Raw genomic sequence first — 122528 nt, forward strand, 5'->3', positions numbered from 1 at the left:
TTTGTAAGGCCAAAACTACATGTGATTTTGTAAACTGAAAGATACCATTTCCAAAAAAAAAAAAAGCGGTTTGCATCAATCAACTAAAATAAATGATATGCATTTCAGTCATTTATTTATGTCTTCCCTTGGTGTAATTTATTATTTCTCACAATTCTATATTGATTGTGACTAGGCATATGTTACAACAGCTAATGGCTGCTCCAAGCCAAAGCTCCAAGGCGAGAGCCTGGACATTCCATCCACGTGCTGTCTGTTGACGTGGCCACTCAGCCTCCTCTTACCATGATGATCTCTTACTAGTAAGATTTTTAAATGTTTAAAGGCTATTTTCAAAAGAGAATTCCAAGACGATGAGCTCCAGGGTAGAAGATATTCTAATCAAATTTCTGTCATGCCTTGTGTCAAATCAAGTAACACAGCCAAGCTCTGGTAGGTGTTTATACAAGGTCAGGGAATCCACAAATTTTGGGTCTTTTAAACATGCAAAAGAAAATAGTGTAGTGAATAAGATGTAATTAGATGTTGTTTTTTCTTAACAGGTAGGAACTGTTCAGGAGTCTTCTAAAGATATCTGGTCACATATGTTTTTATTTTTAAATAAAGCACTCCTGTATATTGTACACATACGTATGTGTATGTGCATGAATGTACAGATAGATATAGAATCAGGGGAACCTAAAAGAATCATTCCAATACATTCTGAACAATCCTGGCTAATAGTTACAGGGGGTGAAGTTAAGAACAGAAAAAAAGCTGTTCTTTATTTTTTAATTTAGCTTGGATTGATATATATATGCGCTTCCATAATACATGTGTATATGTTTATATATAGTATATTATTTATGTACAAATAAACTTTGGGCCTTATAGTTTCACTTGACTTTGTCTGCTCAAGTCTGGCACTCTACTCCTTGAGCCACATTCCCACTTCTTATGTTTTGCTAGTTTATTTGAGATAAAAGTGTCTTGAATTTGTCTGCCTGGTCTGGCTTCTAACTGCTCTCCTCCGATTTAGTCTCCTGAATAGCTAGGATTAAAGATGTGAGTCTTCAGTGCCTGGCTAGATTATAATATTTGAATTCTCTTGTATTTAAATTTGTCAGAAGTATGTGCTATTTTTGTGGTGTTTTAAAAGGAAAAAATTGGAAGGGGGTAAGGGAAATTAGGAGAAAATAATGGGAAGGGGAAATAGTGTATAAGAAGTAATGTACTCACTACTTCATGAATGTAACTGTAACCACATTTAAAAAAATAAAAATTAAGATACAACAAAAATGAAAGGAAAAATATGCAGAGTGTCCTTTCTTTCATAGTATTATCCTACACACTATTGGCACTAGACAATGTGTTGATTGTGGACAGCAAAGCAATATGGCTTTAAGAACATGCAAGAAGAAAACAAAATAAGACAATGACTTGAATTACAGTAGGAAAATGTACAGTAATGACTTTTAAACAGCTTGAAGCCTGAAGAGTTATTTTCATGGTTCCCTCTTTTTCTCACATTGACTCATCCTAGGCAAAATACAAGTGTGATTTTGGTAGTAATTAAAACTTAATCTGTTTTGTCATGAAAAAAATCTTCCAGATAGAATTTGTAATCTTCTTTCCTATGTTACTGGATAATAGCCAGAATATAATAAAGGTCCAGAAACAGAACAAATGAGAGGAATTTGGACAAATGGGACTACACTAAACTTCAGAGTTTCTGTATGGCAAAGGACATAGCTAGCAAGTTAAATACAAAGCCCAAAGAGTAGAAGATCGTCACTAGCCGTACAACAAACTAGAGCCTCATATACCTAAAATATACCTACAGCTCAAAAAATTGAATCTCTCAAAAGAAATCTTCAAAGAAACACCCATCCCATTAAAATGTGGGCTAAAGACTTAAGGAGAGACTTCAAGTGCCTATAGACACGTGAAGAAATGCTCAACATCTCTGGCCATACAAGAAATGCAAATCAAAACAACTTTGAGATTCCACCTCATTCCAGTTAGAATGGCCATTACCAAGAAATCCAATAACAACAGATGCTGGCAGGGATGTGACCAGGGGGGATTGCTATTACACTGTTGGTGGGAGTACAAACTCATTCAATCACTATGGAAAGCAGTATGGTGTTTTCTCAAAAGACTAAACATAGAGCTCCCCTATGATCCAGCAATTCCACTCCTTGGCATTTACCCAATCATCCAGAAACAAGGACATACTAAACTTATTAGCACAATGATGTTCATTGCAGCATTATTTACCATAGATAAGATATGGAACCAACCCAGATGCCCCTCAGTAGATGAATGGATCAAGAAAATGTGGTACTTGTTCACAATGGACTTCTATGTTGCCATCAGAAAGAATGACATCTCCCCATTCATAAAGAATTGGAAAGACTTGGAAAAAATCATGGTAAGTGAAGTAAGCCAGACCCAAAGGAGCATAGGTTCCATGGAATCCCTCATTTGTAATAATTAGTATACATCTAGGATTCTCTACTAGAGGATCATAATAACTCAAAACCTATATATACATGGTCAAATAGGATGAGACAAAATGAAATGAACTCTAGGATATGGCAACAAGAAGTTTATCTTTGTGACTGTTGTTCTTAATCTACTATGTGATGTTATTTCTTTTCTCTTTTTTTCCCACTTATGGTTAACCACGTGTGGTTACTGCATCTGACTTTGTTACCTGTTGTACTGTATGTACACTAATTTGTTAATTTGAAATAGGGAAGGGACGGTGGAAAACAAGATGACTGGGATGGGGAGAAGGGCGGGAAAGGGGGGGCAAAAACATGAAAAGTAATGTACCCACTACCTGATGAATGTAATTATAACCCCTCTATACATTACAATAAAATTTACTAAAAAAAATCTTCCAAATAAAATTTGTAATCTCATTTCCTATGTTACTGGATAATAGCCAGAATACAATGATGATGATAATAATGATTGCCATTTTTTAAAGTGCTTAGTATTCAGTATCTCTCAATTCCTGTACTAAACATGTTACCTGTCGAGTAGTCCTACATTATCTAAGTTTTGTAGTTGACAAAACTGATACTCTACCTATGCTATGCAGCCAGAAATGTAGAAGCTAAGATTTGACATCATGACATCATAACATTCTAATCCTAAAGCTCTTATTGTACTGCTTATCTATATGAATGAGAAGTGCTTACTATGAATATTTTTTAATCTCTAAAGAATCAGAAACTCTACTGGTGATAAAAACTGAGAAAGGTTGATAATTAAAGATCTGTACTATGTAAAAACCCATTCCCCAGTGTCATTTGGGTACAGCTAACTGAGGCTGAGCATACATTTACCCCCAACCTCTTCTCTTAGTTTCAGTAACCTACTTGTTCAGTTACCCCAGATTGCTTCAGGAGCCATACATTAATCTCTCATTGCTATGAAACTGTGTGCCAGGGAGAACCTGCTCTACCAGTGTTCTAATGCTGAAATTAGTGAGCTCAAACAACAGCTGATTGCACACCATGAGATCCACTAAAATCTGACAGCAGGAGTATTCACCAATTTTGACCATAATGATGGCAATAAGGAGACTTTCTGTTAAAAGGACAAGAAAGCATATATCTGGCACCGAGCACTGTACAAAAGCAAGACAGGGCCACATGTGGTGACTCATTAGATGTTGAGAGTTAATAAGATTCTGAAGATTTTTAGCGCAGCACTGAGGCTGTGGATAGCAGGATATCCTAACATCAAGAAATTGAGAGTACATCAGACAGTGGTGATAAATCCTGTGCTGAAGCCTGCTGTGTGGAACTGTGATATTTTTAGTATAAAGGCAAAGATGTAAAAATCCAAAAGAGTGCCAGAGTAAAAGAAATATTCTGACAGATCTGTACATTTGTGTTCATTCATTCACTAGACAAGTATGAATATGGTAGGTAGCAGCCTAAGTTTCAGAATATAAAACTCCACTGAAAAGACACAAACCCATCTGCCCTAGCTGGTAGATTCACAGGAAGAATCAACCACATAAAGGTTGTAAAATGAAAAGGGCATCAGAACATCAGAGTTATTATATGGGCTATGGTCTAGAAAAATTAAGAAATCCTAGTTGAGGTGCTGGCCTAGGACAAGAAAGTGTAGAGGGAAGGAAGTCGGAGAAGCCAGGCGTCAGTGGTTCACTTCTGTAATCACAGCTACAAAGGAGGCTGAGATCTGAGGATCATGGTTTAAAGCCAACCCAGCAGAAAAGTCCCCATGAGACTCTTATCTCCAATTAACCACTCAAAAGCTAGAAGTGGAGGACTAGCCCGGAGCATAAGAGCTCAGGGACAGCACCCAAGCCCTGAGTTCAAGTCCCACATCCAACAAAAATAAATAAGGAAGTCAGAGATAGCAAAAACTGGTCATTCATTAGTAATGAGAAAGGAGGATGAAGAGGTAGACTGAGGCTAGTGCTAATTCTCCATGCAAAAGGATCTCCTCTTTTCATAGGCATGAACGTCCTTTCAGTAGCCACTGTTCTTTAAAAGTAGACAGGCAACCAACACACCTATTTTGAGAAAATCATGTGTGCTATACATAAGACAATTTCTACCCTCAAAGACTATATTTATCAGAAGATTCAAACAAAAACCTATAAGAATGCAAGTCAACTCCCACTAAAGAAGATGAAATAGAGTCCATCGAAGAAATTAAAAAAAAATAAGTCTAATCATCAAGAGAAAGGTAGAATATAAGGAGAGCATTCTAAGCACAAGTATCAGCAAAAACGGTCTGAGGTAGAAACAAGACCAGTGTGTGCTTAAGGTCTAGGAATTAGGCCAACGTGGCCAAAGAAAGTCAATGGAGGAACATGTAAAGGAGATTAAATCAAAGAAGTTAGTAGATGACAAAATGAACCTTAAAGAAAAAGTGATCAAAGCAGGCCTGTAATCCTAGCTACTAAGAAGGCTGAGATCTTAGGATAGCAGTTCAAAGCCAACCTGAGCACTAAAGTCTGTGAGACTCTTATCTCAAATTAACCAACAGAAAACTGAAAGTGGTGCTAAATCTCAAATGGTAGAGCACTAGCCTTAAGCTGAAGAGCTCAGGGACAGAGCCCAGGCCCCGAATTCAAGCCCTACTACCAACAAAAAAAAAAAAAAAAGAAAGAAAGAAAAGAAAAGAAAAAAAAAGAAAGAAAAAGAAATAGTAATCCAATATCCAAGTCAGCCCAAGATAATCCCAATTGCTGCTCTTTAGCTCAGTTTAATTATTAATAAAGTATTCCTTTAGATTTAGGCTCAATTTAACCTCCATTTCAAGCACTGGGTAATATAACTTGATTCATATCTCCAAAAAAATCACTTGAGCTACAATGTGAGAATGTAAGGAGCAGGAGGGAGAATAAGGCTGAAAGCCTGGTCACTAGGCCTCACATTTCTATTCATTCCCGCTTGAGATATTGAGGGACTGATTCATTCTCTTAGAAATGCATAATCCTGGAATTCAGAAAGTCTTACAGTTCATTTTGTTTCATCTCATATCATGTAACTATTCTTTCTAAAATGGTTGACGCCTAGACCTTTTGAAAAACTGAAATCAAGGTCAACTTTGTGTGTGTGTGTGTGTGTGTGTGTGTGTGTGTGTGTGCCCCAAGGTTTGAAATCAGGACCTAGGTACTGTTTCTGAACTGTTTTCTGCTCAAGGCTAGTGGAGCCATAGCTCCATTTCTCACCTTTTTGGTCATTAGTTAAGAATCTCACAGAATTTTCTGATCAGCCTGGCTTTGAGTCTCAATCCTCAGATCTCAGCTAGAAATACAAGTTCAAGTCAGCTTTTAAGGAAGCTAATATTAGGCCAGGCACTGATAGCTCATACTTGTAAGCCTAGCTTGTTGGAAGGCTGAGGTATGGAGGATTGTGGCTTGAAGCCAACCCAAAATGGCTTGGTAAAGAGGTACAGAGTTACATCCTGGCACCACAAAGAAGAAATAAGAGGAGAAGGAGGAGGAAGAGGAGAAGGATGAGGAGGAAGAGGAGGAAGAAGAGGAGGAAGAGGAGGAAGAAGAGGAGGACGAAGAGGAGGAGGAGGAGGGACATTGCTTAAACATGATACTTAAAACAAGCAAATCTCTGCAACAGGACATCTGCTCTGGTCAGATATCAGTACTGCCCCTTCATGAGCTTTGTGAGTTTAAGTAAATTATTAAATTTTCTCTGAGCCTTTCATTGGTTTTCTGCACAATAGAAATAATAACTACTTTTAGCATGTTGAAGATAAGATACTTCACAGGATGCAATTGGCTCACACTTATAATCCTAGCTATTCAGGAGACTGAGAGATGAGGATCAAGGTTTGAAGTCAATCTGGGCAGGAAAGTCCATGAGCTACTTACCTCTCATTAACCACTAAAAATCCAGAAGTAATGCTATAGCTCAAGCAGTAGTGTGTTAGCCTTGAGCACAAAACTTAGGAATAGTGCCTAGGTCAGGTCCAGAATTCAAACCACAGAACCAGCACACACACACACACACACACACACACACACACACACGCACGCACGCACGCACGCACGCATGCACACACACACACACACACACACACACACACGCACGCACTCACAAAATAGATCCCTCAAATAATACACAGTATTTCAGTCTTATAAAGAGAAACTAAAGCCGGGAGCAATGGCTTACGCCTGTAATCCTACCTACTTAGAAGGCTGAGATCTGAGATTCACAGTTCAAAGCCAGCCTGGGCACTAAAGAACGTGAGACTCTTATTTCCAATTAATCACTAAAAAATGGGAGGGGGGAAGGAAATGGGAATAGAAACATGAGAAGGGGTATCAATGTGTGAGAAGTAATGTACCTACTACCTGGAGAATGTAACTGTAACCTCTCTATATATTACCCAACAATTAAATAAAATTTTAAAAAATAATAAAAGCTTTAAAAAAAAAAGGGAAGTGGGGCTATGGCTCAAGGGGTAGGGCGGTACCCTTGAGCTGAAGAGCTCAGGGATAATGCCCAGGCCCAGAGTTCAAGCCCATGACCCACAAACTTAATTAATTAATTAATTAAAGAGAATTGAAAAAACATTGCCCAATGCTACCTAACACATGAGTTTCAAATTATCTTTATTATCACTTTATTTTAACTTTGAAACTGCTTAAAACAACATATTTCTGCCTTCAGAATGATGTCCATATTAATATACTCATTAACTTTTGCAAGAGAAATGGGCTCCTTTTACAGCAAAGAACTGAGCTGGAACCGGAGCTATAATCTATCTGTGCCCCACTCTCAATATTCCAATGTTTTGGCAAGGTGACTTTGAAATTCTCCCTCTGTAGTTCACATCTCTCTTCTACTTTTAATCTAATGGATTTCACTAAGCAAATAGATAAGTTATAGTGACTATTGAACACAGAAAAAGAAAAGCTTCATGCAATGTCATAAGAAAAAGCCATTGAGTATTTATACACAATGGAATTCTATGCTGCCATCAGAAAGAATGACATTGCCCCATTTTTACGGAAATGGAAAGACTTGGAAAAAATCATCTTGAGTGAAGTAAGCCAGACTCAAAGGAACATAAGCTCAATGGTTTCCCTCATTTGTAATAGTACAAACCTTGGACTCTACTAGCAGAGGATTACAATAGCTCAAATCCCAGACACATAAGGCCATCTAGGATGATGCTAAATGAAAGGACCTCCAGGATATGGAAACAAGAGCCATATAATGTGTGATTGTTGTTCTTAATGTACTATGTCATTTCTCATCTCTTTTGTTGTCCCTTGGTTATTCTCATATCGTTACAATATCTTACCTTGTTATCTGGTATATTGTATATACGTTTATTTGTTTATTTGGAATAGGAAAGGGAAGAGGGAAAACAAGATGAGGGAAGGGGCAGGGAAGGGTAATGGGGACAAAAACATTAGAAAGGGAATCAGTGTTTGTGAAGTAATGCAGCTTCTATCTGGTGACTATAACTGTAACCCTTCTGTTAATTACAATTTTTTAAAAAGTAAAAAAAAAAAGAAAAAGAAAAAAAAACCATTAAAGGTTTCCAGCAGTATTTTGCAATCAAGTTCTTTTGTCTTCAAAAATGTCACCAGGTCTGATTATTCCTGAAATATACGTTCACATAGTCCTATTTCTGCAACTAGAATAATTGACCCAAACCTACATGGCATATCACTGGTGCTAAGAGATCAGTACTACAAATAGCCACCAACATTAAACAGTGCCTCTTTCTCAGAAAATTTAATGAATAAGGCCTGATAGTCCAAAGTCCTACTACACAAGTGGTTTAAATGATATGAACTTCCTGTCTCAGAGTTCTGGAGCCGAGAATTCAGAACCTAAGTGCTGACAGAGTTGGCTCCGTTTTTAGGTATGGCAGAGAATGTGATGGCTTATTAATACATCACTCTGTGCTTCATCTTCATGTTCACAAAGCACCCCATGTATGCACATCTCTCTTCATGCCATTCTTTTCTTATAAGGACACCAGGGATCATGGAGAAGTCTACTCTACTTCCCAAGACCTCACCTGACTTTAACAAATTGCAACTGTAATCACCCTATTCCAATTTCCAAACTAGGTCACTTTATATTTGGTGGATCTAGAGATTAGGAATTTTATACATGAATGTGAAAGAACAAAATTTACTCAAAACACATAAATGAATCATCATTATATTATTTAGTTGTCAACAAGTCCCCCCTGAAAAGAAAGGCAAATTTTCTAGCTAATAAAAAAAACTAACTCCGTTAGAAAGATCTTCTGAGTTACTTGGAGTTGCTATCTTTTTGAAAATATTTTGCCGTATTGAAAAATACATAGCATTATAGAAAGAAATTAAAATGCAGAAAAACCTCATGAAAGCTTTCGTACAGAATCACCTTTGCAACACTTGATCATAAAGCTGACATTTGAGTCTCAAGGGCAATCACAAATGTGAAGTTCATTCCACAAATCTCTGCTGCATGGTTAGAACAACTGTTAGTGTTTATAAGGCACATGGTCTGATGAAGGTTACATTTATTTTAGATTAGGCTGGGGGCTGGCATTGTAGTTCTAAAAGTTTGAAGATGAAATCATAAATGTAAACAGCTCATGGTGGTGGCAGATGTCATCAGCATTCTGCCATGTCCTGTAGGCACTGCTCTGTATCACTACCTGTGACACTACCCCAGGGCTTTCTTGAGGCTTGCATGCAGTGCAGCTGGAAGTACTGTGGCTTAACACTACTGGGAGCAACCCTCAGCCTGTGGTTGATGGGATTTGGCAGATAAACCCTCCAGCCTTTTCACAATTTGGTTAGAAAATGTCTCCATTGACTCCTAGCCACTCTAAAAATGGATGTAGTATCTCCCAGCATTCCCCAGGTACATCATGCCTTCATTGCCCATTCTTCCAACTTGATTTATAATACACACTCTGTGTGATTCTTTCCCTTCCTTGTCATACCCTTACTTCTCTAGTATTTCCTTGTTTTATTTCCTAAATAGAACCAATGTTTCAGTCTATTTCTGGTTAGCCCAAAATAAAACCCACACTATTTCTTTTGTACTTACTTATGTAACCTCAATTTACCTGGAATTCCCACTCCCTTCTTCATGAATTCCAAGAGTGATTTCCTACCCCTGCTCTCTGAAGATTCCTCATTGCTCTAAATTAATCACAGTATTAATCCAACTTCTGAAAACTTATTCCTTACTAGCTTGGAAGTAGAGAGAGCCAGTTGACTTCCAGCCTGTAAATTTTGTCATGTGTAGATGAGATGTTAGAACTGATGGAGCCATATTGCAACAATGAAGGAAGAGAACTGGCTGTAAGAATTCCCAAGAAAAAGGCCAGAAGAGGTCACCTTTACATTTAGTTGGCTGGTGTTGTCCTCTTTTGCTCTCAGAATATTTTTGGTACTCCAAGTAAAAACATCATCCAATGAATATATCTTCATGTCTGTAGAAAACAACCTTGAATGATATAATGATATAATGTCTATACAGAGAGACATTATATCTGTATGACTATTAAAGCATAAATCAGGAGCCCAAAGAAGCCAAAGCAACATCAGGACAAATAAGTCAAAAGCAAAGTGGAGGAAGTATGAAATCATATTTACCAACTAATAGTGGTAAAGAACATTAACATGTAAAGATCTGAAAACACATGGCTTCAAAAATAGAAAACCATGCCAGGTTTGGTGGTGCATGCTTATAATCCCAGCCACTTAGAAAGTATAAAAGTTCAAGGCAAACCCTGGGTCAAGTTAGTGTGAGAACCTATCTAAAAAACAAACCCTAAAAGTAAAAAGCAGTAAAATGTTTGCCTTGTAAGCACAAGGGTCTGAATTTAATCACTAGTACCACAATAAGATAGCAATAATAAATAATAAACACAAAATATAGGAAATAAAATTTTAAAATAAATAGAATAATTAACAATAGCTGGATGTGGTAATATATGCTTTTAATTCCAATACTCATAAGGCTGAAATGGGTAGAAGATGATCTATCAGCATGTATTTCTTCTTTCTTTAAGTCCATTAATTATCATTTATTATCCTTTCTATCATTGACCTTTAGTAGAAATTGAATATTCAAGAGACATAGCTTTTATAAAACATGAATCCAAGAACATCACAAATAAAATTTAGACTAGGACTGCATGGTCAAAAAAAAATACAGGTAGGAGGTGACCTTGTTAAAACTCTAGAGCAGAAGATGTGTTGTTTTCTCCAGTGTTGTGGCTATGTTACATTGGTTTTCAGGAAGCCAAGTATGCTTCAGATAACAAAATAAAATATTTCTGACTGAGTTATGCCAAACATGGAAAATTCTTCAGAAGGCCACAGTAAAAGCCTTGTAATCTGTCCCATGCTTTGTAAAACAGTGCTTTAGAAGAGAAAAGTTGATGTTATCAAATGTGAAATGTGAGGTGGAGAGTGGTACTTGGCAAATGAATTTTCTACTCAGTATGCAATGGCCTAAATTAGACATGTTATATAAGACCAACCGAAAAACTATCTGGAAATTTTCATTAATAAATTCACTCTTAATAGGGAAAAATGTTGTAATGTTTGCCATATATATGTACAGAAAAAATGAAAGCCACTCAGAAACCCCATCTGCAAGAGCATATGTGTGTGTGTGTGTGTGTGTGTGTGTGTGTGTGTATGGAAACTTGAAGAAAGGAAAATCTCTTGATTTCTCACTCTCCCTATTGGAGAAATTACTTTGTTTTTTGTCTTTGGATGATAGTTGGGGCTTGAACTCAAGGCCTGGACTTTGTTGCTTACCATCTAGCATTAGTTCCATTTAGGGTGTTTTGGTGATTAATTGGAGATAAGAATTTCAGGGAGTTTCCTTGTTTAGAAATGTGCTTCTCAGATCTTAGCCTCCTGAGTAGCTAAGATTACAGCAAGAGCCACTGGCACCCAAATCAACTGAGAAATTACTTTTTTTTCATAGCAAAATAGAGACAAACATCTTCTTGGGATCAGACTTCTGATTGAAAACATTGAAAATGATAGGTGCTTATTCTTGGGAAATGTGCAATAAATCATGCTCATCAACCTGAGCATTTCTAAAATGCAAAATATTGTTTATATTATTAAATATAGATATTTTATTATTTTTAATCTCTGAAATGCTTAGTTTTGAGATTTACTTTAATGTTCCACTGAATGTTATCATTTGCACATTAAATTTGATAATGCTTTTTTTTTTCACTTACACTGACTTCTCACTGTGTTACCTTTTATTGTTCTGCTTTGGCTTATTGTCAAACAGATTTAAAATATACATTTACACTCTCTTTTTAAGGCAATATTGCTAAAAATTACATCAAAAAGCATAATTATTACTACAAACATAGTGCTTTATGTATACATTTTGAAAGCATAAAAACTAGTTTTTGTTCGTTTATTCAATGGATCAACAAGTATTTATGAACATACATTAATTGCTAAAAGCTAGAACAGTGAGCTATTAGCTAAGTTTAGCATTGAAAGTCAACTTATTTTCTTTTTACTACAGCTAACAATGAATTCTCTCTTTCTCTCTCTCTCTCTTTCTCTCTATCTATCTATCTATATTTTATATATATGGGTCTTTATCCCTATCTATCTATCTGTCCAAATAATAAGTCAATACAATATGGTGGCTAGGTCTGAAGCTTATGTCACATCATTTCAATTAATGCACTTCTATTAGAGCCATACACTATTAAAACAGTCATGGGTTCAGCCTGAACTCAATGGGTACAGTGTTGAATAATTTGTGATCATTTTTGATATTTTGTAAAATCAAGACATACCTTAAATGTCATGAGAGCTTTACGGACTCAGTGTAATCCTGCCTTCTTCCAAGCATGTTACTGCTACCACCAATAGCAGAGAGAATAATTTTTTCTCTTAATGTCTAATACATTACAGTAATTATCATTTTAAAATTTAATTTTAAATTATCATTCTTTTTTGGACTAGCATTTTCATCATTGTCTTTTTTGTTTATATGTAGTTAATATACAGAAAGATTGCAGTTACATGAATCAAGTATTAAAAAATCAGCACAATTCTTTTTGGATCACTTTTGCCCCTTCAATTGCTCTCACCCAACTTTTCCCTCCCATCCCCACCCATAAGATAGCCAGGTCATTTTCTATAGAGTGTCTGATGAGTACCACTCTTGTATTTGTTCACCCTTATTCCATTTTTTGTGTACCTTCCCCAATACAAAGCAACAAACTATACAAAAGAAAAAGAGGACAAAAAAGAACCATCAACAATGGCAACTAAAGAGTGTCACTTATTTTCTTTTTTTGGAGTTAATTTCATACAATACTATTTTATATGATCATCTGTTCATAGCTATTGAGCCTTTGCCCACTACTCCTATGCTTAGCCTCCCTTGACCTCTGCTCATTAATGACTAGGGTCCTATGTAATTAATCATATCCCAATTTTATGTATTTGTTTTGGTCATTCAGTGTGTTGACTTGTATTTTTCTAGGCACGTTGTAGTTACTACAAATGAGGAAAATCATGCAACCTAGATTTCTTTGGTTCTGGCTTACTTCACTTAATATAATATCTTCCAAGTCTTTCTATTTCCTTACACATGGTACAATATCATTCTTTGTGACAGATAAGTAGAATTGTGGCTGAGTAGAATTCCATTGCATGTATATATATCATATATAAGATATATCTAAATATGATATATAAGATGTGACACATAAAATATATAAAAGTAACCAGGTGCTGGTGGCTCATGCCTGTACCCTCGTTACTTAGGAGACTGAGATCTGAGGACCACAGTTCAAAGCAAACCTAGGCAGAAAAGTCCCTGAGACTCTTATATCCAATTAACCACCAGAAAACCAGAAGTGGCACTGGGGTTCAAGTGGTAGAGTAATAGCCTTGAGCTAAAGAGTTCAAGGACAGCACCTAGGCTGTAACTACATATCTATAGCTCTCTCTTTATGTATCACATTCTCTTGATCCATTCATCCACTGAGGGACATCTACGTTGATTCCATATCAGGGCTTTGATAAGCAATGCTGCAATAAACATGGTTGTGCTGGTGGCTTTAGTTTGTGATTCATTGGATAAATACCCAGGAGTGGAATTGCTGGGTCATAGGGAAGTTCTATGTATAGTCTTTTAAGGAATCTCCATACTATCTTCCAAAGTGATTGAACAAGTTTACATTCCCTTTTGGCCACATCCCCACCAGATTTGTTCTTAGTTTTCCTGATAATGACCATTCTAAGTGGAGTGAGATAGAATTTATTTATTTATTTATTTATTTTTTATTAATCCTGGGGGGCCTGTCATTGGTCTTTCTCAAGATTAGAGCTCTACCACTTGAGCCCCAGCACCACTTCCAGCTTTTTCTATATGTGATAATGAGGAATGGAACCCTGGTTTCCATGCATGCTAGGCAAGCACTCTACCAACTAGGCCAAACTCCAGCCCCTCAATGTTGTTTTGATCTGCATTTTTTTTCTATGGCCAGAGAAGTTGAACCCTTTCTTCATGTGTCTTTTAGCCATGCTCTTTTCTTCCTCTGAGAAGTCTCTAAGTCTTTAGCCTATTTATTGATTGGGTTGTGTTTTTGAGGTTTTATTTTGGGGGGGGTAATTTTTTGAGCTCTAGGTATATTTCAGATACGAGACCCTTGTCTGATATATAGTTAGTGGATATTTTCTTCCATTCTGTAGATTTTCTATCTTGATTGCTGTGTCCTTTGCTAGGCAGAAGCTCTTCAGTTTGATATAATTCCACGCACCTGCCTTTCTTTGATTTGTTGTGATTCTGAATCTTTGTTTAGGAAGTTTTTCCCTATGCCTAGAAGGCTTAGGGTTTACCCTGCCTCCTCATGTAATATTTTTATCTGGCCTTGCATTGAGGTCTTTGATCTATTTAGAGTTGCTTCTGGTACAAGATGATATATAGGTATCTAGCTTCAGCTTTCTGCATGTAGATAGCCAATTTTGTCAGCATCATTTTTTTAAAAAGTTGTTTTGCTTCCAACCTGTTTTTGGCTCCCTTATCAAGTATTAGGTAATATATTCCTATTTGGATCTCTTTTTATGTGTTTCTTCTGCCTTACTGCTCTTGCTAGAAATTCCAGCATTGTGCTGAAGAAGAGTGGAGAGAGTCTCTTGTTAAGTCTTTAGCCCAGTTTTTAATGTGGCAGTTGTTTCTTTGAAGATTTGTTTTGGGGGGACTTAATTTTTTGAGCTCTAAGTATGTTTTAGATATGAGGCCCTTTCCATTGTATGACTAGTGAAAATATTCTCCCAATTTGTGGGCTTTCTATTTATCTTGCTATCTGTCTTTTGTCATGCACAAGCTCTGTAGTTTAATGCAATCCCATTTGTCCTACTTTACTTTGATTTGTTGTGTTTCAGGGTTTGTTGTTGTGTTTCTAGGACTGGGTCTTTAATACCAAGGCTGCTTTCATGTTTGTTGGGTTTGTTCTGAAATAACCTCTTGTTCAATTTGATATGCTCTGTCTTCCAGATCTGAGACTGTCTTCTGTTTTGTCTATTTGGTCAGGCCGCTCAGGCTTTTCACTTTATTAGGCCATTTCTGAGAGCTTCTACCTTTTTTTTTTGCCAGTCCTGGGGCTTGAACTCAAGGCCTAGACACTGTCCTTGGGCTTTCTCAAAGCTAACACTCTATCCTGAGTCACAGAACCACTTCCGGCTTTTTCTGCTTATATGGTACCAAGAAATGGAACCCAAGGCTTCGTGCATGCTAGACAAACACTCTACCACAATGCCACACTCCTGGCTCCCCACCTCTTTTTTGAAATCTTGTTTCAGGATTTCTAAGGACCTATTTCATCACTAATTTGTTTGTATTCTCCTTAAGCTCCTTTAGCTGGGTGACTGCTTTATCATGGGATTCCTTTGTCAACTCATGGACTTCATGTTGTCTGCTTGTTTTTTGTATTGCTGTATTTCCTTGGGTTTGTGTATTTCTAGTATCTCTGTAATGTACTCTGCCCATTTGAAGACCCTTTCAGTTTTATCTTTTGGAAATCTGTGAAAGCTATTTCTTGTTTTTGTTTGTTTGTTTTTCTTTGGTTGACTAGGCAGCTGGTGTTCCTTCCCTTTGTTGAGATTTGCTTCTCTGGGTTCAGGTCTTGTATGGATTGTTGAGTGAAAATGTAAGGTTCCCCTGGTAGAGTGGTGCTTCAGGTGTCTCTCTCCTCCTCTGGGTTGCATGGCAGCAGCAACAGGCTCTCAGTAGGGGGTCTGCACACTGATCCTAACATTCCTGTGGATCTCACATGATGCTGTATGATTCTTCAGGATTAGAGTGGTCCTTTGTTTAAAGTTCCATTGGTGGCACTTCAGGTATCATCATTGTGTTATTGACACTATTCATGACAAGAGCTAATATTATTCTTTGCCTCTATCAAATGAAGCATAAGGGAGATGATGTATAAAGCTTTGTAAAATTTAACGTGATAATAGTATATGGTAATTTTCCAAACACATGTGAACCCTCACAATACATTAAAAATGTTGGTGGTGCTCAGGCCCTAAGCCCAAGCCCAGGACTGGCAAAATACTAGATAAATAAATAAATAAATAATCCTAGATACTCAAGAAGCTGAGATCTAGAGCATCCTAATTTGAAGCCAATCTAGATAAGAAGCATTGCCAGGTTCTATCTCCCATTAATCAGCACAAATGCCAGGCTTGATACATGACTCAAGTGGTAGAGATCCCACTGTGAGGAAAAAACTAAGAGAGGTTGAAGCCGTGAGTTTAAGTGCCAGTAAATATTTTATTATCAAAATTTAAATGAATCAATATCACAAGATACTATATGTGTTTTTAAAATATTCTTCTGTGCCATTTCAGTGTCATATAAAGCATGCCTTATTTTTATAATTAATAAAAAAAAACTAAGTACAAAGTTAATGCAGAGTTAGCCCCCATGGCTGCCGTGATGCATTCTGGAAGAATTCACATACAAACCACAGACTATTTCTAGGTTTCATTTTTGCTTAAAGCAAATATGAAAATTTTTATATTTTAAAATTTCATTTTTGCTTAAAGCAAATAACATAAGGCATTAAGTTGAAGGTTAATAGACACCAGTCCATACTGATGGATCTGTTTCATTAAGAAGTGAAGAAAATGGGAAAACATAATCCTTTTCCAAAGGAAGAGGAAAAATCACAGTAAGATTCATTACATTTCATTATCATCATTTTGGTGCCTAAATATATAGGCACAAAATGAAATAGCTAAATGATCTGAACCAAATCTCAGTCAAGAATTGGACCCAGACCAAACTACAAAGCCCATACAATGAGAAGATATACTAATTGCTCTAGTCACAAAGGGTTGAGTATGTAGACCAACAGTTATTGTCCCACCCTTTTTGTACCCCTCCTAAAATAATTCTCATGAAAAGTGACTGTTTTGATGGTATCAGTGGTGGTGGGAAAAGCCTCTTCCTTCAGTCACTTCCTGTTTGTCAGTTTTCTATCTAGGTGTCAGGTTTAAATTTGGAACATGCAATCTGCAGTGAATTTATCTCAGGCGAAAAAAAGAAAAGGGTAAAACAAAAAAGAAGAAAAACCCCTCAGACCACCCCCTTTAAAAATAAAATATAATTTAGAGTGCAAAGCAGTGTTACCTTTTTTAGTTATAAAAGCTCTAAATGAAGTTAATTTGCATAATGCCAATGTGTGCCATAAGTAAATGCTGCTCTCATTGTTTAAGAATTGTCAGACTGTGATTTGAAGCTTGATTTGGAAAATGTTGACACCAGAAGATTACAAAGTAAAAGTTATAATGAAAAATGATGAGTTCTACAATAAAAGTATAAAGTGAAATATCAAGAGCAAATACAATGGAAGAAGCTCCAAAGGAGTCATAAGAATGAAAGAGTAGTCTATACAAAACAAGTACTTGTCGAAAAATGTGATTTATCTTAGGATTCACCATTATGAAAATGCAATTCTTTCACAGATAAAATATAGGAAAAAAGGAAAAGACTGATTATACTTTTCCTAATAGCTGGTTCTAAAAATAGAGAAACCCTGGGAGCTAGGCCTCTATGCCTGTGCATACCAGCATAAATCACAGGTGATATCGCCACACTTAAATTTTCGGTCCAATGCCAACTTTGTTTTTAAACATTATAAAGTAATTGGGAGAGTAAAAGGCACAAACCTGTAGTGTAATTTTTAATTTTTGTACATGTATGTAACGTTCACCCAAATCAAGATATGAAACATCCCTAACAGCTTAGATTGTTTTTCTCTATAAGTACTCAGGCATAACTGCAACCCTGTTATAATAGTTTGTTTTGCATCATCTTGAATCTAACACCAACAGATTGATACAATATGGAATCTTTTGTATCTGGCTTCTTTTGTTGTTGATTGACATTTCCATTGTTCCTCTTTGGAGATTATTCTGAAGCTACTACTTTACTACTATTTCCACTTAACTGCTGTTTCTACTATGGCCTCTTCATGTTACCATTATTTTCTGCACTCATGATTAAAATTAAAGTAGTCAGTAAACAGATCAGTGGCTCATGCCTGAAATCTTAGCTACTCAAGAGGATGAGATCTAAGAATTATAATACAAAGCCAGCCTGGGCAAGAAAGTACATGAGACTCTTATCTCCAACAGAAAAGCCAGAAATGGATATTTGGCTCAAGTGTTAGAAGGCTAGCCTTGAGCAAAAGTAGCTCAAAGATAGAACCTGTGGTTCATTCACATGTGTAAACCTAGCTAGCTAGGTACTTAAGCGATTGAGATGTACAAGATCATGATTCAAAGCCAGGTCAGGCAGAAAAGCACATGAAACTTTGTTTCCAAGCTAGCAAGCAAAAACCAGGACTGGAGCCATGGCACAAATGGTATAGCACCAGCAAACAGCAAAAACAAAGCAAACATGGGGTCCTGAGTTCAAATCTCAGTACCAAAAATGTAAACACTATTAACAATAACTAAGTTATATAACCAACTTAGGTGCCCAACAACTGATGATAGACAAAGAAAATGTAGCATAAATTAAAAACAACAAAATTACGTCATTTTCAGGAAAATACCTTCACATGGAGAACAGATACGTGAAATATAGCAGGCTCAGAAAGACAAACATTGCAAGTTTTCTTTCATATGCAGAATCTAGATAGTTTTCCATACATGAAGGTGAAAGGGGGAATATTTGGGAACAGGAAATGTACTCGCAGGGAAGGGGAGAGTCAGAGGAGAAGGTTATTCAAGGTTAAATATTACAAATACATTACATATGTTTATGAAAATGTCATAACGAATCCCATTATTTTGAACAACTAAAATATGCTAAAAATAAAATTTGCATCCATAATATTAACAACAAAGAAAAGAATAGAGTAGTGCTGGATGTGTGGTTCAAGTTTTAGAATGCTTGTCTGGAAAGTTCAAGTCTCTGAGTTCACTGTTCAGTACTTCAAGAGGGTATAAAAACCATAGGGCTATGTCTACACAGCCCTGAGGAAAAAATTATTTTGAATCTCCAATTCTATGTTAATTCAGGATCAATTGGGAATGGAAAAAAGTGAAATCATTTTAGAAATGCATGAATTTTTTTTAAAAAAGAGTATTAAGGATATGAGGATAGTAAGAGAACAGATTTGTGGGTTTCCTGAGCATAAACTAATTGCACACAGAGTTCAAGTCTAGGAAGGATGAATCTCATTAAATAAATACTCCTAAGTATTTGGGGTAGAAGAGATTGTTTTACTATGATAGCTACAGTTTGTTATAAAAGGTAGATAGAAAAATGAGAAGGGGGTGGCAGGAGTTTGGGCCAGTGGTTGAGTGCTTGTCTAGCATACATGAAGACCTAGGTTTGATTGCTCGGTACCACACACATAGAAAAAGCTAGAAGTGGTGCTGTGGCTCAAGTGGTAGAGCCCTAGTCTTGACAAAGCCCATGGACAGAGCTCAGGCCCTGAGTTCAAGCCCCAGGACTGCCCCGCAAAATAAGAAGGGTTATCTACTAGACAGCACTAAAAACAACTTGGTATTTATATGCACATAATACAACAGCATAATCTCCAAGGCAAAATAAAGTTGTATGAATTCCTACAGGAGAACTAATGATGCTCCATCTTTTTAAACCAATTTTGAGTTCTCAACTGATATGACTATTTGAGATTAAGCTTTTATGCTTTCCCCAAAACCTCTCAATTTTTATTTGAAAATAGAATAGCCCTAGTTCTATCAAGTATCCCTTGTACTAGATGGTTTTCAAAACCCTCAATACTCATTCTTCTCTTTATCCATAATCCTCTGAAAATATAGTGTCTATAATACTGGGAAAGTTTCTAGATGAAGTCTGAGGTGGAAAAAATTGCATCAAAGCTCCTTTTTACCCTAGCCACATTTCTTTCTCTTTATAGTAATGTAATGTCACATGAGATTTTTAATAGAATGGAATGTCATAGATGACTTGGGTTGCCTCTGTGGTCAATTAATTTCAGTTACTATTTTTCACATAAATTACTTTTATACTTCTGTGAAAGTATGTGAGAAAAGACCATTTGAGATAAGGCATTTGATAGACCTAATGTTACAATATAAGAGACCAGCACAGAATATGGGAGACCACAGGTATGTGTCTCCCTGGTGATCTGAAAAGTTAGTCCCAGTTGCTTGGTTTGTGTCACTAGAAGAACCATCTGGCAAGGGTGTCACCAGTCATAGCATAGCCTTTATTTAAATGAAGGATTGTGATCTACAATAATTACAAGTCTTCTGCTGAGGCACAAGGGAGAAATTTTACCATCTAGCCTGGGTAAAAATGACTAAAGGGTTATCTAGATTCCATGAATTGCTGCTTTCCAAGACCTATACAAACTGTCTAGTGTTGTTATGATTGAAGCAAGTCTTATTCTCTGGTTAAAGTGGTCCTTTGAAATTGCTAGAGTGTCTTCAGAGAGACTGCAAAATGTTCAAAACAGCCAGGCTGTTATAGGAACAGTCCAGCTAGTTGCCAGTAAAGGGGCTACTTCAATGACATCTCCTTACAGAAGATTTACAGGTACAAGGGAAGGGCTTGATTATTGGCAAGAACCATTACATGTGTGTTTACAATAAAAACACAGTAAAGTATGTTATAGCTTAGAATTTTGAAAACATTTAATAGTATCTAACAAGGCTGCAGAGAGAGATGTATCCATATAACCTGTCTTGCATACATGTTTAACTTTATAAGATTTCCAAACTCAAGACGTTGTGGTATGTTTTCTGCATTAGCCTTATTTCTGGGAATATTTTCTGCCATATAGTTGATTTCATGCTCATGTTGTTTGTATTTATTTTATCTCACTCTTTTTTAATCAATAAAAGAGATAGAGGCCAGGAGTTTAGCCTACTTGTAGAGTGCCTGCTTAGCATGCAAGAAGATCCGGGTTCCATTCCTCAGTACCACATACATAGAAAAAGCTGGAAATGGTGCTGTGGCTAAGTGGTAGAGCTCTCGCTCTGAGAAATCCCAAGGACAACTCTCAGGCCCTGTGTTCAAGCCTGGGATTGACATAATTAATTAATTAAAATAAATAATAAAAATAAAAAATAAAAGAGATTAAAATCCAACTTTACATTTGTTAAAGTTTATACCTATTTTTGCTCATGAAGCAAGACCTAACCCTGGCTGCTAATTCACTGAGTTTACCTCACTCTTTGTCAGGACTTATGATAAAATTCTACCTCTGGGAATTTCTAGAGATGACCAATAACTCAGTAATAAATCACTGATTAATATTATCCATATTCTATTCACGTGATGTTCTATCCTTATATGGCAAACTCCTCCAAATTTTGAACGCTTGAAAGAACAAAAATCATGTTGTTGTTGTTGATGATGATGACGATGATGATGATGATGATGATGATGACGATGATGATGATGATGATGATATGTGTGTGAGAGTGAAGTTCAGAAGTTATCGCTTATCTCTGTCATATATAACATCTTGGGTTATTCAACAGGACAGATTCACCCCAAGGTGACTTCTTTACCTGGTTAACAGGTTGGTGCATATTTGGGGATAGGTGCTTAGTTGAAACCGGCAGCAAGAAGACTTAATTTCCTTCATGTGGTCTTCTTCATAGAGCTGATTGAGCTTTACATCATGGCAACTGGTTTCTAAGAAGGAAAGTGCAAATGCTAATTTCTTTAAGCCTGGGCCTAGAACAGACCAAGGAAATCCTCTTTTATTTTCCTCTTTATGGTATTAATCAAAGTAGCCACAAAGCCTTTCTAGATTCAAGGTGAGGGAACATGATTGCCTATTTCTTCAAAAAATGAATAGCAAAGAATTTTCAAGCAAGGATCATAGCTGTAATCTAATTACTTGGAAACTGAGAATGGGAAGACTGCCATTTGAAACCAGTAAGGGGTGTGGGATGGGGGAAGAAACTGTGAGGCTCCTTCCTAACCAATATAAAGCTGGATACCTGTCAGCCCAGATATGCAGGAAGCATAAATAGGAGACTTATAGGTCAGACTAGCCTGGACACAAAAGTGAGAATTTATTTTAAAATAATAGAAGCTTAAAATGCTCTAGAAGCATGACTCAAGTGCCTGCTTTCTAGATTTAACCAACAAATTTCCCACAGTTTGGGATTGCGTGAGTACAAGACTGGGTGAAATCCGGTGGCACATCACTTCTGGCGAGGGCATCTTCCTGGTCCGGAGATAGCCAATACCTGGCTGTGTTTTCATGTGGGAGAGTAAAAGAAGGAAGTTGGTAGGAAAAAATCTGCTTAGAACTCTCACTCGCTCACTCCTCCTCTTCTTAGAAGTCCATACTCCAAATGATTTATGCCCACGTACTTATCGTTTCATTATTTAGATGTAGTCAAATTGGGGGAACAGCTTCAACACGTAATTTGGGAGGACATAATTTAGTTCAAATTGATGAGCATTTTAAAACAATGCCTTTTCTATTTTTTAAGATTACTACAGGTATTTGTGCCACAAGTAACAGATTTCTTTTATATCATCCCTCAAATGGCACTTTCCTCACATTCATCTGAGCCCTCACCAATGACTTTGTGGGTCCCTTTTGGCTTTGATGTACACAATTCTTTTATATATATATATATATATTATTGTGATTAATAGAAGGGTTACATTCTATTCACCAGATAGAAGGTGCATAACTTCACAAACATTGATACCCTTTCTCATGACATGGTCCCCATTTCCCTCCCACCCTGATGTACACAATTTTTGAGGCTTCAGTAGCATCATCTGCTTCCCAGTCCTGAGGTCAACATCACACTCATCAGAAGAGAAGCATTCTCTTTCCAGGTATCACTGTTGTACAAAACAATTATATCTAAACCTATTGGCCTTTAGAATTAGTAAATTTAATTATATCTCCTTCTTGGGGCAAGGATTTTGGCAGAGCCCAGCACATGAGGACTTCCGGAGAGTGAATGCTAAGGAACAAGAGATCCTACCTACTAAGCTTCTTCTGACCTAGTCTTGAAAATCTGTAGTGTTCCTTATACAACATTCTACTAGTCCTGGGTGAATCACAAGACGAAGAGGTAAGCATGGTAGGCAAGAACAAAAAAAGATCTTTCTTTGGAAACAGTCTTTAGACACTTACAAAATGAATGTACCATTTGAAGAATAATAAGAAGCATAATGATATTACCATTCTTTATTCAACCAAAAATTAAGGATATTCCACTTTTATCTAACATGAACAATTTTGTGTTATGTAACATATTCAAACCTTTTTTTTTTTGCCAGTCCTAGGCTTGAGCTCAGGGCCTGAGCCCTGTCCTTGGACTTTCTCAAGAATAGAGCTCTACCTCTTGAGCCTCAGCACCACTTCCGGCTTTTCTCTATGTATGTGGTACTGAGGAATCGATCCCAGGTCTTTGTGCATTCTAGGCAAGCACTCTACCACTGGGCCAAACTCCTGGCCCCTTAAACTATTTTTTTTAATTTAAACTTTTTGTATTCCATTTCCCCCATCTGTTAGGTTAGGATAGTACTATGGCACAAGTTTGTGGAGATAACTAAATTTGGATTACAAAGTATTTAGTTAAATGTCTAGCACATAGTAAATGTAAAGAATAATACCTATGAAATAATACTAGTTCATATTCCTGTTAGAGTCCTATCAAAAGAAAATATTTATAGTAAACAATAAAGAGAATAGGAAAAGGAATTGTGATCTAGTAATTAAAATGATTTTACTTTATTGTTGAACTTTAGATGCAGTGATATGTACTTAACAAATAAAGTATATTCTAAAGAAAGGTATCATTGGGTGATTTCATTATTGTGTGAAAATCTTAGAATGTACTTACATCAGTTAAGATAGCTATGACATCATTGGGTGATAGAATTTTATGAAATCACCATCATATATACAGTTTGTTGTTGATTGAAAACCTCTAAGTGGCATATGACTGCATTTATACATGATATTTGTAAATGCTGAGAAGAAAGTAAAAAGGGTATTGAGGCATGTGAGCTCACTGTAGGACAATACTGAGTTATATTTTTTAATCTCCAGATGTTTCTAGTATCTAAGATTATTCTGGAAAATATTTTTTAAACACAGGGATAGAAAGAAGTCTCATATCATTTGCAAAGATTTATCTGGCATGTACCAATGTAAAGATGAAGGGCAGCTATGGTGAGGATGTGGTAATCAATGAACTGAAGAGCATAAGGCTTGAGAATCACAAGTGTAAGGTTAGCTGGCCTATACTTTTAGGCTCAGTGGTAATAGAACTGGCCTACCCTTTGTGAGGCATTAGGTTTGATCACCAGAATCTGCTTTGGAGGGATGCCTAATAATCCGTCGACTTCATAATCAATTCTGAATTTAAGAGAAACTCCAGAATTTTATTGTATTTTTTGCCCCATGCTAGAAGGTCAAAATCAGTGAGGCACACTGTTTTAATGAGCACATTTTCAAATCTGTCTGGTATTCTTAAAGTTACATGTGCTCCTTTTGATACTTCTCCAAGCATTCAAAATGTTATACTTTTAAGATGTGCTTCATGAAAAGATATCTTAGTTTCCTCCATTCAACACTCACATCTTTTCAACACATGTGTGCTTGTTTTGTCATAGGTCTTCTGCCATACAATTTGCAGGGTTGGGTAAGGCATTGGTCCTTCCTCAGGAGCTATTTCCAAAGATGATGGAGGCTATATTTTTTCTAGAGTCTCTTTTACAAGAACAAGTCTCCATCTCTGGCCCTGGTCACACTGTGTGATCTTCTTTCTACTCATTATGTCCCACACATTGCTGCTTTGAGGTTGTGAACATGTAGTACCATTACTGTAAAGCATTCTCAGATGTGTCTGATTACCTCAGAAACTCCTTCCAGGAGGGTCAGAATAGGCCTGAGAGTTAAGGATACCAAATCAAAGAGTGGTCATGTTGATAAAGGATGACCTTTCTTATTCAAAGACTGGAGAATGCACAAATGGGGATTTGACAATTGAGATTAGAGAAAGGTTAACTAAATATGAATTAATTACACCATTTGTAATGATGAAGAACACTACCAGATTTGTTAGAAATATTAGCAAGCTGTGCTCTTTTCCCCAGTTATTTGGTTCCTATCTCATTGTCCTGCCACCTCCAAATTTAATGGCATTCTCATAAGTACAATACAAACAAAAAAAGAGTATCATTTGAAGCCATACATTTAAAAAAAAATTTTTTTTGCCAGTCCTGACCTTGAGTTCAGGGTCTGAGCATTGTCCTTGGGTTTTTTCAAGGATAAGAGCTCTACCACTTGAGCCGCAGCACCACTGCCAGCTTTTTCCTATGTATGTGATACTGAGGAATTGAACCCTGGTCTTTGTGCATGCTAGGCAAGCACTCTGCCACTAGGCCAAACTCTCTGCTGAGCCATACAATTTTACTAGGAGACATGAAATGTTTTCCTTCTAGATAGTCAAACTTAATTGAGTTCTATATAGAACATCTATACTTGTACCATATATTTGAAGAAAATCTGAAGAGAATAAAATATTAAAATATGTTTTAAGTGAGAAAAATAAGTTTATTTCAATGTTTAACTAACATTTTAAAGAAAATTAATGGAATTTTAATCATCAATTGCACTATTACTTTAGGACCAAAGCTAATAATGGTCTTATTTTCCATGATGAATTAAAACTTTACTTGAAAAGTGAAACTAGTTAAGAGATCAAATTCCACTTTTCACAGTAATGAACTCTACACATCAAAGCTGACTACTGAGATAGAAAAATCAGATCCCCTAAGACTTGGCAAGCCAGATTCTAAATTAACAGACTTTATCACTAGGGAAATCAAAAGCCAATTGGAGAGCTTATGATTTTATTGTAATTATATAATGTAATTAGTAATAATAGTAATAATAATAAGATCAATGATTATGATGATAATGATGATGGTTTTAAGTTACCGGTCTGCTCAGAATGCTCAATATATTTATGCAACATTTCAGGGGCCAGGAGCATAGCCTAGTGGTAGAGTGCTTGCCTAGCATGCACAAAGCCTTGGGTTTGATTCCTAGTAGCACATTCATAGAAAAAGCTGGAAGTGGTGCTGTAGCTCAAGTGGTACAATGCTAGCCTTGAGAAAGCCCAAGGACAGTCAGTGACTATGCCCTGACTTCAAGCCCCAGGACTGGCGTGTGTGTGTATGTGTGTGTGTGTGTGTGTGTGTGTGTGTGTGTGTGTGTGTGTGTGTGTGTGTGTGTGTGTGTGTGTGTGTGTGTGTAGTAAGTAGTCAGGATTAGCTGTCTAATTCTGTTTGTTTTGTTTTGTAAAAATGCTTAAACTGCTTGACCGCCAGCTTATCGTATTTTCTTTGTGGTATTTTCCGGGTAAGCAGGACCAGCTGTGTAGAGGGCTCTCCTTTAAAAACTCAGTCCCACAGAAGGTCGGGCTGCTCTTTATCAGCCTTCACGAAGGTGGAGAATAGCCGCTGCGCTGCTATTAAACTGACTCCTAGCTCCCTTCACTGAGAGCTGGTGACTATTGCTGAGAGGCTCCGGAACACCAATATGGCTGGGATATTACATCTATCTATCTATCTATCTATCTATCTATCTATCTATCTATCTATCTATCTATCTATCTATCCATCCATCCATCCATCCATCCACCCACCCACCCACCGATCTATCTATCTATCTATCTATCTATCTATCTATCTATCTATCTATCTATCTATCTATCTATCTATCTATTCAGAGGACCAATCCAAAATTTCAAACTTTGCCCTACTGAAATTACAGTGATGGTTAAAATCTGTAATAGAAAGACTTTCCAGAAGACTGATCTATAAAATACTTCATTCATCAAAAAAAGAAAGACTTTCTAGAAGACTGTTTGATTTATAAAATACTCATTCATTTAAAAAATTCTAAGCCAGGTGCTGGCAGTTCATACTTATAATCCTGGCTACTCAGGAGGCTGAGATAATCCTGGAAACTCAGGAGGCTGAAATTTGAGGATTGCAGTTTGAAGCCAGTTGGAGCAAAAAGACCAGTGAGACTCTAGGTCCAATTAGCCACCAGAAAACCAGAATGGAATGGAGCTGAAGCTCAAAGTAATAGAGTGAGAGGCTTGAGCACAAAGCTCAGGAACAGCATCTAGTCCCTGAGTTCAAGTCCCATGACCAGTAAAGTAAAGCAAATTATTTATTTTTAGTATCTTTAAATAATTGTACAAAGGAGTGTCATTTAACAAAGTAGTTTATAAATATAATGCATCTTGATCAATGTATTCAACATTGATCTTGCTTCCACAAATAAGGGAAATTTTGTCTCTGGGCCTGACTTCACTTATGTAATTTTTTTTCTAGGTCTTTCCATTTCTTTATTCATTTTTATAAATGGAGGTGTACAATAATGTACTCAATGGTTTTATGAAACAAAAAACAAAGTGCAAAGATGGTTAATGTTTTAAATATGTCAATTGGAAGTACTCCTTGAACTCATTTGACCAAGTATTTTCCCCCACTTTTTAAAATCACACCTGTGTTAAGACATGCACTCTTTCCTCTATCTGGTAAGCACAAGGTGTGGGAACTTGTGCAATGGATAATTAATCTCTATTGCTATCTATAGTTTCATAGTTAACACTGTCTTAGCAGAAGTGTGAAAACACATTCACACCTTTGGAAATGGATGATTAACTAATCAAATGACAATATGAATGTTAGACAGAATTACAGAAATGACTGCAAGGCAGAGCTATTTATGATTATAACATTCTATTTAACTTTTAAGGGTGGATTGTTCAATGTAATCTGTGTTCCTCAAACATCTGAGCAGATTCTCAACTTTTAATTGTGTAACTCCTTGGAAAGAATGAAGACAATTTAAGATTCTCCCCTAATTAAACATTTTTAAATTCAAATGGTTCAAAAGGAAACAAGTTCAAGATCACAAGCAAGGAGTCAAGAAAGAACTACATTTGAGTGAATAGTCAATTATTTTTACCTCTGGACTCTGTCATTTCTGTTTAAAACACAAGGTAATCTAATAGGTAAGTGAACATTTAGTCTATCACATGAAGTTCTCTTTTGATTGTCTGATGTATAAAATTCAAAATCTTCATTATTTTATTAATTTTCTAAGTTTACCTGTGTGTGTTAAAAATGCTCACTGGATAGGGCCAGGAGTTTGGCCTAGCATGCACAGACACCTGGTTTGATTCCTCGGTACCATATACATAGAAAAAGCTGGAAGTGGTGCTGAAGCTCAAGTGGTAGAGCTCTAGCCTTGGGAAAGCCCAAGGATAGTGCTCACGCTCACTGGCAAAAAATAGTGCAATTGCTGGATTAATGCAGATCTAGTAATTGAAGGTTTAAAACTATTATTTTTCTATGTGAATTGGATTGAAAGTTTTTAGAATGAGAATATTTAACAATATTTATATTTTAAAGCCAAAGTAATCCAGGCACCAATAGCTCACTTCTGATAATTCTGCACCTCTGTAATCCTGGCTACTCGGGAGGCTGAAAATTCAAATTCAAAGAGATTCTTATGTCTAATCAAGGAGCAAAAAAGCCAGAAGTAGAGGCATGGCTCAAATGATAGAGCACTGGATTTTTAGTAAAACAAACAAAAAATAAAAATAAAGGCTAAGCAAGAGTGCAAAACTCTGAATTTAACCCACAGGACCAGCACTAAATAAATAAGCTAAAGTGTGTTTGTTAGCCATATTACTGTCTTATACTGTGTAGTATTTTAAGGACATCTTAACTCCCTTAGAATGCTTGGAAGCCTGGCTACATATTTGTTTAATTATCTTGCTGACAATTAGCCAGGTGATTTATACTAAACTTTCATTTCCTTCTAATGAATTAATACTAAATACTAACCGATGTGCCAAAAATTGCCACAAAATTGTATTTTTATGTAAAATTTTATTTGTAGAAAAAAAACATTCCTTTTGTTTAACTATTTCTTTTTGCATTAATAAAACGTACTCATTAGCAATAATTTATAGATCAGCAAATATGCTACCAACTGTTTAAGCTTATAATTGCTAATAAATAAGGAGGATGTGTATAGATACCTATTACTCATTTGAACATGTCTCCATTTCTAAAACCATCCTACGATCTTTACCATAGCGTTTTACTTTCATTTCTCAATACATTTACTTATTTATACCTTTCAATAGTCCCTTTCTGAAACATTAGCTTCTTTTGACTTCCATGTCATGACATCTCATACACTTCCCTGGATCCAAGTACTAAGATGGATGGAGATAGGTAGATAGACCAAATTTATAACTCAAGTCCAAACATCTCTTTTTATCTTTAGTTACACACACACACACACGCACACACACACACACACACCACGTGTGCACACACATTTGGGCTATACTTAGTGCCCTAAGTCTTCTCTCTCACTATATACTCCCCTCTCTCAATCTCTCAGTGACTCAGAAGATATTTGTTCTGTTGCCCAAGAAAAAAGCTCGGTATTACGTTTCAATCTTCTTTCCCACATACTACTATATCTTATCTCCCCCAATATCCCAAATATTTCTTGGGTTAATTATTTCTGAGACCCAAGTATGGAAACATCCCACTGGTTGTTCTCCTTGACTGCATTTTACTCCCACCACTTACATTTATCATGTTGTACTCCAAGTGTACAAAATGTCTTTTAAGCTTTTTTTGGGGGGGAGGGGCAGGGTCATGGGGCTTGAACTCTGGACCTGGGTGTTGTCCCTGAGATCTTCAGCTCAAGGCTAGCACCCTACCGCTTGAGCTACAACCCAACTTCCCACTTCATTGGAGATAAGAGTCTCATGGTCTTTAGTGCCCAGGCTGGCTTTGAACTAAGATCCTCAGAATTTAGCCTCCTGAGTAGCTAGGAATACAGGTGTGAGCCACCTTTTCCAGCTGTCTTTAAGCTTTTACTCACAAACACTCTCCTTGGATGATTATAAGAAAAAAAACTATAAAAGTTTTATATATTCATTTGAATACATTCAAATTTGGAACAGCTATGTCTTCCTTTAGATACCCAAACAAATCTAAATAATCAGTTTTTATACTTTTCATTGTCATCTTAAAAATACATAAAGCCGGGAGCTGATGGCTCATGCCTATATTTCTAGCTACTCCTGATGTTGAGTCCAAGGACTGTAGTTCAAAGCCAGTCCCGGCAGGAAAACCCATGATACTTACCCACTAAAACAAAGTGTAGCTCTGGCCTTGAGAACAAAAGCTCAGAGACACCACACACACACACGCACACACACACACACACACACACACACACACACACACACACAATATACATGAAGAATTTCTTTAACAGTAATATTATTTTTAACAAAAATATTGTTTACAAAAATTTGCATCTTTTTTCCTTTTCTCCCACAGATTTTCTATCCTAAGCAAACAACCTTTAAATGAGATCAGACTTCTACTAGAATATGTGTCTTTGGACAAATATCACAAATTTCTAGAATGAATATTCAGAATAAATAATGTGTCTACATTTTATCTTAGATATGTTTGTTTACCTATTACTATAATTATAGGTATAATTTTTGACAACCTTTGGTACCATATGGACCAAGAAAGACTCTATTATAGCAATTTTACATTTGTTTCTTTAAACACTAAGTAATGCACCAAAAATAACAAAATATATATTTTTTTTCTTTTTTTTTAATTTTTTAATTTTATTTATTTATTTATTTATTTATTGTAATTAGTAAAAGGGTTACATGATATTTGCCAGATAGAAGGTGCATTAATTCACATACATTCATACCCTTTCACATGTCTTGGTACCCGTTTCCCTCCCCCCCCACACCCCCCACTCGTCTTGGTTTTCCCCCCTTCCCTATCAAATTTCAAATATCCAAATACAAATAAATTCAATATATCAGATAACAAAGTGAGATACTATACCAATATGAGATAACCAAGGGACAGCAAAGGAGATGAGAGACAACATAGTACATTAAGGACAACAATCATTCATTATATGGCTTTTGTTTCACTATCCTGGATGTCCTTTCAATTAGGTTCACATTATATGTGAATATAACAAAATATATTTTAAAAATTATTTTATGCTGGGTGCTGTGGCTCAAATCTATAATCCTAGTTACTCGGGAGGCTGAGATTTGATGATTGGGGTTCAAATCCAGTCCAGGCACTAAAGACAGAGAGACTCTTATCACCAATTAACCACTAGAAGGCTAGAAGTAGCAATGAGGCTCCAGGGTTAGGGCTGTAGCCTTGAGCTGAAGAGCTCAGGGACAGCACCAGGCCCAGAGTTCAAGTCCCACATCCAACAACAACAACAATTATTTTACAATGATCTATTAGCAATTTTCTTTTTCTAATTTTAATATAAAACAATTAAACAACATCTGTTTCATAAGAATTGTTTGCCAATCATTAGAGTTTCTTGTCTGGTTAATGTCTACAAACCATATATAAATATGTAGCAAAACATATCTTGGCAATTTTATTTTTTATTTATGAGAACCTTATTTATGAATTTAAAATTAGTCAAAACTATTATCTCTGTCTATATACAATATATGATATATGTAGTAGATAGATAATAGGTAGGTAGGATGTAGATGGGTAGATGGATAGATATGTAGATAATACATCATATATGTATATAAAGACAGGAAGATTCAGTTAGGATAAACTCCTTGATAGCTACTTAAGTTTTTACGTTGGTGCCAAAGTTCATTTTTCTACATAATTTCAAGATTCTTTAAAAGCTATAGCAAACCAAAAGAAAGATAAACTCTTGAAAATCATTTCATATAAATAGTATAATAATGTCATTTTCTGATTAAAACAAATACAGAATCAAATAAGTGTACCCACATTAACAACAGAAGAATTAATTACAGTAAATGAATGCTGACTACAGTTTCAAGGTATTAGATTAATGTACTTTGCAAAAATTACTAGCAACAAAAGAGGAGGTGCTTTTCTGTATGATTATTATTCCTTGCATTATTTGCAATCAAATCTCCAACATATTCATTTTAAGTTAGTCTTACTGTAAGTAAAACTTTGAGAAATAAAGTACAAAAGATGGTTATGAGTGACAGAGAGCAGGGAAAAAAATCATTTAGTATGTGTTTACAGTATTCAACCATTTGTTTTTTTTTTTTTTTTTTTGCCAGTCCTGGGCTTGGGCTCAGGGCCTGAGCCCTGTCCTTAGACTTTCTCAAGGCTTAGCACTCTACCACTTGAGCCACAGCACCACTTCCAGCTTTTTTCAATGTATGTGGTACCGAGGAATCGAACCCGGGTCTTTGTGCATGCTAGGCAAGCACTCTACCACTAGGCCAAACTCCCGGCCCCAGTATTCAACCATTTGTAGGTAAAGTAATTAAATAATTTCCAGCATCTGAAACAAACCATAAAATACAAATTTACCTTTGTTACACTTTCCTTTCCCTAAAGCTATAAAATCTCTTGTAAATAAACTATTCTCTACATGTTTTCTTTGGTGTGAGGCAAATTATTCAACAGAAAACAGTTAACTACAAGTTCTTTTACTGGTATTGGAGTGTTATTCTCTGCTAAAGAAGATAAGATTGTCTGAAGGGCATGAGTTGTAGAAGATTCTAATTTGCATTCTGCAATTTGGAATGTTTCTCAAACAATAAAATAGGAAATTTTGCCTTGACATGTTACCTTATTGTTTGGAATAAGATTCCATGCGTATTACTGCTGTTGATCAAAATTCTCTGTTTTTAGGAAACTTCTTTGGGTTTTTGGTTTGATATCCATGCTTGGTCTTGAACTCAGAGAATGAGCTCTGTTCTTTAGCTTTTTCATTCAAGAAAAGTGTCCTACACTAGAGCTACACCAGTACTTCCAGCTTTCTGATGGTAAATTGGAGATAAAAATCACATGGACTTTCCTGCCCAGGGTTGTTTTGAACTATGGCCCTCAAATCTCAGCAACCTGGATTACAGGCATGAGTCACTGGCGCCTAGCACGAAGACTCTTCAATAGGTTAGAAATTAAATGGACAAAATAGGTAAGTAAAAATTGCCACTGCTCTTTTATGTGGGAAATATCTGATTCCCAAACATTATATAACACTTTTTTTTTTATAAGTCCTAGGACTGAACTCAGGGCCTGAGTACTGTCCTTGGCCTTTCTCAAGGCTAGAGCTTTATCACTTGAGCCTCAGCTCTACCACAGCACCACTTCCAGCTTTTCTATGGTACAAAGGACTCAATCCCAGTCTTCGTGCATGCTAGGCAAGCATTTTATCACTAGGCCAAACTCCCGGCTCCATTTGTTTACTTCTGATATTAATTTTGCCCTTAATAAAATTTCTTCCAACTAAGGGAGAACTTCAACACCTCCAAGTGGTTTTATTGTGCCTCTGTTACAGGAGTCTTCAGCAATTCCACTAAGTATTTTTTGAAGGGTTTATATTTCTGATGCCCTTTGATGGGCACCAAAATAAAACTCTGTGAACAGTTAGTGGTATGGCAATGACTCGTCAGTGTTGGTATTTTTGCTTTTCCTATAAAGCACCAAAAAAAGCTAACTGTGATAGGGTGGGAGGAAAAGGAAAGTCACATGATTGCTTCTCCATGATCCTGTGCTCTCTCAAGAATTAAAAAGAAATGGAGTACTTTGTTATTTTTACTTCATACTTTCAGTTTATTAAGGATTTTAGTGACTTAAATACTGCATAACACCATGCGTCTGAATGGATATCATTGGCTTTGGCTTCTAGAAGATACATTAGATATAATGTAATCTTTAATACTCTTTTAATGTGTGGAAATTAAGTTTCTGAGAGCATCAAAGACATAGCAAAAACCATCTATTCATGTCAAGTTCTAGAGGCCAAGCGGAAGTGGAGTACTTTAAAATTAACTGTTTATGGTCCACAAAGAAAAGCACTCAGTCAGGTGACAATGGCTCATGCCTGTAATCCTAGCCACTCAGGAAGCTGAGATCTGAGGATCATGTTTAAAGCCACCCAGGCAGAAAAGTTCATGAGACTCTTACCTCCAATTAACCAGAAAATTGGAAGTAGAGCTGTAGCACAAAGTAGTAGAGCATTAGCCTTGAGCTGAAGAGCTCAGGGACAGTACCCGATGACCAACAGGAAGGAAGGAAGGCAGGAAGGAAAGAAGGAAGGAAGGAAGGAAGGAAGGAAGGAAGGAAGGAAGGAAGGAAGGAAGGAAGGAAAATGCACTCTTTACCTAACTTACATTAACTATAAACCCTCTGTATATCACTTTTATAATAAAACAAAAATAAAACATTCTTGAATATTTGTTTGTTAAACATGACATTTGAAATATGATGTAAAAAATCAGTGTTAATAAAATCTTTCAAAAAAAAGTAAAACAAAAAACTCACTGTTGGCTGGGAGAGTAACCTAGTGGTAGAGTGCTCACCTAACATGCACGAAGCTCTGGGTTCAATTCCTTGGTACCACACACTCAGAAAAAGGAAGAAGTGGTGCTGTGGCTCAAGTGGCAGAGCACTAGCCTTGAACAAAAAGTGGCCAAGGAGAGTGCCAGAGCCCTGAGTTCAAACCCTAGGATTGGCAAAACAACAACAAAAAACCCTCAGTGTTTAAAATTGTTCGTTTGTGATCTCTTGGGCTCCATTAAATAATTGCATTATAGTTTGAAGTCATGCTGGTAATTTATATAACAATTGTCATCCTCTGTTCCCTTCTGAATCAAGGATAACTGTGGCAATGTTACACAGAAAGATAGCCCCATCAGTCTCTGTCTGAATCTACAGCCTTACCTTTATCCTTGTATTTAAGTATCATCAGATTGAACTTTCTTAGATTTATTGAACCTACTGGGACCTCACTGTTTCAGAAATTGTTAATCTTCTGGAATATTTTTTTTCTGTTCTTTTAGCCTAATTATTTTTGATCCCAATATTCAATAGCCATCCCCTCCCCTCTCCTTTCCTTCCCTTCCATTCTCTTCCTGTCTCTTCTCTTTCTCACTGCCAGTCCTGGAATTTGAACACAAGACCTGGGCATTGTCGCTGAGCTATTTTTGTTTTTGCCAGTCCTGGGCTTGAGCTCAGGGTCTGAGCACTGTCCTTGGACTTTCTCAAGGCTAGAGCTTTATCACTTGAGCCTCTGCTCTACTTTCAGCAGTTTTTCTATGTATGTATTACCTAGGAATTGAACCTGGGTCTTTGTGCATGCTAGGCAAGCACTCTACTGCTTAGGCCAAACTCCCGGCCCCACTGAGCTATTTTTGCTCAAAGCTAGCATAACTTCATTTCTGGCTTTTTGATAGCTTATTGGAGATAAGTGACTCATGAACTTTTTTTTCCTGGATGCCATGGAAATGCTGTTGTCAGATCTGGGCCTCTTGAGTAGCTGGGACTATAGGTGTGAACCACTAGTGCCTGGCTTCAAATTTTCTTTGAGACTGCTCAACACCTCAGCCAGAGTGGATTAAGGCACTTTTACAATGTAGTATGTGCTGTTCTTGTTGCTTAGTTTCCAAAGGCCATACTCATCTATCAACTTTATTGACTAATAAAAATCTTACTTGTAGATATAACCATTGTGAGGGCCACTAGTACTTTTTTTTATTGTAATTAGTAAAAGGGTTACATGATATTTGCCAGATATAAGGTGCATTAATTCGCATAGATTGATACCCTTTCACATGTCTTGCTACCCATTTCCCTCCCCCCCCACACCCCCCTCCTGTCTTAGTTTTCCCCCCTTCCCAATCAAATTTCGAATATCCAAATACAAATAAATTCAATATATCAGATAACAAAGTGAGATACTATACCAATATGAGATAACCAAGGGATAGCAAAGGAGATGAGAGGACAACATAGTACATTAAGGACAACAATTATTCATTATATGGCTTTTGTTTCAATATCCTGGAGGTCCTTTCAATTAGCTTCACATTATATGGGCCACTAGTACTTTACTCACCAATCAAATATATTCAATAATGAATATAGTTTTTTCCATTTAATTAGAATATATTATGACACAAAGGTGCTTCATTGTGCTAGTTCTATATAGGCATATAATTTCCCTCCAACTCCCAGCCCTTCTATCACCCCCTCTATTTTCATATGAGTATAAAGTACTTTAATTGTATTTACCTTTCCTCAGACTCTCTCTTTTTGCTCTCTCTCCACTTGTACCAACTCCCAAAGAGAACTTGATTTATATTCCTGTCATTTATTTACAAGGAATAGGTTACTCATATGAGAAAGAAAATAGAACACTTGACTTTCTTAGTCTGGGTTGTTTAGCCTAGCATAATGGCCTATAGTTCCATCCATTTCCCCAGATGTGACAAAATTTCATTCTTAATGGCTGCACAATACTCTATTGTGTCCACATACTACACACATCAACTGATGGTCTGATCCTCTAGCTTGGCTATTGTGGAAGAGTGCTGCTATACACATAGATGAGCAGCTACATTGACTGTATGCTGATTTACATCCTTTGCACAGATGCCCATGAGTGGTGGAGCAAGATCATGTGGTAGTTCCATTTTTAGTATTTTTTTTTTCCAATCCTGGGCTTGAGGTCAAGGCCTGAGCACTGTCCTTGGACTTTCTCAAGGCTAGAGCTATACCACTTGAACCTCAGCACCATTTCCGGCTTTTTTCTTTGTCTGTGGTACTGGGTCTTCGTGCATGCTAGGCAAGCACTCTACCACTAGGCCAAACTCCTGGCCCCCCATTTTAGTATTTTTAAGGAAACTTCATACTGATTTCCAAAAAGATGGCATGAATTAACATTCTGTAGAACAGTGTGTATAAAAGGTCGTTTCCCCCTCCCCCCATCTTCGTCACCCATTTGTTGTTTGTTTTCTAAGACTGCCATCCTGACTGGCCACTCTGACTGGGGAGAGACTTAACCTCAAGGATGTTTTGATTTGCATTCCCTTTATGGGTAAAGATGTTAACATTTTATTCCTTAGTCATTTGTATTTTTTTTTGAAAACTGTTCTTTGATTTGCCCATTGAGTAATTAAATTATCTATTCTTTGACTGTTTAAGTTTTGGAGCCCTGCATACGTTCTGGATGTTAATACTTCATCCAATATATCGCCGGCAAAGATTCTCTCCCATTCTGTGAGTTTTCTTTTGATTCTGGAAAATGTTTCCTTTGTTGTGCAGATAATTTGCTGCAATTCCAAGTGAACATGGTTTGTAATGGACCTGAGAGAACTGATGTACTTAAATAAATCCTATGTTTCAAAGCAGTCTTTAGCAAACTATCACTTCATTCCATTGCTGAAAAAATATGTGTTTTTTTTGCCAGTCACGACTTGAACTCAGGGCCTGAGTATTGTCCTTGAACTTTCTCAAGGCTAGAGCTGTACCACTTGAACCACAGAAATACTTCTGGCTTTTTTTCTATGTATATGGTACAGAGGAATTGAAGCCAGATCTTCGTGCATGCTAGGCAAACACTTTACCACTAGGCCAAACTCTTGGCCCCTGATGAAAATATTTTTAACTTAAAACTTTCACAAACAAGGTAATGATTCAAGGAATGCCTTCCAGCAATTTTGGAGACTCAAACTGGCATTGTTGTTGGAATTAGTTTCCATGGAATAATGGTACCTTCTTACCAATTCAATGACCTCAGAATCCTTCCCATTGTTTTATTCAATGAAAACAGTCACCAGACACATATTTGGGCCACAAATACTGACTAAAATGCTTTACTTTTTTGGTGAATTATTATCATTTTTTTCCAGTCCTGGGCTTGAGCTCAGGACCTGAGCACTATCCTTGAGTTTTCCTCAAGGCTAGAACCCTACCACTTGAGCCACAACACCACCTCTGGCTTTTTCTATGTCTGTGGTACTGAGGAATCGAACCCAAGTCTTTGTACATGCTAGGCAAACACTCTACTACTAGGCCAAACTCCCCACCCCTCAGTGAATTATTTTATGGACAAATTATGGCTCTATTTGGACATTAATCATTTCCTTCTTTTTTGAGACTCTAATTATCTTTATAAAGTGATGATAAAACTTGAGTAGTTCTCATCATTCTGAATTATATATTTTCCTAGGAAAACATTTGGTGTCAGAAAAAAGAAGATGGAATTTTTAGTTACTATGAATTTCGGAAAACCTAGGTTTCATTATTCCCACTTAAAACTTAATGAATGTAGTCATATATAAGAGAAACCTAACTATATTTTCTGTAGAAACTGTTTTGGAATTGTTCAATGATTTTGACCAATGGATTGCATTAGTCTCTTCCTCTCCTCTCTCTCTGTCTCTGTCTCTCTCTCTCTATCTCCAGCTTTCAGAAATATTATCGGAATAAATTTTTATTCTTTATAAATTATCAAAACTGCTGAAATTAACCATCTATTTTATTGGCATACTTTTGTTTTAAAAAATACAACAGAGTATATAACAGTGTATATTTTTATATTTCAACACATGTTTAGAACACATCTAATCAATCTCATCCAGAGCTATTTCTTTATAGGTCTTTACGTGAACTAAAAAAGAAGACTTGAGCTAGTTGCTAATGGTTCACACCTATAATCCTACCTACACAAGAAGGCTGAGATCTGAGGATCAAGGTTCAAAGCCAGCCCTCGCAGGAAAGTTTGTGACTCATCTCCAATTAGCTACTAAAGAGCTGGAAGTGAAACTGTATTTCAGGTGGTATACCACCCAAAAAGCTAAGACATCACACACACACACACACACACACACACACACACAAATTTAGCCAGCTTTCTATTTTCAGATTATATAGGACTCACTATACACTATGTGGAACATGAACTATACTACTCATGGTTAGGGTTGGAGGGAAAATCTGGGAGAGCTTGAGGGAAGGGAAAACACAGTTCAAAAAGAAATGTACATATTAACTGACTTACATAACTATAACCCCTCTGTATATTACTTCTAGAATAACAATATATTTTAACTTAAAATTGCCTCCCAAATTATTTTCCAAATAATATGCAGCATCATACCACCCTGCCCCCAATTAGAACGATTCTTTAAAAGACCATACTCACTCCTGAAATCCTAACTACTCAGGAGGCCAAAATCTAAGAATCACAGCTTGAAGCTAATCTGGGAAGGAAAGTCTATGAGACACATCTCTAATTAACCACCAAAGAAAATAAAAGCTAGAAATAGAGCTGTGGCTCAAATGGTAAAGCACTAGCTTTGGGAACAAAAGCTCAGGGACAATGCCCAGGCCCTGGATTCAAGCCCCAAGAATAGTACAAAAATTATTTTCTTGATGAATATTAGGGAAAATATTGCAAGTTGGGCATTATCATTTTCACTTAAAAAATAAAGTATCTCTAAACTGTACCCCTGTAGTGGAAAACAAAATATATACTTTGAAAAAACCGAGACAGGCTGGGAATTTAGCCTAGTGGTAGAGTGCTTGCCTGGTATGCATGAAGAAGGGGGTTCGATTCCTTGGTACCACATACCTAGAAAAAAGCCAGAAATGGTGCTGTGACTCAAGTGGTAGAGCTCTAGCCTTAAGAAAGTCCAAGAACAGCATCCAGGCCCTGAGTTCAAGGCCCAGGACTGGCAAAAAAAAAACTGAAACAATCATTTATTCTTGGTCAAACAGGGCCAAAGACTCTGAATCAGAATATTATTAGTTTATGATGCCAGTCACTTCTAGGTTTTGTTACCAATAAATATTTGAAAAGACAAATTGTGAGTTTTACTTACATTGAGCTACTTATATGAATAAGAAGTATTATAATTAATAGTTATTGATTAAACATTAGTATTATTAGAATTATTATAATCTCTGAGTGTAAAGAATCTCTCTCTAAACCAATTTACTTGGTCCAAGTACAATTAAAAATTAGCATGTTGGCTTAAGTGATCATTACATATATCTGATTTACTAGGTTTTCTTTCTTGTTTTTAACATGTTTAGTTTGTAGACCAGGCCATCATTTGTACTTAAACTCAGCCTGCAAACTAAAAATAATCTACAAATCCAGAAAGGTATAGTTAACCATAAAAGTAAACAGTATATGCAATGTTTCATGGATAATAATTTTCATAATTGGATAGTTACAGAATAATTAGTGAAGAGTTGACTTGTTTCTTTTCTGAAGACCCAGCTAACATTGCCCTCTTAATGGTAAATTGATGCAACTGTCATTAGTAATATTTCACAGATGAATGGTGATTGAAATCTTTATTTATTTCCCTACTCATACTTTTTTTTCCATTTTAAGATTTCAAAGTTTGAAACAGAAATATAATAGATGTGATACTAGTCTTTGTCTCCCCAAAAGTGGAAGTCAATGAATAAATGGATGAATGAATTGAAGATTCAAGAAATCAAAGCAATTAGAATAGAGAAACCAATTAGTACCATGAAATAGAGAAAGAAGGGAGGGAGGTCCAGACAGGGATCTCTCTCCAGATTACACCATCTGTAGCCGAACCAGCTATTAGTATAGAGGCAGCCAGTTTCAAAGCCAAAGGAATCAGTGAGACAATTTAAAACAGACAAAATGATTGTACTATTCTGTGTGTGTATGTGTGTGTGTGTGTGTGAGTGTGTGTGTGTGTGTGTGTCTGTGTGTGTGTGTCTGTGTGTGTGTGTGTGTGTATGCCAGTGACAGTCCTGGAGCTTGTCTCAGGGCTTGAGAACTGTCCCTGAGGATTTTTGCTCAAGATGATCAATCTACCAATTGAACCGCAGTTGCACTTCCTGCTTTTTGGTGATTAATTGAAGATAAGAGTCCCTAAAGACTTTCTTGGATAGGCTGGCTTCAAACCATGCTAATCAGATCTCAGCCTCCTTAGTATTTAGGACTAGAGACATGAGCCACCAGGACCCAGGGGGTTGTAACATTAGTGGAAAAACTAGGAGCCTGAAAACAGTTGAAGTAAAGCACTAAAACAAAGATGTGAGTCTGGTATACATATTCAACATGAAAATTCCCAGAACGTATAATGGAAGTCTACAGAGAGAGAAGTCTATTTATTGTTAAATACAAATCTCAGCATTAGTTAATATAAAAATTAGAAATTACCTAAAACTTCAACAATAGGTAATGAATGGAAATGAAATTAGTGTCTTTACACAGATTTGATGATTTTTTTTTGTCATGAGACTTGAATTCGGGTCTCAGTCATTGTCCCTTAAGTTTTCTGATCAAGACTAGTGCTTGGAACCACAGCTCTATTTCCGGTTTGTTTGGGGCTTTTTTGGTGGTTAATTGAAGAGAAGAGTCACAGACTTTCCCGCCTAGGCTGGCTTTGAATCATGGTCCTCAGATCTTAGCCTCCTAAGTAGCTGGGATTACAGGTGTGAACCACCAGCTCCCAGCCTGAAGAAGATTTTTGATGCTTCCTAAGATGTTAGTAAATAATACAACGGATTAAGGGAAATATTTGTAGATATATTTAGCATATATGTTATATACTATTCTTAATCTTAAATCTATATCACTTTCATTATGCATATATGTTTCTCTGTCCTTATCACTAGCTTTTACTACATGGTTTAAGACTTTTCTTTCAGTGGCTTCTATGTAGTTTGCATTTTATAATTTTAGAAAACAATCTGACATGAGTAGAACCATATTCAGAACTTTCTACAGCACAGGGCTCATTTTAGGTCAGGTATCCTTTCATGGACCAATGAATATGCTTTAAAGATTGATACTAAGATAAGTACATGAGGAAAACTATAGAAATCATATAATAGAGTAGGGAAAGAACATATTTCAAAATAAGAACAGGACTCTAAGCAGACAACACAAAGATTGTATACCTCCTATTTTTAGTGAAAGAGTGACTTACTGGAAAACATCTGTTAGGAGCAAGACTTGGATGTATCTATAGCAAAGATTGGAAAAAATAAAACATTCTGAATCAGTGAAAGGAAAGTAAATAGAATGTTCTCAATGTACTATGTGCAGTTATTTCTTTTCTCTTTTTTCCCCTTATGGTTAATTTCATGTGGTTACTGTATGTGATTTTGTTACCTGGTATATTGTATATATGTTTATTTGAAATAGGGAAGGGAAGGAGGGAAAACAAGATGATTGGGAGGTGTGGGGAGAGGGAAAGGGGGACAAAAACATGAGGGGTATCAATGTTCGAGAAGTATACATTACCCCCACAGTAAAAAAAAAAAAAGAATGTTGAAGAGTAATCAGTAAGCCATGTAACTTATGTGAGTTTCACATATATCTTTAAAGGGAATATATTCAATGAGTATCTATGTACTGGGGATTGAGCTTAGGTTCTTGTACTTTTTAGGCAAGTGCTTCACTACTTAAGCCCACACCATAGTTTCTTTTTGCTTTTTAAGTTTAATTTTCACATAAGGTCTTGTACTTTTGTTTGGGCAAGCCCAATCCCCCTACCTCTACCTCCTGAGCAGTATCAGGTCTTGATTTGTATCAATCACTTCTGATTCCAGATGCTACATCCTGAGAGAAGGACCATAGCTGCAATGGCGTATAGGACATGGTCCTGCAGAGAGCTGTGAGTTGTGTGACTTAGCCATAGCACTGTCTCATTGTCATTCATACCTTAGGACCCCTGGCTCTACAACATAAAGTCTATACAGTATTTAATCTGAACACTTCTTTACAGAAAGTCAAAGCCTATTTAGGGAAACACTTATGTAGTACTTAATCTTTTGAGTCTGATTGCTAAAGATAGCAAGATACATTGGGATTATTGTGTTTAGGGATATCACTAATAAGAAACCATCTAATTTTAATAGCAATGCTGATATAATTTTTTTAACCACTGAACAATCTAGCTACTTGAACCATATTTATGGATTATGACCATTACTTCACATATACTTTATGCAATAAAACTTTATAAACTATGACTTCTTATGTCATCCTCTAGTTGGTTACCTGATTATTGTTAAGGTGGATTTTAAATATAAGCATTTGTATAGAATCTCCTAGAAGTTGAATTAATTTCTTTCCCTTCTAGGCTCATACAAATGTTTTATCATGTTGTATCAAAATAATTTGTATACTCGACTCTTATTATTTGAAACACTGTCTGAGATCCTGAAGAGTAGAGGGTTCATCCTACTTATTTTTATTTCCCAAGGACGCAGTAACAGCACCTGCTACATGGGTGGTTCTCTGACTCAGTGGAGAAGTGAATGTTGAATTTAAGTATTTTGTCTTTTTTCAGGTTAATACTATGAATTTCTAAAGTTGTTATTAACCATTGAATTTATTTTTTATACTATAACAAAGGGTCAAAAAGATGTTTTCCAATACAGTTAGTTATCTAAATAACATGTAACTGATATTTCTGACAAAACAATACTGCTTTTTGTTCATCAAGTTAGTTAGCTTCTGTCAGAAATTCATCACATTTGTATGAGACTAAAGCAAGAAAAAGTTAGCATAATTCAGATTATAATATATCACTATCATATTATTATTATTATTATTATTATTATTATTATTATTATTTGGGGAGGGAACAAGAGTCTCTGCCTCCAGAGAAAATTATGGTTAGTCTTAAAGAAGGCCACTCAGAAAACAATCCTCAGTTACATCAAAATATAAAAATACAGAAGGCATTCTACAGAAGTGAGAAATGATTTTTTTCACACTTTGTTCCATCACTTGATAAGTGATAGGGCATGCTGCTAAGTCTCCTCTGTTCATTTGAAGGGTGTTTCACATAATACTCTCTTGAACATATGATTACCTAGATTTTAGTCCTGAAGGCAGTTCTGAGCAATCTGATTTTTGATATCTGTTTGCCATATAATATATAGTTCAAATGAACGAATATAAAAATAGAACATAATTTTCATAGTAACAATAGATATCATTTATTAATGGCTTACTGAATTCCAAACCTCACTAGCAATGTTTGTAATAGGTTTTCTCCAAAGCTCAAATAAAGGGTATGATCTATTTTTCTTTTTGTTTTGCCAGTCCTAGGGCTTTAACTCAGGGCCTGAGCACTGTCCTTGCACTTTCCCAGAGCTAGAACTCTACCACTTGAGCCACAGCACCAATTCCAGCTTTTTCTATGTATGAACAACAGGTCTTTGTGCATGCTAGGCAAGCACTCTACCACTAGGCCAAACTTGGGACCTTGGTACTGTCTATTTTTACTGATGAGATACTGAGACTTATGAAGATACATGGTTGACCAAATGTCACCTTTGAAGTAGGAGAATAGATAGAAAGATATATATAAGCTAGGCACTACTGGCTCATGCTTGTAATCCTAGCTACTCAGGAAGCTGAGACCTGAGGACCTTGGTTCGAAGCCAGCTGGGACAGGAAAGTTCCTGAGACTCTTAGCCTCCAATTAACCAGCACATAACTGGAACTATGGCTCAAAGTGATAAAGTGCTAGCCTTGGGCAAAAAGAGCTCAGGGATAATGCCTAGGCCTCAAGTTCAAGCCCTACTACCAACAAAAATAAATAAATACCTACCCACCTACCTACCTACCGACCTACCTCCCTACCTACATACATACAGTATTAATAAATCTGATAGCTCTGAAGATGAGCATAATAAAAATCCAGACATAAGCTGGGCACTGGTGACTCATGCCTGTAATCCTAAATACTTAGGAGGCTGAAATCTGAGGATCACAGTTCAAAGCTAGCCCAGGCACCAAAGTCCCAGAGATTCTTATCTCCATTGAACCACTAGAAAATCAGAAGTGAGGGGCCGGGAGTTTGGCCTAGTGGTAGCGTGTTTGCCTAGCACGCATGAAGACCCGGGTTAGATTCCTTGGTACCACATGCATAGAAAAAAGCTGGAAGTGGTGCTGAGGCTCAAGTGGTAGAGCTCTAACCTTGAGAAAGTCCATGGACAGTGCTCAGGCCCTGAGCTTAAAGCCCAGGACTGGCAAAAAAAAAGAAAGAAAAAAGAAAATCAGAAGTGACTCTGTGGTTCAATTGGTAGAATACTAGCCTTGAGCTGAATTGTTCAAGGATGGTGCCCAGGCCCAGAGTTCAAGCCCCATAACCAACAAGAGAAAGCTATACATAAAAATTATATAATACACTGTGGAAAATGACTTGGCATTGGTTGTTCATGTCTTTACTCTTAGCCACTCAGGAGGCTGAGATTTGAAGATTATCCTTTGAAGTCAGATTTAGTAGAAAACCTCAAAAGTCAGTGAGACTCTTGTCTTCAATTATCTACCTCTACTAGAAGTAGAGGTATGGCTCAAGTGGTAGAGTGCCAGCTTTGAACAAAAGCTAAGCAAGAGTACCCAGTTCCTTTGTTCAAATCCTAGTTCTGTTAAAAAAAGAGAAAAGAAAAGAGTGGTTACTTTTGTGATGTACTTTTGTGATGTGGGATTTTAATAGAAGATTGTATCACGAAATTTTCTGGACTGTTAGAAATATTCTCCTAAGGTGAGTGGCACTACATAAGTGTATGCATACTTAGCTCATTCAGCTGCGTGAAGGTTAATGGTCTTTACTATAAATGTGCTATATCTCAGCAAAATTATTACCAAGACAAATGCATTTAGCTCTGTTCAGTTAGCTCTGTTTTATTGCAAAAGCTTTTCCACTATATGCTCGATATGCAATCGGATCAGGTAGTTTTTATACCTGGCTTTTTTCACCTAGCAGAATGACTGCTGGGTTCAGGCATGGTTTTGAGAATGATAGGTTTTCATTCTGTTTTTTTGTGACTCAATAGCATTTCAACACGTCTATACTATATTTTCTGTAACCGTTCACTCATTTATGGATGCTTATGTTGCTTCTGTATCTAGGAGACTGTGAATAATGCTGTAATAAGTATGAACAGACATATGTCTCTGACATGGTGATTTCTTACCCTTTGAATTGCTAGATATGGCAATTTTTTTTTCTTTTCTTTTCTTTGTTTCTTTTTTTTTTTTCTTTTTTTTTTTTGCCAGTCCTAGGGCTTGAACTCAGGATCTGAACATTATCCTTGGGCATTCTCAAGGCTAGTGCTCTACCACTTGAGCCATACCACCACTTCTGGCTTTTCCTGTGTATGTGGTACCATGGAATTGAACCTAGGGCTTTATGCTTGCTAGGCAAGCATTCTTACCACTAGGCCACACTCCTGGTCCCAGTTCCTTATGTTTTGAGAAACAAAAGTGTCTACTCTGATCAATCAGAGAATAAGGGATAGACAGGAGCTCACTGATGTAAGTAGATGGGTTAATCCAGATAAAAACAACATTTATTAAACAATCAAGAAAAAAGAACAAGTTCACTACTGCCTCTCAATAGTGATTTGGCATTCAGAGAAGAGTATCAGGTCTCTGGAACTAGTGTTGCTATGGGATGGACTGTTACAAAAAAGTCATATATTGAAGTCCTTATCCCCAGTACCTCAGAAATTGAACTGCATTAAAAACGTTCTTTAAATAGAATAAGATCATTAAAATGGCATCTAGGGTAAGTCTTTCTGTCTGGTGTTCTTACGATAAACGTACGACGATTAGCTACAGAAAGAAAAGACGAGATGCCCATAAGAGAATGTGACATTTTTCAAGTCAAGAAAGAAAGACCTTAAAAGAAAACAACCATACTGACACTTGATCTTAGATTTTAGCCTTTACTTGTGAATAACTAAATTAAGTTACTTAGCAAATCGTGTCACTAAAATATCTGAAAAGAACCTGAACTAAAATATGTAGAAGTAGCAATATAAAGAAATGGATAAAACAAATTCCCAAGCTCATACTTAAGTCTTCTTCATCAGCAAAATGTTCAAGTGAAATCTCAAAAATGCTCCAGTTATGGAGATATATGTGAATGCTTTGAGGAAGAATCACAATGCAGAGATTGTGAAGCAGGTGATTCAGCTGTTTTCAAGAAAGAAGTCATGACCAAATTAAGATATTTTTGAGAATGTGTCAATGCCTATCTTAACAGTTGAAAAATATTAGTGTTAGTAGAGTACAGCTTTTGAAAATACTGTTATTAAATGTCTGGAATTTTATACTAGGGTGCCATGAACTATGGCAACTATACATATACATGTACATATACATATACTATACATATACATTTACATATATAGTGGTAACTATTATAATATATATGGCAACTGAAAGCAAGAATCTTCTATAAGTAGGAGGTCCTATCCCTGTAGCCTTCTAGAGTTTTAACCCACTGACAGCTTTAGGGAAAGGTGCTTTGTTTTTATGTATATGTAGTTGTTTTATTTAGTCATGGTCAGAGCTAGATACTTTAATTTCCATATGCCAGGAGGTAGCAGGCTGGGCTTTACAGACAAATCCCTCCAGACATGCAACAGTTTTGGTAGTTCTGGCCAAACTAACCCAGTGGCTCTTGTCTTTGCCTAAGCTAGAATTTCTCATGCGCCCCCCCCCCCCCCCATCGCCCGCAAAGGAAGTTGTGACCACTGCTCCAAGATAGAGCAGAAGCTGACCCTGCTAAAAAGAGCAGTAGCTCAGCTGAAGGTCCAGAGGGGATCCAGGCTATGTGAAATGTGATCCTGTCTTTGTTTTTGTCCTAGTACTGGGGCTTGCACTTGAGCCACACCCTTACTTCCTGACCCACCCTTTTATACCATGTCTCTTCTGCCTTTAGATTTACTTTTACTTTCTAAAACTAAACCCTGGGGGCCAGGAGTTTGGCCTAGTGGTAGAGTGCTTGCCTAGCATGCATGAATACCAGGGTTCCATTCCTTAGTACCATCTATATAGAAAAAACTAGAAGTGGTGCTATGGCTCAAGTGGTAGAGTTCTAGCTTTGAGAAAGCCCAAGGACAGTGCTCAGGCCCCAGGACTGGGCAAAAAAAAAAAAAAAAAATTAAGCCCTGCACTTCCAAAACAGAAATAAAATAATCATCAGAGTATATTTTATGTTTCTAGGACCAGATTTCCCGCCTAGCTGTGTGAGAAACTTTAATTCTTCACTGTGGGTATCTCAGCCTGCAGTAGTAATAAGAAGCTTTAGTCCCAAACAGGCTCTTAAACAGAACACCTGCTGAGCAGAGACCCACTTTAACATTTCTTAGAATGAGTCGATGGGGGCAGAGGCAGGGAAGGAGGGACAGACTGCAGGTTAGGGGAGGGGAACATTTTGGAAAGCCAAACCGCTTACAAGGAAGAAGCAGCTGCTTCTTTTTTTTTTTTTTTTTTTTTACAAACATCTGTCCCCGTTAGCTTTGACCTTCTCACTTCTAGACGTGAACTAGTTAAACGTAGATTTGACAAGAACTCATTTCTGAAGGCTGTCTGCCTGGCTGCCTTAAGGGGAAATAAGCCTAAGTGCCACCCAAAAAGTTTCTTCTATGAAGAACAGAAAAACTGGGGCTTTTAAGAAGGTATTTTTTTTTCTACACAACCTAGACTGTGTGCTCTGGGAAATTATTACACAAGACAGAGATCCCTTCAGTGCCTATATTTCAAGTTTAAAAACCTCTAAGTTTTGAAGGAGTAAAGTCACCCACTAGCTTTCTCAGTTCGCGCTGGCTCGTGACTTACTACATTTAAGAGTATTGCTTTTTATTTTGCTTGGCTAATACTTGAGAATACAACTTTTAATTTTTTTTTTTCAGTTATTTTCTCCTAGTACTCAATCACCTGGCAGGGCACGGGTTCTTACTGCAGCAGACACCGAACGACGCGCGGAAACGGCCCTTCCCCAGTGCGCACGCGCGGCCACGCCCCTCCCCGGGGCCCTTCCATGGGCAGGATTGGGGCGGGGTCTGCGGCGCACCGGCGCAGTGGGAGGCGGAAGAAGGAATTAGGAGAGGAAGAAGGCAAGGACTGAGACCCTTGTGACGGAGGGCGCCGGGCCCCTCCTCCTCCGCTTTTGGGGAGCAACCGACGACCGCCTCCCGCCCTAGCTCTGGCTCCTCCCCTCCCTGCGCTGGGTCGGTAGCTGCCTAGGGACTCCCTCCTCGGTCTGCCGCGATGGCGCTGGACCCCGCAGGTACGGGGCGGGCCGCCTGGTTTGTGAGGCCCGGCGCGGTTGTCGCGTGGCGGCTGCGGCCAGGCCGCACCACCTCTGCACGGTGCATGGCGCCCGGCCGCCTCCTTGGGGTTTCCTGCTGGCCCAGCCTCTCCCCTCGGTTGTAGGCCATCGGCTTCCCGCCCATTGGGGTTAAGGTCAGGTGAGGGGACTTTGGGTTCTTTCATTTCTGGTTCTGTAACATCTTCGATCTCTTTGCTCCAAGCCTCCGTTCAACCATACCCGGCCCGGTGTAGGACACTCTTGCAGCATTGAAAATTTAAATTTTTGTGCTGGCAGGCAATTTTACATTCTTCCTCAGTAATTTTGTGGACTCCTTGTAGTTTCTGTAGCCTAGTTTAACAATTCAAAAGTTCTGTAACTCTTTTAAGAGTGAGTTGCTTTGGGAAAATATCAGCCAGGTCTTGAATATTAACTTGTATGCCTTCCCACCCGTTTAAATTTGCAGTAGAGTTTCAGTTTCTTAATTGTATTTGCAGCCCTCTGGTACTTTTCTTGAGGCTGTTTATGGAAAAATACAGTACTTCATTTTGGCCCAAAACAGTCGTGGGTTTTAAGTCCATTTCTCATAGTTAGAAATAGATATATTTTCTAATTATCCAAAAATAATATGAAATATGATAGACACCCACATTATTATAGATTAGGAAACAGGTTTAGAAAAGTTACTAGTCCACGCAGATGGTGGTAAGATCATTCAGTTCTCTAATTTTGAGGGTAACGGAATTCTGGATCACTTCATGGTGATAATCAGTTTGGGAAGAGGTGACTGGACTGGATAGATAGTAAAATGTACTATCTACTATCTGGTGTTTGGTTTTAGAGTGAAATCCTTGATTCGAGTTAATGTAGGTACAAAAGATGGATCTGAATAATTCAGGTAAGATACATATAATTCTCTCTTTTTTTCTGGAACAGGAAGTGATCTTCAAAGTAATCCAGGTGGGAAACTGAAAAAAAAAAAAAACAAAAACAAACCAAAATAATCTTGAGGCTTACTATTTCCACTTTCTCCCCACCACCCCATTTCCTATTTTTGATAGTATTGTACTTGGGTTTAAGCTCAGGGTCTCTTGGTTGTAACACAATATTTCCCATCTTCAGCAGTACACAGACATAGTTTGCTTTAGTTTTGTAAAGATGAGATCTTGTATTTTTTTGCCCTGAAGGTCTTGGGACCCAGTCTTTCTTTGAGTCTTCTTCTTTTTGAGAGTATTTGGTATTTTTCCATCCCAGCTTTTTGTCTAGGACTAATCTCAAATCAACATTCTCATAGATTTCTATCCTCCCCCCCCAAAAAAAAAGCTGGAATTACAGGTGGGAGTCACCACACTTGTCTGTCACCATTTTTATGTTTTAATTACTACTAATGCACTCTGTGCTTCTAGCAAGCCCAAGCTTACATAACTAATTATTCGGTATAGCCGAATCTGATTAGAAACCAGGTGATTTTATTGCCAATTTAGGGCCACTGTTTGAGTATTGGTAAAATAAATACTGAGTATCAAACATGTGCCATATATTTTTTTGTGTCCAACAAACAATAGTATATAGCGTAGGGTAAACAAGATCCCTGTTCCCAGTTAAATGCCCTCCTTCCATATGCACATAAGCTCATAGATTGTGTGATAACTGTAAAGAAAAGAAAGTAATCAGTGTCATGTACTAGGTGCTGAAGAGAGCTACTGTAGATAAGTAACTGTTCTATGAGTATGTGTCATTTAAATTGGGATCTGATGAATGAGATGAAACAGCCATATGAAGAGCTATGAAATGACCAGTCAAAATAACAGATACTTAAAATATTTGACTGTGCTGAGTGCCAGAATGTGTAGTAAGGAAAGATGTTGAGAAAGAAGGCAAGATCCTGAATACTCACATGCTTTAGGATACAATATTCTGGTATAAAGCACTTGGATTTTATCTGGTGTCATCAAAAGCCTGTAAGACTTTTTTTTTTTGACCAGTCCGAAGGTTTGAACTCAGAGCTTGGGTGCTGTCCCTCTTCTTTTTCACTCAAAGCTAGTGCTCTACCAGTTGAACCACAGTTCCACTTCTAGCTTTTTGGTGGTTAATTGGAGATAATCTCATGGACTTTCTTGTCTGGATTGGTGTTGAACTGTGATCCTCTGAACACAGCCTCCTGAATTATAGGATTAGCTAGGATTATAGGCATGAGCCACCCAAGCTGGAAAAGGCTGTGAGACTTTTACAGAGTACAGTGACATAATTTATTTCTTTACTATCTTAACTTCAGTGGTAGCTTGCATTGTCAGAGGGGAAACTGGGCAGTGGTATGGTATTATGGGATAGGAGCAATAGTCTAATGCTTGGGAGTGTAGTCTAGTGGTAGAGTGTTTGCCTAGCATGCAAAAGCCCTGGGTTTTATTCCTTCGTACCTTCATACCGAATACAAAGAAAAAAAGTCAGAAGTGGTGTTGTGCTCAATGGTAGAGCATTAGCCTTAGAAAGCTCAAGGACAGTGCCCAAACCCTGAGTTCAAGCCCCAGGACTAGCAAAAAAAAAGAAAAGAAATACTAATGCCTAAGCTACATCCTTAGATGTTAAGATGTAATTTGTCAAACATTTAAAACAACAGCAGGTCTGATGTATAACTAGGATGAATTCCTCCATTTTCCTTACAACAATGAGCTGTCAGTTTTATTGACTGGATTGTCATTCAGCCTTTTGTCAGTCCAGACCCTTTTCTTAGAGGATATTCTCCCTACATAAGTATGAACTTTGATTTAATTTTTTAAATTGTCATTATAAAGGTGATATGCAGAAGGGTTACAGTTACATAATGCAAGTTAAGAGTGCCGTTCTTTTTGGGCAATGTCACCCTACTCCCACTCTCTCCCTTGCATCCCCACCCACAAGTTGTGTAGTTTATTTTCAGTGTAGTGACCTTTAATCTTAAAGTAACGATATAAGAATTTGCAGTATAGCTTACTGCAGATTTTCTCATTATCCAGAACTTAAGCATTGTCTTACTCCAAGTACAGTTTTTGCCAGTCTCTAATCCTTTATTACAAGTATTGTATATTTGAGAAATCTAGTCTAACTTAGTGATTGCAATCTTTAAAATTTTAAAAAAGTGTGCAAACCATGATCACTTATAGAACTGTTGGTTTTTTTTTGGGGGGGGGGGGGGGGTCACGGGGCTTGAACTAGGCCTTGGTGCTGTCCCTGAGCTCTTCATCTCTAGGCTATTGCCCTACCCCGGGCCTGGGCATTGTCCCTCAAAGCTACTGCCCTACCCTTGAGCCAAGCCCCACTTCCCATTTTCTAAAAGTTCACTGGAGATTAGAGTCTCAGGTTCTTTTGTGCCCAGCTGGCTTTGAATCATGATCCTCAGATCTCAGTCTCCTGACTAGCTAGGATTACAGCCATGAGACACAAGAAATGGTGTTTTTAAGGTATACTTTTGAAAAAGGTAAATTCATGACATATAAATAGAAAATAGGTATGTGTTAGATTTTCTTGAACTCATTGATTACTGAGGGAACCAGTAAGATGTAACAATCCACAAAGCAACTGAGAAGCTACATACATAGACAATTTCACAAATTACTGTCATCAACCCGTCTTTGGTGATATCTTTTCCTCTAATCCGTAATTATTTCTGTTCCTATGTGCCAGAATTCTAGAAGTTAGCCTTGGCTCCTAAGAAGTTGTAAAAAAAAAAAAAAAACAACCCAAAACAGTCATTGAAAGAACTGTAGGAACACCAAGTTATGCCTTTGCCTATTCCAATGTTCCAGGAAAATTCTTTGACGTGATTGTATTCCCAAGTGACTGCCAGCAGGAAATTGGTTTTAGTAAATTTTGGTGTTTTTTCTGTTACCTAGAAGTGATTGTGTTTTTGCCTTTATTCTTCTTTTTAGCAAAATAAGAGCTTTCTCTTCCCTCTGCTAGTTAGTGAGAATTCCTTTTCTACTTTTGCAAGATGTAAGGTGGGTTAGTGGGCAGCACAAAGCATATTTTTAAGGTGTGTGTGTGTGTGTGTGTGTCTGTGTCTGTGTCTGTGTCTGTGTCTCTGTGTATGTGTCTCCCCGTTGGTCCCTCCTTGTGCGCCTAACTATGTTTACTCATTGTCTGTTTCATTGTGTTTTTTTTTGGTTGTTGTTGTTGTTGTTGTTTTTCCCCCAGGAATCAGAAAACTGTGGGAAGTTGGTCTAGTGATAGGTTTTGGTAAGAAAATGAGTGACATTCCATAACTGAAGGTGTGTGTCTTTAAGGGGAACTGTCACTGGAAGTTCTTGAAGTATTTGATTTGCTGATGTTCTTCTGCTGATTTCTGTGGAAACTGGGATAGATTAGTTTTATGGGTACTAGCATTTAGTATTACAACATATTTAGAAACATTTTTGCTTCTTTTTTAGGCCTACTAATTTTAATGCAATATAATCTCATATAAATGTATTTGTTGTTAGATTTCTATTTCCCTATGATACAAGCATGAGTTGATAGCTGATCTTGAGCTTTGCCTAGCATTTAATTGTACCATTTGCAGCTGTGTGGTACTTGAAGAATTTTAAAGGCACAGTGCAGGCCTGAATTGGAAAGAATAGAATTCCAGTGTCATTTAGAACCAGTGATGATTTAGAAGATATTTAGATAGAAGCTTAGAACTGAGATGAGAAGCTTGATTATGAAGTCTGCAGAATGTATGAATATACTAGTGATCTTCAAGGATATATTTGCTAAAAAGTTTGAATTTGTGGGAATTTACTAATAAAAATGTTAAAATGGTATATTAGGAATGAAATTGGAATGTATCTCAAATATATGTACCTTGAAATTGAATGTATTCATCTGGGTGCCTGTGGTGGCTATTCAGGAGGCTGAGTTCTGGGAATCAAGATTCAAAGCCAGACCAGGCACAAAAGTCCATGAGACTCTTATCTCCAGTTAACCACCACAAACCTGGAAGTGGCTAAAAGCAATAGAGGGCTAGCCTTGTGCTGAAGAACTCATAGTCAGTGCCCAGGCTGAGTTCAAGCCCCACAACAGAAAAAAAAGAATATATTCAAATTCAGACTTTTATAGCAATCAGAATGTTTTAGTTACTTAGAATATAACTAGAAAGATCTTGATCTATTAAATATTACAGCTTCATTTGATTTGTGCAGTGCTAACGATTAAACCCAGGGCTTTGCACATCCCAGGCAAATGCCCTACCACTGAATTCCATCCCCACCCTTCATTTACTTTATAAGTGATGAAATTGAGGCCTAGATTTGGGGAGGGGAGTGAATGAATTTTCACAGGTCACCCTGAAATTACTTGGAAAGCTGAGAAGAGTCCTGGAGTTGCTTTACGCTTTGTCAGCTATTGTTTTTTGTTTTTAATCATTACTGAACAGGACTTTCTAAGGTGTCAGAAATTAGGACACCTAGTGCCCAACCTACTGTTAACTTTATTATTTATTTATTTATTTTTGCCAATCCTGGGGCTTGACCTCAGGGCCTGAGCAATGTCCTTGGGCTTTCTCAAGGCTGAAGCTCTACCACTTGAGCCACAGTACCACTTCCAGCTTTTTTTCTGTGTATGTGGTACTGAGGAATCCAACCTGGATCTTCATGCATGCTAGGTAAGCACTTTACCTCTAGTCTAGGCCAAACTCCCGGCCCAGCCTGCTACTGTTAACTTATGTGAGGACACATGAGTGGGAACTGGCTTTAGCTAAAAGGTGCAGGTTTGATGATTAGAGCTCTTGGCTCACGCCTATGTTTCCTGGTGGTATAATTTGTTCTAGGATTTATCCTATCAACTTTTATTATATAGAAACTTAATCTATTCAGGCCCTAATTTTTAAATTGTTATTATTAAGAGGTGGTCCAAAGGGGTTACAATTCCATAAGTCAGATTATGAGTATGATGTTTCTTGGAAAGTATCATCCTTCTTTTTTCCTCCCATTTCCCCCTCATATCTCTATCCGCAAATTCCATAGTTCATTTTTTTACCTAGTGTATACTGAATACAGTGATTGAATTTGCCTATCCTTCCTACCTTCATTCCTGTGCTCTTATACTCCCCACTCCCCCAAAACCAAAAAAAACCCCCCAAAAACAAAAAAAACAGGCTTCTATTTCCTGTAATTTATTTTGATTAACCATAAATAACAGCAAACAGCTAAACAGTTGTTTAGTACTTTAGTAATTCAGAGGAATTATGCCTTTGACTTCTCCCCTAAATTACCCTCCTTTAGTCATATGTAAATGTGTAGAGCCCAGTGTATGTTATACTTAACTGTATTTTCAATATAGCTTCCGTGTTTGAGAGAAAGCCTGAGACTTTGTCTCTTTGGACCTGGCTTATTTCACTTAGCACAATTTATTCTGGGTCCATCCATTTCCTTGCAAATAAAATAATACTATTCTTTCTAATAAATGAGTAAAATTCCATTGTGTATATATACTATACTGTCTCCAGTCATTCATCTGTTGTATGGCATCTGGGCCATTTTTATAAGTTGGTTATTGTGAATAATACCTTAATGAAAATGGATATACGGGTGTCTTTACCATATGCTGATTTGTATTGTTCTGGGTAATGCCCATTATAGGTCCAGATCAAAGTGTAGTTCTATGTTTAGTTTTTTGAGGAATTTCCAAACCATCTTCCAGAGTGGTTGTACTAGTTTACTTTCCCACTGACAGTGTATAGGGTTCGCGTTTCCCTACATTCCTACTAGCATTTGTTACTATTCTAGTTCTTCAGGCTGGTCAGTTTTACTGGGGTGAGGAGCAATTTCAGTGTTTTGATTTGCATTTCCTACATGGTCAGGGACATTGAGCATTTCCTCCTATTGGCCATTCTTCTGAAAAATCCACATTTAGCACCTTTGCCCATTTATTGATAGGGTTATTCGTTTTGGGGAGTTAATTTTTTGAGCTACTTGTATATTTGGGATATCAGGCACTTGCTGGATGTATAGTTGGTAAAGATATTCACCAAGTCTGTTGGTTGCCTTTAGTAATTGTTCTTTGCTGTGCCAAAACCTTTTAGATTGATATAATCTGTTTGTTGTCTCTCTTATTTGCTATGCCTCTGGGACTCTCTCCAAAAAGTTTTGCCTATGTTTATAAGTTCTAATGTTTTTCTTTCTCCATCTTGTAGAAGGTTTGAAGTTTCAGGTCTGACATTGAGGTCTTGATTTGTTTTACATTAATACTGGTAAAGGTGATTGGTAAAGGTGACAAATAAGGATCCAGTTTTAAAAGTTTTCTAAGTAAGGATGTCTGGTTTTCCTAAAACCATTTATGGAAGAGGATATCTTTTTTTGTTTTGTTTTGTTTTTGGCTTTGTTGTCAATGTCAAGTGACTGTAGGTATGTATGGTTGTTTCTAGATCTTCTAGTCTATTCCATTGGCCTTTGGGTTGAATTTTGTGCCTGTATCATCCTGTTTTTGTTATGGCTATGTAGTAAAGTCTGGAATTATGATACCACTTTTCTTCTTTTTTTTTTTTTTTTTGTTCTATGTAGGTGATACCGAGGAATCAAACTCGGGTCTTAGTGCATGCTAGGCAAGCACTCTACCACTAGGCCAAACTCCCGGCCCCTTGATACCACTTTCTTTTGGCCTAAAATTGTCAGATGTTCTGTGTCTTTTATTGTTCCACATGAGTTTTTGAATTGATTTTTGTCATGAAAAATGTCATTAGGATTTTAATGGGAGTTGTCTTAACTTGTAAATTGCCTTTGACAGTATGGCCATTTTCATAGTATTAATTCTACTTATCCATAAACGTGGGAGATGTTTACATTTCCTGCTCTCATATTTTATTGCTTTCTTCAGTTTTTTTTTTTTAATAGTTTTCTCTGTAGTGATCTTTGGCTTTGTTTAGTTAGGTTTATTACTGGTGTTTTTTTTTTTTTCTTTCTTTCTTCTACTGTTGCAAATGGAAGTGTTTTCCTGATTTCCTGGTTTCCCTTTCTGCACATAGTTGGAAAAGGTTGGTTGTACCTGCCTTGTCATTGTTACTAATCAGCTTTAGAAGTTTTGGGGTGGAGTCTCTAAGATCCTTTATATGTAAACAAAAAGTTGACTTTTTAATTTTGTTGTTTAAGCACAGTTAAATCATTTTTTTCCCTGAGCATTATGTGCTTAATTGTGTAAAAGATTATATAGAGTTTATTGCAAGACATTGGATTTTATTATCTATGTATCTCTTGGCGTCTTCAGAGTCATAAATTATATTTAGAGGGCTAGATTTTTTTTTTTTTATCTAGGCCTGAGCACTGTCCTTGGATACTTTTTATTCAAGGATAGTGCTCTGCCACTTGAGCCATAACCCCCCCTTCTGGCTTTTTCTCTGTATGTGGTACTGAGGAATCAAACCCAGGCCTTCATGCATGCTAGGTGAGCATGCTACCACTAGGCCAAACTTGTGGCAGGGCTAGCAGTTTTTTTTTTTAAAGGAAACAAAAGTATTTCGTATATTTTTCGAGGAAGGTTTTCATGAGGTTAATTCAAATTATAGTTCTAATAGGTGGTAGTTTTATGCAATTAGACAAACACATTTAGGAGAATTGAGATCAAAGCTATGTGCCATAATAATGTGAGTCTTAGAGTTCTAGTTCATGAAATGTCCTAAAAGCCATTTCAAATGCGTTGAATTCTAGGCTAAGAACAGTGATAAGGTATTGTACATTTTTGTGCGGTATAATGGATAAAAATAAAAATGTGCTTGTTTCTTTTTTGATCTTGATTAGCTAGGATTATGCATTCTTAGCCAAATTCTGCATGAGTGGTAATGTGTCTTTTTCACTTACCACATCTGATGGCATATAGGTGATGCAAATTTTCTCCACATATTGAAGATTTTCTTGCATTTCTTTTTTATATTTCTTTTTAAAAATGATTTATTTTCCCACTTACAGTTAATAAGTAGTCTATAGGAAGCCCATTTCAGATAATGTAAATATCTGCCTTCATAAAACATTTCCCCCTTCTTTTTATAGCATCAATTAATTTTTCCTTGATTCATTATTTCCCATGATGGCTGCAAAATAATTTTTTTGTCCCCTACGTTCTGTACTTCTTCCACATTTACTAGATAAATTGTCAACATTTTGTGAGAGACCACTTTGTTTCCTGTTATGAGCTTATGATTACTGTTATTAGTAAGAACTTCACTCCATTTTTTTCCAGTGGTTCATACTGGTTTTATTTTGTTGTTGTTGGTTGTGGTGATGGTAGTGATGGTGGTGTGTTTGTATGTGTGTATGTGTGTGCATATGTGTTTTGTGTTGTTCTTGGACTTGAACTGAAGGGCTGTGCATTGCTTTTAGCTTTTTTGGCTCAAGAGTGGTGCTCTATCACTTGAATCACAGTACTACTTCTGGATTTTTGATTAATTGGATTTTTACCAGGTTTATGTTGAACAGCAATCCTTAGATCTCAGAGCCTCCTGAACAGCTAGGATTACAGGTGTGAGCCACTGCACCTGACTGTGTTCATTTCTTTAAAGAATCATTTCTTAGGAGAATTTTCCTGACTGTTATCACTATTTAGTTTTTCAAAAACTTTAAATTCTATTAAAAAAGAAAAAATCCAAAAGGCCCTTAAACCTCAACTCACATTTAATGTACAGTGTCTATTTTACTTTTACTTTTTTTCTTTCCTTTTTTTTTTTTTTTGGCCAGTCTTGAGGATTGAAGTCAGGACCTGAGCACTGTTCTTGGGGGCTTTCTCAAGGCTAGATCTCTACCACTTGAACCACAGCACCACTTCTGGCTTTTTCTGTGTATGTGGTACTGAGGAATCAAACCCAGGTCTTCATGCATGCTAGGTAAGCACTCTACCACTAGGTCAAACTCCTGGTCCCTGTACAGTGTTTTTTTCATTTTAGATGTAAGTATTTTGTTCTAGAAATGAAATATTTACAAGTTTTTTTTTTGTTTGTTTGTTTGTGGGGCTTGAACTCTGGACCTGGGTGCTGTTCCTGAGTTCTTCAGCTCAAGGCTAGTGTTTTACCACTTGAGCCACAGCAGTATGTCCAGTTCTCGGGTGGTTAGTTGGAGATAAGAGTCTCGTGGACTTTGTGCGTAGGCTCGCTTTGAACTGGGATCCTCAGAATTTCAACTCCTGAGTAACTAGGATTACAAATGTGAGATTATTTGTAGTTTTTGATAAGAAAAGAATTTATAGTAATGAAAAATATTTGGAGAATTAGATTATATCTGTATATTAAACAGCATGTTTCTCTGAAACTATACATTCTATATATAGGCCCACATTATAAGAGATTACCTGCCTAGCAGTGTGGTGTTGTAGTCTGAACTCCAAATTTGGAAGACCTTTTTGTGTCATTTTTTGTCATTAACCAATACAAATATTCTGAAGTCTGACAATGAAAAATAGGGAGAATAAGGAACATCACATTTGTTCAAGCATTAAACTTGTGTTTTGTCAGTTGTGGGACTTGAACTTGGGACCTGGATGCTGTCCCTGACCTCTTTTTGCTTAAGATAGAGCTCTACCACTTTGAACCAGAGTGCCACTTATAAATTTCTATTATTCTGAATACTTGTCATTGATCTTGAGAGATTCTGGACTAGTACAGGAAGGTTGCCACAGAAAAAAAAATAACTCTTGTTGACTGAGTATTGTATTTTGAGTAAGGTTGTTAGCAACATTTTTAAAGCAATATTTTTACATATAAGTGTCAGAAGATGAGAACTTTCACCTAATGCTTAATATAATTGAACCATACAAACTTATGCACAAATAAGGACATTGATAAGAAAATTAGCTTTCCCAGTTTATTAAATTTTCACATTTTAAAGGAGGATAATGAGTTGGAATCCTGATTTTACTAATGAAGAATTAGTGTTGGGAAAGTTTTACAGACTAAAGGTTATGTTAATTACCTAAACTTGATTAATTGAGAGCATAGTTTCAAATGCTGTTACAGAATAAGGAAGCTTTCCTGTAGTATTCATTGTATATGCAGTCCCTAATATGGTAGATGGTACATAATTGGTGCCTAAGTATTAACAGAATGGATATCTATGACTATCAGATGATGGAATTTTCTTAAATATACATGTCATTTGTAGTAGTAAACGACTGTAGATAATGTGATCTGGTATTATAAACCTAGATGTGAAAAGAATAGATGTGAAATAGAACAGGTGCTGATGAAATCTCATGGATAAACAATGGGGAATTCACTGTTAGATATTGTGTAGAACTCAGAGATGGAGATGTCGGCTGATTTGAATTTAAAAAAAATAAACTTTGATACTAAAAAAAAAAATAGAAGGTAGAAGATGGAAAATAACAGTGAACTGGAATTTGGTTTTACCAGTTATTTGCTGAGTGACATTACATGGTTGCTTTCAGCTGTCCTTTATATTCTGCTTTTAATAGCGATGATGTTTGTAAAACAATTCCTAATTCCTTCCTCTTACAGTACTGCATTCCTTTTACCTATATGGAAATAAGCTGATTTTTCAATTAAGATGTTAATTGGATGTCAAAATGAAAGTTCAAATTGTAGAAGCTTTAAACCAGAATTGTGCTGTTAGGACTTGGAAATTACCAATACATCGTTTGAAATATGGTCAGATTATACTTGAAGATAGAGGTGAGCACTGGTAACTTTTGTAACAGCTTCAAAAATAGATCTTGTGGGGTTTTGTCACAGGAACAAAAGCATTTAATTATCATGAAAACATTTGTGCTTTTTCTCGTGTTGTTACACTGTTCAGGACATTTTGAAATTTAATGTTAAAGTTTGTCATCAGTCTCCTATATAATAAAATCATTTCAATGTTATCTTTTGGCAAACTTTTGTTATGAAAGTGAATTTAAGTTTCAGCCAAAGTTTTTCAGAGATAATCTGAGGCAGATGGTAGATGAACACCTGGGAAAATGTTACCGTGTTTCCTTCTCTCTCAATAGTTGAATTATGGACTTAGTTTTCATGTCCAAGTACACTGATTCTGAGAGCCATACTAATATTGAGGATGTGATTGAGCATCACAGATTTTGGAAATCTGTGAATAACTGCTCAATGTAAAAATAATTTCCTCCACCCCATTATCAAAATAAACACCTTTTTTAACAGGAATTTTATGAAAAGTTGAAGAAAAAAAGATAGCAGAGATAGTGTATACAGAATGTAGAGTTCTGTATACACATTTGTAGATTTGAAAATATCATACTATCTTCTAGATGTATTTGAGAGAAACAGTAAGCTGGTTAGTTTATATTACTAAGTAGTTTACAAGCATACTGCTTTTTAAAAAATAGAATATTGTATATATAAGAAAAGCTAGTATTCAAAACTATATATGAAATGTATATATTTATATAAGAAATTTAAGGTTACAATGGAAATTGTAGTACATTTTCCAGTTTAGCATGTCTTATATTAGTTGGTTTCCTGCTTTAGTGTATCTTTAGATTTGTTGTCCTTCTCTCTGTTGTCCCTTCTCTCATGTTTGTTAAAGTAATACAGTAAAAGTAGAGTAAATTTTTGCTCCTAACAATCTACAGAATCTGAAGTTCAAAAACTACATGTAGTTGAAATATAAAGTGTAATTGGGAAATAGGCACATCCAGTGTGCATTATGATTCAACAATTTTCAGAGGCATATTACTGTGAGACATGGGTAGTGTTTAACTCAGAAGCTAAGTCCAAATAATTACATCTACCTGGTAGTTGATGTAATATTTGTATGTGATAACATTTGCTTTTATCAAATGGTGTTTTGAAACATTAAGTAAGGACTGTTTTCTTGCTTCAACACAGCTGCAGATCTCACTTCCATGTGTATTTTTTTTTTTTTTTGTCACAGAATGTTTGGGATGAAGAGTACATGATCTTGACATTGCCATCTAATCAGAGGTTTCATCTCTGTGACCTCTACTTTATCTGCAAAATGGAACCAATATGTTTACAGAGAAAAGGGAGGGCCTTTAGGAAGACTGACATTCCTAGCTCTCCACTCCTTATTTCACAGCTAGAGATAAGCTAGAGTATGGATGGTGACTGGTAATCTTTCTTACTATTGATTTCCCTTTTGTCTAAGAAACATTGATCATTCTTATTTTAAATTTGACACTTTTTTTTATAGTACATACCCCTTCATACCCTCATACTGTAATACAGTATTTTAATATGAGAATATTATAATACAGCAATACTATAATACAGTATTACAGTATATGTGTATGTGTTGCTTGCAAGAATGTAAAAATCTGATTTGAATCATCCATATCTTTGTGCTGGAGAGAACTGGGTAACAACTGACAGCTGTGATCTTACTACATTGTCTTCAGTCTGGGGCTCTTCCCTTCTAGGGAAGAGTAGTTAGTAAAGGAGTGGGATCTGACAATAAGCTGCTGCTCATAAGAACATGTGCAGAGCTATTACAAACATTTTTTTTTCTGATTTTCCTCTAGAATCATCAGTAGCATGGAAATGTCTTCAGAGCAAATAAACATAACTGGAAAGTTTTAAGAAGTGTCATTAATCTAAATAAGAAACAAATTGGTTAAATTAGAACATTTCATTATCGTAGTTATACCTTACCTCTTGTGTATCATATTATTTCCTATGACAGATTTTATAATATTCTGATTTGCTGTTGTGTTATCTTCGTGGATTCATAGCTAGTGCTGTTGTTTAGTAGCCTTATAATCTACACCTTCCATATTACAAAAACACATGAGCCCCAAAGCAAAAACTGATCTAACAAATTCAACCAAAAGAAAAGGTGAAAATTGACTTTCAGGTGATGATAGAATGTTAGAGCTTTGGAAATTTTCCCTCGTGGTGTTATATTCAGATTCATCTTTGTATAAATTTATTTGCCCGTATAGGAACAAACCTTCAAAATTGATTCTTTGCAAGCTTTTGTACAACTATACAGTGTGCAATGACCACTTTGATAGTAATGAAAATTAAAATATAATTCTATGAATAAACTAATGCCATATATTTGTAGTGTTGAAAGTAGTTTTGAAGTAAATACAAATTATCTTTAATCATTGATATTTAGTGTTTGCTAATGATACCAATGAAATATCTTTATCAGAATTTATACAGTTTTAACAATACCATTTAAAAAATTAATAGCAAAATTTTGGAAACTTGAAATCAATATTCATGCAGTTGTATAATGTTTGCTTTATGTAGTTTTGATACAGTGAACAGAAAAGTTTTGTAAGCTATTTAAAAATGTGTTTGGTAGGAATATTTAGAATAAATTATTATCATAAATGCCTATTACAGTTTATTTTGAGTCAGCCTCCCTTCTCAGTTTTTGCAGACTCTACCACTGTTTTTATATGGTTTCCCTTTAAATCTTTCTTTTTTTCACTATCCACATTTCTAGATTTTTCTATAAGCTTGGTGTTATTTTTCTGATCATCTGGCATTTTGGGGCAAAAATAGGGAAAATAAAGCATAAATAAATAGTAGAGTTCAGCAAACTGACTTGGTGAAGCTTTTATATTTTGGGAATGGCTAAAAACTTTTTTTTAAAAGGCTATATGAAAAAAAGTGCTATGTTGCCTGCACAGTTTAAAATATTTCACACTGGTCTTTCATAGAAAAAATTGATCTCTTATATAGTAAGTGAAAATTGAGGTATAGTTGTAGGTGTGGTAATGAGAAAAAGAAATTACATGCATATCTGTTTTCATAAAATTACTTTGAAATCTTATATAAGATAGGTAGTATTCTTGAGGAATTTATACATACTGAAATTTCATCTGATTTGAGAATAAATAAACCTTGCCAAATGAAATCAATAGTTAAAATTTCCTTTTTGTCTGCCTCCTCTGCCTCACACATCACTAAGCCCTAGTTTTCTGTAGTAGGCAGTGTGTATATACAAATCTATCTATCTATATATACATATATGTGTATATATATATATATTTTTTTTTTTTTTTTTTTTTTGCCAGTCCTGGGCTTGAGCTCAGGGCCTCAGCACTGTCCTTGGTCTTTCTCAAGGCTAGAGCTCTACCACTTGAGCCTCAGCACCACTTCTGGCTTTTTGCTATGTATGTGGTACCGAAGAATCGAACCTGGGTCTTCGTGCATGCTAGGCAAGCACTCTACCACTAGACCAAACTCCCGGCCCAAATATATCTGTATATTTATGTGTTATTTTGTAGGACATTAGCTTAGGTGTTGTTGTTGGACGTGGGTCTTGAACTCTGGGCCTGGGCACTGTCCCTGTGCTCTGTTTTCAGCTCAGGGCTATCACTCTACCACTTGATCCACAGTACTACTTCCTGTTTTCTGTTGGTTTATTGGAGATAGGAGTCTCATGAACTTTCATGCCCAGGCTGGCTTTGAACCACAAACCTCAGATCTCAGCCTCCTGAGTAGCTAGGATTACAGGCATGAACTACCAGTGCCCGGGTAGGGCATCTTTTTTTCTTGCCTAGGGTCACTCAAGGGCCATACAGAATTTTCAGTTCAAGATGATCCTCAGGTAGCTGAGGGAAAGCATATGTGCTGTTCCATCATGTTCCAGATAATTTTGCAGGCTTTACACTACCACACACCAGATGTTTCCCATCCCTGGCCTAGGTGGCAAGTATGGAATGTTGGGAAGGATATGCTATCAGGAAGAGTGGGCTTGAACTCCTAGACTAGAGCTGTTCAAGAAAACTTCAGTTCTGTTCTTAAGGCCATTTGATTGATTAAATTGGGACAATCCTGATTACTTTAGATTGTTTTATGTGTGTGCATCAGTTCTGGGTGTTATCCCTAAGCTAGTGCTCTATCACTTTTTTTAGCCCATAGCTCCACTTTTGGATTGTTGCTGGTTAAATGGAGATAAATGTCTCACAGGCTTTCCTGCCTTGTCTGGATTTGAACTGCAATCCTTCCATCTCAGCCTCCTGACTAGTAGGATTGCGGGGAGCTTTAGGTAATGTTTCCATCAATCTGCAAACTGTCTTTACAACACCTCGATTAGTAGTTGTTTGGATAACTGGGGAGTATGGCGTATAAAATGACAATCACAGGTCGCTTCTACCAAATTTTGAAGGAACTGATAATCTTTACATAGGTGAGCATCCCTAATATGAAAAGTCCCAAGCATTTTCAATAAGGGATTCTCAATCTGCACATTTTGTGAAGAATATAAAGGCAAGGTTTCCTAATTTGTTGTTTAAACAATGTAAACATTGGTAATTCAAAGAGAGGACAGAAAATCATTGGCAAACTTCACCATGAAAATTACTGGAAAAAATTGTGAACTAAGTTTGAGCATCTAAGTCTGCAGTCCTTTATAATTACTTTCCTATCCCCAGCCATTTTTCTAAATGGCATAGTCATAGAATTTAGAATGATATGAAATGCCCCATGGAAACACTGGAATTATCTACTGTCAGATTACTAAAGCAATGAGAGAGTTTAAAAAATTGGCTGTAAGGACAGTATAAAAATGAACTTCTAGGCCAGGAGCGTGGCCTACTGGTAAAGCGATTGCCTTGCATGTACAATGCCTTGGGTTTGATTCCTTGGTACCACATAAACAGAAAAGGCCAGAAGTGGTGCTTTGGCTTAAGTGGCAGAGCGCTAGCCTTGAGCAAAAAGTGTTCAAGGACAGTGCTCTGAGTTCAAGTTCCAGGACTGGCCAAAACAAAAGCCAAAAAATTTCTACATCAGCAATAAATAATTATAGTGTGCTACTTATGAGAATATATCTTAATTTCAAATCAAGAGAAATTAATTGAATAAAAGATAAACAGCATCTTTAAAGAGAAAATTATATGGCTCTACTAGTTACATTATGAACTTGTACTCTGCAAATTTGTTTTTTTTAGTTCAGTTTATCCATTTTCTGGCATTGGGCAGTTAAACATAATAATTTAATGTATTTCATTTATAGTTAATATGTATCTGAAAATTTAAACAAAATTCATATATCCATTTACATATATATGAAAAATCTGTGTGAAGCTTAGTACAATTCTGGGCTGAGTTGTGAGGTCAGCTGTAGTGATTGTTCGCATAGCCCTCATTCAATTTTTTGCACTGTAAGATAAAATATGCAAATTTGTTTTTAAGCTAAATTATTTTAAATTGAAATAAATGGCTAGAGAAATTCACTGTAAATTTAATATGTACTCAAATTCACTGTGTAAATTTAATGTCTATCATTCAGGACATCTGCCCTTCTCATTTTCTATAGACAAACCCTTCTAATTTTTACTTACTGTTGCTTGATTTTTGCATGTTCTTGGATCAGGTAATTATGTACTCTTGTATGTGGTTTGCTCAATAATTTTTTAAAATAATTCATTACATGTATGAGTGTCTGTGTTACTACTGTTCGTAGTATACGTACAAACAGTAGTATATACAGAATATTACTGTTCGTAGTATTCTGTTTTGTTGTGAAACTTCTGGCTATTACAAAGAATGCTCCCAGAAACAGTTGATTGAAGGTATATTTTTCATTTATTTTTGGCAAATACATACATACATATAAAACATAGATTGAATGTATGCTTCACTTTGTGGTTGTAGGTCACCAGCAAGTGTTCCGAAGTACTTTGCATTCCTATGAGCAGTACGTGAAAGTTGCTTTTGCTTCACATTTACTGTACCATTTAGAGTTGACACTGTGTTAAATTTATTCATTCTAGTGTAAAATAATCTTTGCAGTTTTGTAATGATTTTAAGGACCTTTCCATGCATATGCTTAAAAGTTTTGTTCTGGACTCAGACTATCCCATCTCTCATCCATCAATCATCCATTCACCTACCTACCTTCTTACCTACTTATTTATTATTTAACTAGTGAAATTTTTTGTTTTTACTATTTTCATGGGTGTGCGCACATGCACGCGCGCGTGCGTGCGTGTGTGTGTGTGTGTGTGTGTGTGTAGGTTTATGCAAATGTCTTTTTTTCCCTTTTTTCTTTTTTCCGTCAGACATCGAGCTTGAACTCAGCCTTGACATTATCCCTGAGCTCTTCAGCTCAAGGTTACCACCCTACCCCTTGAGCCCTAGCAACACTTATGGTTTTCTGGTGGTTAATTGGAGCTGAGAGTCTCACTGACTTTAGTGCCTGGGCTTTGAATCTCGATCCTCAGATCTCAGCCTCTCGAATAGCTAGGATTACAGGTGTGAACCCCCACATTCAGCTTGTATTTTTATTTTATAAATTTATATTGATTTGTTTTTCAGGGCTTTGCCCATATCAGTAGCTATGATCATATTGAGTTTTAAGTTAGTGAACAAGCCTTTGATAAAATAAGGCCAAACTTAGTTGTGGCATAGGATTCTTTTTATAAATTGGCAAGTTCAAGCTACTGATGTTTTGTTAAGGATGTTTGCATCTGTTCATGAGGGATATGTTCTGTGGGGTGTGTGTATGTGTGTATGTTTGGTATGTAAATACCATCTACTTTTGGTAAAATGATAAAATATTGGACTTCCAAAATGTATTGGGAAGAGAGTGTAGAATTGTGTTATTTAAATATTTGGGAGAGTTTGGTAATGAAACCACCTGGCTGATTATTACTTCGATTATCACATTTTTATTTCTGCTGTTGAGTTTTTTCTTTTCTGCTCCAATATATGTATTCTTCATGGAAATCTTTTGGAAGGAAGCTTTCTTTTGGACCAGTGAATTATTTAGAAATGGGTTATTAAGTTACTATTTTATGTTTTCTTCCTGTTACCAATTTCTAGTTGATATTATAATAGAGAAAATATTTTGCTTTTTGTTTTTAATATTCCTTTTGATTCACTTAATGGTGTATTTTAGTTTAAATCTTGATTTTGTTTACTTTAAATCTTGGTTATCATAGTCTACTATCAACATTTTTATCAGTCAGATGGATGCAGGTACCTTAATCAGAATCAAAATTGTTTTACTTCATACTATGATCTAGTTTTTTAAAAAATTTTTTATGTGTACTAATGCTGGGGTTTGAACTCAGGGCCTCTTGGGTAGCTTTTTTGCTTAAAGCTGACACTCTCACTTGAGCCATACCTTCAGTTCTGGGTTTTTGTTAGTTAATTGTAGATAAGAGTTTCTGGACTTGTCTGCTCCAGCTGGCTTCAAACTACTATCATAAAATGTCAGTCTCTCAAGTATCCAGGATTACAGGTTTAAGCAACTGGTGTCTGATAATCTATTTTTTCTTTTTTTTAAAAATATTTTTAATCGTAATTAAAGAAGGGTTATGGTTATATTCGCCAGATAGAGGCTGCATTACTTCATATACATTGATATTCCTTATCATGTTTGTCTTTCCATTTCTTTACATGATAATCTATTTTTTAAAAATATAATCTGTATGTATTAATGCTATAAAATTTGTTTCTGTTAAAAGAAACAGAAGGTAGGCACAATTTCTGTGATATACCTATCTACTTGTGAAGTGGAAATTGGAAAGACTATGGTTTGAGGCCATCCCAGGCCAAATACAGGGAGACTTCATCTCAGTCGATATGCCAGGTTTGATTATCTGCCTCGGTGATCCCATCCAGGATAATGTTGAGTAGAAATAGTGAGGTCAGTATTTTCTGTCTTGATGTTGATTCTTAGTGTACATAATACAAATGTGGTTTTACCTGTGAGTTTTTCCCTTTCAAGGCTGTTTGACATGTTGAGAGAAAAATTGATTCTTATTTTACTGGAAGTATTTATTAGGTATAGATGTTAAATTGTCAAATATATTTTGGTATCTACTATGAGCATTATGTGATTTCCCCTTTGTAGTTTTTTTTTTTTTTTTGGCCAGTCCTGGGCTTGGGTTCAGGGCCTGAGCACTGTGCTTGGACTTTCTCAAGGCTAAAGCTCTACTACTTGAGCCTTAGCACCACTTCCGGCTTTTTTTCCCCCCTATATATGTGGTACCGAGGAATCGAAACTTGGGTCTTCGTGCATGCTAGGCAAGCACTCTACCACTAGGCCAAACTCCCGGACTTATTTTTAGTTTTTAATATAATAAATTAATGGTTTTTGAATGTTCAGTTAACTTTGCAATCCTGTGATTAAATAGTGTGGGTTTTGTTTTTTTTTTGGTTGAACGTGGGACTTGAACTCTGAGCCTGAGTACTGTCCCTGAGCTCTTTAGCTTAAAACTAGCATTCTACCACTGAGCCACAGCACCACTTCCAGTTTTCTGGTGGTTAATTGGAGATAAGAATCTCATGCACTTTCATACGCTGCTTTTATCATCGTTTTACAGACATTACTAAATTCAGCTTGTCCATTTGTTAACATTTTTACATCTATAATACATCTTTTTACATGTATAAGGAACATTATTAGACTGTTGGTGTCTTTGCTAATTTATTGTCTGGTTTTGGGGCAGTACTGGCCTGACAGCCATTTTGTGGAAGTTGTGTGGATTACATTTTTTTTTTGATTAGTCCCTTTTTTCTTAAATAGGAATATTTAAGAAATATTGTAAATATCCTTAAATACCAAGGAAACTATCTGACTGTAAATTTCTTTGAACAATAATGCAATTATTGTCTTTAAGTAATTGTATACAGGATATGCCATTGCCATTCAGCAAAGCAACTGAATACAGAGCATTTTGATTGATATTGCCACTTTTTTTTTTTTTTTTTATGCCAGTCCTGGGCTTGAGCTCAGGGCTTGAGCACCGTCCTTGGACTTTCGCAAGATTAGAGCTCAGCACTAGTTCCAGCTTTTTTTCCATGTATGTGGTACCGAGAAATTGGTCTTGGGTCGTCATGGATATCACCACTTTCAGCAGTCTCCATTCTTCCTATCCCACTCCTTCCCTCACTTTTCTTAATTTTGTAGAATATTTGTGGATTTTTGACTATACTTTCCCCTTCTTCCTTTTTCTTTCCATTTGTTTACCCCTTTCTCCTTGACCTCATTCCAACAATACTTATTTTCTGATGTTTATTTTATTGAATATGATTTTACTTTTCTAAGGAATTGCACTATTTTAAGTTCTCCTCTGTATCTACTTTATTACTGCATTTGTATATACTTATACACCCAGAGTATTTACTTTTATATTTACAAACTAATTCTAGCTTCCACATATGAGAGAAAACATGTAACCTTTGTCGCTCTGGGCCTGGCTTTACTTAATGTAATTTTTCCAGGCCTTTCCATTTTGCAAATGTTGTGATATTGTTCTCTAATGGATGAATAACATTTCATTATATATATGTACCATATTTCTTGATCCATTTGTTCATTGAGGGGCATCTGGGCTGATTCTGTACCTTGGTTATGGTGAATAGTGCTTCTATGAACATAGTTGTGCCGGCAGCCTTACTGTATCCTAGTTTGTAGTCTTTTGGAAAAATGCTCAGGAATGAAATTGCTGTATCATAGCTTTTTTTGAAGAACCTCTGTACTGTTTTCTAGAATGGTTGAATAAGTTTACATTCCACAAACAAGTGTATTAGGGTTCCCTTTTGTCCACATCCAGGTCAGCACCTGCTACTGTTTCTATTGTTTTAAAAATTTTTAAATTGTTATTATAAAGATGATGTAGAGAGGAATTATAGTTGTATAAGTTAGGTAAACAGTACATTTCTTTTTGAACAGTGTTACCCGATTGTCTTGATTTTTTTTGGTTCTCGGGTGAGGTGGAATCTCAGTATTTGCTTGTTTGTTTTTTAATTGCATTTGCTTTAAGGGAAGACATATTAACCATTTTGTCAGGTATCTTTGGGACATTTCTGAGAAATTTCTCTAATTCTGTATTAGCCCATTTAGAATTAAAGTATCTGGATATCTTGAGTGAATTTTTTTTGAGTTTTTTTAAAAAGGAATTTGTCCATTTCATTTTTGTTGTTATATTTATTAGGCTAACATTTTGTAATATTCCTTATTTAAATATGATCAGTCATTTTTAATGTTTGAAATTGTAATTTTTTTCTGGTAAGTTTGGTTCCTGGTTTATCAATTTTAATTATCTCAACTAGATTTTGTTCTATTGATTTTATGTGTAGTGTTTTTGCTTGAGCCTTTTATTTTGTTCATTTCTGCTTTCACCTGTACTATTTCCTTTCTTTTACTTGCTTACTGATAAATTTCTTTTTTGTTGGGGAGGAGGTGTATTTCAGTGTAGAAATATAAGTTGATTAGGCTTAGAGTGGTACAAATATCTGTGTAAGTTGTTTGGACCCAATTATACAACTTTATTATAGCACTTTTTCCCCCCTCCTTTTGTACATTGTGTTTTCGTTCCAAAATGTTTCATGTTCCCTTTGTGATATCATCTTCATGGGTTATTTCAAAGTATGTTATTTTGCGTAGAGATAATTGTAGATTATCCAAAGATCTTTCTTTTGTTGATTTCTAACGTATTCAAATTGGTGTCATCTCCTGTAAGTTGAATTCCTTCATTTTTAGGGAGATTTGTAAATATTCTGTTATTTGAAAGGCGTATTCTGGAAATATTTATTAGGTCAAAATTAGTCTTTGTGCTTCATGATTCTTTTATCGGAATTTGTTCTCTGTTCTTGTGGTGGCTTTTATGTTTTACAAACGAGATTGTGGCATTATCTTCCATTCCCTTCACAATTTTATTTTTGTGAAGTGGTATGGACACAAAGAATGGGGTCTATCCTACTTCTCTCACTTGAACTTGAGCTATACTTTCTAACCTGAAATCACATAATGTGGGAATGATGCCTGCTTCCATGGCAAGGTCATAATGGCCATTTAGCTTTCACTTGGTTGTCCTGAAGGCTTACTCTCCAGACCTTCATTGTTAACTTGTTCTTTCTTCAAACCCAGCTGCTGTACTGTGAGAATTTAACCAAATGGAGAAGCCATGTGTTGGTGGTCTGTTTTACAGTCATAACTGAGCTCCTTCCTTTAGCCATTCCAGCCCAGATGTCAGGCACATACATGAAGAAAGAAGTAATTTTGGAAGTAAATCCTCCAGATGCAGCTTTTGCAGCTGTTGAAATCAACACCAGTCATTGAGTCTTCCCAGATGAGGCCCTTTTGACCTGTTGGGTGCCTATGCATAGTAAAACATTTATTGTTTTACATCATTGAGTTCCATTGATGGTTACTGCACAGCAGTGTGGTAAGAGGTTAGTTGTTTTTCTTTCCGGCTTAAAGGGAGTAAACATTTTAGTGTCTATATATCTAAACAAGTGACTTTAAACAACTGTTATTAGATAGAATATAATTAATACTCAACTTCAAAGTTATTTCTCTATTGTCTTCTGCTAGTGGGATGAGATGTTCATTTGGTTCTCATTTCTTTGTGCTTTTAGAGTTCTGGGGATTCAGACATTTCATCAAACTTTCAGATAATCCACAGGCCATTTCAGTCTAAAGATTTTTTTTTTTCTGCCTCAGTATATTTATTGTAATTACCTTAAAATTGTACTTCCATTTTCTTTAACTCTCTAAGGAGTTGCTTATTTGTGATGAATTCAGATTGGTTAGTTTGTTTCATTGTGTTGTTCTTTGCTAAACAAGTGATTCTTGGATATGTTGCTGTTAATTGTGTCTTTTGAGATGCCCTGATCAGTTTATAGCTACCTGTATTCAGATGCTGTTGGACAGAGCATATTGCCAGAAAGAGTTTAGGGGTTCCTAATTTTCCTAGCTATCTCTGGATGATGGGAAATCTTCCAGGTGAATACTTGGCTTCTGCTGAGGTACCTTAAGCAAAAATAAGTGAGTTTTCTCCAGGGAAGTTTCTTGTTCATGTTTACTGCTTCAGAGCACAGAGCACCACCCAGATTGGTAACACTTTTATTATGGATATTCTATGGAAATGTCCTTTAATCTGACTTTACCCATTATATCTTCAGAGATTTCTTGTCCTTTTATTTTTTACTGAGGATGCTCTATCTTTGTTTTCCAGGGCACTCAGAAATTTAACAATTTCTGGGAGGCAGAAACAGGTTGCTTATTTGCTGTTCAAGCCAGTCCTGGGCTTGAGCTCAGGGCTTGAGCACTGTTCTTAGATTTTCTCAAGGCTAGAGCTCTACCACTTGAGCCTCAGCACCACTTCCGGCTTTTTTCTATGTATGTGGTACTGAGGAATTGAACCCTGGTCTTTGTGCATGCTAGGCAAGCACTCTACCACTAGACCAAACTCGGAGCCCTTATTTACTCTTTTACTCTAATGATAGAAATTATGTTTTAAATGCACAGGAATTTGTTGTGTAGATAGATTTGTAGTATTGTTTTTTCTCTGCCAAGTCTTTTTTCTTAGCCTTCTTTTCTTGGGAGTAACTGCTCATGAGTAACCTCATTTTCCAGGGTAGATAAGACCTTCATCTATCCTTGGATCTCAGTATGGATGAAAATGCTGCATGAATCCATGAAACCAGTCTACCTGGAATACATTATCCAAGGAAGTGTCACAAAAAGGTAGAAATCTGGACTGGGAGCATAACCTAGTGGTAGAATGCTCACCTTGCATGCACGAAATCCTGGGTTCAATTCCTCGGTACCTTATACACAGAAAAAGGTGGAAGTGGTACTGTGGCTGAAGTGGCAGAATGCTAGCCTTGAGCACAGTGTTCAAAAACAGTGCCTGGGCCCTGAGTGCAAGCCCCAGGACTGGCAAAAAAAAAAAAAGGTAGAAATTTTTAGAGAGATGTCTATAACCTAGCCCTCCCATTTTGTCATATATCAAAAAATTATTGAGTAATTTTTAGTGATGAAGATAATCACATTTATACAAGTGGTAAAACTGCCATTTAAAATCATATTTGTACAGTTTATTATTTTAAATAGAGTGCTTATTTTTCTACTAACCTGGTAATTTACTTGAGACTTTATTATAACAAAGACTTTTTTTTCTAGAGCAGCATCTCAGACATGTTGAGAAAGATGTTCTGATCCCTAAAATAATGAGAGAAAAGGCCAAAGAGAGATGTTCTGAACAAGTTCAAGGTAAGATTAAAATATTTATATATAGATCAAATTCAAATATGATCTGAATTTAATCCCTAGCCCCAGAGTCAAGTAGTTGGTTCATTAATATGTATGAATTGCTTTTCATCCTTCACTGAGATATTGGTATTTCAGCTTTCAGAACTTCTAGGCGGTGTTCAATTCATTTACAATTGAAAAAAAATGCCCAAGTTGCCAGCAAAAAAATTCCCATTTATTCACAGAATTATAGTTATATAGAGAGAATAGCATCTTTTTAGTGGTATTCTAGAGAAACTAGTTTTTTTGGTAATTGTGATAGGGAAAGAACAAATATCAAATCTCATATCTCCCTATTATTCATTTATCAGTCTCCTCCCCCCCCCCCTCTCTCTCTCTCTCTCTCTCTCTCTCTCTCTCTCTCTCTCTCTCTCTCTCTCTCTCTCTCTCTCTTTCTCTATGATATAGATATATCTACATCCTAGGTTGGTTTTCTTCAGTGTTACTTTATTCTTTTTTGAATTGCTAATAGGACTTATGAATCTGGATTTCTTTTATGTGTTTTTTTTTCTATTTAACTGGAAGATATTTGTGTAAGTGTGTACACTAAGTGCCCATGTGTGCATGGTTTCTTTGAAAATGTTTTTTTAACACTAATATTCCTAATACTAAATAAAAGTCTAGAGATTACTGTTGATTAATATATAGAATTCTAAGGACAATTTAAACAAATCAGTGATAGATTAAAGAAAAACAAGGTCATAATACATTGGAAAATGGTAAGAAAAGGAGATGGCAGTATTACTGTAGAAATGTCTAAGAAAAATAATCTACCTCTTGGAATGGCCATCAAAAAGATGCAGTAAAATTGTGCTATATGGTTACTTTTCTAGCTCCCTTCTTTACTCTGTACTCAAATTTGTTGAGATCGCTACTGTGATCTTGGTAAGGATAGTGGACTGCATCACCTTTTTAGGTTTCTTCACAGGAAGCCAGATTGTGTCAACTATAATTTTGAGACTATGTCAATATTGTTCTCATACTAGGAGCATTTCTGTTCCATTGCATGCCTCCTGCCCTTAGATTAGTACTTTCTGTTGACTCATCATTATGTGATGATCATTTCTGTTCATTATTAAATAGCTTATCATTATTCAGTTTTAAAATCCATTTGTAAATTAGTAATTTTAGACAAGAAATCTTGCTGTGGTACTTTTACCATGAATTAGTTGTTTACAGCCCTTTAGAGCCATTTCCTTCAGTCTTCACCCCTGGTGTCAGGACAAATTAACCCATTGGCACCTATAGACAGGGTGCAGTGCCACATCTGGTATTGGCAGGTGTCAGGCTAATAGTCTCAAAAGGCAATCTTCTGCATGACTCATAGAACTTGAAAAACTGTATCCCGATCTACAATCAGGTAGGATACACTTAAAAATGGACATAAAGTTCTTGGGGTAACTTTTCACTACTTGAAAAATATATTTACCTATTTATCAGTCTAAAGCTGTATGTTGCATTTATCTTGTTAATTAAAAAATACCCACAGTGAAAGAAAATGATAACATCATTATTTTAATACACAGAGTAAAAAAAGCTTATTTTATTAGAAATTTATATTTTCCTGATATGATTCAGATGAAAATGAAAAAATAATTGTATGATTTGGGGTTTTAGAACTCTTTGCTTACTTATAGACAGTGCAAATATACTTTTATAATGAAAGAATGAAATCTAACTTAAAAATACTTATTTGAGTTGTACCACTACTCTTTTATGATGTTACAGGAAGGAAAATATTTAATTTTCATATTTTTTATAGAACAGTTGTTTAGAATATTGACATGGTTGTTTTTCAAAGTATTTCTAGAGTCATCTGAAGATAAAAAGTATCTTCAAATGAGCTTCATTTAATGTAATTATAATTATGTATATGCTATTAAAATAATGTTGCATATATGAATTATAGATTATCATGTATTAATTTCATGGACCAGATGGTTCATAATAATGTTTTAGAATGTAAAATTGATGATTTTGTAAGATAATAATAAATCCTTAATATTTTTCCTGTTTAACCATGTTAATTAGGAAAGAATATACGTTAGTATTGTTCAGACAGCAGAAGAAAGCTGCATTTAAGCGGAATAACAAGACATAATTTAGAACCAGGATGCTTCTTTTTTTTTTTAAACTGAATATAGCCTTTGCTTCATTAAATTATTGTAGGATTTTATATGCAAGCATTATGTATGCTAATTGTACAACTTACATATAGTTCTATGAAGATATAGGAATTTTAATAAGTGATCTGACTTAGTGCTAAATGCCTCAAACATGATTATGTAGGAAAGCTTTTCTGTTTAATTTTTTTCATGTCATTTCAACCTAGCTGATCGTAAGAATTAGGTCAGACTGCCAGCAACTTAGGTTTGTGAAGGGCAGGGAACAGCTTTTCTAGGGACAAAGAGAAATGAAATCACTTTCAGTGAAAGAAAGATGCCTCATTATAGTCACCAAACAGCAGTTATTGACAGCTACACTTCCTATTAACAAGGAGCATTTAACTAAGAGTTTGGCTGTTGGATCTTTGGACTTGATCTAATTTGGTAGCATTAATTAGTTTCTTTTGAGCACAGACACTTGGTACTCACAGCTATAGATTTGGAGGGCTAATTAGGATAGAAAATTGAACAGAATGGGGTAAGGCATTAACCTTCAACCATTACCAGCTGGGACACTGATAAAGACCACAGAGTCCAAATGCTCCCTATTGAAGTGAAGAGTACTCTAATGAATATCAGTTTCAGCCAGGTTGCTATATTCTTACCAGTTCTTTCTTCATTATAATTTTTTAACCACTTTCTGTTATGCCTTCATTATCTATACACTATTGGTTTTACACTGATTAAGTCTGAGTTGCCCATTTTCACTGAATGTTTAAATACAAAGTTTGTTATAAGTGACAAATAATATTAAAAATGTTTCATCATTATATATACTAATACTTCTAGAATTTAACTTTATTCTGCAGTTACATGATTTTCATTCTGCAGCAACTTGGTTCGGATTATAACAGAGTTGTTTCAATATCATAAAATGATGACCTATAGCTGGAAAATCTGTTGGGGACTAGATGGTGTTTTTAGTATTTTACAAGTTCAATTTGACACATTATAAAATATGCTTTTAAAAATGTGAAGTAAATAAACATAAAACGTTTCTTTTTGAAGAGAAAATTAATGCTTACTATCTTTATTTTTTGCAACCTTTGATTTTATTAGTGAGGTCTAAATGAAGTGATTAAATACATATAGCATGAAGAATCCTGATCTTACTACTGTGAAAATTTCTTAATAGCAAAGGCAAAGTTACTGATTTAAATTCAACATTTTTCTTTGTCAGTGAGGTGTTTGACAGTGAATGGAGCAGTTGAAATAAGAGTGAAGGTAGAGAGGTAACCCTCTCAACACTGAGCACACAGAGAATGGAGCTGATGGCTAAATCTTTATGACTCTTTTTGCTCCTAAACTGTAATACTTTTATGTAGGTAGAAAGACAAGTACCTATTGAACCCAGATTTTTATTGAGATGGGATTTTTTTTTTCAGTTGGTTGTGGAGCTTGACTCTCCTAGTAAAGGATTACAATAGTGCAAAACCTAGATACGTAAGGTCATATAGGATGAGACTAAATGAAAGGATCTCTAGGATATGGAGACAAGAGCTTTATCTTGAGTGATTGTTGTCTTAATGTACTGTGTTATTTCTTTTCTCCTTTGTTGCTCTTTGGTTAGTCTCATATTGTTACTATATCTGGCTTTGTTTCCTGGTACATTGCATATACATTTATTTCTTTATTTGAAATAGGAAAAGGAAGAGGGGAAAACAAGATGATTGGGAGGGAGTAGGGGGAGGGGAATGGGGACAAAAATATGAGAAGGGATATCAATGTGTGAGAAGTAATACACCTACTGTCTCGCTAATGTAACTGTAATCCCTCTGTATATTACCTTGATAAAAAAAATGGAATAGAACTGAAGACCCAGAAATCAACCTGCAGATCTATGGCCACCTAAAAAAATAGAATGGAAGAAAGACAGCCTCTTCAACAAGTGGTGCTGGCAGAACTGGTTAATCATCTGCAGAAAACCTGCAGATACCCTGAAAACTTTACAAGAAGGAATAGGAGATACACTAGGTCTGGGCATGGGCATTGTCCCTGAGCTCTTCAGCTTAATGCTACCACCTAGAGCCACAAAGCTACTTCTGGTTTTCTAGTGATTAATTGAAGGTAAGAGTCTCAGGTCTTTAGTGCCTGGGCTGTCTTTGAACCACGATTCTCAGATCTCAGCCTCCTTAGTAGCTGGGATTACAGACATGAGCCACTGTGTCAGCTGAGATGCGATCTTGTCAAACTATTGTGTGCTTCTCTGCAACTACAGTTTTGCAAACTCAGGCTCTCAAATAGCTAGGATTACATTGAGTCATCACAGCTTGGTAGTTTTTGGAGGATTTTACACAGGCTGGTCAGGAACTCACTATGTAGCCTATGCTGATTTTATAATCAAGATCTTCCTACCTTAGCATCTCCAGTGCTAGGATTACAAGTGTATACTTACCACACTTGACTTTTTTCTTTTTTTTAAAGCATATAGTTATGTGACATTTGATACAAAATGTCCTATGTTGAATAATAATGTTCATTTAAAAGAAAAAAAGTCCGCCTTCCCTCCTTCCCTCCTTCCCTCCCTCCCTCCCTCCCTCCCTCCCTCCCTCCCTCCCTCCCTCCCTCCCTTCCTCCATCCCTTCCTTTTTATTTTTATTTTTTTTTGTTATACTAGAGGATGAAACAGGGCCTCTCCCTGCCTCCATCCCTCCGTTCCTCCCTCCCTACCTCTGCCCCTTCCCTCTCTCCCTCCCCCCACCTCTGTCCTTTCTTCTGTGACTGATCAAAACTGAAAAATACGTTGTCATCAATGATAGCATGGGACTTTCTATCACTTGATTATATTGTCACAGACGCATTTCATCCTTTGAGTTCTTTACCTTATTTCAATGATTGTGTCTGTTGCAGTTTTCTTGATTGTTTGGGCAATAAGTAGAGTATATTCCTTAAGGAATTATGTAAACTAAAAACGCATGGATGGATTATGTTGAAACAAATTCCTCCCTTTTACCATTCCATATAACTAAACTATGCTGCCTTTCATCAGATTCCAAAGGGAGTCTACCAAGAAGTTTTTATTTATGCTTTTAAGTGTACTATGATTATCATTTCAGAATTTCAGAGGGAAGCAAGTTTCCAGCATAGTTTGTTTTGTTTGTTCAAACAGTTTGGGCTTGATGAGTCAGTCTTAGCAATTATATATTGGATGAGAAAGAATATTCACTAAATCAAGTTCTCAGATACCAGCTAAGAGCCAGCCTTGTAAGCAGGCCTCTGAAAAGATCATATGGCATCATGATTGCTATATTAACACGTTCTTATACATGTATATATAAAAAAGATTAACTAGCACTGGGCACTGGTAACTCATGCCTGTAATATTAGCTTCTCAATAGACTTGGAACTGAGGATCAGGGTTCAAAAGTAGCTTGTGTAGGAAAGTCTATAAGGCTCTTATCACCAATTAATCACTAAAAAGCTAGAAGTGAAGCTGTAGCTCAGGTGGTAGACACCTAGCTTTGATCAAACAAGCTTAGGAATAGTACCCAGGCCCTGAGTTTAAGCCCCAGCATTCAGCAAAGTTGGAGGGTTGAAATATTGCCACAGAATTGCCAATCTCCTAAAACTTGTTTTGTTTTTACCTTGAAAGGGTAGTTAGGTATCCTCCAGACTGTCTTCCCCTCCTTGTACCTGAATTAACAGTAACTGATCTAAACAGGTGAATAAGGCCTTGGAATTTGTATTTTGGGGGCTAGGGATGTAGCTTGGTGGTACTTTGCTTGCTTAAGGTATACAGACTTTGTTTTTGATTCCCCAGCTCTGTTAAAATGAAAAAGATTTTGAATTTCTGGAGGACATAGAATTCAGAAGTTGCCTGAGATTTCTGGAAGAACTTAGACAAGGGGCAGTGTGGACTGAAAGGTTTGGAATGATGTGTGGCTTTAGTTGAATCAGATTTGCTCTAAGGAAAACTTTCTGCAATAGAGACCTGACCTCTTGCTGAACTGGAAACATAAATATAAGTTCTGAAAACAGCATGTTTATGGATACTCATAGATATCATCACTTGTGGAGATTCAAGTGTTCTTGTGGTGGTTTGGATTGGTTGGACAATTAGGTTGGACATGGCTGCAGGGTTAGGTGCCATTGTCACTTGGCTCCTATAGTTCCTCACTTGCTAGTGGTGTACCCACTTATACATCTGTGAACTTGTGCTTGTTTCATTTTATCTCTGGCTTCAGGTGGCTCAATCTGGGCCATCACATCCTACATCTGCTGTGTATGTGGTAGCCCATGAAGATTGTCCTTAAAGATTCTGCAGGAAATTGGGGACATAGTCTGCAGCTCTCAGGTTTGCAATGGGCATGACCCAGATCTGAATTGTTTCCTGGGTACAGATGGGTATGCCTCTTAGAGCTTGTAAAGCAGGGGAGTCTGGAAGTCTACTGTAAACAACTATATTATTTTTAAAACAAATGAACAAAGAACATGGTAGTATTCATTCGCTGATGGAGCAGTTCTTACATTTGTTTACCCAAGTCCTATTGTCAGACAGAAAGGCTTATTGTGATCATCTTATACAGTTAGATGTAAATACTCTTGAAGAAAATGACTTGTTTTTTTTTTTTGTCTCACAGCAATGTGCAGAACATTGCAGTTTCTGATATACATGGATTGTTTTAATGCCAAATATTTAAACGAGAAAATTAGCAGGGAATTTTGTCAGGGTAGATGATTCTAATATTCTAAATAACTAATTTATACAACTCATCCTTGAAGATATAATAGTGAAAAGTACATTTGAACACAAAAGCAAAGATTCACATGACTGGAACCAAAAGTGTTGATAAAATGAGTAAACAAAAAATACAATTTAATTTTGATAGTAATACTTCATTAACAAGTTACTATTATCCTAGTGTTCCTAAACATCAACATTCAATTATTTTCTTATAATAGTCCTAAATCCTTTCTTATGAGAAGTTAATCCAAAATTATAGTCTTTAAACAGTACCATGCCTCTGTATTAAAAAGCTGAGTGCAAATCACACTTTATTTAAGCTACCTGATGATCTTCGAGTTGTAATTACATTCTTTCTAGGTAATCAGAGCCTGACACTAGTAAACTTTTTATAAGTGCACAAAATAATTTTATGCTCAAGTATATTCTAATCAGTATCTTAGCTACTAGAAAAATAATAAAGAAAGCAGTTCAATTTGTATCTTACTTTGGAATGTACTACCTAGTAGATAGCCACTTTAAAATAGTTTTTTTTGGGGGGGGCAAGAATTTGCTTTGAGCTTTAATGTCCAAAACAAATAAAAATGTTTTTGTACTGAGTTAATTTTATTGTATTGACAATCAGTAGGTAAACACAGTATTGTATTTATGCAGCAGGATTTACATGAGAACCAATGCAACAACATTACTCACCAGATAATATGTTGGAAATGAACTGGGGTTGGGTTAGAGGGGGAGAAAAAGTGGGAGAAAACTGAGGTAGGGTAACTGTTCAATAAGAAATGTATTCATTACCTTATGTATGAAACTGTAACCCTTGTGAACATCACCTGGACAATAATATTAAATTAAAAAAAACTACAGTTGCAACCAAATATGTTCCATTTCCAATTTATTTTTGTAGTTTTCTTTTTGTGTGTTTGTGTGTGCGGGGAGTTTGCAAAGTATAGAGTGAATTCTAAATCACATTAAAAAAGTAGTGCTGTCTTGGCACACAGGCAAGAGGATTCCGAATTTAAAGCCATGGAAGTTCAAGGACAACCTGATCTATATAGTGAGACCCTATGTCATAAAATAAAGAGCTAGGAATATATACAGCAGAAGAGCAAGTTGACCCTATTTCACAGGCCTTGATCAAACAGCATGAAATGAAAAATTCCCCCATATAATGAATTAATTAAATAACAATTATTTGTTCAAACTCCTATAAAGTTATTCAACTGAGTAGAGATAATGATTTTAAAACTTGTATCTTAAGTTCAAAAGTATAATACTTCTTAGTTGCTATTGCCCCTTGAGAAGGTAATTTTTTTCTGAGTCTGTAAATACATTTATCTTTGTGTTCATTTGTAATAGTACTATTTGCATATGCACATGCACAAATTATTTGAACTAGGGACTTGTGCTTTTGGCTTGACCATTTTGCTTATAGTGGTTGCTCTTACCACTTGAGCCACATCCCAGTGAGGCGTTTTTGCTGGTTAATTGGAGATGCAGCCTTGTGGACTTCTATGCCCAGGCTAGCTTCAAACCAAGATTCTTAGGTCTTAGCCTCTTTATACTCAGATAACAGCTGTGAGCCATGGGTGCCCTGCTGTTTGCATCTATCTTAGTGTTAGTCAATTATGATATACTGAAATAAAGACAATTTAGATTTACTTGAAGAATTGGAATAGAGCTGTAGGGTTATATGGTATTACAGTATTAAAGAGTATCCATATACATCATTTCCAATTTGTCAGTTTCCATAATATGAACAGTAGTAGAAAATAGTTACAAGCATAATATAATGATAAATATTACAAGTATTATAAGCGCTCTGGAGAATTGGCAAGAGCAGTGGAAGGGGGCTACCTTTTTCATAGATACTATAGATCTCATTGAAAAAATTATATTTGTATAGAATTTTTCAAGGAGGTGAAAGAATGGTTTCAAGAGAAGTAATAGCATATGCAAAGACCCCGAGGCACTAGGTTGACATGATAAATTCAAGGAACAACAGAAAGGTCACTGTTGTTAGTATAGAATAAATGAGGGATTGAGCAAAAATGGAAGAATTAAGCACAAGGATTGGAGACAAAAGGTTGTTTAAAATCTTATAGGTAATAAGAACCTGTTTGTTCTTAGGAGAGAATTGGAATGACAAAGATGACTGAACAACGGAGTGTTAGATGATGAGTTAAATTTAACAGCACACATTGTTGAGAAAAGAAATTCTGGTCAGGGGCAGAGTCAACACACCAATATGGAAGTGACTGAGATAATCTAAATTACGGAGTATGTCAGTTGGAAAGGTGGTAGCAGCAGACATGGCTATAATGTAAACATCCCAGTTACATTTTTAAGGTAGAGGGAACAGAGAAAGGAAAAACATGGAAGTTTTAGTTAATTCAACAAGCCATCCTATTGTATTGTATTATATTGCTAGTTCAGTCAGGAGGGCATTTATTTCATTAATATAGCAGAGCTGTTATTAGACTTCAGGTGTCTTAATACCTCAGTGTAGTGTGTTATCCATTATAACAGAACATTTGACTAAAGGACTGCCTACTAGCACACTGAGTGGGACAAATCAGACTGTGCCATTAGATCAGTTAGTTGTGTCTGCCATGAGTAGGGGATGTCAAATTATTCTGTATTTTGCCTTGCCTTTCTGTTTCTGGCTTATGTGCTGGTTTGTGTGATATTTATGTAAACTTAACAGGATGTAGAAGTTACTGTCTCCCTTTAAACATTTAAAAATTTTTATCCCATTGTTTCCTGTGTCTGTAAACTAACATTACAAACATTTCAAATAAATTCATCCAAATGAAATGAAATCAATATGTTGAAAAGGCAACCAGAATTCCCATGTTAATTTCAGTACTGTTCACAATAGTCATGAAACAAAAAGTGTCCATCAGCTGATATATTGAATAAAGATACTGTGGTGTACATATGCATGGAATACTATTCAGCCATAACCAAAAGTGAAGTCTTGTCATTTGCAGCAAGATGTTTAATCATTGTGTTAAGTGAAATAAACCAGGCACAGAAAGCAATTACAACTACATAGTGTAATCTCACAGGTGTGATGAAATTTCATATGAGACAATGTTCTTAAATAAAGAAGTTTGGAATAAATGAAATCCTAGCCACTGGAGGGTGGGACTCTGGTAGAATGGAAACAGGTTCATCAGTAGATATAGAGGCTACAGTTAGATAGGAACAAGAAGTTCTGGTGTAAAATGTGGTGTTTCAGAAAGCTGGAAGGATTTTGAAAGGTTTTACCATGCAGAAACCGTTTTTGAAGACGCAGATATATTTAATATGATTTAAATATTATGCAAATTATATCAGAATATGATGGTAAGCCATTAAAACATACAATTTTGATGTTTTCTGTACCAAGTAAAGACAAATTTCATGAAAAATATATTCATTCCCATATAGCATAGTAACTTGAGTTCTGTGTTGAGCTATTTTATAGCTCAACTTAGGAAATTATTGTAATTATTTGATGTTTACTTTTACTAAAATTGACTTCATTTTTATTACTGAAATTTTCATGAGATGTCACCAAATAATATTCGATAACTTACAGTTAATTTTATAAAGTCACTAAAAAATGAGAACATGCTCAAATGCTTTAACAGAAAGTATGATTGGGGCTAGGATGTAGCTTAGTAGATAATATGCATTACATATGTTGAGGCCTTTGATTCTCATTCCCTCTTCCTCTCCCTCTCCCTCTCCCTCTCCGCTTCCTCTCCCTCCCCCTCTTCCTCTCTCCCTCTCTCGTCTCTCTCTCACACGCATAATGTTTATATATAATAAACATAATTATAATGAAATGGTGATTATATATGTAGGAAAATAAAATCTATCCACAGTTTAATATCCTTATCTGGAAAAAGGAAAGATGAATTATAGAATATTTTTGTTCTATGTAAGTTCTTCATATTCCTCCAAATAAAAACATAGTACTTTTTTTTTTGTTGGTGGTGGGGCTTGACGTCTGGGCCTGGGCGCTGTCCTGAGCTTTTCAGCTCAAGGCTACCACCCTACCCCTTGCTACAGCGCTACTTCAGATTTTCTAGTGGTTAATAAGAGTCTCAAAATCTTTAGTTCCTGGGCTGGCTGAACCATGATCCTTAGATCTCAGCCTCCTGAGTAGCTAGGATTACAGGTGTGAGCCACTATACCTGGCAAACAGTACTTTCTTGAAACAAACTTTTGTACCTGGATGGACAAATTATAAGAGTAAACTTCAGAAATTGTGGCAGTGACCACACCATCATAATCAATATTGGGGTCAAGAAGTAGGTATTGTCAGAAGCTAGATACCTTTGTGCTCCCTCAGATCTTTATTCTTTTCCTTCTTGCCAAAAGTCACCACCATCTTGACTGAAACCATGGATTCATTCCTCTGTTCTAAAAAATAAAGTGGATTCCAGAGTTTTCTTTTTCGTATCTGGCTTATTTTTACTTGCGTATGCTTCTTTACTTTTCCTGGTGTATAGTACCATTGTATGAAAATGTTGTAATCTGTGTAGGATGATGGGCATTTAGATTATCTCTGGTTTGTTTCTTTGTTTTTTGTGGGTCATGGGGCTTGAACTTGGCCTGGGTGCTGTCCTTGAGCTCTTTAGCCTTGCCTCCCTAACCCTGGGCCTGGGGTTGTCCCTGAGCTCTTCAGCTCAAGGCTACCACCCTACTGTTGAGCTAAGTGCCACTTCCTGTTTTCTAGAGGTTAATTGTAGATAAGAATCTCAGGTCCTTTTGTGCCCTGGCTAGCTTTGAACCTTGATCTTCAGATCTCAGCCTCCTGAGAAGCTAGGCATGATCCACTGTGCCCGGCCTGCAGACAAGGATTTTAAAGTAGTTGTTGTAATAGCCTCATAGTGAATAAAAAGATAGGAAATATTAACAGAGAATTTGAAGCAGATCCAGATGGATATCTAGTGTAAAAATTTCAGCATGAAAATGATAAGAATAATGAACAAATCCTTATAATTATTTAAAGAAGAGAGGAAAGATTCAAAAAATGAATAGTGTCTTTTAGGTAACATAAGAATAGCCCTCCTGTAACTTGGTGTACCTATCAGGATTGCCATAGCGAGGAGCACTGACTGCACAAAACACACCTTTACTAATGGCTTTGCAGCTCTGCTCAGAAGAATTAAACTTAATGCACACAAATGAAGACAGCATGTATAGTCATTCTTGTAGTCGCTAATTTGTAATGGCCCCAAATTGAAAATAGCTCAGATTTTTCTTTAAAGGAGAATCGGACTTGTTCTCATGAAGTAGATTACTGCTCTGTAATCAAATAGTACCTCTTTTTAAAATTTTTAACACAACAACAGAGATGAATTTCAAAATCATCCTACTGAGTGAAATGTAACTAGAAATACAGGAGAACAACCAACAGCCATATGATCTAAATTGGGAAAAACCATGGTTGCACTTCTAGTGGTACTGCTTAGAAAGGACATCAGAATAATTTCTAGAATGATTTTGTTGCTCTGTATTTTGCTGGTGGTTGATATTGGAATATAATTTTGTTTTTGCTAAATTGTATATGTAAAGCTATTTCACTGTTTTATCACTATTACTACATTAAAATGTAACCAGTTATTTAAGTCCAATCATATACACAAAAGTATTTCTGCATAAGAAAATATATAATTTATAATGTTGACAGGGTTCTGGAGAATAGGTATTTTTATTATAGGAATATAAATTAGAAAATATATTTGTAAGTTTAAAATTACTAAAAATTCAGTTTTTTACTGGTTAGAATTTTTTCTTAAGGCAGTTATCAGGAATGTACAATATTGTGTTGAAAGATAGTCAACATAGAATCGTATGTAAAGATATGACCAATTCTTTAGATGTTGAGTTAAGGGGCTTGAACTCAGGCTAGGGCTGTACCACCTGAGCCACAGCACTGCTTCTGCCTTTTTCTGTATATGTGGTACCTGAGGAATCAAAGCCAGGGTTTCATGCATGCGAGGCAAGTACTCTACCATTAGGCCATGCTCCCTACCCCAGCCTTTTAAAGTTAAAGAAAAGGCTATCTTTGGTCCAAGAAAGGCTAGCCAAATAGCTAACCATTGCTTTATAGTAGTCCTTCCTTATTTGGGGTTTCACTTTCTAAGGTTTCTTACCAGCAGTTAACCACATAATGTTACAGTATCACAGTACTTACATTTGAGTACTGCTTTTAATATTAACTCTAAGTGCCAAATTAGTGAAAGGCTATATCTGAATATTAAAAATATTTTTTTTCTTCCTCCTTCCCTCCCTTCCTTTTCCTTTCTTTCCCTCCCTGCACCTCTTCTTCCATCCTTCTCTCCTTTCCTTTTTGTGCCAGTAGTGGGGCTTGAACTCAGGCTCTGAGTGTTCCTTCACTTTTTTGCTCAGGCTGATGCTCTACCACTTAAACCATACCTCCTCTTCCAGCCTTTTTTTTAAAAAAATTATTATTGTAATATATAGAGAGGTTACAAATCCATCTGCCAGATAGTAGGTGGATTACTTCTCATACATTGATACCTCTTCTCATGTTTTTTCCCTATTTCCCTCCCCTCATCCCTCCCAATCATCTTGTTTTCCCCCCTTTCATTTCCTATTTCAAATTATCAACGTATATACAATATACTAGGTAACACATTCAGATATAGTAACAATATGAGATTAACCAAAGGGCAACAAAAGAGAAGAGAAATAACATAGAAAATATCATATTAAGTGAAGTAAACCAGACCCAAAGGAACAATGGTTTCCCTCATTTGCTAGGACTCTCCTAGCAAAGGATTACAATAACGCAAAACCTAGATTCATAAGGTCATATAGGATGAAACTAAATGAAAGGACCTATAGGATATGGAAACAAGAGCTTTATCTTGTGTGATTGTTCTTAATATCTGAGTATTTTTGCAGGGGGGGGCGCAGTACTAAGGTTTGAACTCAAGACCTTGTACTTGCTGGTCAGATGCTCTATCTCTTGAGCCCAGTTACATTTTGTTATTTTTGAATAAGGTCTCTGTAAGGGTTGCCAAAAGGAAACTCCCTGGGGGTTCAAAGGAAGAGGGTTTATTGAGAGAGGGAGAGAGCAATTCCAACAAGATGGAATTGAGTGGAGCAAGAGGCATTATGGTGGGAAGAGATTATATAAGGTGGGGGGCCGGGAGGGAATGTGGCCACATTGGAAGTGACCTCAGAGGATGGGGAAATGACTTCAGAGCCTGGAGGACCTCATACTGCCCAGGCATGCCAGTTGCCTGGGTTACAGGTGCTGGGTGGGGACTTCTGGGCTGCTTGGGGAAAGAGCCAAGGGAAGGGGCCACTTCTCCCTGGTGGACTTAACAGTCTCACTTCCTCCTCCCCCCATATCTCTTGATTTGCAATCCTCTTGGAGTGCTAGGTGTGTACTACTATATAAGATTTTTATTGGTTGAGATGGGGTAGGTTTTTTTTTTTTAGCATAACTGTGAGACTTCACTTCTACGGTCAGCCAAACTGAAAAATTGCAATACAGATTGAACTCTTACTGTATGCTAGTAGATATGTTTCATTTTCACAATCTTTATTGGCTGAGAAAAACCTATATGACTTGATCAAGTAGTCCTTTATAATTTATCATGGTCCCAGTGTATTTTTGACCTAGCTTCAACATGTGAGAGCCTGTCTTACCTCAACATGATTTGTTCTAGATCCATCCACCACATATTTTATGCCTAATTCCTGTTCTAGTGTGAAAAAATTGACCTGTTCTCTTTTATTTTAGTCTTAGGAAATTGTAATACGATTGACCTACATATGAATTCATAAAGGGAGTCTAATTTCATTAGTATCTCATGGTTGTCAGTTCTGTTTACTCACTGTCAGGGATTAAGATATAATACAGCTTCTTTTATTTCCTTCTACATCTTTCAGGTTAAATGTAGGACTTAGTCTGTCCACATGTCTGAATGACATTAGGCTTTCATCTTCATTCCCAGAGTGATGTGTGCTGTGGGAAAACTGACTAGGAGAAGGAACAGTGTTTTGTTCTAAAGCAGGAGGAAAAGGCCCTGTAGATTTTGCCCATCTCATCCATTTTAAAGTTATACATAGTCACTCTACACCACACTTTTCTGTATAAACTATAAGTTTTGGTTTTTTATTTTATTGTTGCAATAATTTGCTGTGTAATTCCAAGTTTTAGTTGTTTCCTTATTGTTGCTGTTGTTATTTTTGTGTAGGGCTTTTTTTTTAGTTCATATATATATATATATATATATATATATATAGAGAGAGAGAGAGAGAGAGAGAGAGAGAGTTCTTATATATATATGGTTTTATATATATCATGAAAACTGTTTCAGTTGAATTATAATTGTTCTTATTAGCGAGTACACATTGTAGAATATATGTGTATAGACACATGTGCATGTACTTAAATATGTGAATTCTCAAAAATGTGACCTGGAAGCCTGTGTGGATACATTACAAACAGCACATAGGAGGCAGAGACTGGAGGATCCTGAGTTGGAGGCCAGCCAGGCTATGTATGTGAATTAAAGGCTAATAAAAATCTGTCTCAAGGAATACAAGGACTGAGGATGTAGCTCAGTGGTAGACTACTTTTTTTTTTTTTTGGCCAGTCCTGGGCCTTGAACTCAGGGCCTGAGTACTGTTCTTGGACACTTTTTTGCTCAAGGCTAGTGCTTTGCCATTTGAGCCACAGCACCACTTCTGGCCTTTTCTGTGTATGTGGTACCAAGGAATCAAACTTGTGGCTTTGCGTATGCTAGGCAAGCAGTCTACCACTATGTTACACTCCCAGCTCCAGACTACTTCTTTAATAAGGCAAGCCCTGTTTTTGATTCCTGGCATTGCAGAAAGACATACAAATTGCGTGTGTGTCCATGAAAATTGCCAGCTTATTTGGTCATGCCATCTTGTTGGTTTATGTATGGTATGTGTATGTATCTGCACACATGCACTCACACATGCACACATATGACATATATATATGCCCTATTTTCAAAGTATCTCTAAAATAAGACCGAATTGAATGTATCATTTGTTAATGGTGGCCTTGCATTTTTTAATGTTAGCATTTTGAATGTCAAACTGTTTATTGTCTTCCCAATTAACTTAATAGACTACCAGGAAATTTGGTGATACGTGGACTTTGCAGGATCATACTGTTTTCCTAAGTTTAGGGTAGTTTATATAGGATTGCTATTGAAATTGAAAGTGGGTTCCTCATATCTTTTCCCTATAAATGTTAACATATTATTTAATAATGTAAAACTATGCAAAGCATTTATATTAAATAACTTGTTAAGTATGTCTTTCCTGTCTGCTACACAATTCTACTGAGTGTTAGCATTCAAGTATTTATGGCAGACGTTATTCAGTAATTTGCCGATGTGTTTCAGTATTTTCAGTTTTGAAATATCAGTGTTAAAGGATTCATTGCATAATATTTTTCATTAGCAGATGTGATGTAGTAGTTGTCTTCTTTACATCTTGTTTTTGTTTCGAAGGAAAAGTTCCAAGGTAGAAGGAAATAGGTCATGGTATTCTTGAGGAACATTAGTGAAAAACTGAAGCTCAGTTGCCCTCTAGGGGTTCAGTTTTAGCATAGCATATGGAGAAATAAATTTAGTACACTCTTAGAGGCAAAGTCTGCTGAACAGAGAGGAAAACTTTTGTTTTCTCTTAGAATGTAATACATGAAAAAATGGTTTCGAGTAATTATTACAAATGAGAACAAGTGTGTGTGCATGTGTGTACGTGTGTGTGCGTGTGTGTGTCTGTGTGTGTGTCTGTGTGTGTGTGTGTGTGTGTGTGTGTGTGTGTGCACGCATGGTATGCTCTTTCTGAAGCTTGAATTCAGGGCCTTAGTCCCTTAGTTGTATTGTTCAAGGCTGCAGCAGCTATACTTTAGGTTTTTTGGTTCACAGGGAGATAAGTCTCCTGGACTTTCCTAGTTGGGCTGGCATTGAACCATGATAATCCAACCTCCAAAAGATGTCAAGAAATATTTGTTGACCAATCCATGATTCTCTTGATCTTTCCACTGTTATCTCTATAGCAGTTTTGGGTTTACACCCTCCACTACTCTGCCTAAACCCAATAACAGACTCTCGTGATGTGGCTTTATCATGAACCTATCGTGTTTTTTTAAGATGTGAGCATTATGAAAGCTTTTTCCTTTTGATTTCAGCAACTTAGATTGGCATTTTTGCCTCCTTTGGTGAGACTTCTTTGAGTTTGAATGATAGGTGGTAGCTCTCTAGTCCAAATGATATTCTAACTTTGCATTGCTGAGGTCTGATCAACTCAGGTTTGAATCTGTCTCTGGAAAAAGGTGCTTTGCTTTGTTACTGTATTTAAACTTTTGTGGTTTTGGTAAAAGGAAATAGATTCTTTTTCCAATATTGAAAATGTTAGCTAAATGTTGGCTTGCTTAAATGGTAAATATAGAGCTTATTTTATGTGCTGATATTTAAGTGTTCATAATATTTAAGTATGTTTCCATATCATGTATAAATTGTACATGGCTGTTAATATATGAAAAATTATTTACATGTGTCTATATACATGGATGCTGTAAAACTTTGCTCTTTTTAATGTACATAATTTTTTAGTTATATTGAGCTGTTTTTTAATCATGATTATGGAAGATGTCTCTAATATTGATTAGAATCCTTATTTCTTGTTAATAGATCATACTAACTTTGTTTTTAAATCTTAGCTTCTATCTGTTGATTATTTTGCTATTTGAAAATATCCACTGGACTTTTATATTTATTAACATATTAAATTGATTCCAGTATAGATCTTATGTCCAGTATAGTGGCTAATAGTTAAAATGGATTTTTAATTTTAAATTTAAGAGTAAACAAAATTTAACATTTAGTCTGTGATTTAAATGTTCATTTGCTGTATGATAACTACTACATCAACCAAATCAAATGATAGATACACGCATCATTTTTACCTTTGCAGAAATTTCTATTAGAACAGGCATGATATAGTATATGAATCATCTTCTTTGGCCTGTCCTTAAAGATAACTTAGTTCAGTTAGTTTCCTGAGTAAAATAACCTTTTAATATTACAATTGATCAAAGCAGTATTTTAGAAATAGAGTTGTTAATGTATGAAGTGATTTTATTTTTTATCTTTAATATTGCCATGTATTTCTGATTAAGCTAAGTGATATCAAATATTTTAATTATTCTTAAATGTTTTGTAATATATAAGTACTTTGTTTTTATTTTTGCTTGGTCGTGGGGCTTAAACTCTAGGCCTGGGCACTGTCCCTGAGCTCTTCAGCTCAAGGCTACCACCCTACTCCTTGAGCCACAGCACCACTACCTAAATACGTTTTCTTTATCTCCATCTTGTGGTAGAAATACATGGAAGTCGTGTTCTTAAAAAAAGAATGAAAGGTTATTTAACTTTGCCTTGACTTACCTTCTCCTTCTCATGTTACTTGTACTTTGGTGTGGTATTACAAATTTGTTTGCAAAATTTTAAAGAGTTACTTAAGCCACTTAAAATGACTTTAGGTTTTATAGAGAGGCCATTTCTACATTGTACATATTGTCGGTATTTTAAAAAGAATTTACATTTAAATATTGAGGGGAAAACCAAAAGAGAAACCAATTTTACTAACTGCTTAAAAACATAGCTTTGTGTTAAAATAAAATTATGATTAGTCGATAAACTTTGATAAATTGCCTACTGTTTCTTAATTTTCATTTTATGGGCTTGGATGTAGCTTAAGGTAGCTTAGCTCACTTGGTAGAGAAGTTGCCTAAGCTCCATCTCCAGCACTACACAAATGAACACATAGGCAAACACAAAAACACACTGACTGAATGATTTGTTTTATTCCATTTTACAGTTTCTAGCTTTTAAATGGTCCTTTTGTGTACAGTTAATAATGAGATTATCCCTGGAACTGGTAATTTCTCTCTCTCTCTCTTTCATTCGCTTGCTTGCTCCCTTGCTCTCTGCTTAGACTCTAGGTCCAGGCACTGCCCTTGAGGTGTTTTTGTTTGTTTGTTTTTATTTTTGCTCAAGGCTTTCACTCTACCAGCTCTATCACTTGAGCCACAGTTCCTTTTCTGGCTTTGTTTTTTTTTTTTTTTTAAATTTGTAGCAGTAGTTAGCTAGAGATAAGAGTCTCCTGGACTTTTCTTGCCTAGGTTGGCTTTGAAATGTCATCCTCAGATTCAGCCTGCCAAGTAGCTAGGAGTGTAGGCATGACCTATAAAATGTAATATGAAATACTTGGAAAAACTAAAGTGTTAACCTATTTAAATTTAGATTGTGTGTGTACATGTGTGCATGTATGTGCATATGTGCATGCATGCCAATCTCAGGGCTGGGTGCGGTCCCTGAGCATTTTTACTCAAAGCTTGCAATCTACCACTGGAGCCACATCTCCATTTCTGGCTTTTTAAATGATTAATTTGAGATACGAGTCTCATAGACTTTCCTGCCTGTGAGACCATAGTTCTTAGATCTCAGCCTCTTGAATAGCTAGGCATATCTATTCAGAAGGCAAGAATCACCAGCATCCAGTTAGATTGTGTTTTCTTTTTAATTTGTGATGAATTTTTTTCAATATATTATTTTGTAATTAAAATTGTTTTCAGGGCCTCGTGATTGTTAGGCAAACATTTCATGACTTGAACCATACTGCTAATTCTTCTTTCTTTACTTTTGGATAGGATCTGGTTCTAACTTGGCCTTGGCTAGCCTAAACCACCCCTATCTATGCTTCCAAGTAGCAGCTTTGATTTTATGTGTGTACCTTTATGTTCTGGCTCCCTTTTATATTTCTAATTTTTATACACTTTAATGGTGTTTTAAAATACTTTTGTATTAAAATGAATAAAAGCAGTAATAATTTTCAGTTAAATTTTGAATATAAAAGTCTGACTTCTGAAAATACTTTAAAGTATATGCATGTCTAGATTAAAAGATGTGTCCCTTGCCTGTCATTGAAATATCCTTGAAGCAGTTAATGAGTTTGAGTCATAAAGCCTTTTCAGTGTCTATATACTAATTTTGAACATTGGTGATTAATTTGTACTGCAGAAGTACAATTGTACCTCTTCATTTATCTTAACAGTTGTGTCTAAATTTACAGTGCTATATTCTTTTCTTAAACTATTTAAACTCAAGTGTTCTTTATGTTCTCTTTTTCTCTAGCTTTTTTTTGTTGTTGTTTGTTTTTTGTTTGGCTTCGACTCTAGGCCTGGGCACTGTCTCTGAGCTCTTCAGCTTAAGGCTACTACCCTACCTATTGAACCACAGCCTACTTCAGGTTTTCCAGTGATTAATTGGAGATACTAGTCTCATGGTGTTTAGTACCCAGGCTGGCTTTGAACCACGATCCTCAGATCTCAGCTCCCTGAGTAGCTAGGATTATAGGCGAGAGCCACTGGGCCTGACTAAGCTGTATGTTTTTACTACAGAAATTTGTTATGTTGCTTCAGTATTTTATGACATTGAATATTCCTCTGAGAAAATGGAGACCAGCTTGATTATCATTTCCACCCTAACTTGCAAACACTATAGGCGAAGAATTTTTTTTTTCCTCTGTTAGGATGCTAGAAGAATACATTGTTTATGGAGTTCGGTAACTTAACAAGTACATATTATCATTACTTTGGGGGGATGAAATTTGTTCTTTTCATCATGTTAGAAGTTGTTTGTTTGGGGTTATGGGTACTTGGACTTACAGTTCATGCTGTTACTTAGCTTTCTTGCCCAAAGCTGATGCTCTTACTAGTGGAGCCACATTTCCAGTTTGAAATTTTCTTAAATTGTAATTGTTTCCTTTCTTAGAGCAAAAACATACCTCTTGATAATACTTAATGTATACCTATATTACCTGAAAAACTGGTGGCTTAAAATACTATGCATTTAGTGATCTCAGTTCAAGTAGGTCAGGCCCTGTATAGGCAGGACTTAGCTTAGCGTGGTGTTTTTGTTTTTGTTTTTGTTTTCCAGTAATATTGACTCCAGATCTGGAGTTTTTTGTACATAGCAGTTTATTTCATCAAAGCCTGCAAAAAGGATACCAGCAAACATCTGCTAGGAAGACAATTTGTAGTGGTTTGTCAGCAAATTGAGACTGATATACTACTCATAATTAACCATATCTTTGGTTAGAAGAAAGACACTAGGTATATCCTAATTCTCAAGTGGCACAAATGGTACCAACAGTAGGGTGGGATCAATAGAAGTGTCTTGATTTTCTTTATTTGGCCTTTAGCTATTTTAAAAAATATTGTTTGTTTAAAGGTCTCTTCCTGAGAGAGTTTAATAAAATCTCTTACTTGAATTTTAACTGTCTGTAGTATTCCTTTTCTATTTCAAATGTATTTATTAGCAATATTAAGGATTTTGTTTTAATTTCTCTTATATTCTTCATACTCTCACCTTTTTAGCAACTATTCCTTGAAGTATAGTTTTCTTGAATTTATGTTTTTATTAAATTCTTATGTAGGATGACATTTGAGCTTGCATCTTTTCCTTAGGCATATTTGCAGTGTCCTTCTGTTTCCTCTGAAATATTGTGGTTGAATGCTTTTTAACACTTCTGCCACCTTTTTCTGATGTTTGCCTTCCCCTGTGGGCTATATTGTGAGAGCTGGGGTGTTCTGTTTTCTTTCCTGAAACCTGGAGTGGGGAAGAGGGGGAAGGTGCAGGTGCAGTGGTTTATTTTTATTTATTTATTTTTTTAATAGCCTTTAGCCTTTTGTTTTCTTTCCTGTTGGGTTACTTCTGAGTTTTCTTCTCTCCTGAATGAGGATCCATGAAAGATGGCATACCCTGTTTTTTGGCTAGTTTTTTTTTTTTTTTTTTTTTTTTTTTTTAAACCACCAGTGAAACTCATTGAAATCTTGAAGGTGGGTAGATTCTTATGTTACTGCTTTTGTTTTGTTTCATTTTAATTTTCTCTAGACTTCCTATTCATCCCTCAGTCTGCTTCTATTGAGAATGAAGTGATATTTCTGGGAATTGTCAGGTATTATAGCTTGTTTTTTTTCCCAGTATGCCCTACAAGGTAGAATTGAGGTTAAGATTCATGCTGTTCAGAGCCTTGCTGGAATCTTCTATTTCATCAATACTGTTTTGTTTTTTTTTTAAAGTTTATGGTGTGAGACTTTCCTTGTGTAGTATAGTGTCAGTCAACCAATTTTTGCCTCTTAAAAAATGTTGTTATTTCTGAGATTTTTAATATGCTGCACTTTTTAAACTGAAACTGTTCTAATATCTTTTGCCTGAACTGTTTATTAGCATATAGACGACCTTCTTCTATTTCTTTCCCTTAATTTACTGAAAACATAACAGCTAGTTAAAACTTGTTGAAATATGTAGTATAGTTCATGTTATTCTCCACTGTAGGATCAAACCTAAACTTACATTTAACGTCACTAATTGATTTCACTTTTCTCCCTCCTTATTTTGTCACTAAATACTTTCTATTTTCCCAGGAGGTACCCTGATACACTAAAAAATGAGGTTGCTTAACATATAATATAGTGCATTAACCACAGTGTTCATTGTGAGTTTCAGACTCTTTCATGATCTAATACCTTTCTTATAAGAGTGTCTCTGGGAATGGGCACAGTTTCAGCTGTTGGGATATTACTACTAGAATTCATTTTGATAATCTTTTAGCCTCAGCATGGTGTCAAATCATGTTCAGGCTACCAAATGTCATTACATTCTAAAATTAGAGAATTAAAAAAACTCAAATGTAAGGATTTACATTTACTTAGAGAAACATTTGTACTTTATATGTTTTATTTTTGGAAGATATGTCGGCATATTCTCTCCCCTTTCCTCATGTAAAGGCTGAGAATCTTCTTTCACCATCTCATTGTATGGTTGTTGCTTTTGAACCATGCGGCAGTTCTGATTTATTATGACTTTTTTTTTTTTTTCAGTTGTCCACTTACACAGTTTGAAAAGCTATGGCCCTGGCTGTTGAGATTGGAGTGTGGTCCAAATTCTCTTAGCATCTGGTGTCCCAGCTCTAGTTTTCCCTGTCCCTATCTTGAGCTTTTTGAGGATACTTCCATTTTTAACCCCCCAAAAGGGGAATATGTTTTGAATTTTTGATAGTAAGGGATGGCCAGATTACAAGGTGTTGTATAAGATTCTGAGCTACAGTTAGGAAAGCGGGGATAGATCTCATGAATCAACTGAAGCAGGTCTTTAGGATAAATGAAATGGAAACAAGCCACTTACGGGTGGAGTGCTTGTTTACTTATTGTGATGGCAACAATGAAACAACGTGATGGTATGCTCACATGTATAAAAATGTTGTTTTCCTTTATACTGTCCATATTGTTCAGGGTATTTTGAAAAGTCAGTCCTTTGTTCTATCACTGCTATACTACTCTTGCCTTTACGGAAGTTCCACATGTCTAATAAAATAGTACTGCTAAGTGTAGTATTGGTTTCATTACTTTACATCCTTTTGATATCACATAATTCAATTTTCTTACCTTCTCTGAGTGGCTTGTAAGATTAAAAACTATGCTTGCTCTAGCCATTGTTATGCTCAGAATTTGATACAAAATAATTTGCAAGAAACAGTAAAACTGGACATATTAAATTTGAGATACATATAAGATATCTCAGAAGATACTTAGTCTTTAATAAAAAAAATTGTCTTTGAGGGCCAGGAATTTGGCCTAGTGGTAGAATGCTTGCCTAGCATGCTGGAAGACCTGGGTTTGATTCCTTGGTACCACATACACAGAAAAAAGCCAGAAGCAGTGCTAAGGCTCAAGTGGTAGAGCTCTAGCCTTGAGAAAGTCCAAGCCCAGGACTGGCAAAAAAAAAAAAAAATTGTCTTTGAGTTCTAGGTTCTAGGTTGTTTTTTTTTTTTTTTTTGGTTAGTCTTGGGGCTTGAACTCTGGACCTGGGTGCTGTCCTTTAGCTCAAGGCAATCACACAACCAGAAGTGGTGCTGTAGCTCTGCTTCTGGTTTTCTAGTGGTAAATTGAAGGTAAGAGGCTATGGACTTTTGTGCGCAGGCTGTCTGTGAACCAGCAGCCTCAGATCTCAGCCTCCTGAGTAGCTAGGATTATAGGTTTGAGTCACTGGCGTCCGGCTAGGTTCTAGGTTCTTAAACAACACTTAGCTTTTAAAAGTTTCTTCTTTAACTTGAAGACTTTTTGTCTTGTGAACTCTCTGTCTAGGATCTTTTATATAGGATTAAATTTGATCATGTGCTATATAACAAGGTCTTTTCTGCCATTCCTTGCTATATGCCATTGAACTGGTACAAGTCAGTGTTATGTTTGGAGCAAGCAAACATTCTCTGTAACAGTTGTATAAATGCATTGCATTTGTGAGAAGCTTACTGGTTATGAGTACAAAATAAAATAATGCTTTTTAAAAGTATGCAGATGTGTTTATGTAATTCTTTTTTTTTTTTTTTTTTCCTGTCCTGGGGCTTAAACTCAAGACCTCAGTACTGTCATAGAGCTTCTTTGCTCAAGGCTCACAGAGCACTTCTAGCTTTTTCTGTTTATGTGGTACTGAGGAATTGAACCCAGGACTTCATGCATGCTAGGCAAGAACTCTAACCACTAAGCCACATTGTTTTATTTTCTTACAATATAACTTCCTAAAATAGTAAATTGGAAGAAGCAAAATTTGGGGTAGTATTTTCTTTTAATTAGATGAAATAAATGCCTCCTTTTTACAATGCAGGCCAAATAAACTTTTTTATGAGCAACTTCAGATGTCTGATAGACTTAATTTCTTACCAGATTCACAGGATTTGAGGCCAGTATTAACATCTGGGTAACAGTGAATCTGAATGCAGTGAAAGATTTCAAGACTAATGTATGAAAAATACAGTTGTGTGTGTGGCTTTGTGAGCAGTGAATGAACACAGAAAATTTTTCATTGGTTATTGTTTCCTAATTTATAGACCTGGTATCTCTAATAATTTTGAGCAGTCTGTGTACACCTGTTGTATTTGGCTGGAATATAATAAAACCCATCAATGCAGTAGTTATAACTTCCTCCATTATAAACATTTTTGAATTGTTTATGCATAATAGTTGTGGACTGAAGTTTGTGTTGGGAGTTGACAGTATTTCAGCCACAATTTTTAACTTCTTTATGTGTTTGCGAATCATGTTTTCAGACAGTTTTTAAGAAAGTTAATAGTGTAAACCAGATAATTGTTACTGACTAAAAATGAAACAGAAATTTGGAACTTTAGAGTAATCTAATGAAAATGCATGGTGAACATGTTTTTCTAAGTTTTATAACTTACAAAGGCCTAGAAATAATGTATAAAACAAAACATAGCCAACAAACAAAATTCCTTCTTTTTTTTTGTTACTTGAATGTTCATAGAATGCTTACCTTAGCATTCTTGAGTGGTTATTTCATTACTAGACAAGTAGTATATTTTAACAAATATGCAATATTTTCTGAAGTAAGAATTTCCGGTCATTAAAAACAAATGAAATATCAAAAGACTCATATAGTTACCCAGACACTATTAAATACCAGAGGTGAAAAATTAATCTACTCTTACTTCATGAATAAAAGAGATAAAACACTTTAGTTGTAATTTAAAGAACTAATGGAAATGATATAAGTAAATAAAAAATTCCCCTGTTTGCTCAGGTTATTTCAGTTATTTTTACAAATTAAATTTTTAATTTTTTAGCCAGGCGTGGTGGCTCATGCTTGTAATCCTAGCTGAGATCTGAGAATCGAGGTTCAAAGGCAGCCTGGACACTAAAGACTGTAAGACTCTTATCTCCAATTAACCATTAGAAAACGGGAAGTGGGGCTGAGACTCAAGGGGTAGGGTGGTAGCCTTGAGCTGAAGAGCTCAAGGACAGTGGCCATTCCGAGAGTTCAAGCCCCATGACCTACCAAAAAAAATTATTGTAAATCTTGTTCACTTCTCTTTAGAAATTATGTGTCCATTGATTTAGATAAAATAGAGGATATAGTTTCATAACAGAGGTTTGCTTAAGTAATAATAGATTTGTTTAACTAGTCCTAGTGTTTCAGGCTTGGGGTCAATATTGAATTTACCTCTTCATTCTTTTGTTATTACATAGAGTTAGGTTAGTTTATATTACTGATTGTTTAGAAAAGAAACGCAAAATGAAACAAATAACTTAAATACTTTGGAAGGAGAAAACATAGTTCTCATACTCTGCTATCCCAGAAACAACTTCAGTGAATCGTTTTTCCAGTTCATTCTGTTTACTATGATTTTATTTTTTCTATTTGGTTTTAAGTTATTTTTATGTGTTGGTTTTAGGTTTTTTGTATTAATAAATTAAATATATAAATACATGATACATTAAAATACCCTGCCTGACTAGCACAAGAGTAGCTTAGGTTGCTTTTATATTGGCATAGTAACTGCCTAATTTTGAATGGTTATTTAGGAATCTAGCAATCTCATCTATTGTTATTCTTTCTTCATGCCCATTTTTCTTTGTATTTTTGATTATTATATATAGAATTACACTTCAATATTCCCTTATCAGATATAAGCATTATCTTGTTGATTTCTTTACTTCTTTAGGTTTTTCAAGGAGCCTGCTCTGATGGCCTACTTAAATAGCAACATACTGTGCTTTCTTCTCAATAATCCTTTTTCCTTTTTCTGCAGCTCTTACTGTATTCTAACATATCCCGAAGTATTTTCGTTCTTTTCTATCTTATCCTTCCAGAATATGCTTCGTAAGGTCAGAGATCCTGACTTGAATCAGATCCTGACTTGTTTAGTTCATGTGTTCCAAGTACACAGAAAATGGCTTGGTGCATAGAAAATGCTCACTAATTTTTTAATGAAAGACTGAATTAAGAATATTTTTTCTGAGTTCTTTTTCTACTATTAAAGAAGATAAACAGGGGCCGGGAGTTTGGCCTAGTGGTAGAGTGCCTGCCTAGCATGCACGAAGACCTGGGTTCGATTCCTCGGTACCACATACATAGGAAGAAGCCGGAAGTGGTGCTGAGGCTCAAATGGTAGAGCTCTAGCCTTGAGAAATCCCAAGGACAGAGCTCAGTCCCTGAGCTCAAGCCCAGGACTGGCAAAAAAAAAAAAAAAAAAAAAAAGAAGAAGATAAACATTGGAAGCATGCCCTAGACCCGACTTTCAAGTTCTTTACAGGCTTCACTGTAGGAAAAACATTTTAAAATATAGCTCATTGTACATGTACAGAGAGAAGTACTTTTGTATCTAGCTATCTATACACATGCACACATATACAAACACACAAGCATGTAGTGTTCCTGATATTTCTAATTTCCTTTTTAACATAGATGCTGGACATGTGTGGGCAGCACATACATTGAGTAAACCATTTCAGGGCTGAGCTACACATTTGGACCCTATCGCAGAAAACCAAAGATTCAAAGGGGGGGAAAAAACACAATAGTGTGGTCATAGATACTAATAGTGTACTTTATGTTTGAAAAACTGACAAAAAGACTTTAAAAGTTTTCACTGCAAAGAAAGGATAAATGTCTCAGGAGGTGTGCCTGACCATGTTTGTTTGAAACATCCTATTAATTTGTATAATTTTGGATACATTAAAAATTAAGGGAGGGGCTGGGAGTTTGGCCTAGTGGTTAAAGTGCTTGCCTAGCATGCATGAAGACCCGGGTTCGATTCCTCGGTACCACATACATAGAAAAAAGCCGGAAGTGGTGCTGAGGCTCAAGTGGTAGAGCTCTAGCCTTGAGAAAGTCCAAGGACAGTGCTCAGGCCCTGAGCTCAAGCCCAGGACTGGCAAAAAAAAAAAAAAAAAAAAATTAAGGGAAAGAATGCTACTTACTGTATTTTTATGATCCACTAAAGTTTCCTTTTTTAGTTTGCAGGAGCCAACCAATAAGCTTGAAAGAAAAATTATGTAAATGTTGAACCAGTTTTCCTTTGTCCTATGTGACTATTTAAAAGTGCTTCATCTTAATCTCAGATTGTTCTTTGAGGTTACTTGTAAATATTTATGTTTAACTTTTTTTTTTTTTTTTTGCAAGTCCTGGGCTTGAGTTGAGGGCCTGAGCACTGTCCTTGGACTTTCTCAAGGTTAGAGCTCTACCAGTTGAGCCTCAGCACCACTTCCGGCTTTTTTCTATGTATGTGGTACCGAGGAATCGAACCCCGATTTTCGTTCATGCTAGGCAAGCACTCAACCACTAGGCCAAACTCCTGGCCCTTATATTTAACTTTTACAGCTATTACTAGTCCATGAAACTATTACAGGAACTAGGGATATATTAGTAAAAATAAGCTGAGTCTGAATATGTTAATTTTTTTCTCACTATGTTTGTTAACTTTATTTTTTCTCGAAGGAGGACTACCTCCTTGTTGAATGGGAGCAAATAGGAGACAGATTGAGTTAAAAGATGTTAAGAGCCTAGGATTCATTTTGAAATGGGCATAAAATCCATGACCAGAGGTTAGGAACAGATTGTTAGAAATCTAATAAGACTTAATAGGGCAGGGTTTATGCATATATTCTGGTAACTAGAATGTGATAGGTTCCTGCCATGAAAAATAATGATGTTAGACTCCTTAAATTATTACTTGATTAGCATACTAATCATATAATATTCTATGTTAAAATCTGAAGACCTTCTTTTAAAACTTTTTTTCAGTTTGACATTAAAAAATATGATGATTCTCAGTTTTCAAGTTTGTATATTTTGAGAAAGCCCTTTTTAGCTTAATGTCAGCAAAGCAGCTGCTGCTTCATTTTACTTTGTAAAACACTGAATTATTCATTTCCATAAACAAAACTTCCTTAGTAATTATTTAGCATTAATTTATTTCTCTTTCAATCAACCCTGTTGACATTTTATTCTAAAATTAAAAATATTCCTTTTAGAATCTAACAAGTAAGACTGTAGCAACTATTTTCTATACTTCCAGCTCCTGATATGAACTTTTATAATTTTTTTATCTTAATACTGTTTAAGAAGAATAAATAGAACAAAAGTATAATATACATGTAAAACTGCTTTTTGAGATCAAGCACTTACACTTAACTTGTTAGATTTTCAATAGCGCTTTATGCATGAGTATGTTTAGCAGATAGCTTGAATTCTAGCAGTGGAAATTTGTTAGAAATATTTTAAGTAATGCATCATTTGCCTTCATATCGTTCCAATTGACTAGTAGAACAAAAGGGAAGATTATTGTTTTACAGTTTTTGTAACTCCTCCATCCAACTTTGCAAATGAGAGCATAGTCCCATAGATTTAACGCAGCCTTTATAGTAGTCTATGGAGGGGAATCATTATTAGTCATTGCTTGTGGCTTCCTTGGTCCAGTGTTTTATTACTGTGTATTTTAACCATTTCTTGTAATTTTAATCATTGCTGAGATGTTTGTTGTTGTTGGTTTTTTCTTTTGTCTTTTGTTTTAAAAATGTCCTTCTTTATAAAGAAGGGTAGTCTGTATTAGCTTAATTGGTAATTGGTAATTGAATAGAGGCAAGCAATTGGTAATTCCATAGAGAAAAGCATTCTTTTACAAAGTAGCATTCATTCAAATGAAACATTCTTTCCTTAAATTCCTCTTGGAACACACTTGTACAACTGATAAAAATATAATCAATGTGGTTTTGAGGAAAATGCTAACTCTTCCTAGAGAGCTTACTTTGAATTCCTATTGTTGATTACCGTGATTAAGGCAGCCTGTGCCAGGGAAGGAGATGAGGTCTGTGAAATCTGAGATGAGGGGATTAGAGATTAGAGAAGACTCCATCTAATTCTTTTTCCCCTTAGGTTCTGTGGTGCCTTTTAGGATAATACATGGAGAAACTCTGGCTTTTTATCACTTGTTGAGTGCGTGGTTAGCAGTATTTGAAGGTTATCCACATGAGCATAATTATTTGGAAAACAGCCATCAACTGGGAGCTCATGTGCAGATATATTTTATTTTTTCCTCTGAAGGGTTTTAGAAATCTATGTAGTTTCCACAAAATGAAAGTTTTACCTTAAAAACATAAATTCTTGGCCTAGTGGTAGAGTGCTTGCCTAGCATGCAAGGGTTTGATTCCTTGATACCACATACATAGAAAAAAGCTGGAAGTGGTGCTGTGGTTCTCTGACCTTGAGAAAAGTCCAAAGACAGTGCTCAGGCCTTGAGTAGAAGTCCCACAACTGGCCAAACCCCCCAAAAAACATAAATTCTGAGATCTGGACTACTGTGTTTCCATTCCTGCAAGTCAGTAGTGGTCTGGAATAAAGATTAACTAGAACCTGGGGATGTGTCACACCTTTCAATTACAATTTTGTGCTTGCATGAACTATTTATATATACAGTTATACATATATAGTTTGTATAGTTGCATAATATATACATCTATATGAAATATATTTCTTTGAAAATGACTTATTTATAAGAAAAGCAAACCAAGATGAATGTATTACTAGAAAATGGGTGTCATTTTTCTGCTCTCATACATGCATACATATATACATGCATATATGTATATATTTATTACTTGGTTTATGTTCACCCATCTTAATCCTTTCTGTAAGTCTCTCCCTTTTCTCATACTGGTGTCCACTACCCAACCAAACTTGTTTTACATTCCTGTGTCGCTTTTTTCTTTTTCTACAATGTATATTAACTATACAATGGGATTTCTCTGTGGAAACAATGGATAACACAATGTAAACTTTCTTATATAACTAATATTTGCTAATAAAATGTTAAAAAATAAAATAAATCTTTTGTTATGTGGACAATGGAAAATCCATAAGTCTTGGAAATTTAGGATTTGAATTTTGGAATTTTATATTATTAGATTGCATAATTTTTGGTTTCTCATAGTCTTTTTCTATGAAAGAATAAGTATCTGACATACCAGACAAAGCACATCAAAGCTAAATGGTATCTATGATTATTTAACACTTGACTTATTATCTAATTATTAAGGTTTACAAATACTAAATCTATTAACATTTTAATTTATGCATTTTATGTAAGTATTATGCTGCCTGTATTACATAGTTATATACATATGTAAAATTTTGTAAGAGATTACTTAGTACTCTCTAAATGTATTGCTTTCAGTTCCAGTAAATTGTATCTGTTCAGCTATGAATATCATGCTTAATAATAATCTTGAAAATCTTTGTATTTTTATCAGATTTTTGAGGCTTGCTAACAGGCAAAACAATCATTTCTGTTCATTATATCCAGCAAACAATTCAGCTTTATTCATTTCAGTTTAAAGATAAAGTATCAAAGAGTAAAATCTATTCATATTCCCTGTATTACAAAATTACAAATATATAAGCATTTTATTTTTGAATTTTCTATTTTTCCTGCTTAACAAATATGAGTCATTTTGTTTTGTTTTCCTGGAAAGTCATAGAAATTGTTTGTTTTTGTTCTGTATATCTCTTTGGGAGTCTGTAGTGGTAGAAAAAATGTGTATAGAGGTCTTTCTTTCCATATCTTATGAATATCTATGCCTAAGGTAAGCATATTTTTTCTGAGAGTAATCAATGTTTGGTAAACTATATTCATAACTACTTGAGCTGCTAAATAGTCAGGTTTGTTTTAAAGAAGTCAAAGTTAGTTTATGTCAATTTTCTATTTGCCCTGTATTAGATGTTTTTAATTACTTCATCTTTATATTCAAATTAATCAGATTCTGCTATATATCGGTGCCCAAATTAGAATAAACTTTAATCAACTGTATTATCCCTGCCATGCTAGACTAGAAAAGCTACTCCTGGCATACTGAAGATGCATGCATTTTATTTTCTATTGTAATTTAAAAGTAAAATCAGAAATATTGATTTCTACTTGACTGGAGGGATGATTTAGTTTGAATATCAGCCTGATCTTAATCAGGTGAGAATTAATTGAGTTGGAGGTATTAGATATTCAGTGATGTTAACTGAACCGTGATCAATCCAGAGAGAAGCTTTCTGTTGGACTGTGTTAGAATTATCAAATAGCTCGTGCAATACAATATAAAATAATCTTTTCATGTTTATCTTTCTATCTTCTTGTCTCATTAAATGCACCACTAAATTTATCTTGTACACAGACTAATCTTTAAAGTAGAATGCTAATAATCCACAATTTAATAGAAAATTAAGAGCATAATTTTGTTGCAAAATACTCTTACTAAAATTTTGTAATGATATATTTTCTACAGCCTAATTTTAAAACCAAGTGATTAAAGATGTACTTTTCAAATATATTTGAGATATATAAACAGAAATGGTAGTTTTATGTTTGTAAAGAAGTATGCAATATAGAATTAATTTCATGTTTATACCCAGAAATAAAAATACAATGTATACCATTATGTTGGCCTGAAGTATGGCATGGGCTTTTCATTTATTTTAAGAGTGTGATAACAATATCATAAGTGTTGTGAAAATATAAATGGTGAGATAACACCTCCATAGGACCTGCTTTTAAGTAGTAAAATTGTAAAACTCTAAATACACTGCAGTCAGAACTAGAAGAATTAATTTGTCTTATTACCATGTGTACTTATTAAATGTCTAATTACACTTAGCATACCCTGTCTTTTAGTCCCTTTCCCTTTTCTTTCCTCTTTAAACATAAGAATGTAAACTTACTTACTAGTTCATATATTATTGCCAGAGTTACTCTATTTTGGCAATAAGTATGACTGTGTTAGATGAAAAAAAACCAATGGTGTGACTTTTGATGTATAAGGGAAATAGTAGGATCTATGAAGATGTGTGTTTTATAAAAAGGAAAGCCCAAATCTGTATTGAAAAGAACTAGTATTTAATGAAAGCAAAGTGTATATGTGAAAGCATCCCTAAGTTGTGAAAGCATCCCTAATAGTGGAGTTCTTGGTGAGATGTAATGGGTTTCCCATACATTTGTTGGTATACTGATTTGGGGCGTAGGAAGGGAAGGGCTTTGTTTTTTTTTGTTGTTTTTTTTTTTTTTTTTTTTTTTTTTTTTTGCTGGCATTTTTTTGCCATCTTATTAAGGGCGTCTCTTACTTGGAATCTACTCTTCATTCTCCTGACATGAAACTTTTCCTCTCTCCTTCCTCTTGCCCCTCCTCTCGTTCTTTTCCCCTCAGCCTAGGCAAAAAGAAGTTCATGAGACTTCATCTCAAACAGTGGCAGGGCACAGTAACCCAAGGAAGTACAAGTAGGAGAATTGCCCAGACATAAAGTGACACCCTAGCTCAAAAATAGGCAGTGCACAATGGGGCTGGAAGTGTTCCTCAGTTGGTAGAATGCTTGCCTACAGTAATTGAAGACCCTCAGTTCACTGTCAATCCTCTCTACCTATCTATGTAAACAGAAAGACAGAGAACTAAGGGCAGGGAGTAAAAAGTATGTATGGTTAGAAACCAGACCCAGTTACTTACAAGACTTGATTGGTCATTATCTCAGTTCTGATTGTCTTGGATCCCTAATAAGTGATTGTAATCAATTGAAGGTGGAACAGTCTGGCTCCCTAGATGATCAAGGTAGTTTCATTATTTCAGGTAATTGTCCTACTTAGAGGTTGGCATGTTCTTCCAAGCTCCTAGTGTTCATTAGTGGTAGCTTTGGTTCCTTGACATAAATATGTTATCAATCAATCTTCCTGGATTCCAAGGTGATTGCAAATTGAGAGCATAGAACACAGATACAAAATGGAGCCCAAGTAAGTTACCCACCCTTACTACTTTGAACTATTCCTGATAACCTAAGATAATTTCTTTCTTTCTTTCTTTCTTTCTTTCTTTCTTTCTTTCTTTCTTTCTTTCTTTCTTTTTTTTTTTTTTTTTCTGGTGATGGGACTTGAACTCTGGGTCTGGGCACTGTCCCAGAGCTCTTCAGCTAGCACTCTACCACTTTGAACCACACTGCCACTTCCAGTTTTCTGATGGTTAATTGGAGATAAGAGTCTCACAGACTTTCATGCCTGGGCTGACTTTAAACTACGGTTCTTAGATCCCAGCCTTTGAATAGCTAGGCTTACAGGTGTGAACCACTGGTGCCTGGATTAATTTCTGTATTTTAAGGTCAATTGATTATTGTCTTAATTCCATCTGCAGCCTTAGTTTCCCTTTGCCATGTAATCTATCACAGTTTATAGTGATTATGACTTACATGTCTTTAGGGGCTATTTTACTAACATAGGCAGTAAATGGCAAAATCAAAAACCCCTGAATACTTAATGCTGAGTAAAAGAAGAATGATTTTTTATATTTCCTTATGTGACAGTACAGTATGCTCAGTGGCAGAATAAGAAAAGTGATATAATAATTGGTAGCTCTGTATCATTGTGGGCAATGCCATCATTGCATTATTATTGTTACCATTTCTGTTAGTAAGGCATTTTTAGCATAGTTCAAAGTAACTGACAGTTTATAAAAGTAACTGACAAGACATGGTGAAATTATTTCTAGAATGAAATAACAAATGAGATAACAAGGAAAATAAAAAGACCACTAAGAAGTTTTTATTTTGTTAGCTTTATACAGGGATCCATCCAGTGCATCTATTTGATATTTTCAAGAATTAGTAAATTTTTGTTGTATTAAAGATGTTCAGGGCCAGGAGCATGGCTTTATGGTAGAGTGCTTGCCTAGCATGAACAAAGAAGGCCCTGGGTTTGATTCCTTGGTATCACATAAATAGAAAAAGCTGGAAATGGTGCTGTGGCTCCAGTGGTAAAGTGCTAGCACTGAGCAAAGAAAGCTCAAGGACAGTGCCCAGGCCTTGAGTTCAAGCCCTAGGACTAGCAAAAAAATTATATATATATGTATATACAAAATATATATATATATATAATACTGGCAAAATATAGGCAAAATATAGGCCACATTGTAACTCCAGCAGAACTAACTCTTGATTTTTGAGTAAAAATTGTTTCCAAATTGGGTAAAAATTATTCTGGAAATGGCTGAGTCCTGCAAGATTTGTATCATGTAGTTTGGAGCAATGACTAAACCCCCATATGACACAACCCAGGACCTGATTTTAAAAACCTGGAGTGAACAAGGCAGCATGAACAAAAAACGCTCCTCAAAATGTAAAAGTTTATTGATACCCGCCCTAGCCCTGGGAATTGAGATTTGGGTAGACTTTTCAGTCTATATGTAACTAAAAGGTAGGTCATGGGATTAAAAGTTTCTAGTCAAATCAGTGAAAATTCCATGGCTTTTTTCTGCCACATCCAAACACATGCTTCTTGGATTTTCCCTCCCAAGACATCCAACTTTAGATGTTAAGTTAGAAGAATACCAGATTTAAAGAGGAAAATTCTATCTGTCCTGTCTGTCTCTCTGTCTGTAAATTCCTTTGAAAGAGAGAATTGGTAGGCATGCCTGAAAAAGGGAAGTTCCAAAATCATCTAGTGTCCTTGTGTTTTGAGGGGTTCTAGATTGTATCTTATACACTATAAAAAACTTTATCTACTGTTGTTGATAGTTGTTGAAAGATTAATTTTAAAAATTATCTACCATTGTTGGGGGATAGTTGTTGAAAGATTAATCTTAAAAATTAAAAAAGCCATAGGTGAAGCACCATTTTGAGTCTTTTATTCCAGTTTCTTTCGTGGGGAGCAAGGAATGTTTCTCCATTTTTCATCCATTTATTTCTATTGTTACATTAAAATCTTGCCAAAATTTCAGAAAAGATCTGGGTTATGTAGTTCAGAGGTGGAGTACTTGCTAATCATGATCATGGCACTGTATTCAATTCCCAGCATACGACAACAATAAGGAAAAAAAATGTTAGCTTTCTTTGTGAGGCCTGGAAAGACGAAAACCCTTGCAATAATTAAAACAACTCCTGGGAGAAATAATAGAGAAGTTATCAGTGGACCCTATACCAGTGGTGATGCACATAGTTTTCCTGACTTGTGTGATGTTGCATAGTTTTCCAACCCTTAGATCTTATATATTGGTATTTCTGTGGGTTCTCAGCAGAAGCTTCAGACACATGTCCTGCTTCACAGGTCCCTGGCTCAATGTCTTAAAATCATTTTTATCTTTTTTTTCATCTTTCCCTGGCTCCTACCAAAACAGAATAAGATCATATGTAGTTTGTTTTCTATTGCGGGTGTGTATTTTGTGTCAAACTGTTTTTTATTTGTTTGAACATTTTTTGATGTTTATTATAAGGTAATTAAAACTTGCCATCCTCCACCCCAAAATATTATTATCCCTGATTCCTTTATTGGTTACCTCATCACCAATTATATTTTTAGTCCTTAGTTCTCTCAAGGTTCAATTACATTCACCTACTTCTGTCTACTTTCACTTCCTTTGCCTTTTTATCTCCTTTCCATCTTTTCTTTCAGTGACTCTATAAGTTTTCTTATGTCCAATCTTACCCCTGCTTCCTCTTCTGTTTTCTTCAGAAGCAAGCATGATTATGCTATTCCAGTTTTTAAATCTTTTCTGAGGAGTTTTATTGCTTTTAGAACAATGCCTTACGTTATAGTTGATGTGTACCTTTTCCTCTGCTTCACACCCACCAAACACCTCACACACACACACACATACACACACACTCTTAATTACACACACACACACACATACACACACAAAGGTTTCAGTAATGTAGCGTGGCCTGTCGTCTCTTACTCGCCGGACATTCTCTTGTGCTTCCTTTGTTCAGAATAAGATTTCTTCTTTTTTTTAGTAAACATAGTGTACATTTTGGCTTTCAATACTTGAAAGATCTTGAAAATGTTTGTACCACGATCCCTTTGCCCTTCTGAAAAGAGTAATAACTGCAGAGTAGTAAAAAACTCCAGCATTAGCTGCTTTTACTTATCTGTCTATTGAGGTAATTTGCCCCAGACTTGGTATAACTCCCATGGACAGGAAACCTGCTTGTCTTGTTTAGCTTAGACCCCAAAGCCTAACACAGTGCTATGCATACACTAAGTACTTTGAAAATTTTATCAAATGAATGTTTTGTTGTTGTTTTGTTTTGTGTTTGGTGATATTAGGAATTGAACTCAGGGTTTTCAGACTTGTGAAATAGTTGCTCTACCACCTAAGCTACATTTCCAGCTTCAGGTGTGTTATTTTTTTAGTCTCTGGGGGAATATTAAAGGAACATGGTAAATTATTGGATCAGCTAGTACATATAAATAACTTACTGGACAATGCCTAACATGAAATACATATTATAAATAGCTATTATATTTCTTACATTGTGAAGACAAGATTCTACATGTGCGTTTTTTTCAGTCTACTTTGGAAATTAAAGTAAAATCTAATACAGTGGTAACAAACGGACATTTTCTTATTGAAGTAATAACATTCACACGCATTGTTTTTCTATTTGAAATACTAGTTATAGATGCTTGGAAAATTATCCATGCAACTTTTTTCTTTTTTGGTTAGACTGCTTGCTGAAAAAGTCACTGATACACTTAAGTGAATGAATTAACTGGCCATCCAGTCTGGAGTTACTTATGATATATGGCATTTCCTAAAGGTGGGATTGGGTTTTTCCAAAAGTTGGACTGCTGGGATTATTGACACAACAGTCTGTTTAAAATGTCTTTCATAACCCTCATGAAATCCCGTTTCTACTGTTGGTTATGTGCTATGGGGCATTGGTTTCCTCCAGCTGAGCTATTATTAGAAAGAATTGAACAAAATATTGTCTCATTTGGCTCAACCCTTCATCCTTACATTTGAAGTTGGTGAGCTCAAAACTGAGGATGACCTCCTGTTGTGTTCAGATACTTTTTCTTTCACAGCTTACAGAGGGCTGATGATTACTGAGGTTGGCATTGCACTTAGGCAGGTCCACAGGGGTCTGACATCACACTGCTAGCTACAGAAGTCTTTACGTGACAGATAGCTTTACTTGAGGAACTTTAATTTTAGATTTAATTTACATTACAAATTTAAACTTTCAGATATCTTTGTCTGAGAGAAACTGTTAGTATCTAAATAGTCATACTGTCTTTTACACATACACGTGTGTGTGTGTGTGTATACTTTTTTTTCTCCCAGTACTGAGGTTTGACCTCAGGGCCTTGCACTTGCCATACCCTCAGTCAGTCTATAGTATTAATACCTGTTAAAGTTCAATAAGTAGGTCAGTAAGTATTTTAAAGTGTATCTGTTTATCCACATTTACACAACAAGTTTTTGTGCTTAAGATTTTAATTTGTAGGGTGAGGTATGTTATGAATTAGGTCGACTTTTTTTCTGTATTCTCAGTTTTTAAACCCACTAAGTGGCAAAACCCGCTAAGTTGGTGATGGTACTCTTGGAAATATTGTGTATAGATTATATGTTAACATTCTAAATTGAATTGCTGTCCATATATATTATATGTACACTTACAATCTAGGAAAATAGACATTTTCTGACTGGTTAAGGAAATTAAATTACTGGAAAGATAAAAGAAAGTACCCTATCTAAAAGTGGTTATGAACTCAGGGTCTTAAGCTCTTGCTGGGCTGGTTGGTACTCTAGCTCTTGATCCTTGCCTCTAGCCCAACATTTTGCTTCCTAATCGAAGATAACTTTTTAGACATTTCTGCTCAGGCTAGCTTTGAACTGAGATTCTCAAACCTCAGCCTCCTGAGTAGCTATACTACATGCATCTGGCACTAAAGAATTTTTTTTTTGCCAGTCCTGGGCCTTGAACACAGGGCCTGAGCACTGTCCTTGGACTTTCTCAAAGCTAGAGCTCTATCACCAAGCCATAGCACCACTTCTGCCTTTTTTCCTGTGTATATGGTATTGAGGAATTGAACCTGGGTCCTTGTGCATTCTAGGGAAGCATTTTACCACTAGGCCAAATTCCTGCCCAACTAAATATTTTTATCAGTGGTTTATTATATGCAGTAGTTTCCGTGAGAGGTATACAAAGGGTAGACAAAGAAAATATTTGAAATTACATGTTCTTGATAAGTAACCTTTTGCATTTGTATTTTCCAGAAACTACTATAGATGAGCCAACTGGCATATTTTCATTAGGCACAATTCATGGTGCCTTTTTTCTATATTCTAGACAATATATTAGGGAAGCAGATTGGTATAGGTGTAGTGAGGTGGTAGGAGCAGTAAGTAGGTGCAGCTGGTTGCCACTGAACTTGGCAAAAAACCCTTTAGCCAGTTAAGCCAGTTCTAGATCAATATCTAATATGGTGCTATAAATACAAAAACTAACTTGTAGGAATACACAGGCATCTCAGAATGCTGGTTAATGGGTTTAGAGCTTGTTCTCTAAGTCTGCTTTGTGTTTTAAATTGTAGGGACACCTTAGTCAAAGGGCACAGAATTTCCTTCAGTTTGACTTGGCCCAGGTCAAGTCAGCTTGACTTTGCACAGAAATATTTGTAGTTGGAATGAAGAAGAAATCTGATGAGTGAGGTTCAGTGTTAACAGACTGATTAGGGAAGAGGCGATATTGATGATGGGAGTGCTGAGTGAGACTGGTGGACAAGAGTTACAGAAAGCCAATCTGTGTCCTTGTTCCGATTCTACTGATTCTATTTGGTGTAAGCCGTGATGCTGTAGTAGCTATAGATAAGTGTGCTGTAGGGCACTAGTACTAGGAAAGCCACCCTAATGAGTTTTTTAGACTTTTTTTGGTCATGTGCATTGAATCTATGGCTTGGTACTTAATAGTCAAGAACTCTACCATATGAAGCATATCTCCAGTCCTTATGTTTTTGGGATGACTCTCATTGATTTTGCTGTAGTGGCTTTGAAATTGAACTATTTTTGCTTGATGTGTAAAAATACTTTTGGTTATTTCATAGGTATAGTGTATTTTGTTGTATAGATTGTTCCTTCATCTTCATGGAGATTCCTGAAGTTACTGCTTTTAAGCCAGTTGTAAATAACTTAAATTTCTCTTAGTAACTAGAAGAATACATAAGCAAGGAAGAGGATTTTGATTTTTTTTTTTTAATAAAAGAAGCTAAACACATTGCTTTGCCTAACACCTCTTTGGAAGGCTGATTGATACTAATCCATGTTTTAAGGTTTGAGATGCAAGTGGCCAAAGCTAGTAGCTCTGGAACTAGAGTAACCAGTGGTCAAAAGGATTGGTCCAGAATTGACCATAGCTTCCAAAGGTATAAAGGAAGCATATTGTCCTGTGCAATGGGTAAGGTGGGGCAGAATCTGACCCAAAGCAAACACAAGACAGAGTGCTATGAGACACAGCTATAGGCAGAATTCACCAGATCTTTCTGTGTTTGTGGTCTTGAAAAAGCAGATGCAGGAGCCAGTGTAGTTTAAAAGAGCTATGTAGAATAGTGCATGTTAAGTGAATGGTTTAGAGTTATTGAACATTGAGTTCATAAACCTTTTCTTAAATTTCAGATTTTACGAAATGTTGCAAGGACACTGGAATTCTTATGATAGTCAAATGCCGAAAAGAAAATTCTGCATTGAAAGAATGTCTCACTACTTAGTAAGTAGTCAACTGAGTATTATGATTTGTGTGTGTGTGTGTGTGTGTGTGTTTGGGAACAGTATGTTATTTAGATCACATCACATGTAGTATATTCTGTACTTCTCTAGTTCTTCATGTTTTTGTATATATCTAAAACTTGAATATGTTAAAGATTATTCAAAAAGAAAAATATTTTAAGTGATAAATTCACCATTTATTAAAAATGTGAAGTCTATGACTTTATATGACAATCTCTTCATGAAGAGATTGATTTATAAAATATATACTAATTTTATAAACTCTGGGCCTGGGCACTGACCCTGAATTCTTTCTATGCAGGCTAGTGTTCTACTACTAAGCAAGGGCTCCATATCGAGTTTTCTGGTGGTCAATTGGAAGTAGGAGTCTCATGGACTTTCCTACCAGCACTGGCTTTGAATTGTGACCCTCAGGTGTAAACCACCAGTACCTGGCTTAGAATATCTTTTTGAGTATGTGCCCATACTAGGGCTTGAACTCAGAGCATGGTTGCTGTCCCTTAGCTTTTTCATTCAATGTTGGCACCCTTATCACTTGAATTGCAGCTTCCCTTCTGGCTTTCAGTGGTTAATTGGAGACAAGTCTTATAGGCTTTCCTGCCTGGGATGGCTTTGAACCTTTATTCTCAAATCTCAGCTTCCTAAATAGCTATGATTGAGTATAAGCATGGGCCACTATGTCTGGCTGAATTAGAATTTCTTTAAGAAACTTTTCCAGTCGTGTGATTTGTTGTATTCTTACAGTTTTAACTCCTAGGAAAGTCGCAGCAAATATTCTGGAAGATGTAAAATACATACATATATATATACACACACACACATACATATATATACATACATATAGTATATTTAAATTGTTTTTTTGAAGTTAATCAAATTCATTGTTAAAAATATTTTAGTATTACATTTACTAACACTTCCTTGTAGTTCAAGTCTTTAAGTAAAAGTGTATGAAATTGTTTGAATAAAGATTCTGTTTTATCTCCCTAAACTGATTATCTACATTATTGACTAGGTACATTACAGATTATGTAGTAAGTATTAAGAGCCATGAGACTTTAATTTTGGCAAGACCTTCTTTCCTTTTATATTATATATTCTGCTTTCCTAGCCTGTGAACATATATGTCAATATGATATACTTTTTAATCAGGAAACTAAAAAAAAAACCTCTGAATCCTGTATTTCGTTTAGATAACAAATTATAGCTGCAGGTTTTTAGAATGCTGCTATTCGGGGAGCCTTTAATGGTTATATAGACTCATTTCTACATTTTGTCAGTATCAACCGCAGCTGTTATTTAAGTATTAGGGCCTGGACCAATTTACTGTAGAAGAGTGAATTGATTCTCAGATGGGACTGTTCTCTCAGTTCTATATACCTAAGAGAAGTGTTATTGTTGTTTCCTCAAATATTTTATTGTAAGAACACGCATGTGGTTTGTTAAAAAATACACAAATATTTCATAAAGTGGCAAACATGTTTTAGAGAAACAGAAATGAGCATGGTTCAGGAGAATCCAAAAAGAGATTTTCTAAATTACTTTTTTTGGGCCAGTCCTCGGGCTTGAATTCTGGGCCTGGATTCGGTTCCTGAGCTTCATTTCCTCAAAGCTAGTGCTCTACCACTTGAGCCACAGTGCCACTTCCCCCTTCTTCTGAGTAGTTTATTGGAGGTAAGAATTTCACAGATTTCCTGTCTGTGCTGTCTTCAAACTGCAGTCCTCAGATCTCAGCCTTATAAATAGCTGGTGTGAACCCCCAGCGTCCAGATAAATTATATTTTCAGTAGCAAAAGTATTAAAGATATTTCATAGGCTGCTGCCCGATATCGCATGAATATGATTGTTTCAAATAGGGTCATATGAAAAGTACCAAATGAAGCCACTTTAGCTAGGAGACTGAGTCACACAAAAACCAAAAGGGTATGGAGAAGATCTGAGAAAAGACGCTCGCTGGGCATACAAGTCACAAAGTCTACTCCTACTATGTGGATAAATGCCCCATGAAATTGCCTGTACTTGGACAGGAGGATCTTCAGTTTGAGGTCAGCTTGGGTCACATAGTGAGTTCCAGGCTAGCCTAGGCCATACAGGAAGCCATTGTTTCATAATGAAACTTAACTAACTCATGAGGCCAACCAGTCTTCTAAGTGAAGTTTATGAACGTGTATAGAATTTCCTATGATTTCACGAAGTTCAAAAATCTATGGACTAAAAGGTTGAGTTTAAATGCTACCACTGCTTTATTTTTTAAATTTATGTATATTTATTTTAGAAATTGGGTTTTACTATGTAGCTCAAGCTGGTTTTGAACCTGAGCTCCTCTTGCCTCGGTGCTCTTGGTTCTCTAGGGAAGATACCTAGCCCTTTTTCTCAGAGTATTTCTTTAGAAAACTTGTAAACTAATTTTCTGCCTTCTTATAAAGGCAGGGTTTTTTTGTTTGTTTGTTTGTTTTTTTGCCACTTCTGGGCTTGAGCTCAGGGCCTGAGCACTGTCCTTGGGTTTTTCTCAAGGTTAGAGCTCTACCACTTGAGCCTCAAACCACTTCTGGCTTTTTTTTCTGTGTGTGTGGTAACGGAGGAATCGAACCCGGGTCTTCGTGCATGCTCGGCAAGCCCTCTACCACTAGGCCAAACTCCCAGCCCTTGGCAGTTTTATAATAAGGAATGGGCAAGGGCCATGGATATAGCCCTCTAGCTTTGGATGCTAAGAAGAGTTGAGATTGGTTAATTCTTGTACAGGAGGAATGGACAAAAACCTGGCAGGAAAAAAAAATGTCTTGGCTTCCTGAAAACTAGGGACCCTGTGAAAGTCTGAGGTGTAAAGCATATCATAACTAAGACTAGCCCCTGAAGCTAGAGAAGAAAAAAAAAACCTGTGATATGAACAAGACAAGGGACACAGAACAAGGAATGTGCAACCACTCAGCAAACATGGCAGCACTTTCTGTTGCTCACATTATTATACTACTCTGCAATATAAGATAGTGATGGCCACCTGTCTTCCTAATCATTGTGATAGACCTAAGGCTGTCAATGAAAAAAGGTAATACAGCGCAGATTTCATCAGTCCCCATAAATGCCTCCACTTTTTAAGAGGGCCATATTTCTTCAGCTCTGCTGTCCCTCACACCTTTTTCTCCTAGTCTTTTGAGTTAGAGGTGTCTGTTTTCCTCCCAGACTATGAAAGAAGCACACAATCCTGCTGTAACTTTGTGGAATACCTGAGATAAACCACTGAACCACTCCTCATTCACATTGAAAGTCCACTTTCTCCTGTCAAATCTCAGGAGTGTAATCCTGCACAAGGTGCTAAAATCTCTCAATGCCAGGTCTTCTACAGCCTGTTTTTGAAGGTGCATCAGAGTTTCTCTGAGGCAGGGCACACAGCACTCTTGAGATAACCGAGGAGCAGATGGATCCAAAGAGGAACACATGACTCCTGTACCTACAAGTCATTTTCTTCTCTGCACTTTGCAAGACTTAAAAAAAAAAAAAAAAAAAGTGCCTGGAGAACCACAGAATCAATTTAATGCAAAATGTGTTCTATTTTTTTTTTCCAGTCCTGGGGCTTGAAAACAGGGCTAGACACTGTCCTTGGGCTTTTTCCTCGAGGTTAGTGTTCTACCACTTGAGCCACAGCACCACTTTAAGCTTTTCTATGGATGTAGTACCGAGGAATCAAACCTGGGTCTTCGTGCATGCTAGGCAAGCACTGTACCTCTAGGCCAAACTCCCAGCCCCTCTGTTTTTGTTTTTGTTTTTAATTGGGAATTTTCATTAGGAATTATTTCTATTACTGTAAAATAGTAATATCTGGGTAATTTTGGTCACATGGAAATGGACAAAAAGTATAGCCAGGAAATGGTGGCTCATGCTTTTACTTCCAGCTACTCTAGAGGCTGAAATCTGAGAACTTTAGTTGAAAGCAAGCCTGGCAGTGAAGTCTGAGAGACTCTTTATCTCCAGTAACCATCAAAAAGCCAGAAGTGAAGTTGTGGCTCAAATTGTACAGTGTAGCTAAGCAAAAGTATGAGGTCCTGAGTTTAAGCCTCAGTACCAGCATAAAAAAAGAAGAGAAAGCAAGGGAAGAAAAGAAGTAAAATGAGAAAGAAAAATGAAAGACAATGAAGAAGGTAGAGGTTGAGAGCAATTTTGCTTTTTCAAGCACAAAGCTACTGAAAAGGCTTTTCATACTTTAAGGATTAGTGGTAAACTAAGAGTATAGACTTCTGTTTGTCTCTGTGACATTGCAGAGAAATTTAACCTTTTGTCCAAAATTTGTTTATATACTGATAAGGAATTTTTGTTACTAATTCAGTCTTGAAAATAACATGCTTAGTTCAACTTAGTATCTCTTCCTGCAGCTAGGGAAGTTCTAGAACAGAGCATGACTACAGAGAGGGCAGCCTGGGCTCAGCTTCTGAGTCAGAAGAGTTTAGCTGTAGCCTTGTGACCTTGCGTAGGTTCCTTATGAAAACAGAAAATTCTGTCTAAAATGACTGGAGGTACTATGTATGTAAACACATACATCGTGTACCTTGATGCCTAAAGCAGCATAAGCTGGCTCCTTTTTGAAATGAACTAATTAGATCTGTATATTATCTTCAAATAAGAAAATGTTCTGCTTTGCTTTGTTTTCCACAAATGAACATTGCCACACTTCCTCTTCCCTTGATTGTAACATTTTGAGACACGGATGAGTTGTATTCCTTTATTTCTATCTCTCGGATGAGTTGTATTCCTTTATTTCTATCTCTCACTTCTGTAGACTGTGATCTGATTTCTGAATGGACAGAAGCTGCCATTCCTAAAGGCTCTCTTTAATGGGCTCATGATAAACAAATTGGCCAAATAGTCCCTTTCCTCTTTTACATGACTTCCACCCACCCCCAGCAATCTTCAAAGTCATCTTTTGATTTTGCTGATGATGCTTTCCGGTTTCCTATATACTTCCCCATAGTTTTTCACCCTTTTAAAGAATCCTACTAAATTTGGTTATTTCCCTGGGTTCTCTTTATTCTTAAACTTAAAGCTTACTTGGCATCCATGGATTAAGTTATTTACTGTAGGTCCTATATTTTCTGTTTCTTTCTGGTCCGAAATTGAATGAAGCTTTTTGGTCCTTTCATTTCTTTGTGAATTATATAGTTGTCTAGAATCTACTGTCTTATCTCAACTGTAATTGGTGATTGCCTGAATTTTTTTTTTCCCCTGTTGGTCTTGGGGCTTGGACTTTGGCTTTTGTCCCTTAGCTCTTCAGCTCAAAGCTACTCCCCTACCCCTTGAGCCACAGCGCCACCTTCAGTTTTCTAATGGTTAATTGGAGATAAGAGTCTCACAGTCTTTAGTGCCCATGCTGACTCTGAACTGTGACCCTCAGATCTCAGCCTCCTGAGTAGCTAGGATTAGAAACGTGAGCCACTATGCCTGGCTTGCCTAAATCTTAAACCTTTTTCCCTTTCATTTATGTTAACTCCTTTTTTGGCCTAAGCATCATTTCTTGCATGGGATATCTAATAGTTTATTGAACATCTGGTTTCTAACTTTGCTGCCCCTTTTAGCCTACCTGCCATGCTATTAGGTTAATCCAAGAGAAAACAGATCTTCAATTTGCTGTTAATCATGCTTTGTCATCTCAGTAAAGCATGAAATGGGACACTATGCATTCTACGTTGTGTGCATTACACAATGATCACCTTAGACCCTTCCTGCTTCATGCATAATCGTCTGTTGGTCCTGAAAAGTGCAATTCAAGCCTTTTCTTTTCTTACTTGTGTTTTCATGATGTACAGGATCTCCTATCTTCTGTACTGTACGTGGTACACTTTCATCATAGAATAGTATTGCCTAACATATAATAATCATGGGCTCCTTGAGGATAAATGCTGTTTCTGTTTTATCCTAGGATGGTGTTGTTTGTATATGTGGATTGATTTGATATGTAGAATTTATCTGTTAAAATAAAGCTTAATGTCTATAGGCTTTTGTTTCTACTAATTTGATAGCGAATTAGTCTACAATCAATTTCTGATAATTAAATGTTATGGACTAGATACCTGACTAATATTAAAGTAAGTTTATGTTGTTTACAAAGAGCTATTAGCTGTTAAAGATTTTCATTTCCTTCTTTAGCTATAATGATCCAGCCTTTTATGAAGAATGCAAAATGGAGTATCTGAAGGAAAGGGAAGAATACAGAAACACCGGTATTCCTACCAAGAAAAGGCTGCAGAAGCTTCCCACAAGCATGTAGGCCAGAATGTTCAGTGAATCAGCAACTCATATTTATAAAGATCTCATATGAAATAATGAACTTCAGAATTTGATTGCTTCGTTCTAATTATGGAAATACTTTTTATGAAATAAAGACCTTTATTTTAGCGTTTTGGTTTATTAAACATGACATTAGAATAAACACTGGTTCTCCTAGAATTCTGGATTTTTCACATATTTTCCTACATCTACAGTGCTGTGATAGTTCTTCAGAGCTCTGTACAGATACTACCATCTTCCAGTGTGTAAATGTGTAAGCTATTCATGGGGGAGCAAAAGTTTTAAAGGAAAAAGTAGTAATAAATAATCTTCAAAGGTATTCTTACGGATTACAGCAAGATGCCTATGAGGCAACATCTTTCCTAATTCTGCCACTTACGAACTGTGTAAGTGGAATAATGTTACAATGACTTACTTCATACTGTGAGTATAATATGCAAGACAGGGCTTCATACACTCATGTGTTATTAATAGTAAATGCTTAATTGGAAACCTAAGTACTCAAAAAGGTTTTATTTTGCTTACTTTAGTCCTTACAGTGGTACTGGAGATAAAATTTGGGGACAGCAACTACCACTTGAGTGACAACTCTATTAGCCCTAAACAAGGACTGCCATCTTTGATGGAAATTCTTTCATTTAAAGTTATCTTTGGGGCTGGGAGTTTGGCCTAGTGGTAGAGTGCTTGCCTAGCATGTACAAAGACTTGGGTTTGATTCCTCAGTACATGGTAGAGCTCTAGCTTTGAGAAAGTCCAAGGACAGTGCTCAGGCCCTGAGCTCAAGCCCAGGACTCTCCCCGCCTTCCCCCCCCACCCCGACGGGGGGAAAAAAAAAGTTATCTTTAAGGCCTGGAGGTGCGGAGTACCTGCCTTGTAAGCATGTGGCCCCGAGTCCAATCAGTAGTGCCAATGGGTTATTTGTATAAATGTGAATTTGCACTTTGTATCATAGTACTCAGGAGATAAAAATAGATTGCACAGCACAAGGTATCTATGCTCATTCGCTGTCCTGTTGATAAAAACACCCTCGCCATTTTTTTTTTTTTTTTTTTTTTTTTTTGGTGCTAGGGTGGTAGTGGGGGTAGGGGGTAGTGGTTTGGTTTCCTTGCTCTGTTGGTGCCCTATCACTCTTTTAGCCCTACTTTTGCTAGATATTTTCGAGACAGTCTGCTAATTTTTTTGCCTGGAATGGCTTTAATCCATTATCCTTGAGGTAATCAGGAAGATAAAGGCATAAGCCACTCTAACACCAAACAGTTCTCATTTGTAATGACTAACATTAGGAATAGGCAAGGAAATGTTAAGAAGGTAGTAAAATATAAAATCTGTGAATTTTTTTTTTTCTCCAGTCTTGGGGCTTGAACTTAGGACCTGAGCACTGTCCTTGGGCTTTCTCAAGACCACTTGGGCCACAGCACTCGTGGCTTTTGCTATGTATGTAGCACCAAGGAATCAAACCCTGGTCTTTGTGCATGCTAGGCAACCACTCTTACTACTAGGCCAAACTCCCGGCCCAATCTGTAACTATTTTAACTCTTAAGACTACTTATTTAGATGTCATAGGTACTAGGATAAATTATACTTTCATCTTTTCTCTTAGCAGATACTGAAGCACCCATTATATAGTTTTCAGAATTTTCATGCCTTACTATGTCTACTTACCTGGTTAGCCTACCTGTGTGATCTGACTCTTGCTTGTTCAAGACAACCTAGGGGATTTTTTGGGGGGAAGGGCTCTTAAGACTTACCTTTTATGGAGTAGACTTTCTGTAGCCCATTACTTTATGTCTCTTGATTTAGTAGTCTTTCTAAGTCTGTTTAGTCCTGTTAAGTCTCAAATTTCCCCTATTTATGTTGTTTTTCTTTCTGATGTTTCACATGTAGAACAGATACATGCCTGCCCTATATATAAATTCCATTGCACTTTGAAAGCAGCTTAATAAAGGAGTCTCCTTTTAGACATGTGTTACCTCAGGCTTATAAGGGATCAAGAGGAAGGTGACTTTAATTTTTG

At 36.1% G+C, this 122528-nt stretch overlaps 1 protein-coding gene across 2 annotated transcripts; it reads left to right on the forward strand.

Moving 5' to 3' along the window:
• Window positions 1–48751: 48751 nt before the first annotated feature.
• On the forward strand, window positions 48752–121562 carry Cmc1 (C-X9-C motif containing 1). 2 transcript variants are annotated; one of them, XM_090351785.1, is made up of 4 exons: window positions 48753–48976; window positions 73801–73890; window positions 114128–114218; window positions 120374–121562. In XM_090351785.1, exons 1-4 carry the CDS (start codon window positions 48958–48960, stop codon window positions 120492–120494), a joined length of 321 nt encoding a protein of 106 aa, XP_090207911.1. In that variant the 5' UTR covers window positions 48753–48957; the 3' UTR covers window positions 120495–121562. The 2 variants fall into 2 exon arrangements, with proteins under 2 accessions (XP_090207912.1, XP_090207911.1); XM_090351786.1 differs by lacking the exon at window positions 73801–73890 and having other exon boundaries at window positions 48752–48976.
• The last annotated feature ends 966 nt before the right edge of the window (window positions 121563–122528 follow it).

Source organism: Megascapheus bottae, chromosome 18 (assembly GCF_031878675.1).
Source record: "Megascapheus bottae isolate mThoBot1 chromosome 18, mThoBot2.hap1, whole genome shotgun sequence".
In the NCBI taxonomy this organism is placed as follows: domain Eukaryota; kingdom Metazoa; phylum Chordata; class Mammalia; order Rodentia; family Geomyidae; genus Megascapheus; species Megascapheus bottae.

Coding starts and splice junctions, on each gene's coding strand:
- Cmc1 (XM_090351785.1), top strand. Junction 73,891..114,127: donor ATGTTCTGAACAAGTTCAAG/GTAAGATTAAAA, acceptor CTTAAATTTCAG/ATTTTACGAAATGTTGCAAG. Junction 114,219..120,373: donor AAAGAATGTCTCACTACTTA/GTAAGTAGTCAA, acceptor TTCCTTCTTTAG/CTATAATGATCCAGCCTTTT.